This window comes from Oncorhynchus clarkii, chromosome 19, assembly GCF_045791955.1.
Source record: "Oncorhynchus clarkii lewisi isolate Uvic-CL-2024 chromosome 19, UVic_Ocla_1.0, whole genome shotgun sequence".
NCBI lineage: Eukaryota > Metazoa > Chordata > Actinopteri > Salmoniformes > Salmonidae > Oncorhynchus > Oncorhynchus clarkii.
In genome coordinates, this window is record NC_092165.1 from 58751427 (window position 1) to 58895605 (window position 144179).

The 144179-nt window shown below is 43.1% G+C and overlaps 3 protein-coding genes across 4 annotated transcripts in view; 1 reads left to right on the plus strand and 2 right to left on the minus strand.

The window, feature by feature from the left end:
- Nucleotides 1–20201: 20201 nt before the first annotated feature.
- On the minus strand, nt 20202–96930 carry LOC139374373 (gamma-2-syntrophin-like). Of its 2 annotated transcripts, none has more exons than XM_071115415.1 (17): nt 96414–96930; nt 75707–75844; nt 75101–75152; nt 73444–73501; nt 71783–71826; nt 70975–71016; nt 69142–69229; nt 62936–63021; nt 54555–54682; nt 43304–43433; nt 40664–40702; nt 39456–39569; nt 39170–39241; nt 38783–38992; nt 22732–22824; nt 22457–22567; nt 20202–20487 (listed from the first exon to the last, which is right to left on the minus strand). In XM_071115415.1, the coding sequence occupies exons 4-17, from the start codon at nt 73460–73462 to the stop codon at nt 20362–20364; spliced, it is 1302 nt and encodes a 433-aa protein (XP_070971516.1). In that variant the 5' UTR covers nt 73463–73501; nt 75101–75152; nt 75707–75844; nt 96414–96930; the 3' UTR covers nt 20202–20361. The 2 variants fall into 2 exon arrangements, with proteins under 2 accessions (XP_070971516.1, XP_070971515.1); XM_071115414.1 differs by having other exon boundaries at nt 20203–20487; nt 75101–75157; nt 96414–96879.
- A 25008-nt stretch (nt 96931–121938) lies between these two features.
- c19h8orf74 (chromosome 19 C8orf74 homolog) lies at nt 121939–127856 on the minus strand. Its single transcript, XM_071115417.1, is given in 7 exon segments — nt 121939–122092; nt 122095–122254; nt 122521–122682; nt 124438–124540; nt 124736–124856; nt 124995–125184; nt 127809–127856. Coding segments are annotated over 7 exon segments (864 nt in total). The 3' UTR covers nt 121939–122012.
- A 10464-nt stretch (nt 127857–138320) lies between these two features.
- Nucleotides 138321–144179, plus strand: part of LOC139374538 (rp1 like 1a) — a 22642-nt gene continuing 16783 nt past the window's right edge. The window contains exon 1 of the mRNA XM_071115529.1: nt 138321–138543. The gene's annotated coding sequence lies outside the window, so the exon portion shown is untranslated. The remainder of the gene's footprint in view (nt 138544–144179) is intronic.

The following is a 144179-nucleotide window of genomic DNA, read 5'->3' on the forward strand; positions in this document are numbered from 1 at the left end:
TGCTAGATATCCTTAGCAAGTTTATCTAGGATAGGGTGTATATATATATTCAACAGAAAATATTCCACTGAGATTGTATTTTGCGATATCCTGAATTTGGAGATTGGATATGATTGTTAATTTGTTCCCCTGTGGTTCACCTCAGAAAATTGTATCTGGCCTCATCACTATTTATAAAGAGCTTGGCACACCACCAGAATCCCAACACGTATCACACACAGACAGTGGCGGGCACATTGCAGTACTGTACGTGTGTGCAGCCTTTGCTCTCTTCACATTTGACAAGACAGACACTTTAATCATCTATAGACAAATCAACTTTTCAAAAGACTTTGTTGAAACAACTGTATTCTGATTGGTGGACTAATTTAGCCTCTCTCCAATCATCTTCTCTCTTAATACTGTCACGCCCTAGAGAGAGGCTTTTATTCTCTATTTTGGTTAGGCCAGGGTGTGACTAGGGTGGGCATTCTATGTTCTTTTTTTCTATGTTTTTGTATGTCGTTGGTTTTGGCCGGGTGTGGTTCTCATGCAGGGACAGCTGTCTGTCGTTGTCTCTGATTGAGAACCATACTTAGGTAGGTAGCTCTTGCCCACATGGGTTTTGTGGGTAGTTGTTTTCTGTTTTTTGTATTCTGTACCAGACAGAACTGTTTCGGTTTCTTTCATTCTCTTTTGTTGTTTTTCCATTCAGTGTTCAATTCACAATAAAAGATGAACACGTACCACGCTGCACCTTGGTCCTCACCTTCTCCTTCTCCCGACGGCAATCGTTACAAGTACATTTAAATGTAAGAATGTCTGGGCAACGCTTGGCCTTACAGGTTCCTTCTTTAACCACTGTAATGCTGCTTTGTTCCAGCTGGGATAGCTGAAAGTATTTAATAGTCTACCTGGAAGCGTTTAATCTTTATTTCCTGTTCCTGGGGTCAGAGGGATCCCTAAGCAGTAAAGCATCATACACCATGAGGGTTATACTGTTATCCTCACATCTCGACAGGAAAAATGGTTTTTCATTGATCATGTTAGTCACTCTCACGCAAATATCATATTAAAAACGGCCAACGTTTCTCTCCACCCTTTGGCAAAATGCACTCTGAAATGCACTCTGAAAAGTAATCTGAAATGCACTCTGAAATGCACTCTGAAATGCACTCTGAAAAGCTATCCAATTACAGTAAGGAGAGCATTTGTTAATTTGTTACTTCCACACCTGATTTTAACACTCATACTGTTTTGTTATGATATGGATTGTTTCTTAAATTCCATTGTGTACAGTAGGACTTTCCTGGGGTACAGTAGGACTTTCCATTGTGTACAGTAGGACTTTCCATTGTGTACAGTAGGACTTTCCATTGTGTACAGTAGGCCTTTCCATTGTGTACAGTAGGACTTTCCATTGTGTACAGTAGGACTTTCCATTGTGTACAGTAGGACTTTCCATTGTGTACAGTAGGACTTTCCATTGTGTACAGTAGGACTTTCCATTGTGTACAGTAGACCTTTCCATTGTGTACAGTAGGCCTTTCCATTGTGTACAGTAGGCCTTTCCATTGTGTACAGTAGGACTTTCCATTGTGTACAGTGGGACTTTCCATTGTGTACAGTAGGACTTTCCATCGTGTACAGTAGGACTTTCCATCGTGTACAGTAGGCCTTTCCATTGTGTACAGTAGGCCTTTCCATTGTGTACAGTAGGACTTTCCATCGTGTACAGTAGGCCTTTCCATTGTGTACAGTAGGCCTTTCCATTGTGTACAGTAGGACTTTCCATTGTGTACAGTAGGACTTTCCTGGGGTACAGTAGGAGTTTCCATTGTGTACAGTACGTCTTTCCATTGTGTACAGTAGGACTTTCCTGGGGTACAGTAGGTCTTGCCTGGGGTACAGTAGGTCTTGCCTGGGGTACAGTAGGTCTTGCCTGGGGTACAGTAGGTCTTGCCTGGGGTACAGTAGGACTTGCCTGGGGTACAGTAGGACTTGCCTGGGGTACAGTAGGACTTGCCTGGTGTACAGTAGGACTTTCCATTGTGTACAGTAGGTCTTGCCTGGTGTACAGTAGGTCTTGCCTGGTGTACAGTAGGTCTTGCATGGTGTACAGTAGGACTTTCCATTGTGTACAGTAGGCCTTTCCATTGTGTACAGTAGGACTTTCCATTGTGTACAGTAGACCTTTCCATTGTGTACAGTAGGCCTTTCCATTGTGTACAGTAGGCCTTTCCATTGTGTACAGTAGGCCTTTCCATTGTGTACAGTGGGACTTTCCATTGTGTACAGTGGGACTTTCCATTGTGTACAGTGGGACTTTCCATTGTGTACAGTAGGCCTTTCCATTGTGTACAGTAGGACTTTCCATTGTGTACAGTAGACCTTTCCATTGTGTACAGTAGGCCTTTCCATTGTGTACAGTAGGCCTTTCCATTGTGTACAGTAGGACTTTCCATTGTGTACAGTAGGACTTTCCTGGGGTACAGTAGGAGTTTCCATTGTGTACAGTACGTCTTTCCATTGTGTACAGTAGGACTTTCCTGGGGTACAGTAGGTCTTGCCTGGTGTACAGTAGGTCTTGCCTGGGGTACAGTAGGTCTTGCCTGGGGTACAGTAGGACCTGCCTGGGGTACAGTAGGACTTGCCTGGGGTACAGTAGGACTTGCCTGGGGTACAGTAGGACTTGCCTGGGGTACAGTAGGTCTTGCCTGGTGTACAGTAGGTCTTGCCTGGTGTACAGTAGGTCTTGCATGGTGTACAGTAGGACTTTCCATTGTGTACAGTAGGTCTTGCCTGGTGTACAGTAGGTCTTGCCTGGTGTACAGTAGGACTTTCCATTGTGTACAGTAGGACTTGCCTGGTGTACAGTAGGACTTGCCTTGTGTACAGTAGGACTTGCCTGGTGTACAGTACGTCTTTCCATTGTGTACAGTAGGACTTGCCTGGTGTACAGTAGGACTTGCCTGGTGTACAGTAGGACCTGCCTGTGTACAGTAGGTCTTGCCTGGGGTACAGTAGGTCTTGCCTGGTGTACAGTAGGACCTGCCTGGGGTACAGTAGGTCTTGCCTGGTGTACAGTAGGACCTGCCTGGTGTACAGTAGGACCTGCCTGGTGTACAGTAGGTCTTGCCTGGTGTACAGTAGGACCTGCCTGGTGTACAGCGCCAATGATCTTGTGGGCCTGTTGATATACAGTGGCAAGAAAAAGTATGTGAACCCTTAAGAATTACATGGACTTCTGCATAAATTTGTCATAAAATTTGATCTGATCTTCATCTAGGTCACAACTATAGACCCACAGCGTCTGCTTAAACTAATAACACAATAACAATTATATGTTTTCATGTCTTTACTGAACACACCGTGTAAACATTCACAGTGCAGGGTGGGAAAAGTATGTGAACCCTTGGATTTAATAACTGGTTGACCCTCCTTTGACAGCAATAACCTCAACCAAACGTTTTCTGTAGTTATGGATCAGACCTGCACAACGGTCAGGAGGAAGTTTTGACCATTCTTGGGATGTCTGTATTCTTGGGATGTCTGGTGTGAACTGCTGTCTTGAGGTCATGCCACAGCCTCTCAATCAGGTTGAGTTCAGGACTCTGACTGGGCCACTCCGGAAGGTGCATTTTCTTGTGTTGAAGCCATTCTGTTGTTGATTTACTTCTGTGTTTTGGGTCGTTGTCCTGTTGCATCACCCAACTTCTGTTGATCTTCAATTGGCGGAGAGATAGCCTAACATTCTCCTGCAAAATGTCTTGATAAACTTGGGAATTCATTTTTCCGTCGATGATAGCAAGCTGTCCAGGTGCTGAGGCAGCAAAGCAGCCCCAAACCATGATGCTCCCTCCACAATACTTTACAGTTGGGATGAGGTTTTGATGTTGGTGTGCTGTGCCTTTTTTTCTCCACACTTAATGTTGTGTGTTCCTTCCAAACAAACTCAGCTTTAGTTTAATTTGTCCACAAAATATTTTGCCAGTAGCTTTTGGAAACATCCAGGTGCACTTTTACAAACTTCAGACATGCAGCAATGTTTATTTTTTTTGGACAGCAGTGGCTTCTTCCGTGGTGCCCTCTCATGAACACCATTCTTGTTTAGTGTTTTATGTACCGTAGACACGTCGACAGAGATGTTAGCATGTTCCAGAGATTTCTGTAAGTCTTTAGCTGACACTCTAGGATTCTTCTTAACCTCATTGAGCATTCTGCACTGTGGTCTTGCAGTGATCTTTGCATGACGGCCACTCCTAGGGAGAGCAGCAACAGTGCTGAACTTTCTCCATTTTATAGACAATTTGTCTTACCGTGGACTGATGAACATCAAGGCTTTTAGAGATACTTTTGTAACATTTTCCAGCTTTAATCAAGTCAATAATTCTTAATCTTAGGTCTTTTGAGATCTCTTTAGGTCGAGGCATGGTTCACATCAGGCAATGCTTCTTGCATAGCAAACTCAGATTTTGTGAGTTTTTTTATAGGGCAAGGCAGCTCTAAAGAACGTCTCCAATCTCCTCTCATTGATTGGACTCCAGGCTGGAGACTAGGGGGTTCACGTACTTTTTCCAACCTACACTGTGAATGTTTAAATGATGTATTCAATATAGACAAGAAAAACACAATCATTTGTGTGTTAGTGTGCTTAAACTAATATGTTTGTCTATTGTTGTGACTTAGATGAAGATCAGATCAAATTTGATGACCAATTTATGCAGAAATCCAGGTAATTCCAAAGGGTTCACATACTGTTTCTTGCCACTAGGATTTCTGAGTTCCAGTGTAGGTTGAGGCTCTTTAAGGCCTCTGCAATTTCTATTGTGTTTCCTCGTCCACAGCGCGTGTAAAGCCGCCCAGGGCAGAACCTCCTTTACCCTGCTGTCCCCAGTCAGGAAACTATCCACCCTTTCCCTCTGGGGATCCCCTCGATCTTCGAAGCAAGACACAGGGTGTTGGAGAGAAAAGGCAGTTAGGGTCTACTGCTGCGGTCAGGAAATCTGCTGTTGATAGCCAACCGACCACCAGAGCTCCTTAGGTCTCGAAGGGCACTCTGTAAATATGAGGTGTGGTCATATACAGTACAGTAGTTGCCTCCAGGAAATACATGATTGAGTTAATTTGTTGACGCTGTAGCACCCGGGGGGGCGGATCAGCTAACTTACTGCATTTCAGCTAACTTTCTGCATTTCAGCACAATCTGCTTGTTGCTTTGAGGAGTGAACAATATGTCATTGTCTATGTACTGTGTTTGATAATTCTAGTCTTGTCTTCCTACAGGATAATGAATGAATCGATAGCTTGAATCACACTGCAAGAATGGCCATGCCCCCCCCTCCCCCCATCCCCTTATTGAAACTGAGGTTATCGATTTCAATGAATGGCCATGCCCCCCCCATCCCCTTATCGAAACTGAGGTTATTGATTTCAATGAATGGCCATGCCCCCCCCCCCATCCCCTTATCGAAACTGAGGTCATCGATTTCAATGAATGGCCCACCTATCCCCTTATCGAACCTGAGGTTATTGATTTCAATGAATGGCCATATGGCCATGCCCCCTCTCCCCCACCATCTCCTTGTCGAAACTGAGGTTATTGATTTGGCCAAAGACTAAAAGGCTGTTATGCCAACTTCACAACCTCTCTGAAAGAAAAAAGGATATGAATGGCTTCAGAATCGCAGTAAACATTGTAATACAGACAAATACATGATGGGTTCAATTTTCAATTTAGTGGGTCAAACACTGTGCAAGCTGCAGGCTATGTATACAATGTATTGCATATTTAATGATGCATTTCTCCATTAAAAAAATAATACATCCAGTTTAAGTGTGATGATAATATGAAATAAGCTGAAAATATCTGAAATGCAAATACGAATGCAAATCAGATGATCTTCCTCTTGGGAAAAAAAGAAAACATATTAACATGTTCCTACGTTAGATTTTTTAAAAAAAACGTTATCTTCTAAAAATAGAAACAGTCGGACTACAAATTGCAAGAACATATCACTTTAAAAAAATAATACTTTAGACAACAGCTACGTCTGAAGTGAAAATTAGTCTGATGCTAAAACAGAAAGGAAATGATTGCCTATTTTTTTTTTTTTTTTGCAAAAAACATAGTAAAACACTAGTTAACTACTGAAAACACCACCTAGAATTTAGTTCAACTACCGACAACGTACTGTAAAATGTAGTTCAATTACTATTTGAAATACACGTAGTTCACTACTTCCCAACACTGGAAATATCTCTGCTACTTGCCCCAATGAATACAAAGGCAGAATGAGTGTCGTCTATATCGTTTACTAACATAATTCTGTAGTTATTAAAATGCACTGTATGTACACTGTTTTTCATAGAAAGCAGATGACATTGAACAAACAAATAAAATCCTATTGTAGAGTAAAACAAAACAATTATAATCATGAAAACGTGATGCACCTGCAGTCTCACACTTTAGAGATTACCGGGGAAACCGTTGTCTACAAAACATCCCATCATTTTAAAACAGCTGTGTATGCCATCTCCAAATAAATTTAATTATAGTGCATGGTGGGAGTTTTGAGAGGAATTGGGTGGCAATGAACAGAAAAGAGCTTTGTGTGTGTGTGTGTGTGTGTGTGTGTGTGTGTGTGTGTGTGTGTGTGTGTGTGTGTGTGTGTGTGTGTGTGTGTGTGTGTGTGTGTGTGTGTGTGTGTGTGTGTGTGGGACGAGAATTCAGTTTCTAGTTCCTTAAAATAACATCCGATCCTACAGTTATTTTTTTTATATATATATGAAGGAAAATCAACCCACTCTTCACGCCTATCTTGAGAAGGGTCCCCTGTGGTTCAGTGTGGGCATATACTTATAAACAAACCTTATTTGTACGTGGCTGTTCATTGCAATCAGACTGAATGAAACTATGCTGAACAAAAAATATTAAAGCAACATGTAACAATTTCAAAGGTTTTGCTGAGGTACAGTTCATATGAAGCCCTAATCTATGGATTTCACATAACTGGGAATACAGATATGCATCTGTTGGTCACAGATACCTTAACAAAAAACAGTTAGGCTGTGGATCAGAACACCAGTCAGAATCTGGTGTGACCACCATTTGCCTCATGCAGCACGACACATCTCCTTCACATAGAATTGATCAGGCTGTTGAATGTTGTCCCACTTCTCTTCAATGGCTGTGTGAAGTTGCTGGATATTGGTGGGAATTGGAACACGCTGTCGCACACGTTGATCCAGAGCATCCCAAACATGCTCAATGGGGGACATGACTGGTGAGTATGCAGGCCATGGAAGAACAGGGACATTTTCAGCTTCCAGGAATTGTGTACAGATCCTTGCGACATGGGACAGACCATTATCATGCTGAAACATGAGGTGATGGCGGCGGATGAATGGCACAACAAAGGTCCTCAGGATATCATCACGGTCTCTCTGTGGATTCAAATTGCCATCAATAAAATGCAATTGTGTTCATTGTTCATAGCTTATGCTTGCTCATATCATAACCACACTGCCACCATGGGGAACTCTGTTCACAACGTTGACATCACCCAAACCCGCTTGCCCACACAACGCCATACCGGGATTAATTTATGAAGGGCACACTTCTCCAGTGTACGACAATGGGCCTCAGGATCTTGTCATAGTATGTCTGTGCATTCAAATTGTGTTCATTGTCCGTGGCTTATGCCTGCCTATACCATAATCCCACTGCCACCATGGGGAACTCTGTTCACAACCTTGACATCAGCAAACCACTCGACCCACACGACGCCATGCACGTGGTCTGTGGTTGTGAGGCCAGTTGGACTTACTGCCAAATTTTCTAAAATGACATTGGAGGTGGCTTATGGTGTAGGAAATGAACATTAAATTCTCTAGAAACAGCTCTGGTGGACATACCACCCTGCATACCACTGCTGGCTTGCTTCTGAAGCTAAGCAGGGTTGGTCTTGGTCAGTTCCTGGATGGGAGACCAGATGCTGCTGGAAGTGGTGTTGGAGGGCCAGTAGGAGGCACTCTTTCCTCTGGTCTAAAAACTAAAAAAATATCCCAGGGCAGTGATTGGCAGACACTGCCCTGTGTTGGGTGCCGTCTTTCGGATGGGACATTACACGGGTGTCCTGACTCTCTGAGGTCATTAAAGATCCCATGGCACTTATCGTAAGAGTAGGGGTGTTAACCCCGGTGTCCTGGCTAAATTCCCAATCTGGCCCTCAAACCATCACGGTCACCTAATAATCCCCAGTTTGGCTCATTCATCCCCCTCCTCTCCCCTGTAACTATTCCCCAGGTCGTTGCTGCAAATGAGAATGTGTTCTCAGTCAACTTACCTGGTAAAATAACAGATAATTAAAAAATAAAAAATTCCTGCAGTCAGCATGCCAATTGCAGTCTCCCTAATCAGCTTCTTGATATGCCACACCTGTCTGGGAGATGGATTATCTTGGCAAAGGAGAAATGCTCACGAACAGGGATGTAAACAAATTTGTGCACACAATTTGAGAGAAATAAGCTTTTTGTGCATATGGAACATTTCTGGAATCTTTTATTTCAGCTCATGAAACATAAAAAATATACTAGATACCTATTATTGCAAACACAAGAATAGGAGCGGTACATGTTGGAGTTGATGTGACAGACCACTGTGTGCACGGGTGAAGGAAGAGCCTGATCGGTCTGCAATCAGTGCCAAGTTCTCCAATATAAGGAGCATCGAGTTCACTAATGCAAATAGTCTGAAACAGATCTCTAATTAGGCTGGTGCAGGGCAACCATTTGCAATTCAATAATATTGCATATCTCTCTCTCTCTCTATATATATATATATATATTTAACTATTAGTTAAGTGTGGATTCTGCATATCTTTGTCTCAATCTAAGTTAATAAGATACTGTGTGTGTGGGCTATCTGAATATATCCACAGACTGGACATGACCTTTGTGCTGTTTTTGCAAGCAAATAGCATAGACTAAAATATTCATATATAGTGTGATAACGGTTGGAGTGAAATATGACCATAGGCCTACCTGATGCAACAAGGGGGCTTTTCTGTCTCCAGATGGCTCTGTGGTTTAGAATAAATCGAGTTGTGTCAAGACCTCTGCAGCTCTGGAAATCTCTTGGGTCTCAGGCTCTGCTCGCCTGGGAAATGTAAACAGCTGCATTGGGGACTGGAGTGTGTCTCGCCTGTGATTCAGAGAAATTGGCAGATAATGTGAAAAAGTGTACCCATCGTTCTTTAAAAAAAAACATTTTTTTATTATCGAGGAGCACTCTCCCGTGGATATACACAAATTATGAATGGGTTCTTTACTCTGTCCTGGTGTGACATGATGCTGTGTCAACCATCTTAAGGCTTTCTTTAAATGAGGAAATAAGCTATCCCCAATTGTCAAGTGATGGAAGAGTCAGACAGAGTCAAATGATGGAAGAGTCAGACAGAGTCAAATGATGGAAGAGTCAGACAGAGTCAAATGATGGAAGAGTCAGACAGAGTCAAATGATGGAAGAGTCAAACAGAGGATTTGTCAGTCAAATGACGGAAGAGTCAAACAGAGCCAAATGACGGAAGAGTCAAACAGAGCCAAATGACGGAAGAGTCAAACAGAGCCAAATGATGGAAGGGTCAAACAGAGGATTTGGACGCAAACAAACCAAGTCATAGAGAACATTCCACTTATTTACAAATTGTGAGAAAATGTACACACAAAGGAAGACAATATTATTAAAATGAGAAAGCTATAGTATTGTAACGCAAAATCTCTGTAGTTATTTGGCAAATAAGAAAGGGACACTAGCAGTGATGTTCTGTTCTGGGCCCGTTTACATTATCTCCTGTAAAGAACCCAAGGAAGGTTCAATATACCTTTTTTGAATGGCACCTAAGGTGGGTGAGCAGGAGAAGATAATTAGTAACCATGTCACTCTCTCTCTCTCGTTTACCCCGAGTGTATGACTTGAATTGACATTGATCTTATCCTCAAAAGGCAATCATGACATTCCGTGGAGGGGAAAGTAGATATTGAACCCAGTCCAGTGTGATTTGATATGGAACCAGAAATACAGTAGATGTAATCTCCCTCAGCCAATACAGCTGTCGTAATGGGCTTTAGAAAGAGCACTCACATGCCGCTCTCACCAGGCTTTTACTTGAGGTTTTAATCTTCTACGTATAGCTACGTAAACATTTTATATGCCCTAATAAGTATAATTTTCCCCCTGATAAGAGTATATCTCTGAAACACGTCGCAATAGAAAAATAAATATGAGGAGGAAGCCGTCGGCCATGTTAGAAGTTGACGTTTAGGTTTGAATCTACAGAGAACAGTCTAATCTACAGAGAGCAGTCTAATCTACAGAGAGCAGTCTAATCTACAGAGAGCAGTCTAATCTACAGAGAGCAGTCTAATCTACAGAGAGCAGTCTAATCTACAGAGAGCAGTCTAATCTACAGAGAGCAGTCTAATCTACAGAGAGCAGTCTAATCTACAGAGATCAGTCTAATCTACAGAGAGCAGTCTAATCTACAGAGAGCAGTCTAATCTACCCGAGAGCAGTCTAATCTACCCGAGAGCAGTCTAATCTACCTGAGAGCAGTCTAATCTACCTGAGAGCAGTCTAATCTACCCGAGAGCAGTCTAATCTACCTGAGAGCAGTCTAATCTACCTGAGAGCAGTCTAATCTACAGAGAGCAGTCTAATCTACAGAGAACAGTCTAATCTACAGAATAAAGTCAAATTTCCCCCATTCAGGTAATCCATTGTATTATATCATTATTAAGGTTCATGGGTGGTAAATATACACAGAATATACATATCAGGTAGCCTAGTGGTTAGAGAGTTGGGCTAGTAAACAAAAGGTTGCTAAATCGAATCCCCGAGTTGACAAGGTAAAAATATGTTGTTCTGCCCCTGAACATGGCAGTTAACCCACTGTTCCCCGGCAGGCCGTCACTATCAATAAGAATTTGCCTAGTTAAATATATAGGATATGTGCATGCAACATACATCTGCATTTAATTGAATCATGCACATGTAAAAAAAATATATATATATATAATAATATAAACAACAACCCCTGAAAAAACAGAGATGAGGTTCTGGCTTTATCACTGATAAACCTCATGAGGATTACCCAGGATACAATGGCATATTCAATCAGGTTGAAATTAACAGCCATGGTTTGTTCATACCTGAATGTACTGTCAATCACTCTCATAATGTCACGTCCTGACCTTAGTTCCTTTTCTTATGTCTCTATTTTAGGTTGGTCAGGGCGTGAGTTGGGGTGGGCATTCTATGTTTTGTTCTGTGTGTTATATTTCTATGTGTTTGGCTTGGTGTGGTTCCCAATCAGAGGCAGCTGGTTATCGTTGTCTCTGATTGAGAACCATACTTAGGCAGCCTGTTTTCCCATTTTGAGTTGTGGGTGATTATTTTCTGGTTAGTGTTAAACTGTTCGTTTATCGTTGTTTTGTTCGTCTATTCATTCTGGATTAAAAGTATTAGGGATACATACCACGCTGCACTTTGGTCCTCCTCTCCTTCCACCAATGAAAATCGTTACACACAGAAATAGATCAAATCTGACCAAAATAGTTTTCCCTTTTTAAATTTGGACTATGTTTAACTGATGAGAGAATATTTCATGCCTGACATGAAAGAATAACTCCTAGTAACTATTCTGATTAATGAACACATGTCCTGTCAAATATTTCAAGGAGTCGGTATAGCTGCAATCGATCAATGTACACTACACACACACATATATATATATGTATCAAATCAAATCAAATCAAATTTATTTATATAGCCCTTCGTACATCAGCTGATATCTCAAAGTGCTGTACAGAAACCCAGCCTAAAACCCCAAACAGCAAGCAATGCAGGTGTAGAAGCACGGTGGCTAGGAAAAACTCCCTAGAAAGGCCAAAACATAGCCTGGTTCCTCTCTAGGTTTCTTCCTATGTGGGGTGGCCAGTCCTCTTCTGGCTGTGCCGGGTGGAGATTATAACAGAACATGGCCAAGATGTTCAAATGTTCATAAATGACCAGCATGGTCAAATAATAATAAGGCAGAACAGTTGAAACTGAAGCAGCAGCACAGTCAGGTGGACTGGGGACAGCAAGGAGTCATCATGTCAGGTATTCCTGGGGCATGGTCCTAGGGCTCAGGTCCTCAGAGAGAGAGAAAGAAAGAGAGAATTAGAGAGAGCATATGTGGGATGGCCAGTCCTCTTCTGGCTGTGCCGGGTGGAGATTATAACAGAACATGGCCAAGATGTTCAAATGTTCATAAATGACCAACATGGTCGAATAATAATAAGGCAGAACAGTTGAAACTGGAGCAGCAGCACGGCCAGGTGGACTGGGGACAGCAAGGAGTCATCATGTCAGGTAGTCCTGGGGCATGGTCCTAGGGCTCAGGTCCTCCGAGAGAGAGAAAGAAAGAGAGAAGGAGAGAATTAGAGAACGCACACTTAGATTCACACAGGACACCGAATAGGACAGGAGAAGTACTCCAGATATAACAAACTGACCCTAGCCCCCCGACACATAAACTACTGCAGCATAAATACTGGAGGCTGAGACAGGATGGGTCAGGAGACACTGTGGCCCCATTCGAGGACACTCCCGGACAGGGCCAAACAGGATACAGGAAAGATATACATACGTATATACATACACACACACACACACACATACACATATATATATATATATATATATATACACATACATATATATATACACACACACATATATATACGCATGCAGGGTTATCCTCGCCAATAGGCGATAAGAGTATTCTCCGAGCAAAACTACACCTGTCAGCAATGGGTGTGGCTGAAATAGCCGAATCAACTCATTTGAAAGGGTGTCCACATACTTTTGGTCATGTAGTATATATATATATATATATATATACATATACACACTGGTGCACAGCCTTGGCACCATTCCTCCAGACTGGATGACCACTATCTATATATGAGTATGTATGGTCAGGTATCACAGTGACTGGCATTATAAGAGGTTCACTTATACTTGGTTGACTAGGTTGCAGTAACACTTCAAGACATGTTTTCTTTGAGCTGCCTGCTTTGCCTACGCATTTAGAAGACAGAGAGACATTTGAAAAACAGAAATAATGTATTCTTCAGTGTACCTCACCATGCATGCCTTGCCATTGAATTATGCATCAAAGTCAAGCCTTGCTTATGTGAGCTTGGAAAAAGAAATGGGAAAGTCCCTTTCTGACTCAGAGTAAGATTACCTTGTCCTCATTATGTCTTTTGAGCAAGAAAAATTACTAGCGTTCTACCAATAAAGAAAGGTACCGTCCTATATTTATAGATCAATAACATTTAGATCCTGACCATGTCTGAATGCCCATACCTGCGTCCTAAACATGTTCTACGTAACCGATGTGAAATGGCTAGCTAGTTAGCGGTGGTGCGCTAACTAGTTTTGATAGCTAGCTAGATCTCAAGTAAACAACAAAAGTACTTGGATGATGGCGAAAAAACAAAATACAATATATACCTGTGATATGAAAGATATAAGATGTAAGATATGTAAACATTATGTGGCATTATTTAAAGTGGCATTGTTTAAAGTGACTAGTGATCCGTTTATTAAAATACTGTACAGTGGGGCAAAAAAGTATTTAGTCAGCCACCAATTGTGCAAGTTCTCCCACTTAAAAAGATGAGAGAGGCCTGTAATTTTCATCATAGGTACACTTCAACTATGACAGACAAAATGAGAAAAAAATCCAGAAAATCACATTGTAGGATTTTTAATGAATTTATTTGCAAATTATGGTGGAAAATAAGTATTTGGTCAATAACAAAAGTTTATCTCAATACTTTGTTATAAACCCTTTGTTGGCAATGACAGAGGTCAAACGTTTTCTGTAAGTCTTTCATACACTGTTGCTGGTATTTTGGTCCATTCCTCCATGCAGATCTCCTCTAGAGCAGTGATGTTTTGGGGCTGTTGCTGGGCAACATGTACTTTCAACTCCCTCCAAAGATTTTCTATGGGGTTGAGATCTGGAGACTGGCTAGGCCACTACAGGACTTTGAAATGCTTCTTACGAAGCCACTCCTTCGTTGCCCGGGTGGTGTGTTTGGGATCATTGTCAGGCTGAAAGACACAGCCACGTTTCATTTTCAATGCCCTTGCTGATGGAAGGAGGTTTTCACTCAAAATCTCACGATACATGGCCCCATTCATTCTTTCCTTTACACAGATCAGTCATCCTGGTCCCTTTGCAGAAAAACAGCCCCAAAGCATGATGTTTCCACCCCCATGCTTCACAGTAGGTATGGTGTTCTTTGGATGCAACTCAGCATTCTTTGTCCTCCAAACACGACGAGTTAAGTTTTTACCAAAAAGTTATATTTTGCTTTAATCTGACCATATGACATTCTCCCAATCTTCTTCTGGATCATCCAAATGCTCTCTAGCAAACTTCAGACGGGCCTGGACATGTTTTAAGCAGGGGGACACGTCTGGCACTGCAGGATTTGAGTCCCTGGCGGCGTAGTGTGTTACTGATGGTAGGCTTTGTTACTTTGGTCCCAGCTCTCTGCAGGTCATTCACTAGGTCCCCTCGTGTGGTTCTGGGATTTTTGCTCACCGTTCTCTCATCTTTTTAAGTGGGAGAACTTGCACAATTGGTAGCTGTATTCAACCAGTTTGAAAAGAGAAAAAAGACCCATTCTCCTGTTCTGTGTCACTGTGTGTACCAAATGAGCATGGACAAAATAAATAAAAACAGGTAATTATCTGAGGAGGTCAGACACAAGATTGAAGCCAAGCATGGACAATCTCAAGGCTACAAAAGTCCATCTCCAGAGACCTTGATGTTCCTATTTCCACCGTACGTAATGTTATCAAGACGTTTAAGGCCCGTGCCACTGTAGCCAACCTCACTGGAGAGAGAACTTGATGGAAGTTTGCAGCAACGAATTGTTCCAATGGTGGAGAAAGCACCTCGGTCAACTGCCACATAGATTCAAGCCTTCAGACACAAGGTACGACAGTTTCAACTCGTAACATCCGTCAACCAACTGCCACGCAGATTCAAGCCTTCAGACACAAGGTACGACAGTTTCAACTCACACCGTCTGTCGACCAACTGCCACACAGATTCAAACTGACCTTCAGACACAAGGTACGACAGTTTCAACTCGTACCATCCGTCGACCAACTGCCACACAGATTCAAACTGACCTTCAGACACAAGGTACGACAGTTTCAACTCACACCGTCCGTCGACCAACTACCACACAGATTCAAACTGACCTTCAGACACAAGGTACGACAGTTTCAACTCACACCGTCCGTCGACCAACTGCCACACAGATTCAAACCTTCAGACACAAGGTACGACAGTTTCAACTCACACCGTCCGTCGACCAACTGCCACGCAGATTCAAACTGACCTTCAGAAACAAGGTACAACAGTTTCAACTCGTAACATCCGTCAACCAACTGCCACGCAGATTCAAGCCTTCAGACACAAGGTACGACAGTTTCAACTCGTACCATCCGTCGACCAACTGCCACACAGATTCAAACTGACCTTCAGACACAAGGTACGACAGTTTCAACTCACACCGTCCGTCGACCAACTACCACACAGATTCAAACTGACCTTCAGACACAAGGTACGACAGTTTCAACTCACACCGTCCATCGACCAACTGCCACACAGATTCAAACTGACCTTCAGACACAAGGTACGACAGTTTCAACTCACACCGTCCGTCGACCAACTGCCACACAGATTCAAGGCTTCAGACACAAGATACAACAGTTTCAACTCACACCATCCGTCGACCAACTGCCACACAGATTCAAACTGACCTTCAGACACAAGGTACGACAGTTTCAACTCACACCGTCCGTCGACCAACTGCCACGCAGATTCAAGCTGACCTTCACACACAAGGTACGACAGTTTCAACTCACACTGTCCGTCGACCAACTGCCACACAGATTCAAGCTGACCTTCAGACACAAGGTAGGACAGTTTCAACTCACACCGTCCGTCGACCAACTGCCACGCAGATTTAAACTGACCTTCAGAAACAAGGTACGACAGTTTCAACTCGTACCATCCGTCGACCAACTGCCACACAGATTCAAACTGACCTTCAGACACAAGGTACGACAGTTTCAACTCACACCGTCCGTTGACCAACTGCCACGCAGATTCAAGCTGACCTTCACACACAAGGTACGACAGTTTCAACTCACACCGTCCGTCGACCAACTGCCACACAGATTCAAGCTGACCTTCAGACACAAGGTACGACAGTTTCAACTCACACCGTCCGTCGACCAACTGCCACACAGATTAAAACCTTCAGACACAAGGTACGACAGTTTCAACTCACACCGTCCGTCGACCAACTGCCACACAGATTCAAACCTTCAGACACAAGGTACGACAGTTTCAACTCACACCGTCCGTCGACCAACTGCCATGCAGATTCAAGCCTTCAGACACAAGGTACGACAGTTTCAACTCACACCGTCCGTCGACCAACTGCCACACAGATTCAAGCTGACCTTCAGACACAAGGTACGACAGTTTCAACTCACACCGTCCGTCGACCAACTGCCACACAGATTCAAGCCTTCAGACACAAGGTACGACAGTTTCAACTCACACCGTCCGTCGACCAACTGCCACACAGATTCAAGCCTTCAGACACAAGGTACGACAGTTTCAACTCACACCGTCCGTCGACCAACTGCCACACAGATTCAAACTGACCTTCAGACACAAGGTACAACAGTTTCAACTCGTCGACCAACTGCCACACAGATTCAAACCTTCAGACACAAGGTACGACAGTTTCAACTCACACCAACCCAATGAAAGGGGGTTATGTGGTAGGAGACCCAGGAGGACCCCACTGCTGAGAGAGAGACATAAGAAAGCCCGACTGCAATTTGCCAAAACACACCTGAACATGCCAAAATCCTTCTGGGAGAATGTCCTGTGGACAGATGAGACCAAATTAGAGAATTTTGGTAAAGCACACACAATCTCTGTGTTTGCAGAAAACAAAATGAAGCCTTCAACGAAAAGAAGACCTTCCCTACAGTCAAACATGGAGGTTCAGTGATGCACTGGGTGTCTTGAACGTGTGCCTGGCATCGTGAAATCAGGAGGATACCGAGGTATTTTAGAGCACAATGTCGGACCCAGTGTCAGAAAGCTGGGTCTCCGTCGAAGGTCATGGGGTCTTCCAGCAGGACAATGACCCCATAAAGCACACAGGAATGGTTCAAGACAGAACGCTGGACTGTTCTGAAGAAGTGGTCATCAATGAGTCCAGATCTAAATCCCATTGAAAACTTCTGAAAACGTCAGTTAGGAGAAGGCACCCTTCTAATCTGGGAGAACTGGAGCAGTTTGCACAAGAGGAGAGGGATAAACTGCCAGTACAGAGGTGCAGGAAGCTAATTGATGGTTATAGGAAGCGCTTGATTGCAGTTATTTTTGACCAAAGGCTGTGCTACCAAATATTGCCTAGGGTGTCAATCATTTTGTCAATGCCATTTCTGTTTTTTTTCTGATTTAAATATATATATATTTTCTGAATTAAAAACAAAGGTTCTGTAATATTAACAGTGAAATAAAGATTTGTGGAGATTTGAAAAAAGTGCAATGGTGCCAATATTTTTGGCCACGACTGTACGTGATTTAGTAGCTAGGACTAGAAGTTATAACTTTTCGAACAGCTACATGGTTACTTGTTGAGCAACAACTTCATATTTAACATTACCTTGCTAGTTTCCTTGCACACAGGGGTGTAATCATTACTCCAAACAGTTCCAAAATGTTTTGTTTTGCAACACAAACTAGTGTTCTTATTGGACAGATTCAGGTAGGTCCCTTCCTCTTTGGTAAAACCTGGACCCAGAAAGACTCACAGCTGTAATAGCTGTCAAATGTGATTCTAACATGTATTAACTCAGGTGTGTGAATACTTATGTCAATTAGATATTTCGGTATTTCATTCTCAATAAATTTGCAAACATTTCTACAAACATTTTGTTCACCTTGTCATTATGGGATATTTCATGTAAATTGGTGAGAATCTTTTTCATTATTTTTTTTAAAATTCAAGTTGTGACACAGCATGTGGAATAAGTTAAGAGGTGTAAATACTGAAGGTGTATAATCGTATGGAAATGTAATTTAATGGAAGGCTTATAGGTATTGTTTACATTGTAGTGAATGACACTGTTTATTCCCAGTAGTCGTGCTGGTTTGATAGTAATTTATCTCGTTGCAAGGTTGGACTCTTTGTCAGGCAGTTTTCATTACACTTTAGTGGCTAACTACGCGGCTAACTAAACGGCTAACTACGCGGCTAACTACTTGCCTAACTACGCGTCTAACTACGCGTCTAACTACGTGTCTAACTACGTGTCTAACTACGCGTCTAACTACTTGCCTAACTACGCGTCTAACTACTTGCCTAACTACGCGTCTATCGTCTGACTACGCGTCTAACTACGCGTCTAACTACTTGTCTAACTACGCGTCTAACTACGCGTCTAACTACGTGTCTAACTACGCGTCTAACGTCTAACTACGCGTCTAACTACGCATCTAACTACTTGTCTAACTACGCGTCTAACTACGCGTCTAACTACGCGTCTAACTACTTGCCTAACTACTTGCCTAACTACTTGTCTAACTACTTGTCTAACTACGTGTCTAACTACGCGTCTAAGTTCTATACGTGTCTTTCGGACAGTAATTCTGTTAAAGTGTTTTCATACGGCTGCTGTCCTCCCTGTCCTCTCACAGTCATTTCTAATTAGCTTAATTCAACACTACAGTAACCTGTTTTCCAGTTCTTTAAAACAGGCTTCAGGATTTCATGGAATAAGTGCTCCTGGAGCCGCCCTCAGAAGCCCCTAATCAGAATGCTTCAGTTAGCATTCAGAGCTTACTGTTGCCTGTCGTCAAGAGTGGGTGGCATGCTTCCTGATAGATTGAGCAAGGTATTTAAGCTCCATACTTGACAAACGGCTGATGAAACTGCATAACATTACCAAGCAGGCAGAGACTTCTGTTAAGTGGAAGGATATGGTCACTTCAGACATCAAAGCCAAGCGACAGGCAGGGGGTAGAATACCTCCAATCCTCCAATTAGGAAAACCGAAACGGCAAGTAAGCCCAATAAACACATTGTGGGTCTAACAATGGGACATGAAAAGTTATTGCTGTATAATTGAAGAGTTTTTCATGTCAATTGTCTCAATTTCCTCGTTACCCTCTTCAAGACTCTTCATGTCTTTATGTTCCCCAGCAAATCAACAATATTGACTTAGTTAGTCTGCGTTTATTTCACCATAGCTGTGAACACATCCCCGGTAGTGCTAGGAATACAATAAAATAACATTTGACAATAAGGAGGAATGATTCTTGGATTTATTTTGGAATATAAAAGAAAACAAGAGGCTGAGGGAATATAAATATAAACATTTATATATTTGTAAGCTTTGTAATGGCTGTCAGTGTTACATACAAAGTAAGGGACTACAAAGCGTAAAAACAAATGTTAATTTTAACTTCAGAAAGCAACATTTTTAAACCACCTGACAGATACACTGAGATACCACTGCTACAATAAGTCTAGATCTTCTTCCAACAGTGTTTGTCCTGCCACCGTTTGGTAAAGGAGCATATCAGTGACTGTATACACTGAAATAAAAACTAAAATACCCTCTGGGGTCATGAAAGCCTGCTCCAAGCCCCGCATTTGCGGGCCTCAACACACACTCATCAGACACTCTTTTCCCCCAAAAATCATGCTGCAGCCACGGCATCTGTAGTCTTGCTGCAGTTCTGGGAATAAGTGAAGGACCAGAGATCGTATAGCCCAGCAGAATAAACATTCACAAATGTTTGCATGTGTGTTGATTTAGTACAGTACAACAGTTCTGTTTTATCGGTTCTGCTTTTAAGTTAACTTGCATCTACGTATGAATTGAAAACTGTGCCGTGTCTACACACATGAACAAACGTAGAAACCATTTTTTTTGTGACAGATGTTTTTCTACATGGATAAAATGAATCAATCTTTAAGCATATTCATACTCAAATGTCAATACCAACCAATTAATGCAAATATAAATATCCTTTACTTCCAGTCAGATGTTTTTTTTTATTGTTTTTTTATATATATATTTTTTTTCTTCTTATTTAATAAGAGCCTTACAAAAATAACAGGAACAAGAAATACATATCATTTGAATGTGCATAAAATAGTCGATTAGCTTATGTGACTAAAATGTACATGACAACACCAGGAAGTGTCTTAACTCATGTACTTTCCGGAGATGCTTTGACACTTGACAAAGACAGGGTCCACAGAGGCCACTTTGGCAGCCATAAAGGAAGAAATACAATGGAGGACTGCTGTCAGGTTGCCAAACTCCAGCTCCTGCAATGGAAAGAAAAAAACCTGAATACAAATTGTGAGGAATATTCTTAACAGTTTGCATAATATTTACATAATGTTTGCATACATTAAAATGTCACAATTACTTTTGTAACAAATAGGCACTCATCTTAATAATAATAATAATAATAACAACAACAACAACAACAACCTCTACTTGTTCCCCACATGGAATTTACCGGAAATATTTTAGTTCTATATATTGATGAGGTAGCAAAAGCCAATTTGAGTAATAACCACAGTAATTCAGAACATTCTTCTCCTTCTCTCAATACCATTTTAAAAGTGGAACTGGCAGCATTTTATCAACGTGAAATCGTATTCAAACCTCTCTCAGAAAGAATATGACCGCTTCTTGTACATTTTTCTCTTCTGACAAGCAAGTATTTAGACATGATCACATTTGTCAGTTTTCATAAATTCATAAAATGTTTGGGAACGATGTAACAGTAGAGGAAGGCATTTGTGAAAATTCTATAGAAATACATGTAGAATGGGAAAGCGGCCTTGGGGTTTTGGACAATTAATAGACAGTAGTGCAGCACATACAACCTAATCAAACCATCTCTCCTCCAGGACCGGAGTTTACGCAGACAGTGGCACCATAGCCAATCAGAGCTACAGTAGGGGCCTTTATGCAAACAAGCCATTTGCCACACAGACCTGCCATCATTAACCTATAACTGGACTGTGTGTTTTACAGGCAGGTGCCAACAGCGCAACTTTAAATCTTTATAACGCATTTGTAAAAAGCCACAAAATAGACCCTGAATGGATTTCTGCAAATATGTAAATCTCACGGGAGTCCTCTTTTACAGCCCTATTGATTAAACAACCATGAACAGGTAGGTTCTCTCTCCCTCCCTCAGTTGTGCACATCAACAACAACAACAAGATCAACAACTAATGCTAGCTTGAGTGAGGTGAGCTAAAATCTAACGAGGGAACATCAGATAAACCCTCTCAAATCTTTTCAGCTAGTTGGCCCGTTACAATTGCACTGATAAACGATGGGGAATAGTAGCCTGCTTGTCCTTCTGCAGCTTTCCTGCAAATGCATGCTTGTCCTTCTGCAGCTTTCCTGCAAATGCATGCTTGTCCTTCTGCAGCTTTCCTGCAAATGCATGCTTGTCCTTCTGCAGCTTTCCTGCAAATGCGCGTTTTGACAACTGAATGGTTTGTTCGTAAATTCCAAAGCGCACACTGCACTATTGACAGGGGACGGAGGAGTAAGGCTGATATGAGGGTTCCTCACAACGGCAGTCCAGCAAACCAAGATAACTGTCTGAAATTGGCTAGCTTGCTAACTACTTCCAGACACAAATGAGACCATTTTAACCCACTAGGCCGTTATTGAAAATAAGAATTTGTTCTTATTTAGTTCTTGCCTAAGTTAAATAAAGGTTAAAAAAAAAATACAACCTGATAGCAATATTTGTTGGATTACCAAGCAATGTATTGGTGAATTGAAGTGCATCCATCTATTCTGCCAACAATTGTTTTATTTTATTTAACTAGGCAAGTCAGTTAAGAACAAATTCTTATTTTCAATGACAGCCTTGAAATAGTGGGTTAACTGCCTTGTTCAGGGGCAGAATAACAGATTTTTACCTTGTCAGCTCAGGGATTCGATCTAGCAACCTTTCGGTTACTGGCCCAACGCTCTAACCACTAGGCTGCCTGCCACCCTGATGCCTTACTGTACTGTACGTCATAGAATTGAGTCAAATATAACCTACTTTAAAACCTCTTATAAAGTTGTTTTTGTAGCATAACATCTGGACATTTTATATTTTTTTATTATTTTGATTTTCTGTTTGTTTCATATCTGCAAAGTAGTAAAAACGCTGTCAGTTCCATTTTAATACGTGACCACAGTATTCTAACATTCTGCCGTCTATCAATACTCTCTTCAGAGAGGCCACTGCAATGGAAGTTGAGTTGATGTCACCTTCATCTCGATCTGTTTGTTTTCAGCGTTCTTGAAGAGGAGTTTCACCCTTGTTTTACCATCATCAGAGGAGCCTTTCAGTTGAGAGAATTTGTATCTCCATAATATAGTCTACAGGGGATAACATTGAGGAATATGGTAAGGGTTCATTATTTTTTGACCAATCGGTAAACAGTAGGTATTAACCAGTCTAGCATGAACAATACCCCCCCCCCCCCCCCCCTACTATAGCCTGTTGAACATCCAGTTAGAATAGTGAATGAATGATGACTCACCTTCGAGGAGCTCTCAGAACAAGTGAAGCCAGATCCAAAGTCTATGGTCAAACACAGTACTTTACTCTGGCTGCTGCACATGTAGGTCTTTGACTGTTGAGAGACAGATCGGTATTTTAGAGAACACATCACACATTTCAACACAGACTGTATATTTACTTCAAGGAAAAGAGAATAAATATGTCAGCCAATTTTAAAACATCTCATACTGAAACGTTTTCATTCTGGAAATCAGAGGATATCTGGAGATGGGGTTACTGAACAAAAAGTTGAAATAAATGTGCATTTTCATTGTGTTTCTAGTGAGGGGTATCTTAGGTGGGTGGTTAACAAAGGGAGCAATTAGGATTCTGTTAATGTGTTCTGGGTGAAAGCTTAGGAACTGCTGTCAGGGTCAGAGTATAGTCTCTATGGTTTATTGTGAAATGAATGACATCCAAGAAAATGCTTGAACACCCTCTGAGCTTTGAATAATTACAGAATTGGACACTCAAGGGTTCAACAAACAGCTTCTTTTTTATTTTTTAAAATCATGCAATGAAATAGGCTATCCTTTTATTTAGTCCTGGTATTGTAACAGCAGTGTTCAATCCACTATGTTGGGTAGAAATGTTTGATTGTGTCATTTGAGAATAATCCTGAACTAGTTCTGCATCGTTAGTCATAGTTTGGCTGTACTGATCGTACCAACTCGATATGAAATGCAAGGACAAAATAAAAATATATCCTTGGGTGCCTCGTAGTCTTACATTTACTGCCCTAACATGAACAACCAAATGTGTTTTTCACAGTCTTATTGAAAGCAGTGAGGTTTGAGGAGCCACTGGGCAATAAAAACTGGTTGAATCAATGTTGTTGCCACGTCATTTCAACCAGAAAAATATCTGTGGTGTTGAATTAACCTGGAAAACTGATTGGATTGGCAAAAAGTAATCACCATTATTTATTTGTAACCTTTATTTAACCAGGCAAGTCAGTTAAGAACAAATTCTTATTTTCAATGACGGCCTAGGAACAGTGGGTTAACTGCCTGTTCAGGGGCAGAACGACAGATTTGTACCTTGTCAGCTCGGGGGTTTGAACTTGCAACCTTACTAGTCCAACGCTCTAACCACTAGGCTACCCTGTCACCCCTGGTGTGGTTTCCTTTTCTTTTTTTTCACCCAACTTTTAATCTAAATCCAATGACATGGTGAAATGTTTTGTTGATTTCACGTTGAAGTCACATGAGTTGATAACTCAACCTAATGTATATCCGAATTAGACATCGAACTGTCATCTGTGCCCAGTGTAGCTCATACTGGAACTAATGCTTGTGGCTCTGTGTTGTGGCTCTATGTAGCATCGCTATCCTTCATGGTTCATTCAGTTCTTCAGCTAATGAAGGCCACACAAACTGAATTTCATCAGTCTAAAGACACCAGGATGCTCCTTAGTGACCAGCCTAAAGACACCAGGATGCTCCTTAGTGACCAGCCTAAAGACACCAGGATGCTCCTTAGTGACCAGCCTAAAGACACCAGGATGCTCCTTAGTGACCAGTCTAAAGACACCAGGATGCTCCTTAGTGACCAGTCTAAAGACACCAGGATGCTCCTTAGTGACCAGTCTAAAGACACCAGGATGCTCCTTAGTGACCAGTCTAAAGACACCAGGATGCTCCTTAGTGACCAGTCTAAAGACACCAGGATGCTCCTTAGTGACCAGTCTAAAGACACCAGGATGCTCCTTAGTGACCAGTCAAAAGACACCAGGATGCTCCTTAGTGACCAGTCTAAAGACACCAGGATGCTCCTTAGTGACCAGTCTAAAGACACCAGGACGCTCCTTAGTGACCAGTCTAAAGACACCAGGATGCTCCTTAGTGATCAGTCTAAAGACACCAGGATGCTCCTTAGTGACCAGTCTAAAGACACCAGGATGCTCCTTAGTGACCAGTCTAAAGACACCAGGACGCTCCTTAGTGACCAGTCTAAAGACACCAGGATGCTCCTTAGTGATCAGTCTAAAGACACCAGGATGCTCCTTAGTGACCAGTCTAAAGACACCAGGATGTTCCTTAGTGACCAGTCTAAAGACACCAGGATGCTCCTTAGTGACCAGTCTAAAGACACCAGGATGCTCCTTAGTGACCAGTCTAAAGACACCAGGACGCTCCTTAGTGACCAGTCTAAGGACACCAGAATGCTCCTTTAGTGACCAGTCTAAAGACACCAGGATGGTCCTTAGTGACCAGTCTAAAGACACCAGGATGCTCCTTAGTGACCAGTCTAAAGACACCAGGATGCTCCTTAGTGACCAGTCTAAAGACACCAGGATGCTCCTTAGTGACCAGTCTAAAGACACCAGGATGCTCCTTAGTGACCAGTCTAAAGACACCAGGATGCTCCTTAGTGACCAGTCTAAAGACACCAGGATGCTCCTTAGTGACCAGTCTAAAGACACCAGGATGCTCCTTAGTGACCAGTCTAAAGACACCAGGATGCTCCTTAGTGACACTTTTGGTTGTGAGTTTCAGGTACTGCTTGTTCCCCCCCATCTCATGAGGCTGGTGGGAGCCTGCTGTTTTCAATCATTTACTACAGTGAGCAGTGAATGCATTGGGACTCAACAGCCCCTGAGTGTCTTGATGTAAAAAAAAAAAGATTCTCCATCCTGAAATTGAGTTGCCATGAAAAGAAACCTGCATGAGGGCAGATTTACTTAGTCACGTTGTGTGAGAGGTTGCTGTAACATGGTAAATAGAGACTACACGTTGCTAATTGGAGACTTTCCACAGTAGGGATTGGGATAATACGACATGCAGTGGTTTCAGGAAATGTCCATACCACGGTTACGGTTAGCGCTGTGCTTCTACTCTACATAATACAATGAATAGACAAATAATATGACCCTGTCCAAGTTTGATGTGAAAACACCAACACCATCACCTAGCTCCATACAAAATGAGTAAAACTGTGAGGGACAAACAGTCCAGTTAGGTTTGTCCTCACTAATGTTTATTTCAAGTTTATTTAAAGCAGGATAATGTTCAGACTGGGCTCACTGTATCAGCTGTTAACACCTCAGGATAATGTTCAGACTGGGCTCACTGTATCAGCTGTTAACACTTCAGGATAATGTTCAGACTGGGCTCACTGTATCAGCTGTTAACACCTCAGGATAATGTTCAGACTGGGCTCACTGTATCAGCTGTTAACACTTCAGGATAATGTTCAGACTGGGCTCACTGTATCAGCTGTTAACACTTCAGGATAATGTTCAGACTGGGCTCACTGTATCAGCTGTTAACACCTCAGGATAATGTTCAGACTGGGCTCACTGTATCAGCTGTTAACACCTCAGGATAATGTTCAGACTGGGCTCACTGTATCAGCTGTTAACACCTCAGGATAATGTTCAGACTGGGCTCACTGTATCAGCTGTTAACACCTCAGGATAATGTTCAGACTGGGCTCACTGTATCAGCTGTTAACACCTCAGGATAATGTTCAGACTGGGCTCACTGTATCAGCTGTTAACACCTCAGGATAATGTTCAGACTGGGCTCACTGTATCAGCTGTTAACACTTCAGGATAATGTTCAGACTGGGCTCACTGTATCAGCTGTTAACACCTCAGGATAATGTTCAGACTGGGCTCACTGTATCAGCTGTTAACACCTCAGGATAATGTTCAGACTGGTCTCACTGTATCAGCTGTTAACACCTCAGGATAATGTTCAGACTGGGCTCACTGTATCAGCTGTTAACACTTCAGGATAATGTTCAGACTGGGCTCACTGTATCAGCTGTTAACACCTCAGGATAATGTTCAGACTGGGCTCACTGTATCAGCTGTTAACACCTCAGGATAATGTTCAGACTGGGCTCACTATATCAGCTGTTAACACCTAAGGATAATGTTCAGACTGGGCTCACTGTATCAGCTGTTAACACCTCAGGATAATGTTCAGACTGGGCTCACTATATCAGCTGTTAACACCTCAGGATAATGTTCAGACTGGGCTCACTGTATCAGCTGTTAACACCTCAGGATAATGTTCAGACTGGGCTCACTGTATCAGCTGTTAACACCTCAGGATAATGTTCAGACTAGGCTCACTGTATAAGCTGTTAACACCTCAGGATAATGTGGACAAAATGCTTGATCATTCTGGAGATTTAACTTGTCCCCCTATGTCCTTCGTAGTGTAAAAGGCCCACTATTTGTATTTATTATGGATCCTCATTAGTTCCTGCCAAGGCAGCAGCCATTAGTTTCCCCATTAGTTCCTGCCAAAGCAGAAGCTACTCTTCCTGGGGTTTATTATAGATCCCCGTTAGTTCCTGCCAAGGCAGCAGCTAGTCTTCCTGGGGTTTATTATGGATCCCCGTTAGTTCCTGCCAAGGCAGCAGCTACTCTTCCTGGGGTTTATTATGGATGCCCGTTAGTTCCTGCCAAGGCAGCAGCTACTCTTCTTGGAGGTTTATTATGGATCCCCGTTAGTCCCTGCCAAGGCAGCAGCTACTCTTCCTGGGGTTTATTATGGATCCTTGTTAGTTCCTGCCAAGGCAGCTGCTACTCTTCCTGGGGTTTATTATGGATCCCCGTTTAGTTCCTGCCAAGGCAGCAGCTACTCTTCCTGGGGTTTATTATGGATCAAAAAAGTTTGAAATATCCAATAAATGTCGTTCCACTTCATGATTGTGTCCCACTTGTTGTTGATTCTTCACAAAAAAATACAGTTTTATATCTTTGTTTGAAGCCTGAAATGTGGCAAAAGGTTGCAAAGTTCAAGGGGGCCGAATACTTTCGCAAGGCACTGTATGTAAAATTAATACTTATGTAAATGAGATTTTTCTGTATTTCATTTGAAACAATACGTAAAAACATGATTTCACTTTGCCATTATGAGGAATTGTGTGCAGGTGGGTGAGAGAAATCTATGTAATACATTTTCAATTCAGGCCGTAACACAACAACACGTGGAATTAGTTCAAGGGGTGTGAATACTTTCTGAAGGCACGTAAAAAATACATTACACAACAGATTTCACAACACATTAAGTGTGTACCCTCAGGCCACTACTCTACTACCACATATGTACAACACAAAAGCCATGTGTACGTAAGTGAATAGTGCGTATGTTATCGTGTCTCTTCACAGTCCCCGCTGTTCCATAAGGTGTATTTTTATCTGATTCTACTGCTGAATCAGTTACCTGATGTGGAATAGAGTTCCATGTAGTCATGGCTCTATGTAGTACTGTGGAATAGAGTTCCATGTAGTCATGGCTCTATGTAGTACTGTGGAATAGAGTTCCATGTAGTCATGGCTCTATGTAGTACTGTGGAATAGAGTTCCATGTAGTCATGGCTCTGTGTAGTACTGTGGAATAGAGTTCCATGTAGTCATGGCTCTATGTAGTACTGTGGAATAGAGTTCCATGTAGTCATGGCTCTGTGTAGTACTGTGGAATAGAGTTCCATGTAGTCATGGCTCTATGTAGTACTGTGGAATAGAGTTCCATGTAGTCATTGCTCTATGTAGTACTGTGGAATAGAGTTCCATGTAGTCATGGCTCTATGTAGTACTGTGGAATAGAGTTCCATGTAGTCATGGCTCTATGTAGTACTGTGGAATAGAGTTCCATGTAGTCATGGCTCTGTGTAGTACTGTGGAATAGAGTTCCATGTAGTCATGGCTCTGTGTAGTACTGTGGAATAGAGTTCCATGTAGTCAAGGTTCTATGTGGTACTGTGGAATAGAGTTCCATGTAGTCATGGCTCTATGTGGTACTGTGTGCCTCCCATAGTCTGTTGTGGACTTGGGGATTGTGAAGAGACCTCTTGTGGCATGTCTTGTGGTGTATATGCATGGGTGTCTGAGCTGTGTGCTAGTAGTTTAAACAGACAGCTCAATGCATTCAGCATGTCAATACCTCTCTCAAAAACAAGTAGTGATGAAGTCAATCTGTCCTCTACATGCATATAATATTATTGTTAGCTCTCCATGTATATTTATGGGCCAGCCATGCTGCTCTGTCCTGGGCCAGTTGTCATTTTCCTAAATCCCTCTTTGTGGCACTTGGTCAAGGTAAGACAAAGTTAGGGCCTGTAGGACCTGCCTTATTAAGAAGGCAGAGCAACGCTTTATTATGGACAGACCTCTCCACCATCTTAGGGAAAGGATGATACCTAGTCAGTTGTACAACTGAATGCCTTCAACTGAAATGTGTCTTCTGCATTTAACTCCTCTGAATCAGAGAGGTGTGGGGTGCTGCCTTAATCAACATCCACAGTGTGGATGTCAGTTGGTTAACTGCCTTGCTCAGGGGCAGAACGATTTTTCCTTGTAAGCTCAGGGATTCGATTCAGCAACCTTTCAGTTACTGGCCCAATGCGCTAACCACTTGGCTACCTGCTGTCTTAGCTATATGTTTTGACCTGGACAATTTTAAATCCAGGGTTATTCCAAGCATTTTAGTCTCCTCAATTTACTTAATTTTGTGACCATTCATAAAACATATTTAGTTGAGGTTTAGGGTTTAGTGATTGATTTGTCCCAAATACAATGCTTTTAGTTTTGGAAATATTAGGACTAAGGGAGTGAATGTAATTTATAATAAGGCTTACAGGGAAAATATATTTGACCTAAACCTCCATGAACGCTTGAAAAAACCCAAGTCCCCCTCCCCTATAGCCAAAATAATAATTACAACAAAGAGGATAGCAGAGAACATGCATACTGTTTACCCTCACTTCTGGGACAGACCAGCGCTTGGGATATGTAGTTTTAGATACTGTTCTTCGTCCTGTCAGAATTACATGTCAACGCAGGAATTTTGATAGCGCACAGGACTGGGGCCAGAAGATTGTGAATTTGCAGACCACCGTGGACAAGAGTAGAGGTAGAAAGATCTCCTGTATAGTAAAAGCATTGTATGAATCTATCATTGTATTTGCTGGTCCGAGAAAAAGTTGCCTTTTTATAAACGGAATCGTTTTTTAATACCACACAAACGACTGAAATAAAAGGCTAAGAATGGACAGAGAGATAGGCCTATGTGTTCATCTTATCATATTTCTCTAATGCCAAATCGGTGTGTCTTGTTTGCAACGAAACTGTCCCTGTTGAGATATAATAAAATCCGAGACATCATTAGGAACATGAGCATGGTACTTTCAAAAGTTAGGCCTATCTTTCCACCCCAGACAGAGTAGGCCTACCGACGCAGAAAAATGCAATCTTTAAATGTTTGGTATTCTTCTTCTGTGGCTTAACCCACACATGTTTCCCTAAAAGCTGATGGTCATCCCTTTCCTCCCCTGAGGAGCCTTCACTGCTGTACATTGTTTTAAGGGAGTGAACACTATTTATAATAAGAGTTTCATGGAGAAAATCGTACTTCTCTGAAATGAAAATGGATGGCCCTCCCTTCACCGAAATATATTTTACCTAAACAATCCCTGAATGTAAAAAATAAATAAAATAAAAATACCCTCCTTTACCCAAAATAATAATTAAACATAAAATGGATAGCAGAGAACATGCGTACCGTTTACCCTCACTTCCTGGACAGACCACAGCTTTAGATATGTAGTTATAGAAACAGTTACTGAAATTACAGGCTAAGAATGGACAGAGATAGCCTATGTGTTCATTTGATCATATTTCTCTAATGCCAAATCTGTGTGTCTTGTTTGCAACGAAACTGTCCCCGTTTGGATATAATAAAATCTGAGAAGTCATTAGGAATCTGAGCATGGTACTTTCAAAAGTTAGGCTTACCCTTTTCACCCCAGACAGAGTAGGCCTACCAACACAAAAAAATGTAAGCTTTAAACTGCTGGCTACTCTTCCGTTGCTTAACCCAATGAGAGAAGGTCACAAATGTTTCCCTAAAAGCTGTCTGGTTTTAAACATCTCCTATTGTACAGAAAGTAAATAGCTTAATCAATTGATAGTGACAGAATTAGATTACTTCCCAAACAAAGTCAATTTTTTTTTGTCTCCTTGGCTATAGAAGGTTGTAGCTCCACCTCTGAATATCAAGGAAATAAAACAATGATATTCCCATAATGCATCAGTCACGTCTTTCCAGTGTACTTTGCTGTTTGTTTCTAGCATAAAGCATTGAGGACCAAAGCGCTGTTATAGATCACTTTATATAATCAGATCCATTTTTATTTTCTTCAAAATCTTAAGCTAACTTAGGGTAGGCCTGTGATATTTGACATTTCCTTTAACAAAAGGTAGGCCTATGGCATACCCTCTCATACCCCCTCAATTTGAGTTTTGGTTCTACCTTAACAGCCCTTAATTGACATGGAGTTAGGCTATTTAAAGAGTGCATGGTGAGTGGAGGAATTGACCGATAAAATCTATGGATATAGCAGCCTGTAGCCTAATTTTGTTTGTGAAAGAGGTAGGCCGACCTCTTATTTCTTAAACAGGAAGAAATAGGCTACAACACAAAGCCCTCTTGTTGTTAGTAAAGTCTAATTAAAATGAAGACTGTTGAAAGGAGTTATGCCTACTTGAATTTCTACTTTCAGCACCACAATGTAAATTACTCAATCTGAATTATTGTGAGGTCAATAACTCTGATAAATATATCATGGGAAAGAAACATATTGTTTTTTATTCAAATCAATTATAGTAGTAGCAAGCGATCAAAGTTGACCTCCGGTCCTCCTTCTCATCTTCGCGCTCTCCTTCTCCAACTGAACAGAACATAGGCTCTAAGCTAGTCCACGCGCAAGGCCGAATCCAAAATTATTTTCAGAATAAACCTTTGACCTCCTGAACTGCCACCGTAGCACTAAACAGCACAGCCTGTGGTTAGGCAGCACACACAGTTTTTGATTAGCAAGAGCAGAGCAGGCCAGGCCAGGCCTCAAGGTTGGAATATCCATTGTATTGTAATGCAGCCTGGCTTTATTTATTTATTTACATTTACATGTTTTTATTTATTTATTTCCCAGCAGCTATATTAGAAATGTAACTTTGTCTCTTTGGACGGTTTATCCTCTGACAAATCAACTGTCAATTTCAGTGTTCCTCAAGGTTCCGTTTTAGGACCACTATTGTTTTCACTATATATTTTACCGCTTGGTGATGTCCTTCGGAAACATAATGTTAACTTTCACTGCTATGCGGACGACACACAGCTGTACATTTCGATGAAACATGGTAAATCCCCAAAATTGCCCTCCCTGGAAGACTGTGTTTCAGACATAAGGAAGTGGATGGCGGCAAATGTTCTACTTTTAAACTCGGCCAAAACAGAGATGCTAGTTCTAGGTCCCAAGAAACAAAGAGATCTGCTGTTGGATCTGACAATTCATCTTGATGATTGTACAGTCATCTCAAATAAAACTGAAGGACCTCGGCGTTACTCTGGACTCTGATCTCTCTTTTGACGAACATATCAAGACTATTTCAAGAACAGCTTTTTTTCATCTACGTAACAAATATCTGAAACTTTCTGTCCATAAATGATGCAGAAAAGCTAATCCATGCTTTTGTACTTCTAGATTAGACTACTGCAATGCTCCACTTTCTGGCTACCTGGATAAATCACTTAACACGGCTGCTAGAATCTTGACTAGAACCAATTTTATCATATTACTCCAGTGCTAGCCTGGCTTCCTGTTAAGGCTAGGGCTGATATCTAGGTTTTACTGCTAACCTACAAAGCATTACATGGGCTTGCTCCCACCTATCTTTACAATTTGGTCCTGACGTACATACCTACACGCGTCACAAGACACAGGCCTCCTTACTGTCCCTAGAATTTTTAAGCAAACAGCTGGAGGCAGGGATTTCTCCTATAGAGCTCCATTTCTATGGAATGGTCTGCCTACCCATGTGAGAGACGCAGACTCTGTCTCAACTTTTAAGTCTTTATTGAAAACTCATCTCTTCAGTAGGCTCTATGATTGAGTGTAGTCTGGCCCAGGGGTGTGAAGGTGAACGGAAAGGCACTGGAGCGACAAACTTCCCTTGCTGTCTCTGCCTGGCTGGTTCCACTCTCTCTCCACTGGGATTCTCTGCCTCTAACCATATTACAGGGGCTGAGTCACTGGCTTACTGGTGCTCTACCATGCCGTCCCTAGAAGGGGTGCGTCACTTGAATGGGTTGAGTAACTGACGTGATTTTCCTGTCCGGGTTGGTGCCCACCTCGGGTTTGTGCCGTGGGGGAGATCTTCGTGGGGTATACTCAGTCTTGTTCAGTGTAGTAAGTTGGTGGTTTGAAGATATCCCCCTAATGGTGGTGGTGTGTGGGCTGTGCTTTGGCAAAGTGGGTGGGGTTATATCCTGCCAGGTTGGCTCTGTCCGGGGGTATCGTCGGACGATACTAGCCATGGGACCACGCCTCAGGGCTACCTGGCATGATGACTCCTTACTGTCCCCAGTCCACCTGGTCGTGTTGCTGCTCCAGTTTCAACTGTTCTGCTTGTGGCTATGGAACCCTGACCTGTTCACTGGACGTGCTACCTTGTCCCGGATCTCCTGTTTTCAACTTTCTCTCTACCGCACCTGCTGTCTCTAGCCAACTGACATTTACTCCTGAGGTGCTGACCAGTTGCACCCTCGACAACCACTGTGATTATTATTATTTGACTATGCTGGTCATCTATGAACGTTTGAACATCTTGGTCATGTACTGTTATAATCTCCACCCGGCACAGCCAGAAGGTTAGGTTTCTTCCTAGGTTTTGGCCTTTCTAGGGAGTTTTTCCTAGCCACTGTGTTTCTACATCTGCATTGCTTGCTGTTTGGTGTTTTAGGCTGGGATTCTGTATAAGCACTTTGTGACTTCGGCTGATGTAAATAATACATTTGATTAATTGATTGATTGTGCTTCTCCGCACATGCACTTCGTAGCCTATAGGCTATGGATAATTTGATTGAGACCACACTAAATAGCCAATACGCACAATGGATATTGTGTTTCCAGCGGAGTGTCAGAGATGAGGGGCGGCATCAGGCACACATCAATATATAGCCTAATAAGCAACTAATTCTAAAACACTGAGAAATAGTGAAATGTAATCTATTTCAAATTACATGACCCTCCGCTGGACTAGATAAACAAATAAATACTAAACCCTACCCTTGACTGAAATTGAAACTATGTCCTTCGTAGTGTACCAGGACGACTATGTCCTTCATAGTGTACCAGGACGACTATGTCCTTCGTAGTGTACCAGGACGACTATGTCCTTCACTATGTCCTTCATAGTGTACCAGGACGACTATGTCCTTCATAGTGTACCAGGGCGACTATGTCCTTCACTATGTCCTTCACTATGTCCTTCGTAGTGTACCAGGACAACTATGTCCTCCGTAGTGTACCAGGACGACTATGTCCTTCGTAGTGTACCAGGACGACTATGTCCTTCACTATGTCCTTCATAGTGTACCAGGACAACTATGTCCTTCACTATGTCCTTCATAGTGTACCAGGACGACTATGTCCTTCATAGTGTACCAGGGCGACTATGTCCTTCACTATGTCCTTCACTATGTCCTTCGTAGTGTACCAGGACGACTATGTCCTTCGTAGTGTACCAGGACGACTATGTCCTTCATAGTGTACCAGGGCGACTATGTCCTTCACTATGTCCTTCACTATGTCCTTCGTAGTGTACCAGGACGACTATGTCCTTCGTAGTGTACCAGGACGACTATGTCCTTCGTAGTGTCCACTATGTCATATTCATGTTGTATCCTCCATTTTGTATTCTACAATAAACAACAAGTCCCAGTCCAATTTGAAGTACAGGATACATCAGCACGACATGACCATCTGTTCCTGCTTTCAAGGGTTCAGTCTATGAAAGATTAAGAGAGAATGTTCATTTTATTGGGCTTCATTTTGTTTGATAGGCCATTCCTTATTTCATTCTGCAGTCTATATGTTAAATGGTTTTTTGTTTGTTGGTACAGCCAAGATCTTGCCTATGGAATGATTGTCCTCAGAATTAAGTGGCAACTTAATTGAGCCCTGTGGAATCACGATGCTGAACTATCCATGAACAAACAAGCCACTCTATAGAACATAACGGGATTATACTTGCCTTCAAAAGAGACGTATTTTCTCAACAGCCAATGAGTTTTAAGAACTTGCGCCTGGCCAACCTTTTTTTTGTTGAGCAGAACCAAATTATGGAATTTTGTGGGTTCACACTTTGCCCTTAAAATGTATTTCAGCCCTGCAGTGATTTAAATCTCTTCTGACAGGTTCTTTCCTCTGTATTATTTATACATGTCTGTAGTTAAGGGTTCTGAGCATCATAGCCCTCCAGCTTAACTGTGTTTCAGCCTTTTACTTTGGTTGGCTGCTTTTGAAGAGGAGATTTATACAGAACCCTACCGGCCATTCGATGAGGCCCCGACTTGACATCTAGCATACTGTTGACTCTTGGTTCAAGTGAATGAATAGAGAAGAGCTCAAGAAAAAGGGAGCATAGTTATACTGAAAACATCAAATCTCATTCTGAAGCATATCTGTGAAGGTTTTGACAATTGTCCAATGTGTACAGTGCTAATGAGCCTGTTATTATGAAGGATCCTGCACTGCTCATGAAGCTGTTATGAAACATACATGTCAGGTGTTATCAGTGCCAGTAGATCCCATTCAAATATAAGGTGTTGTAAACTATATGCATCAGAGAAACTCTATTGATACTTTTGTCAGCTGACAGTACAACACCACTCTAGTCTGCATACAGCTGACAGTACAACACCACTCTAGTCTGCATACAGTACAACACTACTCTAGTCTGCATACAGTACAACACCACTCTAGTCTGCATACAGTACAACACCACTCTAGTCAGCATACAGTACAACACCACTCTAGTCAGCATACAGAATAACACCACTCTAGTCTGTACAGCTGACAGTACAACACCACTCTAGTCTGCATACAGTACAACACCACTCTAGTCAGCATACAGTAGAACACCACTCTAGTCAGCATACAGTACAACACCACTATAGTCTGCATACAGAATAACACCACTCTAGTCTGCATACAGCTGACAGTACAACACCACTCTAGTCTGCATACAGAATAACACCCCTTTAGTATGTACAGCTGACAGTACAACACCACTCTAGTCTGCATACAGCTGACAGTACAACACCACTCTAGTCTGCATACAGTACAACACCACTCTAGTCTGCATACAGCTGACAGTACAACACCACTCTAGTCAGCATACAGTACAACACCACTCTAGTCTGCATACAGAATAACACCCCTCTAGTATGTACAGCTGACAGTACAACACCACTCTAGTCTGCATACAGCTGACAGTACAACACCACTCTAGTCTGCATACAGTACAACACCACTCTAGTCTGCATACAGCTGACAGTACAACACCACTCTAGTCAGCATACAGTACAACACCACTCTAGTCAGCATACAGTACAACACCACTAGTCTGCATACAGAATAACACCACTCTAGTCTGCATACAGCTGACAGTATAACACCACTCTAGTCTGCATACAGCTGACAGTACAACACCACTCTAGTCTGCATACAGCTGACAGTACAACACCACTCTAGTCAGCTGACAGTACAACACCACTCTAGTCTGTACAGCTGACAGTACAACACCACTCTAGTCTGCATACAGCTGATAGTATAACACCACTCTAGTCTGCATACAGCTGACAGTACAACACCACTCTAGTCAGCATACAGTACAACACCACTCTAGTCTGCATACAGCTGACAGTATAACACCACTCTAGTCTGCATACAGTACAACACCACTCTAGTCTGCATACAGCTGACAGTATAACACCACTCTAGTCTGCATACAGCTGACAGTACAACACCACTCTAGTCTGCATACAGCTGACAGTACAACACCACTCTAGTCAGCTGACAGTACAACACCACTCTAGTCTGTACAGCTGACAGTACAACACCACTCTAGTCTGCATACAGCTGATAGTATAACACCACTCTAGTCTGCATACAGCTGACAGTACAACACCACTCTAGTCAGCATACAGTACAACACCACTCTAGTCTGCATACAGCTGACAGTATAACACCACTCTAGTCTGCATACAGTACAACACCACTCTAGTCTGCATACAGCTGACAGTATAACACCACTCTAGTCTGCATACAGTACAACACCACTCTAGTCTGCATACAGCTGACAGTATAACACCACTCTAGTCTGCATACAGTACAACACCACTCTAGTCTGCATACAGCTGACAGTAGCAGGCCCACTGTGTTGACAGTAGCAGGCCCACTGTGTTGACAGTAGCAGGCCCACTGTGTTGACAGTAGCAGGCCCACTGTGTTGACAGTAGCAGGCCCACTGTGTTGACAGTAGCAGGCCCACTGTGTTGACAGTTGCAGGCCCACTGTGTTGACAGTAGCAGGCCTACTGTGTTGACAGTAGCAGGCCCACTGTGTTGACAGTAGCAGGCCCACTGTGTTGACAGTAGCAGGTTCACTGTGTTGACAGTAGCAGGCCCACTGTGTTGACAGTAGCAGGCCCAATGTGTTGACTTTAGCAGGCCCACTGTGTTAATTAACAGTAGCAGGCCCACTGTGTTAGTTGACAGTAGCAGGCCCACTGTGTTGACAGTAGCAGGTTCACTGTGTTGACAGTAGCAGGCCCACTGTGTTGACAGTAGCAGGCCCACTGTGTTGACAGTAGCAGGCCCACTGTGTTGACAGTAGCAGGCCCACTGTGTTAATTACCAGTAGCAGGCCCACTGTGCTGACAGTAGCAGGTTCACTGTGTTAATTAACAGTAGCAGGTATAAGAGAATATACCTTTTGGCTGTGATTATGAGCAGTTCTTCACTTGGGCAGGAGTTCACCGGAGCTGAGCAACGGCACCTCATATGTTCTACTGCTGGAGCTCCTGTCCCTCTTACAGAATATGAGTTCAAAAGTATTGTGGAGCTCCTGATCCCTAAATGTAAACAGTAACAGCACCCAACATGAATACCGGCAACTATTTCAGTCCACGTTAAAGCGCTGATTATGAGGAGCTTAGTATTTTAATGCAGTCTGACCTTTAGCAAATCTTTCACATATACAGGTAAAGGTTAAACAAGAGGTTAAATAAAACTTGTATTAAATACCAAAAAGACCAGTAGCAGTTAAATATGTAATCTATTCACTTCCTGAACATGGTGTGCTGCAATACGCGTTCTCTGCAAGAGCTCATCACCATAATACTGTAGACTTTACCATAACAGAGCTCATCACCATAATGCTGTAGACTTTACCATAACAGAGCTCATCACCATAATACTGTAGACTTTACCATAACAGAGCTCATCACCATAATGCTGTAGACTTTACCATAACAGAGCCTTTATACTTCGTATTTAGAAACAGAAAAAAAACATATATTTTTTCCCATTTTGTTTTATTTGATTGAAAACAAAGCATAGACTCCCCTCCTCTCAATGAAGGATTTATTTATTTGTTGTTCTGCCCCAATGCGATCGCAAAGTAGTCAAGACTGTCGATAAACGGTTTGGCTCCTGAGACCGCTTGGAAATAAATCTTAATCACCAAAGCTTTATTAAAAGTTAAAGTTTGAGAGGAGGAAAACAAGTGAGCCGACATTCCCTTTTTAATCTATGTATTGTAGGCAGGCCCACATTATTTTAGACCTGAGCGTCCCGTTTTGGACTAACATTGGAATTGGAGTTAATTCCAAAGCGATACATAAATGACTGTAAATACACAACCTGAAGTGGTGCTTAGACATACCATTATGTTAGGCTTGTTAAAATAGAGCCCTATGTACTATTCTAGAATAATCCACTAAATGGAACACATTATCAAAATGAATGCACGTCTGGAAGTAATGTGTTGGCATCGTATTTGCTGCAGTTAAAATTGTGATAACGCAATGACGGCTCGTCTTGTGTGTAAAATGTGTAAAATGTCAGTCATACAGTCTCTCAGCACCACTTATAACAACCCCCAAAACCTTTGACTCCAGGGAGAATCACATCATGACCAAACAAACCTAATTTGCTGTTCCAACTTACCCCTACTCTCTGCACCTCCATGAAGACGGCTCTTTGGAAGGACTTCTCCCACACGGCGAGGTCAGAGGTCATCTCCACACTGAAGGTGTGACTCTGGCCGTGGCCGACCAGGATACTGAAACAGAAAGGCTCTCCGTCCTGCAGATCCTCATCCTGCTGGAGACCAAGGTAGAACTTGGCCTGGATCCAACAGTCCTCCGTCACACATAGCTGCAACACATCCAAACATGACGCGTCATCCAGTTTTATTCACTGGAAGCTAAACTCCCAACTTGACTATGTGTAGATCTACACATAGACATGGTTCAAGTGATGTGCACATCATTTTCAATATTCCGGTAACATTTCGTGCTGGCATCTTATTCTGCATGTGAACGTTGAACATACCTTGTGAACCTTTAACAGAACCTCATAGAGGGTATACATAGTTTCAGCTTGTCCCCAGTCTGTTCCACTAACCTAAGGTGGGGGGGGGGACAAAAGTGTGTGCATTTTTTGTTTTTATAAATGTAATCATACAGTATCTTACAGGCATTGTGTTACGATACACTGAACCATAATAAACAAACATACAGTGGTTGATAAACAGCATTTGGAATCTCTGCATTAACTTATTAACCCAAATAACTCGGGAAGACAATGAATGACGAGGAAATCAATGGGAGGTTCATACAGGAGGACTCCTGAAGATGTAGAGCGAAGGGCCTCTCAATGCCAGGAACTTGAAGGTACTTGATGGACCAGCATCATTTTGAGGGTTTTCACACACCCAAGCCATGTGGACAATCTGCAGAAACAAGGTAATCCAATCTCTTGCAATTTTTTGGTTATTTGTAATGAAAATACATACTATGAGTGGATACGTCTTAGTTAAAGATAGTTATAGTTATAGATGTAGATAGTTATAGTTGTAGATAGTTATAGATGTAGATAGTTGTAGATGTAGATAGTTGTTGTAGATAGTTAATGTAGATGTAGATAATTATAGATGGTTATAGATGTAGATATTTATAGATAGTTATAGATAGTTATAGATGTAGATAGATGTAGATAGTTATAGATAGTTATAGATGTAGATAGTTATAGATAGTTATAGATGTAGATAGTTATAGATAGTTATAGATGTAGATAGTTATAGATGTAGATAGTTTTAAATGTAGATAGTTTTAAATGTAGATAGTTATAGATAGTTATAGATGTAGATATAAATGTATAGTTTTAAATGTAGATAGTTATAGATAGTTTTACATGTAGATAGATATAAATATAGATAGTTGTAGATGTAGATAGTTGTAGTTATAGATAGTTGTAGTTATAGATAGTTATAGATGTAGATAGCTGTAGTTATACATAGTTGTAGATGTAGATAGCTGTAGTTGTAGATAGTTAGTTATACATAGTTATAGCTGTAGTTGTAGATAGTTATAGATGTAGATAGTTATACATGTACATAGATAAATGTAGATAGTTATAGTTAATAATAGTTATTTATAAATGTAGAGTTAAATGTAGATAATTATAAATGTAGATAGTTTTAGATAGTTAGATAGATGTAGATAGATGTAGATAGATAGATAATAGATGTAGATAGATGTAGATAGTTATAGATGTAGATATAGATAGTTAGATAGATGTAGATAGTTATAGGTATAGATAGTTATAGGTATAGATAGTTATAGATGTAGATAGGTATAGATGTAGATAGGTATAGATAGTTATAGATGTAGATAGTTATAGGTGTAGATAGTTATAGGTATAGATAGTTATAGATGTAGATAGTTATAGGTATAGATAGTTATAGGTATAGATAGTTATAGATGTAGATATAGATGTAAATAGTTAAAGTTGAAGATAGTCGTAGCGCCTTGCGTGAGAACATACCTGATCATCCGGAGAGCAATATCTGTTAATCATTTTCATCTGTAAGAGGTGAAAACAATAAAGAAATGCATGTAATACATTATAAACCAGCTGCAATACATTACTGTCACATTATCAAACCCGATCTAATACATTACTGTCACATGGTCAAACCCGATCTAATACATTACTGTCACATGGTCAAACCAGCTGTAATGTAATTACTGTCCCATGGTCAAATCAACAACTAAAATCCTATTAAGCAAGCTGAAAGTCAGCTGCTATATCATATGAAGTCTCAATTGATGAACATGTCAGGGCCCAGAGGATGTCACAGTCTATTTATAGGTTGTTGGTCACCACAATAAAAGCCAAAAGAGTTCTGCTCCCCAAGCTCCTCTCACAATCACATCCTGATTGGACGTTTAGCAATCAGACTCCTTATCCATAATTAGGTGACGCACGGCTGAATTAAAAAAATAAAAAAAAACAGCTGTGTGGTTGTGCAGCTCAGAGCAGCATGGATGGATCTTTAGAGAGGCAGGCAGATAGATCATCAGTGTGCTAATCAAAAGGGGATCATGAAAATGAGATAGCTAAACACTAGCAAGCATGCGAGTATTAATGATGGATTACTACAAGGCATTAATTCATTATGCCCATGGACACCTCTTTCTATAAGAGAGGGAGAGGAGCGTTATGATAGTAATGATATTCTAATAGGAATATGGGGGATTTAAATATTCTAATACCACTCGGCTCTCGGCACAAATCTTCTGTTGAGTAACTTGTGTGCATCTCAGGGTAGTGTTTGGCCCTCGGGAAATTGCACAACAACAGCTCCCAGCGTGGCAGACACCCGCACCTCTACAAAACCTGCCTTCAGAATGTCTTCACACCCCCTTGACTTTTTACACATTTTGTTTTGTATCAGCCTGAATTTCAAATAGATTACATTGAGATGTTGTGTCACTGGTCTTCACACAATACCACATAATGTTATTAAAGTGGAATTATGTATTTTTACAAATTAATTTAAAAAAAATGAAAAGTTGAAATGTCTTGAGTCAATAAGTATTCAACACTTTTGTTATGGCTAGCCTAAATAGGTTTGTTATGGCTAGCCTAAATAGGTTTGTTATGGCTAGCCTAAATAGGTTTGTTATGGCTAGCCTAAATAGGTTTGTTATGGCTAGCCTAAATAGGTTTGTTATGGCTAGCCTAAATAGGTTTGTTATGGCTAGCCTAAATAGGTTTGTTATGGCTAGCCTAAATAGGTTTGTTATGGCTAGCCTAAATAGGTTTGTTATGGCTAGCCTAAATAGGTTTGTTATGGCTAGCCTAAATAGGTTTGTTATGGCTAGCCTAAATAGGTTTGTTATGGCTAGCCTAAAAAAATTCCTTAACAAGTCATATAATAAGTTGCATGGACATGATTTCTGAATGGCTCATCTCTGTACCCCACACATACAATTATCTGTAAGATCCCTCAGTCGAACAGTGAATTTCAAACAAAGATTCAACCACAAAGACTAGAGAGGTTTTCCAATGCCTCGCAACGAAGGGCACCTATTGGTAGAATGGTAAAATATTTAAAAAAGCAGACACTGAATAAGCATTTGAGCATGGTGAAGTTATTAATTACACCTTGGATGGTGTATCAATAGACCCAGTCACTACAAAGACACAGGCGTCCTTCCTGACTCAGTGCCTGAGAGGAAGGAAACAGCTCAGGGATTTCACCATGAGGCCAATGGTGACTTTAAAACAGCTAAGAGTTTAATGGCTGTGATAGGAGAAAACTGAGGATGTATCAACAACATCGTAGTTGCTCCACAATACTAACCTAATTGACAAAGTGAAAAGATGGAAGCCTGTACAGAATATTCTAAAACATGCATCCTGTTTGCAACAAGGCACTCAATTAATACTGCTTTTTGTCCTGAATACAAAGTGCTATGGTTCAGTCTGCTTTCCAACAGACACTGGGAGATGAATTCACCTTTCAGCAGGACAATAACCTAAAACACAAGGTCAAATCTACACGGGAGTTGTTTACCAAGAAGACATTGAATGTTCCTGAGTGGCCTAGTTACAGTTTTGACTTAAATTGGCTTGAAAATGGCTGTCTAGCAATGACATAATCATGTGGAAATATTGCACAATCCAGGTGTGCAAAGCTCTTAAGAGAATTACCCAGAAACACTCACAACTGTATTCGCTGCCAAAGGTGATTCTAACATGTATTGACTCATGGGAGTCAATACTGATGTAAATTAGATATCTCCGTATTTCCTTTTCAATACATTTGCAAACATTTCTAAAAACATGTTTTCACATTGTCATTATGGGATACTGTGTGTAGTAGATTGGTGAGAGAAAAAAATGATATTTAATCAATTTTCAATTCAGGCTGTAACACAACAAGATGTGGAATAAGTCAAGGGGTCTGAATACTTTCTGAAGGCACTGTGTCTGTCTGTCTGTCTGTCTGTCTGTCTGTCTGTCTCTCAGCGCTGTTGGGTTAAAAGCGTATCGTCACATTTCGGTAGGATTTTGTGTGCAATTGACCAATAAAGTAATTTTAACCTCTTAATCATATCAATTCAATCTGTGTTTAAAAAAATATATATGATGTACCTGTTAATACTGTAGACTTACATTCTCCAGTGTCAAATCACTGATATTGGTTGCTATTGCTTGAAGCCAGTCAATGCTTTCTGCTGCAGTGCAAAATTGTAGAATATTGGTGCTCGTTCCATCTAAGGCGCAGACTTCAAAGCTGTTCGACCTGGAGGGGGGTATGAACGCTCAGGTTATAGAAGTACAGTAGGTTGAAAGCCCTTCTTGAACTAATGTGGTCAGAGGGGGAAAAGCTATTACCAAGCTGTTCTTTCACTGAAGTTAGGTCAGGCAGTGCTCCGGTGCAAATGAACATCACAGTTCCACTGCATTCACTAACCATAGTGCCTCTTGAACAGATTTCACATTCGGTAGTGTTAGTCTTTATTTTTGACTGATCTTTACAGCGTTCTCCACACATTCTGTAGCGTTAGTCTTTATTTTGACTGATCTTTACAGCGTTCTCCACACATTCTGTAGTGTTAGTCTTTATTTTGACTGATCTTTACAGCGTTCTCCACACATTCTGTAGTGTTAGTCTTTATTTTGACTGATCATTACAGCGTTCTCCACACATTCTGTAGTGTTAGTCTTTATTTTGACTGATCTTTACAGCGTTCTCCACACATTCTGTAGTGTTAGTCTTTATTTTGACTGATCTTTACAGCGTTCTCCACACATTCTGTAGTGTTAGTCTTTATTTTGACTGATCATTACAGCGTTCTCCACACATTCTGAAGTGTTAGTCTTTATTTTGACTGATCTTTACAGCGTTCTCCACACATTCTGTAGTGTTAGTCTTTATTTTGACTGATCATTACAGCGTTCTCCACACATTCTGTAGTGTTAGTCTTTATTTTGACTGATCTTTACAGCGTTCTCCACACATTCTGTAGTGTTAGTCTTTATTTTGACTGATCATTACAGCGTTCTCCACACATTCTGTAGTGTTAGTCTTTATTTTGACTGATCTTTACAACGTTCTCCACACATTCTGAAGCGTTAGTCTTTATTTTGACTGATCTTTACAGCGTTCTCCACACATTCTGTAGTGTTAGTCTTTATTTTGACTGATCATTACAGCGTTCTCCACACATTCTGAAGCGTTAGTCTTTATTTTGACTGATCTTTACAGCGTTCTCCACACATTCTGTAGTGTTAGTCTTTATTTTGACTGATCTTTACAGCGTTCTCCACACATTATGAAGCATTAGCTCTTATTTTGACTGATATTTCCAACGCACTCCACATTTTTTTAGAGAACGAAGAGTATAGAGAAAGAAAAAAAATTGTTACTTTGAAATATAATTCTCAGATATTTGATCGCACATCGTGTCCAGATGTCTCTATTGAGGCTTTAATCAAATGCAAGTGATATGTTTTATTTATTTTTACTGTAGTTGAAGGAAACAGGGGAAACATATGGTGCTGGAAAAAGGTAATAAACTTGTTATCCCACATGAGAAACAAGTAGGAGAAAATGCCCTTTGAAAGATTTTCATGAGATTGTTGCACTTCCTAGAGAGCTCTTCTGTGTTTACACCTATTCAGCATAGTTTACACCCTCTTAAGCCTTAGCCCCACCCACCCACACATGTAAACACGTGAGTCAGCATGGCAATGTCCTCCAGAGAGTATTTTCTCTACTAAAACACAGCTAAATTCAGAGCAGCAATGTTTTTGACACCTCTAGTAACACTTTTGCAGTTGTCCAAAGCTATATCTTTCCAAAAATCTGTGGTAGCAAATATTATCGATATACTGACAAGGAAAGCCCCCCATTCTTTTATAAACAGAATCCTGTGACATGACAGGCCAATCAGGACTCATCTCAAGGCATGTCCAACCTCCCAATTATCTCAGCCAATCATGACTAGCCAGGAAGGATCCTTTCTTTCTCCCTGTCTACTGTAGCTCAGTGCTTTCTCCTTGGCTAAACTAGGCTCATAAATTCAACATTTTTATTAATATTTATAGATTATATATCAGTTTGTAATTAAGACGCATTAAAGTTTAAGAAGGCATTTCTGAAGAATGTATATATTTACGGCCCAACAGTGAAGTACGGACCTGGCGTCAAATGCCTCATATCCTGTAACCGGTCACATATGTAATTGCTACAGCACATCCAAATTACTTCAGGAGCAAGTTTTAAAAAAACAACAGAACACCAAGACAATTACAAATGAAAGTTACATTATCTTTTGTTGCATGTCACAGATAACACTGCCACTGTAAAATGGCGTACAGATGTACAGAATACCTTTCATCACGTATATTTAATGTGATGCTTTTTGACATATCATTTTTTTGTGCATTTGAAATATGCTCAAGATAAATTAAACTTAGAGACAGCTGTCCAAAATATTCAACAGAAATAGCATTGAACATGACAACGGCGCCAAATCAGTTTTTCCTCTGATGGTGAGGCAATCGCATTTATCACTTAGATCTTATAAAAGTGTCAAATATTAAGCAAATTGTCCAAAGGCTGGGATGAAGTGTTGGACACCAAGCAGTGCTCATGTTCTGTATGGGAATGTTGAGAAACATGAGAATGTTCTGTAGGGGAATGTTGAGAAACATGAGAATGTTCTGTAGGGGAATGTTGAGAAACATGAGAATGTTCTGTAGGGGAATGTTGAGAAACATGAGGGGAATGTTCTGTAGGGGAATGTTGAGAAACATGAGGGGAATGTTCTGTAGGGGAATGTTGAGAAACATGAGGGGAATGTTCTGTAGGGGAATGTTGAGAAACATGAGGGGAATGTTTTGTAGGGTAATGTTGAGAAACATGAGGAGAATGTTCTGTCGGGGAATGTTGAGAAACACGAGGGGAATGTTCTGTGGGGGAATGTTGAGAAACATGAGGGGAATGTTCTGTAGGGGAATGTTGAGAAACATGAGGGGAATGTTCTGTAGGGGAATGTTGAGAAACATGAGGGGAATGTTTTGTAGGGTAATGTTGAGAAACATGAGGAGAATGTTCTGTCGGGGAATGTTGAGAAACATGAGGGGAATGTTCTGTGGGGGAATGTTGAGAAACATGAGGAGAATGTTCTGTCGGGAATGTTGAGAAACATGAGGGGAGTGTTCTGTAGGGGAATGTTGAGAAACATGAGGAGAATGTTCTGTAGGGGAATGTTGAGAAACATGAGGGGAATGTTGAGAAACATGAGGAGAATGTTGAGAGACATGAGGAGAATGTTCTGTAGGGGAATGTTGAGAAACATGAGAATGTTCTGTAGGGGAATGTTGAGAAACATGAGAATGTTCTGTAGGGGAATGTTGAGAAACATTAGGGGAATGTTCTGTAGGGGAATATTGAGAAACATGAGGGGAATGTTCTGTAGGGGAATGTTGAGAAACATGAGGAGAATGTTCTGTAGGGGAATGTTGAGAAACATGAGGAGAATGTTCTGTTGGGGAATGTTGAGAAACATGAGGGGAATGTTGAGAAACATGAGGGGAATGTTCTGTAGGGGAATGTTGAGAAACATGAGGAGAATGTTCTGTAGGGGAATGTTGAGAAACATGAGGAGAATGTTCTGTTGGGGAATGTTGAGAAACATGAGGGGAATGTTGAGAAACATGAGGGGAATGTTCTGTAGGGGAATGTTGAGAAACATGAGGAGAATGTTCTGTTGGGGAATGTTGAGAAACATGAGGGGAATGTTGAGAAACATGAGGGGAATGTTCTGTAGGGGAATGTTGAGAAACATGAGGAGAATGTTCTGTAGGGGAATGTTGAGAAACATGAGGGGAATGTTGAGAAACACGAGGAGAATGTTGAGAAACATGAGGAGAATGTTCTGTAGGAGAATGTTGAGAAACATGAGGGGAATGTTCTGTAGGGGAATGTTGAGAAACATGAGGGGAATGTTCTGTAGGAGAATGTTGAGAAACATGAGGGGAATGGTCTGTAGGGGAAGTTTGAGAAACATTAGAATGTTCTGTACGGGAATGTTGAGAAACATTAGGGGAATGTTCTGTAGGGGAATGTTGAGAAACATGAGGGGAATGTTCTGTAGGGGAATGTTGAGAAACATGAGGGGAATGTTCTGTAGGGGAATGTTGAGAAACATGAGGAGAATGTTCTGTCTGGGAATGTTGAGAAACATGAGGGGAATGTTCTGTAGGGGAATGTTGAGAAACATGAGAATGTTCTGAAGGAGAATGTTGAGAAACACAAGGAGAATGTTGATAAACATGAGGAGAATGTTGAGAAACATGAGGAGAATGTTCTGTAGGAGAATGTTGAGAAACATGAGGAGAATGAAGAGCATGATGAATGCACTGCAATCAACGTTTGAAATAACAAGAGCTTGTACCCACTCTCCCTGCCACTCAGACAAATCCGGGTTACAATGTTACAAATTACAAAGGGCTGGCTCTTAGTAAATCTTTTTGGGAACCTTGATTCTTAGGTTGAAATGGCCCATAAAACTCTACAATGCATAAGTCAATGGGCTTGTTATAATTCTTTGTTCCACGGAGTGGTGGTGACCCATTGGTGAGTCAGATGCAATTCTGAGGGATTCTCAATTGTAAAGTTAAGTATAAATCTTCTCGGTGTGTAGGGCAGGGTGCACAGATAAATTCCCCTGTATAAATTCCCACTGGAAACAAGTAGTGAGAATATATATCAAGAGTGTGATTATGATATACCACATAGCCCTTTCGAGATAACATTATTTCAAGGAATGCAAGCTCAGTGATGGATACAGTATAGCTATACCCTGCCTGCTTGACCCGTTTCTGAGATTGCCTGGAGAGTGGAATGTTCTGCCTCAACTATCAGCACATTGCAGCGTGGTCTCTCTAACACCCAGACTGTCTCTGTGAGTGACAGAGCACAATAAAAATTATTTTAGTCCACAGTGTTCCATTCTTGTTGAGAATTGAGGAGTACACTGAGGAAAAAGAACAGCAAGGGGGGACAGGATGAACTAAGAGCTCAGTAATGAATAGGTTCATCCAAAAGGTGGTCACCCAGGAGAAAAATTGCCTGGAATACACGGTCAGCTCCAAGAAGAACTGCAGGAGTCTCTGTTAAAGATAACCACATGTCCTGAAGTGGAACAAATAGGGCTCTTGGTTGACTAGTGTAGGCCATCATTGTAAATAAGATTTTGTTCTAATTAACTGACTTGCCTAGTTAAATAAAGGTTAAATAAAAAATTAAAAAATAGAGAGTATATTGAGATAAATATAAAACCTAGTGGACACCCAGGGTAACAGTTGCCAGGAATATGCAGTGAAATCCATGAGGAAAAAGATGGAGACCTGTGATACCAATCCAGGAAGAAGAAGGAGAGCTGTGATACCAATCCAAGAAGAAGAAAAATAAGGATATCTGTGATACTAATCCAAGAAGAAGAAGAAGAAGGAGACCTGTGATACCAAACCAAGAAGAAGAAAAATAAGGATAGCTGTGATACTAATCCAAGAAGAAGATGGAGACCTGTGATACCAATCCAAGAAGAAAAAAAATAAGGATAGCTGTGATACTAATCCAAGATGAAGATGGAGACCTGTGATACCAATCCAAGAAGAAGAAAAATAAGGATAGCTGTGATACTAATCCAAGATGAAGATGGAGACCTGTGATACCAATCCAAGAAGAAGGAGAGCTGTGATACTAATCCAAGAAGAAGAAAGGGGATAGCTGTGATACTAATCCAAGAAGAAGGATAGCTGTGATACTAATCCAAGAAGAAGAAAGGGGATAGCTGTGATACTAATCCAAGAAGAAGGATAGCTGTGATACTGATCCAAGAGGAAGAAGATGGAGAGCGGTGATAGTAATCCAAGAAGTAGAAGGATAGCTGTGATACTAATCCAAGAGGACGAAAGATAGCTGTGATAATAATCCAAGACGAAGATGGATAGATGTGATACAAATCCAATAAGAAGGATAGGTGTGATACTAATCCAAGAAGGAGAGCTGTGATACTAATCCAATAAGAAGAAGAAGGAGAGCTGTGATACTAATCCAAGAAGGAGAGCTGTGATACTAATCCAAGAAGAAGAAGAAGGAGAGCTGTGATACTAATCCAAGAGGAAGGAGGAGACCTGTGATACTAATCCAAGAAGAAGAAGGATAGCTGTGATACTAATCCAAGAGGAAGAAAATGGATAGCTGTGATACTAATCCAAGAAGAAGAAAAGGGATAGCTATGATACTAATCCAAGAGGAAGAAGAAGGATAGCTGTGATACTAATCCAAGAGGAAGAAGAAGGATAGCTGTGATACTAATCCAAGAGGAAGAAAATGGATAGCTGTGATACTAATCCAAGAGGAAGAAGAAGGATAGCTGTGATACTAATCCAAGAAGAAGAAGAAGGATAGCTGTGATACTAATCCAAGAAGAAGAAGAAGGATAGCTGTGATACTAATCCAAGAGGAAGAAGAAGGATAGCTGTGATACTAATCCAAGAGGAAGAAGAAGGATAGCTGTGATACTAATCCAAGAAGAAGAAAAGGGATAGCTATGATACTAATCCAAGAGGAAGAAGAAGGATAGCTGTGATACTAATCCAAGAGGAAGAAGAAGGATAGCTGTGATACTAATCCAAGAAGAAGAAGAAGGATAGCTGTGATACTAATCCAAGAGGAAGAAGAAGGATAGCTGTGATACTAATCCAAGAAGAAGAAAAGGGATAGCTATGATACTAATCCAAGAGGAAGAAAAGGGATAGCTGTGATACTAATCCAAGAAGAAGAAAAGGGATAGCTGTGATACTAATCCAAGAAGAAGAAAAGGGATAGCTGTGATACTAATCCAAGAAGAAGAAAAGGGATAGCTGTGATACTAATCCAAGAAGAAGAAAGGGGATAGCTGTGATACTAATCCAAGAAGAAGGAGAGCTGTGATAGTAATCCAAGAAGAAGAAGAAGGATAGCTGTGATACTGATCCAAGAAGTAGAAGGATAGCTGTGATAATAATCCAAGAGGAAGATGGATAGATGTGATACAAATTTAATAAGAAGGATAGGTGTGATACTAATCAAAGAAGAATAAAGGGGATAGCTGTGATACTAATCCAAGAAGAAGAAAGGGGATAGCTGTGATACTAATCCAAGAAGAAGATGGAATATATATGAAACTAATCCAAGAGAAAGAATATGGATAGATGTGAAACTAATCCAAGAGGAAGAATATGGATAGATGTGAAACTAATCCAAGAGGAAGAATATGGATAGATGTGAAACTAATCCAAGAGGAAGAATATGGATAGATGTGAAACTAATCCAAGAAGAAGATGGATAGATGTGAAACTAATCCAAGAGGAAGAATATGGATAGATGTGAAACTAATCCAAGAAGAAGATGGATAGATGTGAAACTAATCCAAGAGAAAGAATATGGATAGATGTGAAACTAATCCAAGAGGAAGAATATGGATAGATGTGAAACTAATCCAAGAGGAAGAATATGGATAGATGTGAAACTAATCCAAGAGGAAGAATATGGATAGATGTGAAACTAATCCAAGAGGAAGAATATGGATAGATGTGAAACTAATCCAAGAGGAAGAATATGGATAGATGTGAAACTAATCCAAGAAGAATATGGATAGATGTGAAACTAATCCAAGAGGAAGAATATGGATAGATGTGAAACTAATCCAAGAGGAAGAATATGGATAGATGTGAAACTAATCCAAGAGGAAGAATATGGATAGATGTGAAACTAATCCAAGAGGAAGAATATGGATAGATGTGATACTAATCCAAGAAGAAGGAAAATAAGGATAGTTGTGATACTAATCCAAGAGGAAGATGGATAGATGTGATACTAATCCAAGAGAAAGAATGATAGCTGTGATACTAATCCAAGAGGAAGATGGATAGCTGTGATACTAATCCAAGAAGAAGAAAAATAAGGATAGTTGTGATACTAATCCAAGAAGAAGAAGGATAGCTGTGATACTAATCCAAGAAGAAGAAAAATAAGGATAGTTGTGATACTAATCCAAGAAGAAGAAGGATAGCTGTGATACCAATCCAAGAAGAAGAAAGGGGATAGCTGTGATACTAATCCAAGAAGAAGGAGAGCTGTGATACCAATCCAAGAAGAAGAAAGGGGATAGCTGTGATACTAATCCAAGAAGAAGAAAAGGGATAGTTGTGATACTAATCCAAGAAGAAGAAAATGGATAGTTGTGATACTAATCCAAGAAGTAGAAAATTGATAGTTTGGGAAATAGAAATAGAACCACGCCGTAGGGCACTCAACTTCAGCATCTGTAATGTGAGAGATCTGTACTCAACTTCAGCATATGTAATGTGAGAGATCTGTACTCAACTTCAGCATATGTAATGTGAGAGATCTGTACTCAACTTCAGCATCTATAATGTCTTCACTATTATTCTACAATGTAGAAAAGAGTAAAAATAAAGAAAAACAAACTGAATGAGTAGGTGTGTCAACTTTTGACTGGTACTGTAGATTATAGGGATAATGACGTAGATGGTGGGGATAATGAAGTAGATGGTGGGGATAATGATTTAGATGGTGGGGATAATGACGTAGATGGTGGGGATAATTATGTAGATGGTGGGGATAATGACAAATGGTGGGCATAGTGACGTAGATGGTGGGGATAATGACAGATGGTGGGCATAGTGACGTAGATGGTGGGGATAATGACAGATGGTGGGCATAGTGACGTAGATGGTGGGGATAATGATGTAGATGGTGGGCATAGTGACGTAGATGGTGGGGATAATGATGTAGCTGGTGGGCATAATGACAGATGGTGGGGATAATGATGTAGATGGTGGGGACAATGACAGAGGGTGGGGATAATGATGTAGATGGTGGGGATAATGACAGATGGTGGGCAAAATGACAGATGGTGGGGATAATGATGGAGATGGTGGAGATGGTGGAGAAAATGAAGTAGATGGTGGGGATAATGACAGATGGTGGGGATAATGAAGTAGATGGTGGGGATAATGAAGTGGATGGTGAGCATATTGACGTAGATGGTGGCGATAATGATGTAGACAGTGAGCATAATGAAGTAGATGGTGGCGATAATGATGTAGACAATAATGATGTAGACAGTGAGCATAATGACGTAGATGATGAGGATAATAACATTAATAGTGGGGATAATGATGTAGACAGTGAGCATAATGAAGTAGATGGTGGGGATAATGATGTAGACAGTGAGCATAATGAAGTAGATGGTGGGGATAATAACGCTAATAGTGGGGATAATGATGTAGACGGTGAGCATAATGAAGTAGATGGTGGGGAAAATGATGTAGACAGTGAGCATAATGACGTAGATGATCAGGATAATAACGTTAATAGTGGGGATAATGATGTAGACAGTGAGCATAATGACGTAGATGATGAGGATAATGATGTAGACAGTGAGCATTATGACGTAGATGATGGGGATAATAACGTTAATAGTGGGGATAATGATGTAGACAGTGAGCATAATGAAGTAGATGGTGGCGATAATGATGTAGACAGTGAGCATAATGACGTAGATGGTGGCGATAATGATGTAGACAGTGAGCATATTGACGTAGATGGTGGCGATAATGATGTAGACAGTGAGCATAATGACGTAGATGATGAGGATAATAACGTTAATAGTGGGGATAATGATGTAGACAGTGAGCATAATGACGTAGATGATGAGGATAATAACGTTAATAGTGGGGATAATGATGTAGACAGTGAGCATTATGACGTAGATGTTGAGGATAATAACGTTAATAGTGAGCATAATGACATAGATGATGAGGATAATAACATTAATAGTGGGAATAATGATGTAGACAGTGAGCATAATGATGTAGATGATGAGGATAATGATGTAGACAGTGAGCATAATGACGTAGATGATGAGGATAATGATGTAGACAGTGAGCATAATGATGTAGATGATGAGGATAATGATGTAGACAGTGAGCATAATGACGCAGATGATGAGGATAATGATGTAGACAGTGAGCATAATGACGTAGATGATGAGGATAATGATGTAGACAGTGAGCATAATGACATAGATGATGAGGATAATAATGTTAATAGTGGGGATAATGATGTAGACAGTGAGCATAATGATGTAGATGATGAGGATAATGATGTAGACAGTGAGCATAATGACGTAGATGATGAGGATAATGATGTAGACAGTGAGCATAATGACGTAGATGATGAGGATAATGATGTAGACAGTGAGCATAATGACGTAGATGATGAGGATAATAATGTTAATAGTGGGGATAATGATGTAGACAGTGAGCATAATGACGTAGGTGATGAGGATAATAACCTTAATAGTGTGGATAATGATGTAGACAGAAAGAAAGATCTTGTTCACAGATGACTCATGTTTACATACACATCCTGGTCAAAACTTTATTCAAAGTTAGTTAGTGCCATGTTGTCATCTCCAAAAACACTAATAAGGTCTCATCCTTAATTAGATAGAACTCATCAAATGGAATATAATAAATCTTCCCATTAATATGCTGAAGCAGTGCCTTCATATAAATATTTTTTAGTGCCAGATAATTACTTCTTATAAAATAAATCCACTCAATATTGTCTTCATTAATTAAGCCTGAAAAGTGTGATTATGGGTATCAATAATACATTTAAAAAAAAACATGTTTAAAGAGCACTTTCACTCTTTTCATATATTTTTAGTTTTATTTAGAATTCACAGAATCAAGGACCATAATGCATCATTTGGTATCATGTCGTGACAAACAGCGATAATGTATTTCAGTTATAAGTAACAAAGATATCCATTGATTACTTCTTTGTTTATTTCTAAAATAACAGCTCCATTTGGGGCTCTAGAGGACTGCCATATCTCTTACATCACTTCCTCGGTTCCTGCCTTTCTAGGGGAGTTTTTCCTAGCCACCGTGCTTCTACATATGCATTACTTGCTGTTTAGGGTTTTTTAGGCTGGGTTTCTGTACAGCACTTTGTGACATTTTCTGATGTAAAAAAAGGGCTTTATTGAATTTGATTGATTATCTAGCAGAAAAAGGAAGGAGAATAACATTTGTTGGGATTTCCTGCATTCATTTGATGTCGTTTAAATCTCTAGAAGAACCAATTCAGTGTGTTAAAGTCAAACCTTCCTATCATGCTTCACTGTCTGGGCCCTGCTGCATCGCTGACCTTGTATGCAAGGGGATAGATATGGGAGTGAACACCCTCTCACCTAAATGAAAAGTGCTTGTAAAACCAACAGAAACTGTGCGCCTCAGAGGTGAATTACATCACACGGGATTACCTTACCTCAATTTAGCCGTTACGGCTTTGTATCTGGAGACTCGGGCCATCAACAAGGGTAGGGACACTGCATCCAGCCAGCGCTTCTCGTACTTTGGTTCAATAGCCGAGGGTTTGGAGGGCGAGGATGGAGCCTATGTGGGTCAGATGAAGAAGGCAGTGAGGGTCTCCTCTCATTCACTGGCTGGGTCACTTTGATCATTGTACATTCAAAGGGCCTTCTAAAAACAACATCCTTCTTTCAGTCCATTTTGCACTCGAAAGGATGATTACCCTATTCATTATTAGTGATTAGTGATCACTTATGGTAACCTAGTGAGCACATCTTTAACTTACAATGTCGTTTGGATTTCACAATGGCATTTACCCATTTGCCAATCGTAGTACCTGGCACATGTTGTTGAACAAATAATTTGCTTTCCCTCTGACCTAAGGCCTATAAACCAATCATGGCTACTTTCCACAGCAAACGATTCTTCCTTGTTCAGTTTATGTAGAGACGCTCAATAATTACACTCGACTATACTTTGAAAGTTGAGTGGTAGAGATGACAGGAAATGTAATACTATCTGTCATCGCGGACTAGAGGGACAAGGTCTCTGCTTACACCTAGGACGTGGGGAACCCAAAAGCTAAGCTGCCACGCTTGTCCTTCGTAGAATTCCCTCTTCTATAGCTTGTGATATTTCAGGAGGCAAAAAACAAACAAAAAAACAAAGCGTCATTATTTGGAGGCATGTAAATGAATCAATAGGAAGACCTCCTGGGAGGCAATGAAAGGGAAACAATGTCAATCATTGCAATGCTGACGGCACCTAGAAGAGATGACAAGCTTAGAGAATTATAAAATCACCTGCAGGCAGGAAAACAAGAATGCTAAAAGAAGGGGGAAAACTGTCTGGGATAATCATTTTTTGTTTGTTTGTGTGAACTAAGCAATTACAGAGCAGCATTTTTTCCCCACCAGTTTCAGCTACATTCATCAGTTGCAGGGAGAACGAGGTTTAAAAAAGCCACTCCACCATGGGATTCAGTATCTAGTCTACATGGTGCACGGTTGTTGACTGCTATTATCATTTGTCCAGAGGAAACCAAACAAGCTAAAACATGTCATCTATGTCCTGCTTCCTCACTAAGGAAAACACCAGAGGATGCATAATTGAACACTCCTGATACTCTACAATCCAGTGATCCAAACGTGATGTGAGCAGTTTGTTGTGGCTTCAAGGCAGCTTTTCCTATTGCATATTTTTCAACTCGGGAGAGTATTTTTGTTGTTGTTGTTGTGTGTGTGTGAGGAAACTGCCCAGCTAATTGTGTTTGTCAGCCACCTGACCTCAGCATTTACTGTAGAGAACCCAGCCACCTGACCTCAGCATTTACTGTAGAGAACCCAGCCAGCTGACCCATTGTGATAAACCAGCCAGCTGACCCATTGTGATATCCCAGCCAGCCAGCTGACCCATTGTGATAAACCAGCCAGCCAGCTGACCCATTGTGATAACCCAGCCAGCTGACCCATTGTGATAACCCAGCCAGCCAGCTGACCCATTGTGATATCCCAGCCAGCCAGCTGACCCATTGTGATATCCCAGCCAGCCAGCTGACCCATTGTGATATCCCAGCCAGCCAGCTGACCCATTGTGATATCCCAGCCAGCCAGCTGACCCATTATGATATCCCAGCCAGCCAGCTGACCCATTGTGATAACCCAGCCAGCTGACCCATTGTGATAACCCAGCCAGCTGACCCATTATGATATCCCAGCCAGCCAGCTGACCCATTGTGTCACATTAAGTGAAACCTGACTTGTTTATGCGTAGGTAGTATATTATCCCACAGGTGAAAACAGTATGTGAATAATATGAGAATACAGTGATAATGCAGTCCACAGAGCTCAGTGCTCCAGGATCGTCTAGCTGAATTATAACAACACACTGAACAGATACAGGGATAAATCTCCCTCTGATATCCAGCCTGCTCATGCCAAATATTTAACGTTCAAAGACTATCAGGGAATGAAGTATTTTTGTGAATTGAATCAGCTGCACTCATTGATCATTGAACAAAAAAAAGTATGTTCAGTGATAACCCAGCCAGCTGACCCATTATGATATCCCAGCCAGCTGACCCATTATGATATCCCAGCCAGCTGACCCATTATGATATCCCAGCCAACTGACCCATTATGATATCCCAGCCAGCTGACCCATTATGATATCCCAGCCAACTGACCCATTATGATATCCCAGCCAGCTGACCCATTATGATATCCCAGCCAGCTGACCTATTATGATATCCCAGCCAGCTGACCCATTATGATATCCCAGCCAGCTGACCCATTATGATAACCCAGCCAGCTGACACATTATGATATCCCAGCCAGCTGACACATTGTGATAACCCAGCCAGCTGACCCATTATGATATCCCAGCCAGCTGACACATTATGATAACCCAGCCAGCTGACCCATTATGATATCCCAGCCAGCTGACACATTATGATAACCCAGCCAGCTGACACATTATGATAACCCAGCCAGCTGACCCATTATGATATCCCAGCCAGCTGACCCATTATGATATCCCAGCCAGCTGACCCATTATGATAACCCAGCCAGCTGACCCATTATGATATCCCAGCCAGCTGACACATTATGATAACCCAGCCAGCTGACCCATTATGATATCCCAGCCAGCTGACCCATTATGATATCCCAGCCAGCTGACCCATTATGATATCCCAGCCAGCTGACCCATTATGATATCCCAGCCAGCTGACACATTATGATAACCCAGCCAGCTGACCCATTATGATAACCCAGCCAGCTGACCCATTATGATAACCCAGCCAGCTGACCCATTGTGATAACCCAGCCAGCTGACCCATTATGATATCCCAGCCAGCTGACACATTATGATAACCCAGCCAGCTGACCCATTATGATATCCCAGCCAGCTGACCCATTATGATAACCCAGCCAGCTGACCCATTATGATATCCCAGCCAGCTGACCCATTATGATATCCCAGCCAGCTGACCCATTATGATATCCCAGCCAGCTGACCCATTATGATATCCCAGCCAGCTGACCCATTGTGATATCCCAGCCAGCTGACCCATTATGATATCCCAGCCAGCCAGCTGACCCATTGTGATAACCCAGCCAGCTGACCCATTATGATATCCCAGCCAGCTGACACATTGTGATAACCCAGCCAGCTGACCCATTGTGATAACCCAGCCAGCCAGCTGACCCATTATGATAACCCAGCCAGCTGACCCATTATGATATCCCAGCCAGCCAGCTGACCCATTGTGATAACCCAGCCAGCTGACCCATTATGATATCCCAGCCAGCCAGCTGACCCATTGTGATAACCCAGCCAGCTGACCCATTATGATATCCCAGCCAGCCAGCTGACCCATTGTGATAACACAGCCAGCTGACACATTGTGATAACCCAGCCAGCTGACCCATTGTGATAACCCAGCCAGCCAGCTGACCCATTATGATAACCCAGCCAGCTGACCCATTATGATATCCCAGCCAGCCAGCTGACCCATTGTGATAACACAGCCAGCTGACCCATTATGATATCCCAGCCAGCCAGCTGACCCATTGTGATAACACAGCCAGCTGACACATTGTGATAACCCAGCCAGCCAGCTGACCCATTGTGATAACCCAGCCAGCTGACCCATTATGATATCCCAGCCAGCCAGCTGACCCATTGTGATAACACAGCCAGCTGACACATTGTGATAACCCAGCCAGCTGACCCATTTTGATAACCCAGCCAGCCAGCTGACCCATTATGATAACCCAGCCAGCTGACCCATTATGATATCCATACTGATGCTAACAAAACATGAATATGTAGAATATGTGGCCTTTGTAAGAATGTTAATCTGCATGGAATGCAATGTATATGCTGGAAAAAGACTATGTTTTAGGGCATTCAGATCACTGTGATGTAGGATGGTAAAATCAGGATTTGGCAAAGCAATGCTGCATTTTTCCCTTAGATAATGATTTACGTGTACTGTATATTTACATTAAGATATTTAAGCAGCTACTTATTTGTGTAACATGTACCAACAGTCTCGGTTTCAATACTACGCTCAGGTTCCACCTACTAGCAGATGTTATTGCTGGCAGGCACACCCCGATCTGTTTCACCTGTCTTGTGCATGTCTCCACCCCCCCATTCCCCCATCTCCTATTTTTCCCCATTATCCTTTGTGTATTTATACCTGCGTTTTCTGTTTGTCTGTTGACAGTTCGTCTTGTTTTGTCAGGTCTTACCAGCGTATTTCCTGTTTTCTCCTGTTCTCAAGGTTTGTTTTCTAGTCTTGTTGGTTTTGACCTTTCTGCCTGTCCTGACCCTGAGCCCGCCTGCCGTTCTGTCCCGGATTGACTCTGACCTGGATTTACGAACCTCTGCCTGCCCTAGACCTGCCCTTTGCCTGCCCCTTTGTTATAATAAACATTCTGAGAATCGAACTATCCGCCTCCTGTGTCTGCATCTGTGTCATATCCTGAGTCGTGATAGTACGAACTGGGCATGACTGCCCCAGCAGACTTGGACCAGCTCCGCAACACTGTCTCCCTCCAAAGAGCCACCATTGGAAGACACAAGGAGTTACCACATAACTTTGTGGAGGGATTTCATACCTTGGCGGAATGCCATGACCTCGACTCCCTCATAACCTTGACCAAAAGGATCGATGGGCGGTTACGGGAATGCAGCAGGGAGGGGAGGTCTGTTCCCGGCCACACAAGCTCGTCCACGGGTTCCCCTTCGCCCCCGAAGAATCCCGGACGTCCCGTATGCCTGCATTCCCGAGAGAATCCGATGTCACACAAGTTCCCTCGGGAATCATCGAGGACTGTCGACTCACCTCCTCCGGAGCCCATACAACTGGGCAGGGCTAGATTGTCTCCTGAGGAATGTTTACGCAGACTGAACTCCAAAAGTTGTCTGTATTGTGGTACTTCAGGCCATCTCTTCAGGTGCTCATGGACTCTGGGGCCTACGGGAGCTTTATGAACGCTACCCTGGTGTCGGAGCTGGCCATCTCCACACAACACCTCTCCATTCCCATGGCCCCCATAGCACTGGACGGACGCTCTATCGACAGGGTCACTCACAGTACGGTTCCCATCAACCTGTGAGTGTCAGGTAACCACTGTGAGTCTCCTCATGTAACTGTGGTTTTGGGATTATCATGGCTCCAGAAGCACATACCCCTGATCGACTGGGCTACGGGTTCTATCCTGGGTAGGAGCTCGTTATGTCACATCGTCTCAATGCGGCGCAGCCTGCCCCTGGACGTCCTCCTGTGGAATTGGGGAAAGCCTTAGATCTCTCAGGTTTTAAACACGGGCCGCGCCACATCTCTTCCTCTGCATAGACCCTACAACTGCGCCATTGACCTCCTCCTGGGCACTACGCCGCCTCGGGGGCAGCTTTATTCCCTGTCAGGTCCGGAGATCAAGACCATATGAGGGAACATTGAGGACTCTCTGACCGCAGAGCTCATTCGTCCTTCCGCCTCTCCAGCCGGCGTAGGGTTATTCTTTGTGGAGAAGGGCAAAACCCTGCGCCCTTGTATCAACTACCGGGATCTTAATGGCATCACAGTAAAAAAAAACACTCCTCTCCTCAGCTTTTGAGCCTCTCTAGGGGGCGACCATTTTCTCGAAGTTGGACCTTCGGGAACTCCTACCATCTGGTTCAAATACAAGAAGGAGACGAATGGAAGCCATTAACATGGCTTGCAGACACGATGAGTACCTGGTTATGCCATTCAGACTGACCAACGCTCCCACAGTGTTCCAGGCCCTGGTCATGTTGAACCAGTTCATGTTTGTCTACCTCGGCGACATCCTGGTCTATTCCCGTTCTCCCCTTCCAAGAAGACCTCCAGCGCCTCCTGGAGAACCAGTTGTTTGTTTAAACTGTGAAATATGAATTCCTTCACTCCAATCTCTTTTCTGGGATACGTCATCGCTGCAGGGAACATTCAGGTGGATCCTAACAAGGTGAGAGTGGTTGTGGGGTGGCCCCAACCCACATACAGAGTGCAGCTTCAACGTTTCCTGGGATTTGCTCATTTCTTCTGCCGCTTCATCCAGGGCCACAGCCCCCTGGCTTCCCCCCTCTCTGCACTTACCTCACCCAAGGTTCCGCTCACGTGGTCCCCAGCTGCTGACCGGGCATTTTCGGATCTCAAACATCAATTCACCACAGCCCCGATCTTAATCCATCCGGACCCATCCTGTCAGTTGGTGGTGGAGGTCGACGCCTCAGTAGTTGGAGTGGGGGGGTCGCCCTGTAACAGTGATCTTCCCAGGACCAAAAGCTGCAACCCTGCGCTTTCCTGTCCCATCGTCTTAATCCCACTGAGAGGAACTATAACGTGGGAAATCGGGAACTTTTTGCAGTCAAGATGGCGCTGGAGGAGTGGAGACACTGGCTAGAAGGGGCTGAACATCCATTCTTAGTGTGCACCAACCATAAGAATTTGAATATCACTGCACTGCCAAGCGCCTCAACTCAAGGCAGGCCTGTCGGGCTCTGTTATTCACTCGCTTTAATTTGACCATCTCCTACTGCCCTGGGTCCAAAAGTGTGACCCCTGATGCCTTCTCTCGCTTGCATAGCTCTGCAGCTACACCGTCTGACCATCATCCCTACCTCCTGTCTGGCAGCAACACTCGTCTGAGGTATTGAGAGCCTGGTCCACAAGGCTGAGGGGGGCCCGGCTAACCGGTTGTTTGTCCCAGATTCTGCCCGGTCCCCGGTCCTTGAATGGGCTCAGGAGACAAAGGGTGGCGGTCCACCACCTTGAATGAGCTCATTCCTCTAACCTTACCTTCCACCCAGGCTCCATCAGGACTCTGGCTTTCCTCTGACAATGGTTTTGGTGGCCTACCATGGTTCCTGATGTCACCACGTTCGGCGCCGCCTGCACAGTGTGCGTGCAGAATATGACTCCGCGGCAAGCAACGCTAGGCCTCCTTCAACCACTCCCTGTTCCTCACCGCCCATGGTCCCATATATCACTGGACTATGCCACTGGTCTCCCTCCGTCTGATGGCAACACCACCCTCCTTACGGTAGTGGATAGGTTTTCCAAAAACTCCCATTTCATTCCCCTTCCCAAATTACCCTCAGCTAAGGAGACGGCCCAGCTCATGGTACAGCACATCTTCTGGATCCATGGACTTCCGGTCGACATGTTCTCCGATTTTGGTCCTCAGTTCTTGTCTCGATTCTGTACCCTTATTGGGTCAGTTCTTGTCTCAATTCTGCACCCTTATTGGGTAATCGGCCAGCCTGTCCTACGGGTTTCATCCCCAATCTAACAGCTAATTGGAGTGAGCCAATCACGACCTGGAGACGGCTCTTCGTTGCCTCGTCTCTGCCAACCCCACCACCTGGAGCCAGCAACTTGTGTGGGAGGAGGACGCCTGCAACACCCTTCCCTGCTTGGCCACTGGTCTCTCACCCTTTCGAGTGTTCCTTGGATTATCAGCCTCCGCTCTTACCTGAGCAAGAAGTCAGCATATCCTTGGCCCAGAAAAGAGAGCCCGGTCCGTTCTTCTCAAGACCACCTCCAGGTATCGGCGACAGACGGACCGCCACCGGAACCCGGCTCCCCGCTATCGTCTCACACAGAGGGTATGGCTCTCCACTCGGGATCTGCCCTTCCGGGTGGAGTCCCGAAACCTTCCCCCGCTTTATCGTCCCTTTCCTCATTTCTAAAATCTTTAGCCCCAGTGATGTCTGTCTTCTGTTGCCCCACACACTCTGTATAGATCCCACTTTCCATGTGTCTACGATTAAACCTCTGTCCACATATACATCCCACTTTCCATGTGTCTACGACTAAACCTCTGTCCACATATACATCCCACTTTCCATGTGTCTAGGATTAAACCTCTGTCCACATATACATCCCACTTTCCATGTGTCTAGGATTAAACCTCTGTCCACATACACATCCCACTTTCCATGTGTCTAGGATTAAACCTCTGTCCACATACACATCCCACTTTCCATGTGTCTAGGATTAAACCTCTGTCCACATACACATCCCACTTTCCATGTGTCTAGGATTAAACCTCTGTCCACATACACATCCCACTTTCCATAGACACTGTAGATGTGGGGGTCACTGTAGGATTCCTTACACCTGTCAACTTACATCCTCGCCTCCACCCTCAGTCTAAACAAGACATCAAATCCTCAAACCAGGTGTATTGGGAGCTTTCGAAAATTGTCGCTGTGTATTAGTGTGAAATTAATGCATGATACCGGAATCACAAGAACATTTAACGTAAGAAAAACAATGCAATGTCATTAAGGTTTACTTACTGTGTTGCTAGAATTCCCATTTAAATGTAAACCACTGTCAAATAGTGGGGAAGAGACTCTTTGACCAGCGGATGGTACAGGAGAGCCTGAAAACCATGAGAGCAAATGTTATATTGTTGAAACATGAAATACTTCATGTGATCAGCCTCAGAATAAGCCTCAGAATCAGAATCAGCCTCAGAATCAGAATTAGCCTCAGAATCAGCCTCAGTCACAAAACCAGCCTCAGTCACAGAATCAGCCTCAGAATCAGCCTCAGTCACAAAACCAGCCTCAGTCACAGAATCAGCCTCAGAATCAGCCTCAGAATCAGCCTCAGAATCAGTCACAGAATCAGTCACAGAATCAGCCACAGAATCAGCCACAGAATCAGCCACAGAATCAGCCTCAGAATCAGCCACAGAATCAGCCACAGAATCAGCCACAGAATCAGTCACAGAATCAGTCACAGGATCAGCCTCAGAATCAGCCTCAGAATCAGCCTCAGAATAAGCCACAGAATCAGCCACAGAATCAGCCACAGAATCAGCCACAGAATCAGCCACAGGATCAGCCTCACCTTTATTCTCCAGGCACAAGTACATACACTCAGGAAGTGATTAAGTGAAATGGTGGTGCCACAGTAAACAGAATCAGCAGACAAGATTACAAACAAAAACTAAAACACACACAAGCAGCGACCAAACACTACATCCACCTCTCAGGGCACCTCAGGTATCAGAACACTACATCCAACTCTCAGGGCACCTCAGGTATCAGAACACTACATCCAACTCTCTGGGTACCTCAGGTACCAGAACACTACATCCACCTCTCTGGGCACCTCAGGTACCAGAACACTACATCCACCTCTCAGGGCACCTCAGGTACCAGAACACTACATCCAACTCTCTGGGTACCTCAGGTACCAGAACACTACATCCAACTCTCTGGGTACCTCAGGTAGCAGAGCACCACATCTGCCTCTCTGGGTACCTCAGGTATCAGAACACTACATCCACCTCTCTGGGTACCTCGGGTATCAGAACACTACATCCACCTCTCAGGGCACCTCAGGTATCAGAACACTACATCCAACTCTCTGGGTACCTCAGGTACCAGAACACTACATCCAACTCTCTGGGTACCTCAGGTATCAGAACACTACATCCACCTCTCTGGGTACCTCAGATACCAGAACACTACATCCACCTCTCAGGGCACCTCAGGCATCAGAACACTACATCCAACTCTCTGGGTACCTCAGGTACCAGAACACTACATCCAACTCTCTGGGTACCTCAGGTATCAGAACACTACATTCACGTCTCTGGGTACCTCAGGTATCAGAACACTACATCCACCTCTCTGGGTACCTCAGGTACCAGAACACTACATCTGCCTCTCTGGGTACCTCAGGTACCAGAACACTACATCTGCCTCTCTGGGCACCTCAGGTATCAGAACACTACATCCAACTCTCTGGGTACCTCAGGTACCAGAACACTACATCCGCCTCTCTGGGCACCTCAGGTACCAGAACACCACAGCTGCCTCTCAGGGCACCTCAGGTATCAGAACACTACATCCAACTCTCAGGGCACCTCAGGTATCAGAACACTACATCCAACTCTCTGGGTACCTCAGGTACCAGAACACTACATCCACCTCTCTGGGCACCTCAGGTACCAGAACACTACATCCACCTCTCAGGGCACCTCAGGTATCAGAACACTACATCCAACTCTCTGGGTACCTCAGGTACCAGAACACTACATCCAACTCTCTGGGTACCTCAGGTAGCAGAGCACCACATCTGCCTCTCTGGGTACCTCAGGTATCAGAACACTACATCCACCTCTCTGGGTACCTCAGGTATCAGAACACTACATCCACCTCTCAGGGCACCTCAGGTATCAGAACACTACATCCAACTCTCTGGGTACCTCAGGTACCAGAACACTACATCCACCTCTCAGGGCACCTCAGGTATCAGAACACTACATCCAACTCTCTGGGTACCTCAGGTACCAGAACACTACATCCAACTCTCTGGGTACCTCAGGTATCAGAACACTAAATCCACGTCTCTGGGTACCTCAGGTATCAGAACACTACATCCACCTCTCTGGGTACCTCAGGTACCAGAACACTACATCTGCCTCTCTGGGTACCTCAGGTACCAGAACACTACATCTGCCTCTCTGGGTACCTCAGGTACCAGAACACTACATCTGCCTCTCTGGGCACCTCAGGTATCAGAACACTACATCCAACTCTCTGGGTACCTCAGGTACCAGAACACTACATCCGCCTCTCTGGGCACCTCAGGTACCAGAACACCACAGCTGCCTCTCAGGGCACCTCAGGTATCAGAACACTACATCCAACTCTCAGGGCACCTCAGGTATCAGAACACTACATCTGCCTCTCTGGGTACCTCAGGTACCAGAACACTACATCTGCCTCTCTGGGTACCTCAGGTACCAGAACACTACATCTGCCTCTCTGGGTACCTCAGGTACCAGAACACTACATCTGCCTCTCTGGGCACCTCAGGTACCAGAACACTACATCCGCCTCTCTGGGTACCTCAGGTACCAGAACACTACATCCACCTCTCTGGGTACCTCAGGTATCAGAACACTACATCTGCCTCTCTGGGTACCTCAGGTACCAGAACACTACATCCACCTCTCTGGGTACCTCAGGTACCAGAACACTACATCTGCCTCTCTGGGTACCTCAGGTATCAGAACACTACATCTGCCTCTCTGGGTACCTCAGGTATCAGAACACTACATCTGCCTCTCTGGGTACCTCAGGTACCAGAACACTACATCCACCTCTCTGGGTACCTCAGGTATCAGAACACTACATCTGCCTCTCTGGGTACCTCAGGTACCAGAACACTACATCTGCCTCTCTGGGTACCTCAGGTACCAGAACACTACATCCACCTCTCTGAGTACCTCAGGTACCAGAACACTACATCTGCCTCTCTGGGTACCTCAGGTATCAGAACACTACATCTGCCTCTCTGGGTACCTCAGGTATCAGAACACTACATCCGCCTCTCTGGGCACCTCAGGTACCAGAACACCACATCTGCCTCGCTGGGCACCTCAGGTATCAGAGCACCACAGCTGCCTCTCTGGGCACCTCAGGTAGCAGAGCACCACAGCTGCCTCTCTGGGCACCTCAGGTATCAGAACACTACATCCGCCTCTCTGGGCACCTCAGGTATCAGAACACTACATCTGCCTCTCTGGGTACCTCAGGTATCAGAACACTACATCCGCCTCTCTGGGCACCTCAGGTATCAGAACACTACATCCGCCTCTCTGGGCACCTCAGGTACCAGAACACTACATCCACCTCTCTGGGTACCTCAGGTACCAGAACACTACATCCGCCTCTCTGGGCACCTCAGGTACCAGAACACCACATCTGCCTCGCTGGGCACCTCAGGTATCAGAGCACCACAGCTGCCTCTGTGGGCACCTCAGGTAGCAGAGCACCACAGCTGCCTCTCTGGGCACCTCAGGTATCAGAGCACCAAAGTTGCCTCTCTGGGCACCTCAGGTATCAGAGCACCACATCTGCCTCTCTGGGCACCTCAGGTACCAGAGCACCACATCTGCCTCTCTGGGTACCTCAGGTATAAGAGCACCACAGCTGCCTCTCTGGGCACCTCAGGTACCAGAGCACCACATCTGCCTCTCTGGGTACCTCAGGTATCAGAACACTACATCTGCCTCTCTGGGCACCTCAGGTATCAGAACACTACATCTGCCTCTCCGGGCACCTCAGGTATCAGAACACTACATCTGCCTCTCTGGGTACCTCAGGTATCAGAGCACCACAGCTGCCTCTCTGGGCACCTCAGGTATCAGAACACTACATCTGCCTCTCTGGGTACCTCAGGTATCAGAACACTACAGCTGCCTCTCTGGGTACCTCAGGTACCAGAACACTACATCTGCCTCTCTGGGCACCTCAGGTATCAGAACACTACATCTGCCTCTCTGGGTACCTCAGGTATCAGAACACTACAGCTGCCTCTCTGGGTACCTCAGGTATCAGAACACTACATCTGCCTCTCTGGGTACCTCAGGTACCAGAACACTACATCTGCCTCTCTGGGTACCTCAGGTATCAGAACACTACATCTGCCTCTCTGGGTACCTCAGGTACCAGAACACTACATCCACCTCTCTGGGTACCTCAGGTATCAGAACACTACATCTGCCTCTCTGGGTACCTCAGGTATCAGAACACTACATCTGCCTCTCTGGGTATCTCAGGTATCAGAACACTACATCCGCCTCTCTGGGCACCTCAGGTATCAGAACACTACATCTGCCTCTCTGGGTACCTCAGGTACCAGAACACCACAGCTGCCTCTCTGGGTACCTCAGGTACCAGAGCACCACAGCTGCCTCTCTGGGCACTTCAGGTATCAGAGCACTACATCAGCCTCTCTGGGTACCTCAGGTATCAGAGCACCACAGCTGCCTCTCAGGGTACCTCAGGTATCAGAACACCACAGCTGCCTCTCTGGGTACCTCAGGTATCAGAGCACCACATCCGCCTCTCTGGGCACCTCAGGTATCAGAACACTACATCCGCCTCTCTGGGTACCTCAGGTATCAGAACACTACATCCGCCTCTCTGGGCACCTCAGGTATCAGAGCACCACAGCTGCCTCTCAGGGTACCTCAGGTACCAGAACACTACATCTGCCTCTCTGGGCACCTCAGGTATCAGAACACTACATCTGCCTCTCTGGGCACCTCAGGTATCAGAACACTACATCCGCCTCTCTGGGCACCTCAGGTATCAGAGCACCACAGCTGCCTCTCATGGTACCTCAGGTACCAGAACACTACATCCGCCTCTCTGGGTACCTCAGGTACCAGAACACTACATCCGCCTCTCTGGGTACCTCAGGTACCAGAACACTACATCCGCCTCTCTGGGCACCTCAGGTACCAGAGCACCACAGCTGCCTCTCTGGGTACCTCGGGTACCAGAGCACCACAGCTGCCTCTCTGGGTACCTCAGGTACCAGAGCACCACAGCTGCCTCGCTGGGCACCTCAGGTATCAGAGCACCACAGCTGCCTCGCTGGGTACCTCAGGTATCAGAGCACCACAGCTGCCTCTCTGGGCACCTTAGTTATCAGAGCAGCACAGCTGCCTCGCTGGGCACCTTAGGCATCAGAGCACCACAGCTGCCTCTCTGGGCACCTCAGGTATCAGAGCACCACAGCTGCCTCTCTGGGCACCTCAGGTATCAGAGCACCACAGCTGCCTCTCTGGGCACCTCAGGTACCAGAACACCACAGCTGCCTCTCTGGGCACCTCAGGTACCAGAGCACCACAGCTGCCTCTCTGGGCACCTCAGGTACCAGAGCACCACAGCTGCCTCTCTGGGCACCTTAAGGTACCAGAGCACCACAGCTGCCTCGCTGGGCACCTCAGGTACCAGAGCACCACAGCTGCCTCTCTGGGTACCTCAGGTATCAGAGCACCTTGGCCAGGCAGTAGAGAATTTAAAGAGGGCCTTGTGCTAGTATGTCTTGTCAAAAGCATTGGTCCCCTAGCCTGGGACCCGGACCATGTGGGGAATTAGCATAGCTGAGAATACAACTAGGTCTAATGGAGCTCCTTTCTCTCATCCAACCAATCAGCATAAAGCTCAAAAGCTTCATTGTTGACTCACCATGCCGACAACTTCAAAGGACCATTTCCAGACTCATTATGTAGTCGTTCCAATATGGCTGCTAGGATTTTGGACACCGAGCAATTATGTGCCAACCTCGTTATCACATTGTTAAAAACAGACCAAAAACATTCAATGTAACCACAGAATACACCAGCCTGCTGACATTCTGTCTCCGGCATGCCGCAGGCCAGGCAGGGAGGCCAGCAGAGACAAATGCAGGCCTCTGATATGACATTAGCTTGGCACTGAAGTCCCAGCTACTGTTCTAATCAATCCTCTACAGAAAACAGCAACCCTCAGTTAGATCAGCTGCCACAGGAAGACAAAGGAAAGCTTATGAACATGACTTCAGGCCATTGGTTGAGTCAAAAAAAAAATGACCAGACGACAGTCAACCAACGGACAGTTTCACTTGAGCTTCCCTCTCCATTTTTTGAATGCGTAGTTACAGTGCAGAGTACGCCATGGCACATGGTGCTTCCACTCAGAACTCTTACCCAATGGGAGCTTTAGAAAAGATGGAACTTCCCTGAGGTACCGCACAGTGATGGTGACCTCCTCCCCAGCAGTCCGCAGGAGATGAACCTACCAGGGGGTGGGGGTCGAGAGAGAGAGGGGGGGGGGGGAGAGGGGGAGAGAGAGAGGGGGAGAGAGAGAGTGAGAGTCAGAGAGGTGGAGAGAGAGAGAGTGAGAATCAGAGAGGGGGAGAGAGAGAGGGGGAGAGAGAGAGTGAGAGTCAGAGAGGGAGAGAGAGAGGGGGAGAGAGAGAGAGAGAGAGGGAGAGAGAGAGAGGGGGAGAGAAAGGGAGAGGGAGAGAGAGAGGGGGAGAGAGAGAGAGACAGGGGGAGAGAGAGAGAGACAGGGGGAGAGAGAGAGAGAGACAGGGGGAGAGAGAGAGGGAGAGAGAGAGGGAGAGAGAGAGGGAGAGAGATGGGGAGAGAGAGAGGGGGAGAGAGGGAGAGAGAGAGAGGGGGAGAGAGAGAGAGAGAGAGACAGGGGTAGAGAGAGAGAGAGAGAGAGAGAGAGAGAGAGAGAGAGAGAGAGAGAGAGAGAGAGAGAGAGAGAGAGAGAGAGAGAGAGAGAGAGAGAGAGAGAGAGAGAGAGAGAGAGAGAGAGAGAGAGAGAGAGAGGGAGAGAGAGAGAGGGGGAGAGAGAGAGGAGAGAGAGAGAGAGAGAGAGAGGGGGAGAGAGAGAGGGGGAGAGAGAGAGGGGGAGAGAGAGAGAGGGAGAGACAGGGGTAGAGAGAGAGAGAGAGAGAGAGAGAGAGAGAGAGAGAGAGAGAGAGAGAGAGAGAGAGAGAGAGAGAGAGAGAGAGAGAGAGAGAGAGAGAGAGAGAGAGAGAGAGAGAGAGAGAGAGAGAGAGAGAGAGAGTTCTTCTCTCAGATAAAATAAAAATAGCCACCTACAAGTACATGTCACTGTACAGCACTTAAGCACAGACGTGACGCAACACTTGAAATAAATACAGAACATGCAAGCAGCAGTTAACCCTGTCTGAAGTGATGTCTCTTCAGTAATCACATGCACTACTATATCTTCAAATATAACCTTTCATTCGCTGGTGACAAGCTAGCAAGATACAAGCAAACAATGGAAAGTAATTACCCTGTCCGTGTCTGAGATCAGACAACCCCATTATCTGATTTGTAGATGGTATTTATACTTGGTATGGCACAAACAGAGCCAAGTCAAGAAATACGTTTTTTAGCAGGGGGGGTTAGCAGCAGGCCAAATTAAGTATTTTCCAATGACATTGCAGGAGTGATAAAATAACAAAACTACCATAAGCTGTTGTTTCGACTTCTTCCCAACAACGTCAGTGGTTACTCTTTTTGCTATAGTCTGTTACTATTAAAGCGTATTAAGCCAAGCTGTCTTAAGTATATTTTTTTTTAAGTGAAATTGCATTGAATTTCGGGAGGTGAATAATAGAGAACAGCTATATATATAGACAGACAGACAGACAGACAGACAGACAGACAGACAGACAGACAGACAGACAGACAGACAGACAGACAGACAGACAGACAGACAGACAGACAGACAGACAGACAGACAGACAGACAGAGACTGATGAATCATAGCTCTCTTAAACTAGGAGCTCAATTTCCGTGCACTCTTTGTGTGATGAATCTACTCCTTATCGATTTGTCACAGTCCAGACAAGTAAAAAACAAAACAAACTCAATGAGTCTGACATGACAGAGCTCCGCTCACTTGGCCAAGCTTCTCTCCGTTTTGCGGAATCACAGGGAAAAAAAATGTTTATATTTTAAATCTGGGGGAAAATATATGTGTCTGTGCAAAAGCTGAATAAATTATATACTCACAACTTCTTCGTGACTACAGTTTTCGACATTGATACCGTTGATCTAAACGGAGGAAACAAGAAAGGATTAAGAACAAAGTTAACAAACACTCTCATTTAGAAGTGAAACACCAACTCCATGGCAATTACAGTGACCTTGGCATATGTAAGTGATGCAAATAGATGCAATCTTCTTTTGCTTTTGGACATGTAAGATAAAGTCACTGTAGAGACACTAAGGATGCTCATGTTTTCTGAGTGGTGCTGTATACTGTAACTATGATAAAGACAGTTCAGTGTCGTTGTAAATATTGTTCCGTAATTTACAACCATGTCTAGAATCTCTAGTTTATTGTAAGATGTGTGTTTCAAAGGCAACAGGATAATTGCACATGAGAGAACATACCTATACCAGCATGTTTTGTATTTTTATTAATTTAACTAAGCAAGTCAGTTAAGAACAAATTCTTATTCACTATGACGGCCTAGGAACAGCGGGTTAACTGCCTTGTTCAGGGGCAGAATGACAGATTTTTACCTTGTCAGCTCGGGGATTCGATCTAGCAACCTTTTGGTTACTGGCCCAATGCTCTAACAACTAGGCTACCCTGCCGCCCCTATATAGTCATGTGAATAAATATATGTTTGTTCATCTGTTGGTTGTGTAATCAATGCAAATATCTCCAACTGATTTTATAAAAGTATCAAATAGCTCCTTTTCAGGTTCCCTTAAGTGAAATTACAACTCCCATTCCAAAGAAAGAAAGCTCAATTAAAATTCAAAGAGCACATCTCTCCGTCTTTCGCCTCTGACCTGAGGGTGCACTAACCTGTAACATAGCGTCCCCAACGAATAACTTTCCGGTTTGGTATGCTGCAGGTTGAGTGTGAAAGGTTAATGAAAACATTAGAAGATAATGACTCATTTCATACATGGCAATGTGATGGAAATATCCATGTTCCTGTCTGCCTAATCTCCACTGACATCATAGAGCTCTCAGGAGCACAATAAACCATGAAATACGGAACTAATCGGGATATTAACTCATTTGCAGCGGCGTTAACAAAACAATGAAACTTCTTAACTGCTGAAAAGATTTCCATTTCTGAAGAAGAATGTTAACTTTCCTCTCTGGGTGGCTAGAAGCATGTTCCTCTCTGGGTGACTAGAAGCATGTTCCTCTCTGGGTGACTAGAAGCATGTTCCTCTCTGGGTGACTAGAAGCATGTTCCTCTCTGGGTGACTAGAAGCATGTTCCTCTCTGGGTGACTAGAAGCATGTTCCTCTCTGGGTGACTAGAAGCATGTTCCTTTCTGGGTGGCTAGAAGCATGTTCCTCTCTGGGTGACTAGAAGCATGTTCCTCTCTGGGTGACTAGAAGCATGTTCCTCTCTGGGTGACTCTCTGGGTGACTAGAAGCATGTTCCTCTCTGGGTGACTAGAAGCATGTTCCTCTCTGGGTGACTAGAAGCATGTTCCTCTCTGGGTGACTAGAAGCATGTTCCTCTCTGGGTGACTAGAAGCATGTTCCTCTCTGGGTGACTAGAAGCATGTTCCTCTCTGGGTGACTAGAAGCATGTTCCTCTCTGGGTGACTAGAAGCATGTTCCTCTTTGGGTGACTAGAAGCATGTTCCTGTCTGGGTGATTAGAAGCATGTTCCTCTCTGGGTGACTAGAAGCATGTTCCTCTCTGGGTGACTAGAAGCATGTACCTCTCTGGGTGACTCTCTGGGTGACTAGAAGCATGTTCCTCTCTGGGTGACTAGAAGCATGTTCCTCTCTGGGTGACTAGAAGCATGTTCCTCTCTGGGTGACTAGAAGCATGTTCCTCTCTGGGTGACTAGAAGCATGCTTTTCTGCTTTCACTACCCAGAAAGGAATTGGGGGATGTGGCAAAAGAGAAGATGCCCTTCTATTTTAGGGTTCAATCTCAGGGTTATCCTGAGCAGCGGGAGGCTCTAACAGAATGGGTCTAGTTCTTATTCGTTACAATTAAACCATGGTTTTATAGACCTCGTCAGCAGATTTCCATGTACAGTTGAGAAACTGCATTCTGGTTACCAATGTAGTAATACAATAATTACCTGACATAGAAACATATAGACATGAGGGGAACATAACCTAAAGTGTTGTATATTGATATTGTTCATAACAGTACTAAACATGTCGGATGTTTCAGTCCACATCACTGTCAGGTGTTTCAGTCCACATCACTGTCAGGTGTTTCAGTCCACATCACTGTCAGGTGTTTCAGTCCACATCACTGTCAGATGTTTCAGTCCACATCACTGTCAGGTGTTTCAGTCCACATCACTGTCAGGTGTTTCAGTCCACATCACTGTCAGGTGTTTCAGTCCACATCACTGGTAGATGTTTCAGTCCACATCACTGTCAGATGTTTCAGTCCACATCACTATCAGGTGTTTCAGTCCACATCACTATCAGGTGTTTCAGTCCACATCACTGGTAGAAATGTTCAATACTGCCTTACCTACTTGATCTTTAAACATCTTTGAAATGACCACAGGCACTTTATGCTCAGCACCCCCCTGGGAGACACGAGAGAAAGGTCATTTTAAAATGTGTAACATGTGTAACATTTATATATATATATATATATATATATATATATATATATATATATATATATATATATATATAGTGCAGTCAGAAAGTATTCAGACCCCTTGACTTTTTCCACATGTTGTTACGTTACAGCCTTATTCTAAAATGGATTCAATCGTTTTTTCTTCCATCTACACACAATACCCCATAATAACAAAGGCGCCGCTAGTATCAAACGCACGTTTGTTAGCAATTTCGTCATGTAAAAACCAGGTTCGGCAATTTACCGGTCTTATGTCAGCTCGCCTGCGCTCAGATGGGAGGGGTGGAAATATTTGAGGCGTGTCCAAAGTGCTAATTTCAAGCAGCACTGAGACGGATATTTATTACCAACCAAAAGCTGGTTTTAGTGGTAACACAGTTGGTTATGTCATGAAATCTGACAGCTGAAACACAGTCTATCCTGCCGTGATGCACACTGCCCATATGGGCATTGAACATGAGTAGCCAAACTGGCTTTTGGTGCCTTTATACTTTGTATTTAGAAACAGAAAAAATATATATTTTTTCCCATTTTGTTTTATTCGATTGAAAACAAAGCATAGACTCCCCTCCTCTCAATGAAGGATTTTTCTGTTGTTGTTCTGCCCCAATGCGATCGCAAAGTAGTCAAGACTGTCGATAAACGGTTTGTCTCCTAAAACCGCTTGGAAATAAATCTTAATCACCAAAGCTTTATTAACATGTAAAGTTTGAGAGGAGGAAAACAGTGAGCCAAAATTCCCTTTTTATCTCTGCATTGTAGAAAGGTCCACATTATTTTTGACCTGAAGGTCCCGTGTTGGACGTGCGTAAAACCCTCCATAGTCTCTTTAATATTATATGTCCACAGGGAGAAATGACGGGGCCTGTAAGTGTGACGTAGCCTATTTAAAATAGGTTGTTGTTTCGTTTTGTTTAGAATTTGATTAGAATTATTTGTTCTCTTGTTAGGCCTTATCAATAATGAATTTAATCTTGTTTGGCATGTCAATTCTCAGCCATAATGTAATGCACAGTAGGACAGGCCCCTATATCAGTGTGAATGCTATTGAAGACATAGAATTGCTTAGAACAATGTGGACAGCAAATGGGTTCAAGTTATTAACATATTTAACAAAAGATAGGTCTACATTTTATTTATTTATTTTTTCTCCATTTCTGTAAAGCCATGTAACAAACTATAACGGACTAACATTGGAATTGGAGTTGATTCCAAAGCAATACATAAAAGACCATAAACACACAACTTGGAAGCAGCCACATATTTCACCATGGAGCACGTTCTGATTGGCCAGTGAGGGGCCAAGTCTCCACATACTCACAACTTGTATATTCATCAAAATCCAGCTCTTTCGCGCCAACGCCAGCAAGTCAGCTGATAATTGTAATAGTGAAAATAGCAACAACAAACAAACAAAAACAATTCTGACTACCAACTGCGTTTAGATTTACCATCGCGTTAAGGTTTGTTAGTCCAGAATCTCTTTTCAAAAAGGTCCAATAGCCTTTAGATGTTGTATTGATGAAAATGTAACACTTACTTTGATGCTGATACCCAGACCTCCAGCAGCCTGCCTTCGGAGAACGACAGTTCTGTGCTTTAAAAAATGGGATTTGACCTTGGTAAAATAATCTTGAAATGTTGAAACAAGGTTGGAGCATAACAAATGGGTTATGGCATTTATCCTCCACTTATCCTCACTATCAAAACCCCCAAGATTGACAGATACAGAATGTCTCCATGGTAACACATAAAAAAAATAATACTTCCATGACTATAGATTTTCGGTACACTTATGTATGCTATACAATTGACGACCATACTAAAGCTCAATGTGAGTCAGAGAATTTCCTGTCCCCAATTACATCCAACTAAAGCTATCGTGAGCTCTGACATCAGTATCAGGAAGTGAAAAGGCCAGCTGAGGTGTCGTCATCATCAAAAAGGTATTGTTGTGAACGGAACTGAAGTCCCTTCAGGTCACCTTCAATGAACGCCGAGCAACAGGAGCACAAATATATTCACACACAAATACCAGTTTGAGTTTAAAGGGTTAGTTATGTGTGCCTGGTTTATCCAAGTATAGGAAAGCCCACTGTGACACCCATGCAAACCCCTAATGTCAAGGTAGATCTTAAGTACTTACATTTAATTGTGGGTCACCCCCTCTCGTGCAAACCACATCCAGCTTCTGTATGGTCAACACCTCTTTTGTCAGCTTCAGACGAACATCATAAGTATTACTGGTCTCCTTGTTATACAGCAGGGCAATTCCAGCTTTTGTCTGTTGACACATAGAAAATCAAATAAGATTTTACCTGCCTGAGTTACTGGGACATAGATTGTGGATTTGTCGGCTCTACTGTGTTTACACCACAACAGGACATAACGATTATAAAACTCGATCGCCATGTGGTGAGATGTTGCTCATCTTTGATGGTTTGAATCCCGGAAATAAAAAAAATAATTGCATGTATAGCAACTGATCTTATCACCCAAAACCTGAGGGTCTGAGAGTAAAACCCAATAGCATGTTTGGCCATCTGCTTGGCTGCATTTATTATGTCCTCCCTTCCTAAGGTAATTGGGTCGTCCAAATAACCAGTCTTAAAGGTGACCTAGTTCTCTCACTAACAACAGGATCTCAGAGAGCAGATTTACACTGCTGCTTCAAAGAAAGACTTCAAAAAAAAACAAATAAAAAGTTGTAAGGTTTGTTTTCTTTTCCCTCTAATGTTTTGTGCTGCTAGTTCTGTTCACATTATATCCTCCATGATTTAGTCTATGCCTTCTTCTTCATTCCATCTCTTGATTTTGCATAATGTGCTTTGGGGGAAAAAAAACGCATGGAGGATTTTTGAGAGTTCTAGAATGGTCTTTTTTTTTTTTTTTTTACTAAAACACTCAGGTATTATCAAATCAAATTGTATTTGTCACATGATGCCCGAATACAACACTGTAGACCTGACAGTGAAATGCTTACTTACAAGCCCCCTAACCAGTAATGAAGTTTAAAAAAATAAAAAATGTACCCAAAAAAATGAAATAAAATAAAATAAGAATAACAAATAAAAGTAACAAATAATTAAATAGCAGCAGTAAAATAACAATAGAGAGGCTATACACAGGGGTCCTGGTACAGAGTCAATGTGGAGGCTATATACAGGGGTCCTGGTACAGAGTCAATGTGGAGGCTATATACAGGGGTCCTGGTACAGAGTCAATGTGGAGGCTATATACAGGGGTCCTGGTACAGAGTCAATGTGGAGGCTATATACAGGGGTCCTGGTACAGAGTCAATGTGGAGGCTATATACAGGGGTCCTGGTACAGAGTCAATGTGGAGGCTATATACAGGGGGTACTGGTACAGAGTCAATGTGGAGGCTATATACAGGGGTCCTGGTACAGAGTCAATGTGGAGAATATATACAGGGGGTACCGGTACAGAGTCAATGTGGAGGCTATATACAGGGGGTCCCGGTACAGAGTCAATGTGGAGGCTATATACAGGGGTCCTGGTACAGAGTCAATGTGGAGGCTATATACAGGGGTCCTGGTACAGAGTCAATGTGGAGGCTATATACAGGGGTCCTGGTACAGAGTCAATGTGGAGGCTATATACAGGGGTACTGGTACTGAGTCAATGTGGAGGCTATATACAGGGGGTATCGGTACAGAGTCAATGTGGAGGCTATATACAGGGGTACTGGTACAGAGTCAATGTGGAGGCTATATACAGGGGTCCTGGTACAGAGTCAATGTGGAGGTTATATACAGGGGTCCTGGTACAGAGTCAATGTGGAGGCTATATACAGGGGTCCTGATACAGAGTCAATGTGGAGGTTATATACAGGGGTCCTGGTACAGAGTCAATGTGGAGGCTATATACAGGGGTCCTGGTACAGAGTCAATGTGGAGGCTATATACAAGGGTCCTGGTACAGAGTCAATGTGGAGGCTATATACAGGGGTACTGGTACTGAGTCAATGTGGAGGCTATATACAGGGGGTTCGGTACAGAGTCAATGTGGAGGCTATATACAGGGGTACTGGTACAGAGTCAATGTGGAGGCTATATACAGGGGGTACCGGTACAGAGTCAATGTGGAGGTTATATACAGGGGTACTGGTACTGAGTCAATGTGGAGGCTATATACAGGGGGTATCGGTACAGAGTAAATGTGGAGGCTATATACAGGGGTCCTGGTACAGAGTCAATGTGGAGGCTATATACAGGGGGTACCGGTACAGAGTCAATGTGGAGGCTATATACAGGGGTACTGGTACAGAGTCAATGTGGAGGCTATATACAGGGGGTATCGGTACAGAGTCAATGTGGAGGCTATATACAGGGGGTATCGGTACAGAGTCAATGTGGAGGCTATATACAGGGGAACTGGTACAGAGTCAATGTGGAGGCTATATACAGGGGGTACCGGTACAGAGTCAATGTGGGGTTATATACAGGGGTACTGGTACTGAGTCAATGTGGAGGCTATATACAGGGGGTATCGGTACAGAGTCAATGTGGAGGCTATATACAGGGGTACTGGTACAGAGTCAATGTGGAGGCTATATACAGGGGTACTGGTACAGAGTCAATGTGGAGGCTATATACAGGGGGTATCGGTACAGAGTCAATGTGGAGGCTATATACAGGGGTACTGGTACAGAGTCAATGTGGAGGCTATATACAGGGGTCCTGGTACAGAGTCAATGTGGAGGCTATATACAGGGGTACTGGTACAGAGTCAATGTGGAGGCTATATACAGGGGTCCTGGTACAGAGTCAATGTGGAGGCTATATACAGGGGTACTGGTACAGAGTCAATGTGGAGGCTATATACAGGGGGTATCGGTACAGAGTCAATGTGGAGGCTATATACAGAGGGTACTGGTACAGAGTCAATGTGGAGGCTATATACAGGGATACTGGTACAGAGTCAATGTGGAGGCTATATACAGGGGGTATCGGTACAGAGTCAATGTGGAGGCTATATACATGGGTACTGGTACAGAGTCAATGTGGAGGCTATATACAGGGGGTATCGGTACAGAGTCAATGTGGAGGCTATATACAGGGGGTACTGGTACAGAGTCAATGTGGAGGCTCTATACAGGGGGTACCGGTACAGAGTCAATGTGGAGGCTATATACAGGGGGTACCGGTACAGAGTCAATGTGGAGGCTATATACAGGGGGTACCGGTACAGAGTCAATGTGGAGGCTATATACAGGGGGTACTGGTACAGAGTCAATGTGGAGGCTATATACAGGGGGTACCGGTACAGAGTCAATGTGGAGGCTATATACAGGGGGTACCGGTACAGAGTCAATGTGGAGGCTATATACAGTGGGTACTGGTACAGAGTCAATGTGGAGGCTATATACAGGGGGTACTGGTACAGAGTCAATGTGGAGGCTATATACAGGGGGTACCGGTACAGAGTCAATGTGGAGGCTATATACAGGGGTCCTGGTACAGAGTCAATGTGGAGGCTATATACAGGGGGTACCGGTACAGAGTCAATGTGGAGGCTATATACAGGGGTCCTGGTACAGAGTCAATGTGGAGGCTATATACAGGGGGTACTGGTACAGAGTCAATGTGGAGGCTATATACAGGGGTCCTGGTACAGAGTCAATGTGGAGGCTATATACAGGGGTCCTGGTACAGAGTCAATGTGGAGGCTATATACAGGGGGTTCGGTACAGAGTCAATGTGGAGGCTATATACAGGGGTACTGGTACAGAGTCAATGTGGAGGCTATATACAGGGGGTACCGGTACAGAGTCAATGTGGAGGTTTTATACAGGGGTACTGGTACTGAGTCAATGTGGAGGCTATATACAGGGGTCCTGATACAGAGTCAATGTGGAGGTTATATACAGGGGTCCTGGTACAGAGTCAATGTGGAGGCTATATACAGGGGTCCTGGTACAGAGTCAATGTGGAGGCTATATACAAGGGTCCTGGTACAGAGTCAATGTGGAGGCTATATACAGGGGTACTGGTACTGAGTCAATGTGGAGGCTATATACAGGGGGTTCGGTACAGAGTCAATGTGGAGGCTATATACAGGGGTACTGGTACAGAGTCAATGTGGAGGCTTTATACAGGGGGTACCGGTACAGAGTCAATGTGGAGGTTATATACAGGGGTACTGGTACTGAGTCAATGTGGAGGCTATATACAGGGGGTATCGGTACAGAGTCAATGTGGAGGCTATATACAGGGGTCCTGGTACAGAGTCAATGTGGAGGCTATATACAGGGGGTACCGGTACAGAGTCAATGTGGAGGCTATATACAGGGGTACTGGTACAGAGTCAATGTGGAGGCTATATACAGGGGGTATCGGTACAGAGTCAATGTGGAGGCTATATACAGGGGGTATCGGTACAGAGTCAATGTGGAGGCTATATACAGGGGAACTGGTACAGAGTCAATGTGGAGGCTATATACAGGGGGTACCGGTACAGAGTCAATGTGGGGTTATATACAGGGGTACTGGTACTGAGTCAATGTGGAGGCTATATACAGGGGGTATCGGTACAGAGTCAATGTGGAGGCTATATACAGGGGTACTGGTACAGAGTCAATGTGGAGGCTATATACAGGGGTACTGGTACAGAGTCAATGTGGAGGCTATATACAGGGGGTATCGGTACAGAGTCAATGTGGAGGCTATATACAGGGGTACTGGTACAGAGTCAATGTGGAGGCTATATACAGGGGTCCTGGTACAGAGTCAATGTGGAGGCTATATACAGGGGTACTGGTACAGAGTCAATGTGGAGGCTATATACAGGGGTCCTGGTACAGAGTCAATGTGGAGGCTATATACAGGGGGTACTGGTACAGAGTCAATGTGGAGGCTATATACAGGGGGTATCGGTACAGAGTCAATGTGGAGGCTATATACAGAGGGTACTGGTACAGAGTCAATGTGGAGGCTATATACAGGGATACTGGTACAGAGTCAATGTGGAGGCTATATACAGGGGGTATCGGTACAGAGTCAATGTGGAGGCTATATACATGGGTACTGGTACAGAGTCAATGTGGAGGCTATATACAGGGGGTATCGGTACAGAGTCAATGTGGAGGCTATATACAGGGGGTACTGGTACAGAGTCAATGTGGAGGCTCTATACAGGGGGTACCGGTACAGAGTCAATGTGGAGGCTATATACAGGGGGTACCGGTACAGAGTCAATGTGGAGGCTATATACAGGGGGTACCGGTACAGAGTCAATGTGGAGGCTATATACAGGGGGTACTGGTACAGAGTCAATGTGGAGGCTATATACAGGGGGTACCGGTACAGAGTCAATGTGGAGGCTATATACAGGGGGTACCGGTACAGAGTCAATGTGGAGGCTATATACAGTGGGTACTGGTACAGAGTCAATGTGGAGGCTATATACAGGGGGTACTGGTACAGAGTCAATGTGGAGGCTATATACAGGGGGTACCGGTACAGAGTCAATGTGGAGGCTATATACAGGGGTCCTGGTACAGAGTCAATGTGGAGGCTATATACAGGGGGTACTGGTACAGAGTCAATGTGGAGGCTATATACAGGGGTATTGGTACAGAGTCAATGTGGAGGCTATATACAGGGGGTACTGGTACAGAGTCAATGTGGAGAATATATACAGGGGGCACTGGTACTGAGTCAATGTGGAGGCTATATACAGGGGGTACTGGTACAGAGTCAATGTGGAGGCTATATACAGGGGTACTGGTACAGAGTCAATGTGGAGGCTATATACAGGGGGTACTGGTACAGAGTCAATGTGGAGGCTATATACAGGGGTACTGGTACAGAGTCAATGTGGAGGCTATATACAGGGGGTACCAGTACAGAGTCAATGTGGAGGCTATATACAGGGGGTACCGGTACAGAGTCAATGTGGAGGCTATATACAGGGGGTACCAGTACAGAGTCAATGTGGAGGCTATATACAGGGGGTACTGGTACAGAGTCAATGTGGAGGCTATATACAGGGGGTACTGGTACAGAATCAATGTGGAGGCTATATACAGGGGGTACCGGTACAGAGTCAATGTGGAGGCTACATACAGGGGGTACCAGTACAGAGTCAATGTGGAGGCTATATACAGGGGGTACCGATACAGAGTCAATGTGGAGGCTATATACAGGGGGTACCGCTACAGAGTCAATGTGGAGGCTATATACAGGGGGTACTGGTACAGAGTCAATGTGGAGGCTATATACAGGGGGTACTGGTACAGAGTCAATGTGGAGGCTATATACAGGGGGTACTGGTACAGAGTCAATGTGGAGGCTATATACAGGGGGTACCGATACAGAGTCAATGTGGAGGCTATATACAGAGGGTACCGCTACAGAGTCAATGTGGAGGCTATATACAGGGGGTACCAGTACAGAGTCAATGTGGAGGCTATATACAGGGGGTACTGGTACAGAGTCAATGTGGAGGCTATATACAGGGGGTACTGGTACAGAGTCAATTTGGAGGCTATATACAGGGTGTACTGGTACAGAGTCAATGTGCGGGGGCACCGTTTAGTCGAGGTAATTGCGTTAATATGTACATGTAGGTAGAGTTATTAAAGAGACTATGCATAGATAATAACAGAGAGTAGCAGCAGTTTAAAAGAGGGGGTGGGGGAGCAAATCAAATAGTCCGGGTGGCCATTTGATTAGATCTTGATTAGAGTCTTATGGCTTGGGGGTAGAAGCTGTTTAGAAGCCTCTTGAACCTAGACTTGGCACTCCGGTACCGCTTGCTGTGCGGTAGCAGAGAGAACAGCCTATGACTAGGGTGGCTGGAGTCTTTGACAATTTTTAGGGCCTTCTTCTGACACCGCCTGGTATAGAGGTCCTGGATGGCAGTAAGCTTGGCCCCAGTGATGTACTGGGCTGTACGCACTACCCTCTGTAGTGCCTTTCGGTCGGAGGCCGAGCAGTTGCCATACCAGGCAGTGATGCAACCAGTCAGGATGCTCTTGATGGTGAATAGGGGGAATAGGTTTTGTCGTGCCCTGTTCACAACTGTCTTGGTGTGCTTGGACCCTGTTAGTTTGTTGGTGATGTGGACACCAAGGAACGTGAAGCTCTCAACCTGCTCCACTACAGCCCTGCCAATGAGAATAGGGGCATGCTCCTTTTCCTGTAGTCCACAATCAACTCCTTTGTCTTGATGATGTTGAGGGAGATTTTGTTGTCCTGGCACCACACGGCCAGGTCCTTGACCTCTTCCCTATAAGCTGTCTCGTCGTTGTCGGTGATATGTTCTACCACTGTTGTGTCATCGACAAAATGAATGAGGGTGTTGGAGACGTGCCTGGCCATGCAGTCATGAGTGAACAGGGAGTACAGGAGGGGAATGAGCACTCGCCCCTGATGGGCCCCCGTGTTGAGGATCAGCATGGCGGATATGTTGTTACCTCCTTAGCTTAGTGATGAGCTTTGAGGGCACTATGGTGTTGTCGCTGAGCTGTAGTCAATTAATAGCATTCTCACATAGGTGTTCCTTTTGTTCAGGTGGGAAAGGGCAGTGTGGAGTGTAATAGAGATTGCATCATCTGTGGATCTGTTAGGGAGGTTTGCAAATTGGAGTAGGTATAGGGTTTCTGGGATAATGGTGTTGATGTGAGCCATGACCAGCCTTTCAAAGAACTTCATGGCCACAGACGTGAGTGCTGCGGGTCGGTAGTCATATAGGCAGGTTACCTTAGTGTTCTTGGACACAGGGACTATGGTGTTCTGCTTGAAACATGTTGGTATTAAAGACTCAGAAAGGGAGAGGTTGAAAATGTCAGTGAAGACATTTGCCAGTTGGTCAGCGCATGCTCGCAGTACACGTCCTGGTAATCCATCTGGCCCTGCGGCCTTGTGGATGTTGACCTGTTTAAAGGTCTTACTCACATCGGCTGCGGAGAGCGTGAACACACAGTCGTCCAGAACAGCTGATGCTCTCATGCATGCTTCAGTGTTACTTGCCTCGAAGTGAGCATAGAAGTAATTGGGCTCATCTGGTAGGCTCGTGTCACTGGGGAGCTCTCGGCTGCGCTTTGATTTGTAGTCTGTAATAATTTGCAAGCCCTGACACATCCGACGAGTGTCGGAGTCAGTGTAGTACGATTAAATCTTAGTCCTGTATTGATGCTTTGCCTGTTTGATGGTTCATCAGAGGGGATAGCAGGATTTCTTGTAAGCTTTCATATTTGTCCCGCTCCTTGAAAGCGGCAGCATTACCCTTTAGCTCAATGCGGATGTTGCCTGTATTCCATGGCTTCTGGTTGGGGTATGTACGTACAGCCACTGTGGGGACGACGTCCTCGATGCACTTATTGATCACGCCAGTGACTGATGTGGTGTACTCCTCAAGGCCTCCGGAAGAATCCCAGAACATATTCCAGTCTGTGCTAGCAAAACAGTCCTGTAGCTTAGCATCTGCTTCATCTGATCACTTTTTTATAGACTGAGTCACTGGTGCTTCCTGCTTTCATTTTTGCTTGTAAGCAGGAATCAGGAGGATAGAATTATGGTCAGATTTGACAAAATGGAGGGCGAGGGAGAGCTTTGTACGTACTCTGCATGTAGAGTAAAGGTGGTCTAGAGTTATTTTCTCCTCTGGTTGCACATTTAACATGCTGGTGGAAATTTGCTAAAACTTATTTAAGTTACCCTGCATTAAAGTCCCTGGCCACTAAGAGCGCCGCCTCTGGATGAGCGTTTTCCTGTTTACTTATGCCCGTATACAACTCATTGAGTGCGGTCTTAGTGCCAGCATCAGTCTGTGGTGGTATGTAGACAGCTACAAAAAATACAGATGAAAACTCTCTAGGTAGATAGTGTGGTCTACAACTTATCATGAGATACTCTACCTCAGGCAAGAAAAACATTGACTTCCTTAGATATCGTGCACCAGCTGTTGTTTACAAATATACATAGGCCGCCACCCCTTGTCTTACCAGAGGCTGCTGTTCTATCCGGCCGATACAGTGTAAAATCCGGCAGCTGCATGTTGTTCATGTCGTCGTTCAGCCACTACTCGGTGAAACATAAAATAGAGTTTTTAATCTCCCTTTGGTAGTTTAATCTTGCTCCTAGGACATCAAATGTATTTTCCAATGATTGCATGATTGCCAATAGAACAGGATGGCAGTGGGGGTTTACTCACTCACCTACGAATTCTCAGAAGGCAGCCCGACCCCCCACCCCCTTTTTCTCCGTCTTCTTTTCACGCAAATGACGGGGATTTGGGCCTGTTCCCAGGAAAGCAGTATACCCTTCAAGCTTCTACCAGCTGGTGGTGAGTAATCGCTGTTCTGATGTCCAGAAGTTATTTTCGGTCATAAGAGACGGTAGCAACAACATTATGTACAACATAAGTTACAAACAATGCTATTTTTTTAATACAAATAACACAGTTGGTGTCACGTTCTGACCTTAGTTCCTTTATTTATGTCTTTGTGTTAGTTTGGTCAGGGCGTGAGTTGGGGTGGGTAGTCTATGTTCTTTTTTCTATGTTGTGTTTATGTGTTTGGCCTGGTATGGTTCTCAATCAGAGGCAGGTGTCGTTCGTTGTCTCTGATTGAGAATCATACTTAGGTAGCCTTTTCCCACCTGTGTTTTGTGGGTGATTATTTTCTGTTTAATGTTTTTTCGTCACCTTACAGAACTGTTTCGGGTTTCGTTTCATTCTCTTTGTTATTTTGTTTAGTGTTCTGAGTTTAAATAAATATATCATGAACACATACCACGCTGCGCTTTGGTCCTCCTCTCCTTCCACCGAATAGACAACCGTTACAGTTGGTTAGGAGCACATGAAACATCAGCCTCTCCGGCACCATTCTACTATCTCTTGTGAAGACTTCCCAAGAACGTCACAAGAAGACCAAGATGTCCGCCTTAGAGGAGCTCTTTGAAAACTCTTGGAAAAATAGCTCAAGAAAACAACGCAGAGCCAACCTGTATAGCCATCATTCAATGAGTTCACAACAAGATGCAGTTGTACAGAAGCCTTCACTTCCCACACCTCAAGACCCAGTACCATGGTGGTGGGAGAAGAGAGACACCCTTCTCATCTTGTCAGAGCTCTTCGACATGCACTTGAGTGTCTTCACCTTCCCTGTTTCTCAACTGCGGGTGATGCAATTAGCCAGGAGAGATCACACATTCTGCTAACAAAAGTTGACATGTCGAAATTTCTACAGAAGAAGTGTTCATTTTGAAGTCTATGACACCGCAAAACAAATATGCCACAATGAAAAAAAAATGTGGTTCTACTATTTCAAACTTTTGTCGAACCTTTTATGTTTTCAACCCCATTTCATAAGAAGCAACTTCCAGTAAAGTGTTAATGTGGTAAATCTCAATGATTTAAAATAGCAAAAAATATTTTATCTTTTAAACCAAATTTGTGTTTTCACTAAACCCAACGAGTGATCTACTAGGATGTAATAGCACAAACATTTGATCCATGCCTCTTTTTTTTTTAAAAAGTTTTAGAGAGGAGGTAAATTTATTTTTAAAACACAGTTTGGAATTTAGGTCATGCATTTTCCCCTCGACTTCCAGGAGGAGATAAATATACTTCAAAGATGTATGTAGAGACTAAGGGAAAATACTGCTGGACAATACACACGACTTAACACGATAATTAAATCTAGCATTCTATCTGGATGCAGATGGGGTGAAAAGAAAGTACAAAGCCTATTAGTGCCATACGCCTGTAGCTGGGAATCCATCCAATTGGCAAAAAAATAAATATGCGAATCATTGTAAAATCCACATGAAAAAATATGCATGCATTTTCCCACCAGAGATGTGCTTCCCATAAAAGGTACTTATTGCGGATAAAAGGCTGTGCGTGATGACGTAGTGCACATGAAGAAAAAAAAAAAACATCATTTTTTGTATTTCAATTTCCCATGTACCGAATTAAAAATGACAAGTTAAATGGGTTTCCATCGCATTTTCCCACTTCTCTTATGGTTCTGTCACTAAAAACGTTAAATTGTAATAGCGAATGTGCCCACTCTGGTCTTGGCACTGTGCTCTAGCCAACAGCTCGCACTCATAGTGTATAGTGGGGGTATAGGCAACATGATGAGATTATTATGGGATGATTTTTATTTGTCAAACGGCAGCCAAGTATCATGTCACCAGAACCTTTCGATATTCATTCGAAAAGAACATCAAGCTCATCGCCGTGAACTTTTAATCTGTAGATGAATAAGCTGCATGGTTTCCCCGAGTCGTAGGAAAAAGACCCTATCACACTATCATAGCGTAACTCCAATCTATTTTTAAAATGTTCTACTTCATTTTCATAATCTGCAGCACCACCCAAACATCAACATGATGTGAAAATTGTGTGTTTCTATGTTTTGTAGTAAAAAAATAATAATATGGGAAGATAAGTGTTTCAGTTGACATCAACGGTGTGCATCGTCAGTGTGCATTAAAAAAAAAAAAAAATTACTAATGGTATTTAGTAATGGTTGATGATGTCATTGGAAACATTTTTTTTTACTACAAAACATAGAAACGTGTCCTTTCCACATACAGTACCAGCCAAAAGGTTGGACACACCTACTCATTCAAGGGTTTTTCTTAATTTTGGACTATTTTCTACATTGTAGAATACAGTAAAAATGAAAAGAAATTGTGGAAAATTATGATAACGTCATTTTTAGTGTAAGAGCTGAAATTTTAGCCTGTTTTTGGTGGGATGGAGTTTTTGCCTGCCTGGTGACATGTCAATTAATGAATAGTCCAATAAGAAAGAGAGTTCCAAACCTCTCTGCCAATAACAGCTACTTTTCAGCCCCCCCCCCCCCCCCCCCCCCCCCACAGTCCTAAATACATTCTTGCTTGAGAAATTTGCTAAGAAGCTGGGTTTTTTTGACCATTTTAAATGAAAACAATCACAGTAAGGGAATTAATTGTTACCCAGAAATCATTGAGATATTTAAAATTAAAATAAAAGACTGCATTGTACCTTTTAACTTGTATTTCATTACAGAAAAGTATCTGGGCGTCGGAGCGGCAGGTGGGTCAGTAGCCGAAAGGTTGCTGGATCGAATCCCCGAGCTGATAAGGTAAAAAAAAAAATCGTGGTTCTGCCCTTGAATAAGGCAGTTGACCCACTGTTCCCTGGTAGGTCGTCATTATAAATAAGAATTTGTTCTTAACTGACTTGCCTAGTTAAATAAAGGTTACATTTTAAAAAGCTAAATCAACAAACAACAAATGGAGATTAAACGTCTCTATTTGGCCGGGGATGAAAGGCTTGGAGTTGAAGCAGATTGGATTGGAAAGGCAGTGTAGCATCGGTGGAGGGAGGGGGCATCGATGGCACAGCCAGAGAGAAGACAGTCTGACATACAGGCCCGGAGCGTCAGTGCACCAAATCTACTTCTCCGACGGTCAGTTCCTCTATAGGACACTCTCCTCAGTGGGTATTGGTCTTTCATTACCGAACAAAAACTACCACATGAGAAACCAGAGGAAACAGCCACATGAAAAACAGCCACATGAGAAGCCAGGGGAGAGAAACAGCCACATGATAAACCAGGGGAGAGAAACAGTCACATGAGAAACAGCCACATGAGAAACCAGGGGAGAGAAACAGCCACATGAGAAACGGCCACATGAGAAACAGCCACATGAGAAACCAGGGGAGAGAAACAGACACATGATAAACCAGAGGAAACAGCCACATGAAAAACAGCCACATGAGAAACCAGGGGAGAGAAACAGACACATGATAAACCAGTGGAGAGAAACAGTCACATGAGAAACAGCCACATGAGAAACCAGGGGAGAGAAACAGCCACATGAGAAACAGCCACATGAGAAACCAGGGGAGAGAAACAGCCACATGATAAACCAGGGGAGAGAAACGGCCACATGATAAACCAGGGGAGAGAAACAGCCACATGAGAAACCAGGGGAGAGAAACAGCCACATGATAAACCAAGGGAGAGAAACAGCCACATGAGAAACAGCCACATGATAAACCAGGGGAGAGAAACAGCCACATGAGAAACAGCCACATGAGAAACCAGGGGAGAGAAACAGCCACATGAGAAACCAGTGGAAAGAAACAGTCACATGAGAAACAGCCACATGAGAAACCAGGGGAGAGAAACAGCAACATGAGAAACAGCCACATGATAAACCAGGGGAGACAAACAGCCACATGAGAAACAGCCACATGATAAACCAGGGGAGAGAAACAGCCACATGATAAACCAGGGGAGAGAAACAGCCACATGATAAACCAGGGGAGAGAAACAGCCACATGAGAAACAGCCACATGAGAAACCAGGGGAGAGAAACAGCCACATGAGAAACCAGGGGAGAGAAACAACCACATGAAAAACCAGGGGAGAGAAACAGCCACATGAGAAACCAGGGGAGAGAAACAGCCACATGAGAAACCAGGGGAGAGAAACAGCCACATGAGAAACAGCCACATGAGAAACCAGGGGAGAGAAACAACCACATGAGAAACAGCCACATGAGAAACCAGGGGAGAGAAACAGCCACATGAGAAACAAGGGGAGAGAAACAGCCACATGAGAAACCAGGGGAGAGAAACAGCCACATGAGAAACACTGGTCTGAAATTGACGCCTTCAGGATTCATGGTAACACTGGTCTGAAATTGACGCCTTCAGGATTCATGGTAACACTGGTCTGAAATTGACGGCCTTCAGGATTCATGGTAACACTGGTCTGAAATTGACGGCCTACAGGATTCATGGTAACACTGGTCTGAAATTGACGGCCTTCAGGATTCATGGTAATACTGGTCTGATATTGACGCCTTCAGGATTCATGGTGACACTGGTCTGATATTGATGGCCTTCAGGATTCATGGTAACAGTGGTCTGATATTGATGGCCTTCAGGATTCATGGTAACAGTGGTCTGAAATTGACGGCCTTCAGGATTCATGGTAACAGTGGTCTGAAATTGACGGCCTTCAGGATTCATGGTAACACTGGTCTGATATTGACGGCCTTCAGGATTCATGGTAACAGTGGTCTGAAATTGACGGCCTTCAGGATTCATGGTAACAGTGGTCTGAAATTGACGGCCTTCAGGATTCATGGTAACAGTGGTCTGAAATTGACGGCCTTCAGGATTCATGGTAACACTGGTCTGAAATTGACAGCCTTCAGGATTCATGGTAACAGTGGTCTGAAATTGACGGCCTTCAGGATTCATGGTAACACTGGTCTGAAATTGACGGCCTTCAGGATTCATGGTAACAGTGGTCTGAAATTGACGGCCTTCAGGATTCATGGTAACACTGGTCTGATATTGACGGCCTTCAGGATTCATGGTAACAGTGGTCTGAAATTGACGGCCTTCAGGATTCATGGTAACAGTGGTCATACATTTATGGCCTTCAGGATTCATGGTTATTTTGACATAGAACTACATTCCCACACTAGTGTCATAAATGAATACATTGTTGAATAAATATTTTAAATGACTTAAGATTTTTTTTTAAACGTCTGTGTAAATTGGCTTAAATGCTTGTGCATTATGGGTCAGCTAATAAGGGTAATATCAGTAACACTTTATTTTACAGACCACTACTTACAACGTTGACTTAATAACAACGTATTAAAACGGTAATGACCTAATAACCTCATAGTAAATAACACTTTAAATGTTTTCTGAGATTAATTGAAAACAACAACAAAAAACGACACCACATTACGCTTGGTTCCAGGTAGCTACCGATTGTGTGGAATTATTTTAGAAATACCAGAAACATTCCATAATTATTGATTGATTATAGAACTGAAGCACAGCATAGAGCAGTAATCACCTAGAAGTCAAATGGAACAAGAACAAGACTACAGAATAGTACTACTGAGTCCATAGTCCACATGCAGCAATGGATAGAAATGATCAGTTCCAAAAGGATATGGATAAAAGACAAATACTGGGTGTTCTTGGCAGGTGTCACAATCAGTGCTTTTGTCAGGCTTGGTCTTTCATCCGTTTCCCTTTCATGATCTTTCAGTCTGGAATCAAAAGTGAAGTCAATGGAATACAGGCAGAGGATGAAAAACAACACAGAAGTACTCATGGCAGCTTCCCCCTGGTTGGAAGTCATTTAAAACTACCCTCGGGGGATAATGTCATGACAGCTTCCTTCTGGTTGGAGGTCATTTAAACCTACCCTCGAGGGATAATGTCATGACAGCTTCCTTCTGGATGGAGGTCATTTAAACCTACCCTCGAGGGATAATGTCATGACAGCTTCCTTCTGGTTGGAGGTCATTTAAACCTACCCTCGAGGGATAATGTCATGACAGCTTCCTTCTGGATGGAGGTCATTTAAACCTACCCTCGAGGGATAATGTCATGACAGCTTCCTTCTGGATGGAGGTCATTTAAACCTACCCTCGAGGGATAATGTCATGACAGCTTCCTTCTGGTTGGAGGTCATTTAAACCTACCCTCGAGGGATAATGTCATGACAGCTTCCTTCTGGATGGAGGTCATTTAAACCTACCCTCGAGGGATAATGTCATGACAGCTTCCCTCTGGTTGGAGGTCATTTAAACCTACCCTCGAGGGATAATGTCATGACAGCTTCCCCCTGGTTGGAGGTCATTTAAACCTACCCTCGAGGGATCATGTCATGACAGCTTCCTTCTGGTTGGAGGTCATTTAAACCTACCCTCGAGGGATAATGTCATGACAGCTTCCCTCTGGTTGGAGGTCATTTAAACCTACCCTCGAGGGATAATGTCATGACAGCTTCCCCCTGGTTGGAGGTCATTTAAACCTACCCTCGAGGGATCATGTCATGACAGCTTCCTTCTGGTTGGAGGTCATTTAAACCTACCCTCGAGGGATAATGTCATGACAGCTTCCCCCTGGTTGGAGGTCATTTAAACCTACCCTCGAGGGATCATGTCATGACAGCTTCCTTCTGGTTGGAGGTCATTTAAACCTACCTTAGAGAGATAATGTCAGCAAATTGATGCTCAGTTGAGGGCCAAGCATCATTTGCTGCTTCAGTTTTAAATATCTAACTTGAAATGCAATCTGGGGCTGTGAAAAGTACACCTATTTATCTTACATTTGACTGTTGTGACCATTCAGGAATTCAAGGATAATTACAATCCAGCATAATGATTTATAGTCAATATAATTTTAATAATAATAATAATAATAATAATTACAAAATCAGTAGAATCTAGTGGACACTTACGAAATGCCAGATTTTATAGGAGACGAGGCAGATAAGAAAAATACAAACAAAAAAAAAATCTCATTTTGAAATGCATGGGACGTCATTAAAATTCATGAGGTCCCCCGCCTTAGATCAAAATGAAAATGTCAATGAAAGATTGTTGGGGCACTAATAATTAAGCAACGGATGAGTTGCATTTTAATTGACTAAGTAAACATCTCAGGACAATATTTAAATAGGTATCACCAAGCCGGTCTCAAAGGAAACATAGGAGAATCATTATCTGTTTGAGATTGTATTGCTTCCGATCAGTACATCAGAGGCTGGTAAAAGCCACCACGGTGGCTCTGGATATGACATTCTCAAAACAGATACTAGAGCAGGACTGACTTGTTTTAATATTAACGCCTGATTGATTTCCTGGCTACAACTCCATCGACTTTCACACTCCACTGGGGGTGTAATTACGTTTCTGCTGCCCATGCTAAAAGGAGGAGAGGGGGGGGGGGGGGGGGGGGGGGGGAGATGCATGTTTTTTTAACTTCACAGTTTTCATTACAGCATAAATCAAAGGAGATGTTTAAAATAAAGAATAATAACCAAAAAGACCAAATCCTGAAGGCAGATTAGAACATAGTCTGATAGTACAGATACTGCTGGGCCTTAATATACCTCAGAATGGGTGATCAGTCCCTGGAGAATGTAACTGAAGTGATGGATGGATGGGGGGGGGGGGGGGGGGGGGGCAGATAGTGTTTTTCTCTATTAGCAATATAATGTGGGATCATCTACAAAACAAGACTGTAAACATTCGTCTAAAAAGACATAAGGGTAGTTTAAAGGTCCATGTTCTTCTACATCTGCATTGCTTGCTGTTTAGGGGGTTTTAGGCTGGGTTTCTGTACAGCACTTTGTGACATCTGCTGATGTAAATAGGGCTTTATAAATACATTTTATTGATTGCAAATCTACACCGAGTGCACAAAACATTAGGAACACCTTCCTAATATTGAGTTGCATCCCCCCCTTTTGCCCTGAGAACAGCCTCAATTCGTCGGCCCATGGACTCTACAAGGTGTCGAAAGCGTTCCACAGGGATACTGGCCCATGTTGACTCCAATGCTTCCCACAGTTGTGTCAAGATGCCTGGATGTCCTTTGGGTGGTGGACCATTCTTGACACACACGGGAAAAACTGTTGAGTGAAAAACCCAGCAGCTTTGCAGTTCTTGAATATACTCAAACCGGTGCGTCTGGCACCTACTACCAGAACCATTTCAAAGTCACTTAAATCTTTTGTCTTGTCCATTCACCCTCTAAAATGGCACATGCACAATCCGTGTCTCAAATGTCTCAAAGCTTTAAAAATCTTTCATCTGTCTTCTGCCCTTCATGGTCAGTCTATGTCATGGAAAGAGGTGTTCCTAATGTTTTGTCAACAGAGGTAATCATCCTAAAAACCAGACCCAACAGTGGAAATACAGGCTGTTGATCCCGTGGTGGGAAGAAGGTGAATGGTTGAACACCTTGTGAAAAATAGTCTTGAATCATGACTGAGATTCATAACAGAAGACAATTATTTCTGACTAAAAAAAGGGTTTGCTCACCAGTAAATAAATAACCTTATCTAACAATCTATTTTCTTGTCTGTGAGCTTTAAGGTACATTCAGTGACGCTTCTGAGCATGTATTCACTCACAGGAAGTCACTCCGTCATGCAACGTGACGGCTGCGTGACAAGAAATGCTAATGGGTTTAACCTCTTTACTTCATACTCTCTCTGGGTGCATTTATACAGGCAGCCCATTCTGATCTTTCACTGGCAAAAGAGCTGATCTGATTGGTCAAAAGACCAATTAGTGGAAAAAGATCAGAAATGGGCTGGCTGTGTAAACGCAGTACAGTACTTGCTTATGTCGGAAGTCTTACCGCTACTTATGATTACGTCATATCTACATTTAACATCGAAGATCCAACTTTTGTCTCTCCAGGTCTTTCTGACATTGGAGGGTTATTTCACCTATAGCAAACAAAAATTTGGGAAATTCACTTTCAATAACGGAAGAATATCGGGGGGGGGGGGGGGGGGGGGGGGGTTTATAAACATCATGGTCATTTAACATCATGGGGAAGGAGAGGAGAGACCAATGATGGAGAAATATCAGACTGAGCCTCGATCTCAGGGACAATGTCTGGCGTTTATACAGGCAGCCCAATTCTGATCCACTAATCAGTATTTTGATTAATCAGATCAGCTCTTTCGACCAATAATTTAGCAAAAAAAAAAAAAATGGTTCCCCTGTGGGGAGTCACGACTTAAACTCGGGCATAGTTTATAAACCAGACCTGCATCCACTATGAGTGAACCGAGCCCATTGAAAACAAATACATGCTAGTCTTATTATTATTATGGTCAACTGTTTTAGGTCTATTCAAGATGCACACTGTTTCAGGTCTATGCAAGGTGCACACTGTTTCAGGTCTATGCAAGGTGCACACTGTTTTAGGTCTATGCAAGGTGCACACTGTTTCAGGTCTATGCAAGGTGCACACTGTTTCAGGTCTATGCAAGGTGCACACTGTTTTAGGTCTATGCACGGTGCACACTGTTTCAGGTCTATGCAAGGTGCACACTGTTTCAGGTCTATGCAAGGTGCACACTGTTTCAGGTCTATGCAAGGTGCACACTGTTTCAGGTCTATGCAAGGTGCACACTGTTTCAGGTCTATGCAAGGTGCACACTGTTTAAGGTCTATGCAAGGTGCACACTGTTTTAGGTCTATGCAAAGTGCACACTGTTTTAGGTCTATGCAAGGTCTAACCCCACCAGATGAGTTCATATCCTCACACAGGTTAAAATACCAAAACCAACTGTGAACCAACTATATTAATTTGGGGACAGGTCGAAACACAAACATTCATGGACATTTAGCTAGCTTGCTGTTGCAGGCTAATTTGTCCCGGGAGATAAAATAACAACCCAATGTTTACCTGTAATGAATATGGTTCTTTTTATTACGGATCTTTATAGAATTTTGACCCATTTTTGATTCACATAAAAGTGTTCGTTACTCCGACGATTAATGCACGGATAAAAAGGGGAAACCTAGTTAGTTTTTAAGTTTGTTTTCTTTAATCAATCTCTCCTCGTTCAGCTTCCTTCTTCTGTGGATTTTATATGGCGGTTGGCAACCAACTTAAAAGATGCGTTATCGTCCACCAACTGAACTGGGAGTGTGGACCTTGTTCATCTTTCCATTACCCACATGGGTATATGCTCTTAAAAACCAATGAGTAAATGGGAGAGGCGGGACTTGCAGCGTGTCATTAGAATAGAACCAAGTTCTATATTAGCGCCTGGCTACACAGACACCCGAGAGCAGTTTGGATGAAATGATTGAATAACATGCATGTTAGGCTAACCCAAAATGGGGACGGCAGGAAGCCTACACTCTTAGAAAAAGAGGTTCTTAGTAAAGCCATATAGGGTTCTTCTGTTTGTCCCCACAGGGGAACCATTTTTTTCCCAAAAAGGGTTCTTAGGCTGAGAATGATTCTAGGTTGAACCCTCTGCCTTGCAAAGAACCCTCATCTTCCAAAAAAAGGGTTCTTCATATGAAAATGGTTCTTGGTAGAAACCTATCCCTCTGCAAATAATCATTTTGGTACGCTTGTTTCCCTAAGAGTCTAGTGGTTAGAGCGCTGGGCCAGTAACAAAAATGTCACTAGTTTGAATCCTTGAGTTGACAAAGCCAAAACAAATCTGCCGATGTGCCCTTGAGCATGGCACTTAACTCTAATTTCTCCAAGGTCACCGTTGATAATGGCTGATCCCTGGCCGTGACCCCATGGGATGTGCAACAAAAAAAACAAAAAAAACATTTCCAATTCACACATACACGCATGTGAAATAGCACAAATATAATAGAACAAATAAGCACCTACCAAATGTATTTAAAATTCTAATAGGCTTAGGGCCAACCTCAAACCTACATAGATGGGAGATGATGAACGTATGGGTTGCACCACAACTAATGAGTAAAATATCTCAGTGTAGGTATTCTTCATACCATCCCACTCTTGACAACATGTGACAATTGTCAATACAATTGTAATAAAAAAAATTAACAAATATTAAAAAATATATAAAAGTCATTTTATGTTCAAATAAGACTCAAACCAGAACCATACAATAATAACTGATATGTGGTAAATAGTCTTGCTGCTTTCTATATTAGCCAAGTCTGGTATTAGATGAGATATTATTGTAGCCCTACTGGGATTATTATTTTTTTTTTTAAACATTTGTATCATATTTATTGATAAACACAAGCCTACGTAGGAACAGTAGTTGTAATCCAATACGGGAACTCAATGAATGCATGAAGGCAGAACAGATTGTCAACGTACCAACAAACAAAAACACGTTCTATGAGTGCAATATTTCTTCAAATTCTGCTGCTTCTCAAGCATCCACGGTGCAATTATATACTGCTTTGATCATTTGTTATAAAACCTGACCTTCCCTTTACAGCAGAACTGGGGCATATCTGATTAAATACACTAAAACGTCATACATCTTTAGTAGGCTAAATAAAGGCAGCGAGACCCTCTACTTGCCCAAGTTGGAACCAAGAGGCTGGCTGGTCGCTCTAACAGTTCAGGTTGCTGTTTCCCGGGCACATTCATTTCCCATACAGCCGCTGGCTCTGTCCACTGAACTCGAAGAGACTTTCATAAGTCATTTATCCAACAATAGTCGAGTAGTGCGGTTCAACTATGTCCCAGTCACCGAAAGAGGCACACGGACGTACGGACAGACCGAGCATATAGCCTATCCCCAGTACGCAACTAGAGTAGATAAGGAAGGTAGGCAGGCTACCGAGCTCAACGCTGCACTGTCTCCAGTCACTATATCACATTTTCCGACGGTGATTATGGATCTGATAGATAGTCACGCAATACATAGCAACTATGAGAAAAACAAATCCACAGCTCAGTGTCAGATAGGTGAATCCATGATTGAGGTCGAAACAGCTTCCGCTGCTACGTTGTTAACTGCATTCTGTCGTTGTACTCGGTGAAACGCGGGACAGTCCAAACGTTGTCTTCTTCACCCGCTGCCTCTCCCTCCCTCCTCCCGCATCTTATTTTTAACCATTGCGATGGGTCCAGTAGGCCTATGGATTAACATAACTAATTTTCTCCTTCAAAAATGTTTACATTCTATGATTGACTTTAGTTGTATCCAAATGAGGCTTAGCAAAAGGAAATTGGGATATTTGTGAAGCAGAGATTTCATCAGATGTGATTTAATGCGTTGTGTTTATTCACCGTTTCATCTCTGTGCCATCAAACCATCTCCAATTTGGCATCCAAATAAATACACTAAGTTCATTTACAATTCAATGGGCCTACTGGAGTAGCCTGTTAATCAGCTATCGGCCTGTTGATCCAGATCTAATAAATACTCTATTGTTGTCATTAGTTTATAATAAATTGCATTTATTTAATATCAAACAAACAATGGATAAGAAATGAATCGAATTTGAATTTCCCATGATTCAAAAGTTGTGTGGTAGGCCAAATATGTCTAATCTAATACAATAGCACTCACAGGCCTGTAAACTATTCCTCTCAGTAATAAAGGACATGATTGACATTTACAGTCTAAGAAATTCTATGTTGATTTTGTTATAATATACAGGGAGCAGAACTAGACTTCAAGACTCTCTGCAACATTCATTTTATCCATTCAATCCACAAACCAGATGTATTGTTGTGTTATTGTTGTTTAAAAAAACAAACATACAAAAACATTGTTATTGATAATGTATTTGTTAGAGAGCACTGTGTTTCTCTCGAAAGGTGTACAGGCAATATAGTTGCAATATGTTCTTTGTACGCCAGGCTACAGTTTTCAGAATACCCTAGAGATTAGAGTAAGCAGAGGGGCTTGTTATTTTTTTCCACATTTCCCTCACCCTCAAATGGAAAAAGATCCCTCTTCTCCAGGCTAACTGTCCATGATGTGGATAACACTAATTGCAAAAAAATGTGGCACTATACTCTCATTTCAACCAACGTAGCACAATACTCAAGACAGCTATGTAGTATCTGATTCTATATGTTTGATTCAGTCTGAGGTTCTGAAATATGAGGGGATTCATTAGCACTGTTAGCAGGTCTATTTACATGGGACAAACTATTGTGTTGCAGTTTGAAGAAAATGTAATTTCTTGAGGTGAAAATGCAGTCTAACATGTCAACTCTGAAAACCTTTCCATTATTGCGAATAGTAAGATCTAACTATGAAAGAGGAATTCCGTCTCTTTCGCTGAATAACTCTTAATGAATGAGTATTTTTGTAACTGGTTAAGGCATGGCTCTCCAACCCTGTTCCTGAAAAACTATAAACTAACTACTACTTTTATCATGTATAATAATGTACAGTATAGCCTATGGGCATGGGCTAGCCAACTTTTATCATGTATAATAATGTACAGTACAGCCTATGGGCATGGGCTAGCCAACTTTTATCATGTATAATAATGTACAGTATAGCCTATGGGCATGGGCTAGCCAACTTTTATCATGTATAATAATGTACAGTATAGCCTATGGGCATGGGCTAGCCAACTTTTATCATGTATAATAATGTACAGTACAGCCTATGGGCATGGGCTAGCCAACTTTTATCATGTATAATAATGTACAGTACAGCCTATGGGCATGGGCTAGCCAACTTTTATCATGTATAATAATGTACAGTACAGCCTATGGGCATGGGCTAGCCAACTTTAATCATGTAAAACAATGTACAGTATAGCCTATGGGCATGGGCTAGCCAACTTTAATCATGTAAAACAATGTACAGTATAGCCAACTTTCATAAATTACAGCCAGGCTTTACGTACAGTTAATACATGACATGCACTTGCAAACTAACAGTAAAATATTGTCAAAAATATTATAACAAAGGGTGGTACAGCGGTCTAAGGCACTACATCGCAGAGCTGAGGCGCCACTTAAGCCTCGGGGTTCGATCCCAGGCTGTGTCTAAGAAGCGGCAAGACTTGGCGGGTCATGTTTCTGGAAAGACGCATGACTCTCAAACTTTGTTGGCGAGTTGCAGCGATGAGACAAAATCGTAACTACCAATTTGGGAGAAATAGGGGGGGGGGGGGATATACAGTACCTTGTGAAAGTATTCGGCCCCCTTGAACTTTGCAACCTTTTGCCACACACAGGCTTCAAAAATAAAGATATAAAACTGTGAAGAATCAACAACAAGTGGGACACAATCATGAAGTGGAACGACATTTATTGGATGTTTCAAACTTTTTTAACAAATCAAAAACTGAAAAATTGGCCGTGCAAAATTATTCAGCCCCCTTAAGTTAATACTTTGTAGCGCCACCTTTTGCTGTGATTACAGCTGTAAGTCGCTTGGGGTATGTCTCTATCAGTTTTGCACATCGAGAGTGTCACGTATTAACAAGGTGGGTGGAATCAGGCGCAGAGAGCAGGTGCAGTGAGTCGATAGTTTATTCTCCGGAACCAAACACGGTCAACCCTAAATACAGGGTGAAATAATCCAACACAGGATTAAATATATCGGAGCAAATAACACAATACGTATTCACGAAAATACATGAAACCAAAACAATCCCGCACAAAACAAGGGCGGGACAACCTACTACATATAAGGACGTCAATAAACTAAAATACACACAGGTGAAACTAATAAGACAAAACCAACAGACAAACGAAAAAGGGATCGATGGTGGCTAGTAGGACGGTGACGACGACCGCCGAGCACCGCCCGAACAGGCAGGAGAGCCAACTTCGGCGGAAGTCGTGACAGTACCCACCCCCTGACGCGCGGCCCCCGCAGCGCGCCGCCACCGTCCTCGAGGACGACCCGGAGGACGAGGTGCTGGGCGATCCGGGTGGAGGCGGTGGAAATCTCTCAGGAGAGAAGGGTCCAAAATGTCCCTCACCGGAACCCAGCATCTCTCCTCCGGACCGTACCCCTCCCAGTCCACGAGGTACTGTAGGCCCCCCACCCGGCGTCTCGAATCCAGAATGCCCCGAACTGTGTACGCCGGGGACCCCTCGATGTCCAGGGGGGGCGGAGGGACCTCAGGCACCTCACCTTCTTGCAGGGGACCAGCCACCACCGGCCTGAGGAGAGACACATGAAACGAGGGGTTAATACGGTAATACCTAGGAAGTTGAAACCTGTAACACACCTCGTTTATTCTCCTCAGGACTTTGAACGGCCCCACACACTGCGGCCCCAGAGCCCCTTCCGACAGAGCAAGCGGAGGGGCAGGTTCCGGGTCGAGAGCCAGACCCTGTCCCCCGGTGCAAACACGGGGGCCTCACTGCGGTGCTGGTCAGCGCTCCTCTTCTGCCGTTCGCCCGCTAACCGTAGTGAGTCCTGAACGGCTTTCCATGTGTCCTTGGAGCGCTGTACCCATTCCTCCACCGCAGGAGCCTCGGTCTGGCTCTGATGCCATGGGGCCAGGACCGGCTGGTAACCTAACACACACTCAAAAGGAGACAAGTTAGTTGAGGAGTGGCGTAGGGAGTTCTGAGCTAGTTCAGCCCAGGGAACATACCTTGCCCACTCACCAGGCCGGTCCCGGCAATAGGACCGCAGAAACCTGCCCACCTCTTGGTTTACGCGCTCCACCTGCCCATTACTCTCGGGGTGAAAACCTGAGGTTAAGCTGACCGAGACCCCCAGTCTCTCCATAAACGCCCTCCATACTCTGGACGTGAATTGGGGACCCCGATCAGAAACGATGTCCTCAGGCACCCCATAGTGCCGGAAGACATGGGCAAACAAGGCCTCAGCAGTCTGCAGGGCCGTAGGGAGACCGGGCAACGGGATGAGACGACAGGACTTAGAAAACCGATCCACAACGACCAGGATCGTAGTACTTCCCTGGGACGGGGGAAGGTCGGTAAGAAAGTCCACCGATAAGTGTGTCCACGGCCGTTGTGGAACGGGGAGGGGCTGTAATTTCCCTCTAGGCAGGTGCCGAGGAGCCTTGCTCTGAGCACACACGGAGCAGGAAGAGACATAAAATCTCACGTCTTTAGCTAGCGTGGGCCACCAGTATCTCACTCTCAGACTCCGCACTGTCCTCTCGATGCCAGGATGACCCGAGGAGGGGAGAGTATGAGCCCACCGAATCAGCTTGTCCCGGACCCCCCTCGGTACGTACTGAGTTCCTACTGGACAGTTGGGGGGGGGCCAGCTCTGACCGTGAGGCCTCCTCTATCTCTGCGTCCACCTCCCATACCACCGGTGCCACGAGACATGACGGTGAAATGATGGGAGTTGGCTCAACGGGCCGCTCCTCGGTATCATAGAGGCGGGACAGCGCGTCGGCCTTGGTGTTTTGGGAGCCTGGCCGGTATGAGAGGGTAAACCGGAACCTGGTAAAAAACATGGCCCATCTAGCCTGACGTGGATTTAGTCTCTTCGCTGCCCGGATATACTCGAGATTACGATGGTCAGTCCAGATGAGAAAGGGGTGTTTAGCCCCCTCAAGCCAATGTCTCCACACCTTCAGAGCCTTGACTACAGCTAACAACTCCCGGTCCCCCACATCATAGTTTCGCTCCGCTGGGCTGAGCTTGCTCGAAAAGAAAGCACAAGGGCGAAGTTTGGGTGGCACGCCCAAGCGTTGGGACAGCACGGCTCCGACCCCAGCCTCGGACGCATCCACCTCCACTATGAACGCTAAAGAGGGGTCCGGATGCGCCAACACGGGCGCATTGGTGAACAGCTCCTTCAAACGAGTGAATGCTCTGCCCGCCTCTGCTGACCAGCGCAAGCGCACCGGTCCTCCCTTCAGCAGCGAGGTGATGGGAGCAGCCACCTGACCAAAACCCCGGATAAACCTCCGGTAGTAATTGGCAAACCCTAAAAACCGCTGCACCTCTTTCACCGTGGTCGGAGTCGGCCAATTACGCACGGCTGTAACGCGGTCATCCTCCATCACCACCCCAGAGGTGGAAATACGATATCCCAGGAAGGAAACGGACTGTTTGAAAAACTCACATTTCTCCGCCTTGCAATACAGGTCATGCTCCAGCAGTCGCCCAAGTACCTTACGCACCAGAGACACATGCGCCGCGCGTGTGGCAGAATAGATCAAGATGTCATCGATGTACACTACCACTCCCTGCCCGAGCAGGTCTCGGAGAATCTCGTCTACGAAGGATTGGAAGACGGCTGGAGCATTCTTCAACCCGTATGGCATGACGCGGTACTCATAATGACCAGATGTAGTACTAAATGCAGTTTTCCACTCATCTCCTCCCCGGATACGCACCAGATTATACGCGCTCCTCAGGTCCAGTTTTGTGAAGAAGCGCGCCCCGTGAAATGATTCCAACGCCGTAGCGATGAGAGGTAGTGGGTAACTAAACCCCACTGTGATGGAATTTAGACCTCTATAATCGATGCACGGACGCAGACCTCCATCCTTCTTCTTCACAAAAAAGAAGCTTGAGGAGACGGGTGATGCGGAGGGTCGAATGTACCCCTGTCTCAGCGATTCAGCAACGTATGTTTCCATCGCTACCGTCTCCTCCTGGGACAATGGATACACGTGACTCCTAGGAAGTGCAGCGTTCTCCAGAAGGTTTATCACGCAGTCCTCTCGACGATGAGGTGGTAATTGGGTCGCCTTCTTTTTACTGAAGGCGACAGCCAAATTGGCATATTCAGAGGGAATGCGCACGGTGGAAACTTGGGCTGGACTCTCCACCGTAGTCGTACCAACGGCAACTCCTCTACACCTACCTGAACACTCCTCTGACCACCCCTTAAGAGCCCCCTGTCGCCAGGAAATCACCGGGTTGTGTTGAGCTAACCAGGGAACCCCCAACACCACTGGAAACGGAGGTGAATCTATAAGGAACAGACTAATCTGCTCCTTATGATCCCCCTGCGTTACCATGTCCAGTGGCACCGTAGCCTCCCTAATCACTCCTGACCCTAATGGTCGGCTATCTAAGGAGTGCACGGGGAAAGGTTGGTCTACCGACACCAGGGGAATCCCTAGCCTTAACGCAAGCCCACGATCCATGAAATTCCCAGCTGCGCCTGAATCGACTAGCGCCTTATGCTGTAGAGAGGGAAAAAACCCAGGGAAAGAAGTCAAAACATACACATGACCGACAGGAGGCTCTGGGTGAGTCTGGTGCTTACTCACCTGGGGTGATCGAGCAGTGCTCCGCCTGCCCTCCCGACTCCCAGACGAGTTCCTCCAGCACCGGTCTGACCTGTGCCCTCGTCGACCACAACTGGTGCAGGAGGACACTCCTCCTCCGGTCTCCCTCGAAGCTGCCCCTCCTAATTCCATAGGGATAGGGGCAGGAGGGCTGGGAAGTGGAAACGACAGGGCCTGATCCGAACGCCCGCGGGCAGCCAGCAGATTGTCGAGACGGATAGCCAAGTCAATGAGCTCATCCAGTGTGCAGGTGGTGTCCCGACATGCCAGCTCCCTGCGGACGTCCTCCCTGAGACTGCATCTGAAATGGTCGACCAAGGCCCTGTCGTTCCATCCTGCTCCTGCGGCCAAGGTCCTGAACTCCAGAGCAAAGTCCTGTGCGCTCCTCGTCTCCTGCCGCAGGTGGAACAGCCGTTCACCCGCCGCCCGACCCTCTGGTGGATGGTCAAAAACAGCTCGGAATCGGCGGGTGAACTCTGGGTAATTGTCCCTCGCCGAGTCCGGACCATTCCACACTGCGTTGGCCCACTCGAGGGCTCGCCCAGTCAAGCAGGAGACGAGGGCGCTCACGCTCTCCTCTCCAGAGGGAGCAGGACGCACGGTAGCCAGGTATAGTTCCAGTTGAAGGAGGAAACCCTGGCACCCAGCCGCCGTTCCGTCATACTCCCGTGGGAGTGTCAACCGAAGAGCCCCGGAGCCAGATGTGGTCGCAGGAACAGGAGGTGCTGAAGAAGGGGGTGCTAGCGATGATGTGGGAAGACCACTCCTCTCCCATCGATCCATCCTCTCCATCATTTGGTCCATGGCAGAACCAATCCGATGAAGCACGCTGGTGTGGTGGAGGACTCTCTCCTCCATCGATGGGAGAGGAGACGCGGCTGCTCCTGCTGATTCCATCGTTGGTGCGGGATTCTGTCACGTATTAACAAGGTGGGTGGAATCAGGCGCAGAGAGCAGGTGCAGTGAGTCGATAGTTTATTCTCCGGAACCAAACACGGTCAACCCTAAATACAGGGTGAAATAATCCAACACAGGATTAAATATATCGGAGCAAATAACACAATACGTATTCACGAAAATACATGAAACCAAAACAATCCCGCACAAAACAAGGGCGGGACAACCTACTACATATAAGGACGTCAATAAACTAAAATACACACAGGTGAAACTAATAAGACAAAACCAACAGACAAACGAAAAAGGGATCGATGGTGGCTAGTAGGACGGTGACGACGACCGCCGAGCACCGCCCGAACAGGCAGGAGAGCCAACTTCGGCGGAAGTCGTGACAGAGAGACTGACATTTTTTCCCATTCCTCCTTGCAAAACAGCTCGAGCTCAGTGAGGTTGGATGGAGAGCATTTGTGAACAGCAGTTTTCAGTTCTTTCCACAGATTCTCGATTGGATTCAGGTCTGGACTTTGACTTGGCCATTCTAACACCTGGATATGTTTATTTTTGAACCATTCCATTGTAGATTTTGCTTTATGTTTTGGATCATTGTCTTGTTGGAAGACAAATCTCCGTCCCAGTCTCAGGTCTTTTGCAGACTCCATCAGGTTTTCTTCCAGAATGGTCCTGTATTTGGCTCCATCCATCTTCCCATCAATTTTAACCATCTTCCCTGTCCCTGCTGAAGAAAAGCAGGCCCAAACCATGATGCTGCCACCACCATGTTTGACAGTGGGGATGGTGTGTTCAGCTGTGTTGCTTTTACGCCAAACATAACGTTTTGCATTGTTGCCAAAAAGTTCAATTTTGGTTTCATCTGACCAGAGCACCTTCTTCCACATGTGTGTCTCCCAGGTGGCTTGTGGCAAACTTTAAACAACACTTTTTATGGATATCTTTAAGAAATGGCCTTCTTCTTGCCACTCTTCCATAAAGGCCAGATTTGTGCAATATACGACTGATTGTTGTCCTATGGACAGAGTCTCCCACCTCAGCTGTAGATCTCTGCAGTTCATCCAGAGTGATCATGGGCCTCTTGGCTGCATCTCTGATCAGTCTTCTCCTTGTATGAGCTGAAAGTTTAGAGGGGCGGCCAGGTCTTGGTAGATTTGCAGTGGTCTGATACTCCTTCCATTTCAATATTATCGCTTGCACAGTGCTCCTTGGGATGTTTAAAGCTTGGGAAATATTTTTGTATCCAAATCCGGCTTTAAACTTCTTCACAACAGTATCTCGGACCTGCCTGGTGTGTTCCTTGTTCTTCATGATGCTCTCTGCGCTTTTAACGGACCTCTGAGACTATCACAGTGCAGGTGCATTTATACGGAGACTTGATTACACACAGGTGGATTGTATTTATCATCATTAGTCATTTAGGTCAACATTGGATCATTCAGAGATCCTCACTGAACTTCTGGAGAGAGTTTGCTGCACTGAAAGTAAAGGGGCTGAATAATTTTGCACGCCCAATTTTTCAGTTTTTGATTTGTTAAAAAAGTTTGAAATATCCAATAAATGTCGTTCCACTTCATGATTGTGTCCCACTTGTTGTTGATTCTTCACAAAAAAATACAGTTTTATATCTTTATGTTTGAAGCCTGAAATATGGCAAAAGGTCGCAAAGTTCAAGGGGGCCGAATACTTTTGCAAGGCACTGTAAATATCATAACAAACAAAAACACATGACATACCAGATAAAGAGACAAACGACATCCATAAATAAAATCTGCTGCCCTTGTGCACCTCTTTAATGTACAGATTAACAGGGGACATGAATAGCCATGCTAGCCCAATGACAACATACAGTAGAACGTACAGTAGCTAGCATGTACAACGTTCACAAATCAACAGATGAAAAGTTCATAAATGCATAAATATCACAATATACTGGTAGAACATCGTGATATTACAATATCACTGACTATATAAACTCACGTGTGTTTTAACATATAGGATTGATTCTGATTTTCATGGGACAAGTTCAGTGACCTACCTCTTCCACATGGATACAGTAGACAGGAAAGGGGTAAAGGGGCAGTGGATATTTATGAGGGGGAAGGCAGAAGGAGAAGGAAGTGTGCGACATTAAAAAGGGCACTGACAACAACATGTACAGTAATATCAGGCATGGAAACTTATTCAGATTTTGTGTAATTATACAACATAAAATTCAACACTTGTTACATTGGGATGCTCAAATGTGTGTCCGTTCAGTCAGAACTGGGTCAGAACTGGCTCTAGTCTCCTCCCCCAATGAGTCTCTCTCGCCAGACGGCTTACTTCCGCACGTGAGACTTGAGCTGCTCTATCAGAATTCAATCTTGGTTTCATCAGACCAGATAATCTTTTTTCTCATAGTCTGAGAGTCTTTAGGTGCCTTTTGGCAAACTCCAAGCGGGCTGTTATATGCCTTTTACTGAGGAGTGATTTCTGTCTGACCACTCTACCATAAAGGCCTGATTGGTGGGAGTACTCCAGAGGAACTCTGGAGCTCTGTCAGAATGACCATTGGGTTCTTGGTCACCTACCTGACTAAGGCCTTTCTCCCCCTATTGCTCAGTTGGCCAGGCGACTAGCTCTAGGAAGAGTTTTGGTGGTTCCAAACATCTTCCATTTAAGAATGATGGAGGCCACTGTGTTCTTGGGGACCTTCAATACCGCAGAAATGTTTTGGTACCCTTCCCCAGGTCTGTGCCCCGACACAATCCTGTCTCGGCACTCCACGGACAATTAGTTTGACCTCATGGCTTAGTTTTTGCTCTGACATGCACCTGAGCTCAATTTTGAGTCTCATAGCAAAGGGTCTGAAATCATTATGTAAATACATTTGCAATTTTTTTTTTTTTTAAACTGTTTTTATGGGGTATTGTGTGCAGATTGAGGAGGAAAGAAATTTAATTTAATCCATTTTAGAATAAGGCTGTAACGTAACAAAATATGTAATATGTAAGGTCAAGGGGTCTGAATACTTTCCGAATGCACTGTAAACAAAGCAAGAAGCAAGGTTTGCTTCTCAGGCATTATATCACTTAGGGTGTGTTCGTAAATTAAATCTGGAGTGCCACAGTGTGCTCTGAATGCGTTCTGGGCATTCCTAAATTCAAAGTGTTGTCAGATTGTCCGTTTGAAAATTCAGAGCGTTTGGCTCTTGGAGTGTTCAGAGCGCATAGTGGACCCTCTGGCTGAGGAGAAGGGTTGATCCGAGCGTTCTGACCTCACAATGCCAGTCAATCACCCAAGCTAACCGGCTAACTCGCTACTTCCAGACACAAATGAGAGAGCAAGCTCACTCTGACCATTTTACTCGCGCTAGCAAAGCTGGTTTGGCTGTTTTCATGTTATCCAGAGCGTGGGTGACTAACTTTGCTGCTGGCAACAATTTAATTACACCGGCCATATTCAACAGGTGTTGAGCGTTCGTAAATTCACCAGTTATTCTACGAACGCACCCTTAATTAGAACATTTATTTTAACTTATTGCGTCTGAACGCTTGTTGCCTTCTCCCTGGTTTCCATAGTTACCACAGCCAGAAAGTGGATATATAGGGTTCGTTTGTAAATTCACTCTGGCCATCTACTACGATTTCAGAGCACTGTCATCTAAGAGTGACAGAGCGCCGAATTACTGATTGTCACGGCTACTCCCACTCCCCCTCTCCGGCGCTCCCTCTCCGGCGCTCCCTCTCTCTTGCTCTCCCCCTCTCCGGCGCGCCGGTTTACTAACCACTGGCCCAGACAACAATCATTACACGCACCTGTCCCTCATTATGAGACTCGCCTGGACTCCATCACCTTCCTGATTACCTCCCCTATATCTGTCACTCCCTTAGGTTCATTCTCCAGACAGTATTGATTATGTGATTCATGTCAAGATGTGACTCCTGGTTTGTATCGGTCGTTGTTTTATTAAACTCACCACCTGCTTCTCGACTCCCAGCGTCTTCGTTGATGAACTTACAAACATTCAACACCCATTGAATAAGGCCGATGTCGGTAAACATTGGTGGGAAAAAGCGCAATTAAATTGTGGCCTGCGGCACAGTTACAGTCACCAACGCTCTGAATAACATGAAAATGGCCTAACCAGCTCTGCTAGGGGGAGTAAAATGGTCAGAGTGAGGTGTTCTCTCATTTGTGTCTGGAAGTTTTTTTCCAGCAAGGTTAGCCAGTTAGCTCTGCAGTTGTGAGGTCAGAAGGCTCGGATCAACCCTACTCCTCGGCCAGAGCGTCCAGTGTGTGTGTGTCTAACGCTCCGAGAGCGAAACACTCTGAATTTACCAACAGACAAACTGACAACGCTCTGAATTTACCAACAACTCTGAATTTACCAACGGACAATCTGACAACGCTCTGAATTTACCAACGGACAATCTGACAACACTCTGAATTTACCAACGGACAAACTGACAACACTCTGAATTTACCAACGGACAAACTGACAACACTCTGAATTTACCAACGGACAAACTGACAACACTCTGAATTTACCAACGGACAATCTGACAACACTCTGAATTTACCAACAGACAGTCTGACAACACTCTGAATTTACCAACGGACAATCTGACAACACTCTGAATTTACCAAAGGACAAACTGACAACACTCTGAATTTACCAACGGACAATCTGACAACACTCTGAATTTACCAACGGACAATCTGACAACACTCTGAATTTACCAACGGACAGTCTGACAACACTCTGAATTTACCAACGGACAGTCTGACAACACTCTGAATTTACCAACGGCCAGTCTGACAACACTCTGAATTTACCAACGGACAGTCTGACAACACTCTGAATTTACCAACGGACAATCTGACAACACTCTGAATTTGCAGAGTGCACTTTAGGATCACACCCATAGTAGAAATTCATAAAAACAAAAATGATCTATTTTGGTCTTAATTTATTAAGGTTATGGATTAGGCATAAGGTTAGCAGTGCGGTTAATTGATAACATGAAAATGGCCTAACCTAAGGTTAGGTTTAAAAAATATATAATTTTATGGGAAGATTGTAGAAATAGGCTGACTTTGACTATAACTGGGATAACTAGTGATGACGGTTCTCCCTGGTGCACTCGTCTGTTCGTTCATCAACTGGCAGCTAACTAGTATCATCTAATCTCGTCTGTTCGTTCATCAACTGGCAGCTAACTAGTATCATCTAATCTCGTCTGTTCGTTCATCAACTGGCAGCTAACTAGTATCATCTAATCTGTTGAAAACAGTTGCAGCATGCACAGCAGTGGTAATTCGGTGTATTTATACTGTTGTTCTAATGCGCAGATCGCTTTATACATCGTCTCAAAGAAACTACCGGTAGTTCGAAAACTTGACATAATATTTCTGTCACGCTGCTTTGTTGACAACTCCAACCACCTCGCTTCCCGGGTATTCAGCCAATCAGCAGCCACCGCTGACTCCTTGCCACCACTTGTCATTGGGCACATACAACATCTATTTTACATTAAATATTTGTTTGATTTTTCAAACTAGTTTTAAATGGGAAAGCAGATAGTTTTTTTTTTTTTAATGAAAAACATTCACTTTTGAAAACCATTCACTTTTAATGATTAATAATTAATAATATCCCCTCACTGTCAATGGCCTTTCGGTAACATTCAACGTTCAATATGCACTGGATTTACAGTAGAGTTGGACTTTATCATGTAAATCTTGGTGGGGCAAACTCCCCAAAATTTTTTAGATGCATACCAGCAAAGCCACCACACAACACATGAATTGCACTATAATGGTGACAAACGGTACATTTTACATAAAACAAAAACAAAAAGTAATTTAGCAGATGCTCTTATCCAAAGCGATTTACAGTAGGGGAGCAGTGGCAGATTTAGGCATAGGCGGTTTAAAAATTATATGCCAGGACCATTCACAGCTGAGCTCACTCAGTTTAGATCAAAGTTGATTGGCTATTTTTTAAATTTTATTTTAATTATCAAGGGAGGCCAAATGCTCCTGGCTTCCCTTACATTCAATCAATGAGTGATTCAATGTTATTTTTTTTGACCAGACAACATCAGATAGATATGCTACACATACTGAGACATAGGGGAACTGTTTTGTTTACTCCTATGCTTTCTCCGGTGAGATACATTCAGTCTCTTGCAAATTGAAGGACATTTATGAATCACATAAGAAGTATCAAAGGCTGTAATCGCTGCCAAAGGTGCTTCAACAAAGTACTGAGTAAAGGGTCTGAATATTTATGTAAATGTGGTATTTCATTTAAATTTTTAAAATAGATTTGCTCAAATTTCTAATAACCTGTTTTGACTTTGTCATTATTGGGTATTGTGTGTACCATGACAAATTATTATTGTTATTTTTTTAATTTCATTCATTTTAGAATAAGGCTATAACATTGTAAAATGTGGAAAAGGGGAAGGGGTCTGAATAGCTGTCACGCCCTGACCTTAGAGATCTTTTTTATGTCTCTGGTTTGGTCAGGGTGTGATTTGGGGTGGGTATTCTATGTTCTATTATTTGTATTTCTATGTTTTGGCCGGTTTGGGTTCTCAATCAGGGACAGCTGTCTATCGTTGTCTCTGATTGAGAACCATACTTAGGTAGCCCCTTTCCCACCTGTCTTTGTGGGAAGGTGACTTTGTGGGAAGGTGACTTTGTGGGAAGGTGACTTTGTTTAGGGCACATAGCCTTTAGCTTCATGGTTTGTTTTGTGGTGTTTATTGTTTTGTTCTGCAGTGTTTATTGTTTTGTTCTGCGTCTTTTCTAAATAAAATAATATGTACGCTCACAACGCTGCACCTTGGTCCAGCTCTTTAAGCAGCCGTGACAGTAGCCTTATTTCTTTTCTACGAACAAATAGGATTGTCTGAGAGAGCAGCCTTACCTCAAAGACGTAACACAGTAAATCTGTGACAGTCAAATTAGTATGATATGTTACGTTTGGTAGGGTTATGTAAGACAGACGGTTAGTTAAGCTAAAAAATAACATTTTTTATTTTATTTATCCTTATTTCCTTTTTGTATTTAGCAAATATTTGTATTTTAATTAATTTAGCACTCTTGGGAATGAGCTCATAAGTAAGAATTTCACTGTAAAGTCTACACCTGTTGTATTTGGCACAAAAACATTTGATTTGAATGCAGCTGAGGTGTCTCCCGCCAATTCTTGCACATTCATGTTGTTATTGTGTTAATTGTTTGCCCTTTTGTTTGTTGTAATTATGAATTGTCCATTACATGCCACCAGTGGTAAATGCACCATTCATCCTGCCATTTAGTGACATTCATTTCTGTTAATGCATGGATTAATTAGGCCTGCAGTCATCTACTATGAAGTTGGAGTAGAAACCTTGTTTTGCAGAGTTCACAACCTACTATACTTGTGAGAAACACGTTGTGGTTCATTTGATACCATCATTTATTCTAGTTTTTTTTGTTTCTTTTTTTTTCACTGTATTTTATTCGGAGCACTCCACGTGAGCAATTCGTATTTGTCTGGCTTCTCTGTCCTCTTAACGTTGACGGAGCACGCATAGGCTAAATAGATGCCCGATCTCTTGATTTCCGTGCCCAGCACTGTGTTTGCTTGCAAGGACTTGTGGGCTGGTACACCTAAGTGTTTGACATGAGCAGAAGCAGGCCTTTGAGCCGAGGGAGAACGAATGCCATGTTCCTTATTTGATATTGTTCCCGTTCCCTTTTCGTCGAGTTTAGAATGATAAACTAATAGAAAATAGATGTGGAGAATTGTGAGCACTGCTCACAGATCACTTGATATCCACCACACGTGATAGAGAAAAGGGAGAGCGGGTAAAGGCACAGAGAGGGAGAGAAAGAGAGATCCAATTTAATTCAAACTAAACTGTCCATTACACAGCAGAGCGTGTCTGACTCCAAACCCCCCACAACTGAATAGATAAGAGCATATCATGAGCGCACCGCTTACAGAACAGAGCTGAGACCTCTCCATGCAGAATGGGTTCCCTATATAAATATCCCTTTTTTTTTCTTCTCCCCTACCCCAATCCCATTATATCAATAATGCAAACTTAAATTGTTTTAATAGTTTCTTATTGCAACAATACATATTCGTAGTTTTACGAGTACAGCAGTAGGAGACCACCTCCACTGTGGGGCTCTATGGAACGTTCATTTTTGACGATGGCAGAAAGGCCAGGCTCGTTCTTTGGCACATGACACGGAGTAGGTTACAGGGAGTGGATTCGCTAAAGAGACTGGTACCCAGGCTAGGTGGAAACGCCTTTATGAGCAAATATTGTGAGTCACGCAATGAAATGTTGCGTGGTCCTTCCACTATGACGCGGGAAAGCATGAAGTTTATTAGGCTACAGATTAAATAAATTATGATGAACTTCACAGGGTGGTGAAAGTGCACGTTGATGAGCACGATACCACTTTCCAATAAATATCGAAGTTTTTAATCTGGTGACATGAAGATCGATGTTTGGCTGCCGTTTGAAAAAAAATACAATCTTGCTCTTTCGTCCATAATCATCTAATTGCAGGTAGCCTACCTGCTACTGTATCTGCGAACTATTGGCTAGAGAGCACGTGCCAAAAGCAGAGTTCGTTATATAATGGAAGATTTATTCTGATAAAAAACCATCAGTAGAGTTAAAAATGCAATGGAAAGCCATTTAACTTGTATTTTTTTATTCTATACATGGGAATTTAACAGAAAAAGTTATTGTTATGCCTTTTATCCGCTACAAGTCAATTTGATGGAAACATCTCTGGTGGAAAAAAATGCGCAAATTGTTTTAATGCAATGAAAATCTGTCAATCAGGTTTCAGGTAAAACCCAAGTGCAGACTGTGTTGAAGCAACACTGTGTATTGCAACAACAGGGGCAGGTAAACGACAGGTCAAGGCAGGCAGGGGTTGATGAACCAGAGTAGTGGGGACAAGGTACAGGACGGCAGGCAGGCTCAGGGTCAGGTCAGGCTGAGGTCGGTAATCCAGAGTAGGAGCAAAGGTACAGGACGGCAGGCAGACTCAGGACAGGAAAGGGTCAAAACCAGGAGGATGAGGGGAAAAAATAGTAATATGGGGGGGGGGGGGGGGGGACAAAACACTGGTTGACTTGAACAAACAAGACAAACTGGCCCAGACAGACAGAAAACACAGGTATAAATACCCAGGGGATAAGTGGGGAAGATGGGCGACACCTGGATGGGGGTGGAGACAAGCACAAGGACAGGTGAAACAGGTCAGGGTGGGACACTGTCACCAATTAGACGGAAACCCAGCTAGTGACATTTTCCTTTATATGATCATATTAGCATTAGTAAGCTTTCTCTCGGTTTTAAAGAGATGTTGATGCTGTTCAATGACTAGTAACATAGATTAGGGTGGCAGGGTAGCCTAGTGGTTAGAGCGTTGGTTTAGTTCAAATCCCCGAGCTGACAAGGTACACATCTGTCGTTCTGCCCCTGAACAGGCAGTTAACCCACTGTTCCTAGGCCGTCATTGAAAATAACAATTTGTTCTTAACTGACTTGCCTAGTTAAATAAAGGTTTTAAAAAAATGGATTATCCATTATATTAACCAGATACTGTAGTGGCCACTTAACAAGGAAAATAAATGTCTTCCAAAATGGAAGGCAGTTGGGAGGAGGCAAGATCAGGTGGGATCATTTTGGCCAATGAGAGAGCAGATTGGAGTGTGATATATAAAGTGTTTTTTCTAAAAGTTGCCAGGATGTCACGTGTCCTACTTCGATCAGTTCAGCAGTAACAACGAACATTATGAAACATCTATATAACCAAATAAAACACAAATAGCAAATAAGCCATTACATTTTTAAAAACAAAATTTTACTCCCATTGACCTCAATAAAAATACTCCTTGCTTGGTTGAGTGAAAAATAACAAAAACACGGCACCTGCTGGAGAAGATTGATTTTGGGCCCAGTTATCCCTCTCGCTTCGCCTCTTCCTCTCTGCTAATAAGCAGATGAATGGAAATGTCCCATTGGGATGACATCATTTCAACGTCCAGTTTTTATTTACATTTGGTTGCATTGTCAATTAACTAACTAATGAATTCAACGTGAAATCAAGTGTCACCACGTCATTGGATTTAGGTTCAAAGTTGAGTGACAAACTGCTACATGTCCTTACTTTGATGATTTTCCAATCCATTCCGTTTTCCCTCACATTTAAATTGAACCTTTTCGTTGAAATTACGTGGAAACAACATTGATTCATCTAGTGTGATATCTGTCCTGATGAATATATCAAAGCTCTTGTCATAGTTTATTAAGTAGTTGGACTCCTGAGTGGTGCAGTGGTCTAAGACACTACATCTCAGTGCAAGAGGTGTCACTGCGCTACCTGGTTTGAAATCCAGGCTGCATCACATCTGGCTGTGATTGGGAGTCCCATAGGGTGGTGCCTCAACTGGCTCAGCGCTGTCCGGGTTTGGCCGGGGCAGGCCGTCATTGTAAATAAGAATTTGTTCTGAACTGACTTGCCTAGTTTAAATAAAGGTTACACACTAAGTGTATGTGTACACGCCAGTGCTGAAGTATCCACACAGCCAACAAACAAGTTGTACTCCGACTGTATCTCTCACAAACACACAGAACGAATGAAGATTTTCAACTGTAACTGATGCCAATGGTTCAAGCAACCTAACTGGTGTTGCTAGGCAATGCAACCACACCTGCAGACAATGCATTTAAACGGTTCATAGGCACATTGCAACCGTATTTCACCTGAGGCAAGTTGAGGTCGAACGTTGTCATGTGGTCTCTGCTATCACAGACCATGTGGCTTTAATTGGTAAGGCTTCACACTTCTGATCAGAAGATTAAAGGTTCAAGTCACATCATGGCTGTTTTGATTCGCTAGCTTTACATATATTGAACAGGTTCTCCAGTTGCTTAGACTGTCCCTTGTTGCCAGGTTAAGGTAGGAGATTGTAATGTAGGCTCTTCTCTGAGCAGAACAAATCTGATTGGTTTCTAAAAGGTCAATGGGCGGAGCATGGCCGAGGTTGGTACTGAACATCTTGTAAATAAACCTTTGAGTTACAAGTTACCACATTTTGAAATCATTATTGTGTTACAGTAGCCAGACAAATGTGGCAATATATCTAATATACAACTGCTCTCCTGAACCAAATTGTTAAATGTAGCAAGCTAGCAGCAACATGCTAATATTCAGAGCAAGCTAGCTAGCTAAGCATTTAGCAACCTATTAGCTACTCATGTTGAATTAATAAATAAAGCTAGCTAGCTAGGTGTCAAATATACAAGGCAGTTAACATTTGTTTTATTGGAATTTTAATAAAGCAGTATCATAAAATGCTAAGCTAAACAGCTAATTGGCCAGCAGATAGCATTAGTAAAATATGGCTGTCATAGAATAGGGCTAACTAGGTCTCAAATATACCAGTAAGTCACCTCCCACTTCAGCAAAATATTTAGTTGAATAAGCTATATAAACTTAAAAATGGAAATGGACTGTTATGCTTCTTCAGAGGTCAGAAACTTAAAATGCTACGCTAAAATTAACTGGCTGGCTAAGCAGATAGCTAACGTAAACTCACCCCATTTCGTACAAATGTGCGCAACCGCGACATTCAAACGAGGCTACAAAGAAAACCAATGGGACTGTAGCGAATGTGTTGACTTCAAAACCGGGGGTGAAACTAGGTTTCTATTCAAGCGTTGATTAACATGGTAATGGCTCTGTAGTATTGGAGAAAAGTTGAAAAAACACACCCCTCCGTTACATCTAGACATGTCATGTCGTAACGTACAGCACGCATAAAGCAACTATTTCTGTCTTACAATCTCTCTCCAGCAGGTGTAGCGCGACTCTCATCCTTTAAAAACAAGAAATGGACAGTGACGGGGGTAAGAGTACCTAGTCATTTTTTGCGTCATCATTGCATGCGATCATCATTCTCAAAGCCGCTGTTTATTTCTAAGATCACTTTAGCACCGCCCTAAAAAACCTGATTCAAATTCGACACAAACCTTCAAATAGGTATGTAATGACACATTATATAAACTCTTTATAGTGTTTTATTTACATTTTAGAGGCGATAAGGTGATAAGTTGGACAGATCGAGTGAAAAAAAACAATTTTCCCACACAACATCTCTCCGTCTCACTATCACGCATTAGTTTCGCTTCCCCACCCGCCATTTTTAAAAAGACCCAACGGGGCTCCTTGCCTGCTTGAATTATGCAGAAACAGGCAGCATTTAGGTAATGTAATTGATTCTGTTGGAAAGGGGAGAAATTGTGCTTTACAATGGTATTGACATTACAGTTGATCTGGAAGTATTACGTTTTGGGGGCGTTAAAATAAGGTCAATTGTACGGACCAAGGCGATGTACGAGTTTACGTTAAATATTTTGATAACATAAGTGGGAGATGACTTACTGGTATATTTGATTCTATGACTTAACATTAGTAAGAGGTTGCCATCTGCTATCTGTTTAGCTTAGTATTTCACGTTGCTGTCACTGGGGCAGTATAACTGTCCATCCCGTTTAAAAAAAAAAGTTAATATAGCTTATTCAACTCAATATTTCAATAAAGCAAATGTTAGCTGACTTACTTGTATATTTGACAGCTAGCTAGCTCTATTATTAATTCAACATAAGTAGCTCAGAGGTTGTTAACTTGTTCTGATTAGCTTAGTATGTTGCTGCTAGCTTGCTACATTTGACTTCTTGGTACAGGAGACCAGTTGTATTTTATAGATATTGTTACATTTGTCTGACTACTGTAGCACAATGATTTCAAAACGTTACAACTTGTACAACTTTAAACTTTTATATACAAGATTAAAACATTATTTTTTTACATAGTTTCTTGAATTTTCAACACCAGCATTTACAAAATAATTACACTTGTACATTATTTGGTAGTAATATACAACAAAGACAACAATACAGCAAAACAAAGAGTGAGACAAACACTAAAAAAATAAGATAAGAAAAAATATATTTTAAACAGTGTCACGCCCTGATCACTATTTTTATAGCCTCGCTACTGTATGTAGCCTGTCTTTTTACTGTTGATTTATTTCTTTACCTACCTATTGTTCACCTAATATTTTTTTTTGCACTATTGGTTAGAGCCTGTAAGTAAGCATTTCACTGTTGAATTCGGCGCACGTGACAAACAAACTTTGATTTGATTCACCTGTCCTTGTGATTGTCTCCACCCCCTCCGGGTGTCGCTTATTTTCCCCGGTGTATTTATCCCTGTGTTCCCTGTCTCTCTGTCCCAGTTCGTCTTGTACGTTTCCAAGTCAACCAGCGTTTTTCCCCTTTCTCCTGCTTTTTGCATTCTCCTTTTTCTATTCCTCCTGGTTTTGACCTTTGCCTGTTTCTGGACTTTGTACCCTCCTGTCTGACCAATCTGTACCTCCTGGACTCTGATCTGGTTTTCACCATTTTGCCTGTCCACGACCATTCTCTTGCCTACCCCTTTGGATTAATAAACATTGTAAGACTCCAACCATCTGCCTCCTGTGTCTGCATTTGGGTCTTGCCTTGCGCCTTGATATACAGTGGTTACAGGTCAACTAGCACAGATAATACAGTCCTTAACATCTGAGATGTCGTGTATACACATACCAGGCCTCTTACATCACCAATATATACAGTATCAGTAATCCCAAAAGAGGGTAAAGATAAGAAAGAATGCAGTTCATATAGACCTATTGCAATTCTTAACACAGATTATAAACTATATGCATCAATAATAGACAAAAGAATGGAGAACATAATCCCAGAATTGATTGACGGAGATCAAACTGGTTTCATAGCAAATAGGCAGACACAGGACAATATAAGGAGAACACTACATGTCATGGACCACATTACTCAGAATAAGACAAGTGCAATATTAATCAGCCTAGATGCAGAAAAAGCATTTGATTCAGTGGGATGGGATTACCTATTCCGAAGTTATGGAAAGAGTTTGGTTTCAACAAAGAAGTGATACAGTGCATCAAAACACTGTATTCATGTAGAATAAAGAATAAATATAAATGGATATTTGACACAGAACGATAAAATTAGAGCGAGGGGCAAGACAAGGCTGTAATCTTTCACCCACGCTCTTCTCCTTGTACCTCGAGCCATTAGCACAGGCAATAAATCAGGACCCAACCTTAGAGGGAATAACAATAAGAGGCAGTGAACATAAGATATGCATGTATGCTGATGACGTTCTGTTATTCCTTAAAGACCCAGGCTCAAGTGTACCCAGATTGATGGATGTTTTACAAACATTTGGAACATATTCAGGGTATGTGCTTAACGTACACAAGACCCAAGCCCTAGTATATAATTATACCCCACAGGAAGAGCTGAAGAACAGGTATAACTTCACCTGGACCTCTTCATCCTTTAAATATCTGGGAGTAAATTTACCAAAAGATACACTCAAACTTTATTGCATGAATTACGATCACATTAACAAGAAAATATATGATGACCGAGACAGGTGGAATTCACTTCCCTTAGATCTTAGTAGTAGAATTGAAACAATCAAAATGAACATCTTACCAAGGTTACTGCATTTGTTCCAATCACTGCCCATAGAAATCCCACCTAAACAGTTTAGGGATAAACGGATATCAAGGTTTATCTGGAACAGGAAGAGACCAAGAACTAGATATACAACACTACAGTTACCAAAACACTGTGGGGGTGTGGCCTTACCAAACCTAAAAGATTATTATGTGTCAGCCCAATTGAGACCTCTGGTGTGTTGGTGCAATTCAGAATACGAATCCAAATGGAAAGACATCGAAACTACTTTGACAGAGATACCCATACAGTCAGTACTGGGAAATAAGGACATGGTAAAATAAATATACAATAGACAAAATCAGTGGATTAATTTCTCTCTGAAGACATGGTTTAGGGTAGTTAAGCAAAATAATTTAGACAGAGAGATCAAACTGCTGAGTTGGCCCGCATACGACCCCAGCTTCATCCCTGCAACTCAGGACAGCAGGTTTAAACAATGGACTCAGAAAGGCATCACATCATTCAGTACAATTATGAGGAAAGGGAACCTAGATAACTTCCAGGACCTAAGTAAAAAACATAGCTTGGATAAACAAGATTTTTACAGATGCCTACAAGTACGACATTATTTCTTAAGGGAGATAAAAGTGACTGACCCTCGAGCGCCTCCAAAATGAATCCAAGTATTCACAACTTGGGGAGTAACAAAAAAACGATTTCAAATCTCTACTTGGGTATTCAATACTCAAAGAAACATTCTACAAACTATACTAAAAATAAATGGGAGGAGGAACTTAACATTGAAATAACTGATGAAACATGGTTGAACATATTAGAGACTCAACAAAGCATGGAGAGAATTCTGTTGGAGAGAATGTTATACGTTTGTTCACAACACCTAAACTGAAATCAAAACAGACTGGCTCACTACACCCTTGTTGGAGAGAATGCGGTCTATTGAGGGCGGATCACTCTCATATCTTTTGGACTTGCCCCGCAATCAAAACTTAGTGGGGAGAAATAAGATCTAACATTGGAAAAATAATGGGATTTGACAGAACAAATATTCATTTCTTTGTACTTGGGGGAAATACCTGATAACTTACACAATAGAGAAAAGTACCTCTTGAAGGTCCTACTGGCAGCCAGTAAAAAGCCTATCACTGGGAAATGGCTACAAAAAGACCCTCCCACAGTGACACAATGGATAGACATTGTAGAAGAAATACACCACATGGATGTATGACCTTTGCTTTAAGAACTCAACAGGAGAGAGGTCAATAATACTGTCTAATTCAAAGATGTCAATGCAAATAATATGATGATATGATGATGAAGGTATGAAGTGCACTGTAACTGCCAGATCTTTTGTTGTTGTTCTTTTATTTGACTTTATTTGTACTTTCTTTGTGTTCCTACAATTAAAACTTAAGTATGTACAAAAAAAATGTGTATCTGTTAAACTCCGCCCATTTGCTTTTTTGAAACCAATCGGATTTGTTCTGCCCTTGGAACAAAGTTGAGTACACTTTCAGTTGATCTGCCTGACACAAAATACCATGTGGCCTAATGGATAAGGTGTATGACTTTCAATCAGAAGATTGAGGCTTCCAGTTGTTTTGTGGTTTAATTGGACTAACTTTACTGCAAGTAGGTACAGGTTTCCAAATTGCTTATAAAAACATGTCCATTGTTGCCAAGAAAGAGTATGATATTGTCATGTCCAAACAGACCGCTTGACGTGATTGGATAAGGTTTCTGATTCCAAATCAGAAGATTGAAAGTTTGAGTCACTTCAATTTTAAAAATCTAGTAAAAATTATCGCAATAACCCACTTATTGATTGTCAGAGCCAACTTTAACCAAGAATGTGTTATTCGACAAATGACTTTTCTACTTTTAAACCCTCTGATTTCCACCCCAAAAACCTTACATTTATTTTTTTTAAATACTTAAATCTAGTAACAAAAAATATGTGGTTTTTGTCGCAATAACCTGGGCTGAGTTTCCCAAATTCAACTGATCATTACGATACATTGTAGTAATAGTAAAGTGCAATATTTGTTACCAAGGTTATCAAATAACACCACTGTTTAATTTAGTTTATGAAAATATCTGGAAACTGTTCCAAAGAAAAACAAAAAACCATCAGGATTGACAAGTATTGTTCATTTACAGTGACAAGAAACAGTATGTGCGTGTCACACCCTGACCTGAGTATTCTTTGTTTTCCTTGTTATTTTGGTTAGGACAGGGTGTGACATGGGTGATGTATGTGTTTTTTTTTGTCTTGTCTAGGGGTTTTGTATGTTTATGGGGCTGTTTTCTTTCTAGGTATATTGTATGTCTATGGTTGCCTAGATTGGTTCTCAATTAGAGGCAGCTGTCTATCGTTGTCTCTGATTGGGAACCATATTTAGGCAGCCATATTCTGTGGGTACTTTGTGGGTGATTGTTTCCGTGTCTGTTTCACCACACAGGACTGTTTTGGTTTTCACATGTATTGTTTTGTATTTTGTAGTGTTCTCGTTTGTCGTTTATATTAAAGATGTTGAACACTAACCATGCTGCATTTTGGTCCTTCAGCGGAAGAAAACTGTGACAATGTGAACCCTTTGGAATTACCTGGATTTCTGCATAAATTGGTCATCAAATTTGATCTGATCTTCATCAAAGTCACAACAATAGACAAAATAGTGTGCTTAAACTAAATACACACAAATTATTGTATTTTTCTTGTCTATATTGAATACATAATTTAAACATTCACAGTGTAGGTTGGAAAAAGTATGTGAACCACTAGGCTAATGACTTCTCCAAAAGCTAATTGGACTCAGGAATCAGCTACCCTGGAGTCCAATCAATGAGACGTTGGTTAGAGCTGACTTGCCCTATAAAAAAACACTCACATTTGAGTTTGCTAATCACAAGAAGCATTGCCTGATGTGAACCATTTCTCGAACAAAAGAGAGCTCAGAAGACTTGAGATTAAGAATTGTTGACTTGCATATTATTTTTTTTTATTTTACCTTTATTTAACTAGGCAAGTCAGTTAAGGGGGGGTGCTGAGGAGGGGGAGGGGGGGGGGGGGGGCATGCCCTCCTAGGCCCATGCCCTCCTAAGCCCATGCCCTCCTAGACCCATGCCCTCCTAGGCCCACCCATGGCTGCACCCCTGCTCAGTCATGTGAAATCCATAGATTAGGGCCTAATTTGATTTGATTTTTGTTTTGAGTCCTTATTTGGACTATTACAATAAATGTATAATACAATCACATTTTCACAAAAGCACACTGTTACAAACAGACATGATACACTGACATATTGACCAGATAAATACTCTTAATTTATTTATTTCAATTGACTTTCAATTATCTATTTCAATTTTCTTATATGAACTGTAACTCAGCAAAATCTTAGAAATTGTTGCATGTTGTGTTTATATTCTTGTTCAGTGTACTTTATTACTGATTGTCTTCCCCCCTCTCACCTCATCTTGGGTTTAGCTATGTGTATGGCCCCGGTGGGATCCTTCGATTGTGTGAGGTCAGGGTGTGTGTGTGTGTGTGTGTGTGGTCAGGGTGTATAGAGTTCTCCCCGGTGGTAAGGGCTGTGTGTTGCAGGCTGAGCTCCAGTAGGTCATGCACCAGGCTACTCTCCTTCAGCAGCCTCCCCATCAGCAGCTCTCCTGTGGCCCTCACAGTAGACCGCACTAGGTCTGCCACCTCCTGGAGAAACAATACAAATTCATACAGTACACAGTGGTGTTGCTCAATTCCATTTCAACTCACGTCGATTCAGGAAGTAAACTGAAACTCCAATTTCTAATTCCAAATTGATCTTATAGGAGACACTGAGGAAAATTGGAATTGAAATAGAAATTCAGTTTACTTTCTGAATTGACTGCATACAAAAATAAATTGACCACAATCTGGGGTGGTGATGGTGTGTGTGTCGGTGTGTGCGTGGATGCGTGTGTTTAGAGTGTGTCTACCTCTCTGTCGAGTCTGCGGTCATTTAATGTGTCCAATCTGACCTCTGACCCCTGTGGCCCCTCCTCCTCTCTGAGCCTCCGGAGTTCCTCCCTCTTCTGTTGCTTGGCAACCTGTAGCAGGGCACACACACGCTGGTGCTCCAACGCACACTCATCATCACCCTGACAGACAGAACACTCATCATCACCCTGACACAGAACACACTCATCATCACCCTGAGAGACAGAACACACTCATCATCACCGTGAGAGACAGAACACTCATCATCACCCTGAGACAGAACACACTCATCATCACCGTGAGAGACAGAACACTCATCATCACCCTGAGACAGAACACACTCATCATCACCCTGAGACAGAACACACTCATCATCACCCTGAGAGACAGAACACACTCATCATCACCCTGAGACAGAACACACTCATCATCACCCTGAGCGACAGAACACACTCATCATCACCCTGAGAGACAGAACACACTCATCATCACCCTGAGACAGAACACACTCATCATCACCCTGAGACAGACTACACTCATCATCACCCTGAGAGACAGAACACTCATCATCACCCTGAGTGACAGAACACACTCATCATCACCCTGAGAGACAGAACACACTCATCATCACCCTGAGAGACAGAACACTCATCATCACCCTGAGACAGAACACACTCATCATCACCCTGAGACAGAACAACTCATCATCACCCTGAGAGACAGAACACACTCATCATCACCCTGAGAGACAGAACATTCACCATCACCCTGAGAGACAGAACACACTCATCATCACCCTGAGAGACAGAACACTCATCATCACCCTGAGAGACAGAACACACTCATCATCACCCTGAGACAGAACACTCATCATCACCCTGAGACAGAACACACTCATCATCACCCTGAGACAGAACACACTCATCATCACCCTGAGACAGAACACACTCATCATCACCCAGAGAGACAGAACACACTCATCATCACCCTGAGAGACAGAACACTCATCATCACCCTGAGACAGAACACACTCATCATCACCCTGAGAGACAGAACACACTCATCATCACCGTGAGAGACATAACACTCATCATCACCCTGAGACAGAACACACTCATCATCACCCTGAGACAGAACACACTCATCATCACCCTGAGACAGAACACACTCATCATCACCCTGAGACAGAACACACTCATCATCACCCTGAGAGACAGAGCACTCATCATCACCCTGAGTGACAGAACACACTCATCATCACCCTGAGAGACAGAACACACTCATCATCACCCTGAGAGACAGAACACTCATCATCACCCTGAGAGACAGAGCACTCATCATCACCCTGAGACAGAACACACTCATCATCACCCTGAGACAGAACACACTCATCATCACCCTGAGAGACAGAACACACTCATCATCACCCTGAGAGACAGAACACACTCATCATCACCCTGAGACAGAACACTCATCATCACCCTGGGACAGAACACACTCATCATCACCCTGAGACAGAACACACTCATCATCACCCTGAGAGACAGAACACTCATCATCACCCTGAGACAGAACACACTCATCATCACCCTGAGACAGAACACACTCATCACCACCCTGAGACAGAACACACTCATCATCACCCTGAGACAGAACACACTCATCATCACCCTGAGAGACAGAACACTCATCATCACCCTGAGAGACAGAACACACTCATCATCACCCTGAGAGACAGAACACTCATCATCACCCTGAGACAGAACACACTCATCATCACCCTGAGACAGAACACTCATCATCACCCTGAGACAGAACACACTCATCACCACCCTAGGACAGAACACACTCATCATCACCCTGAAAGAGAATGTAAATGCATACATACACATCCACACACACACTTCCTGTATCACCTGTGCCAGGGGGAGGGGTGTTGGGGGCACATGAACCTCCAGGTGTTTCTGATTGATTGACCGGTGACTGGTCCCGCCCACCACAGCTTGTAGCAGTCGTTGACTAAATGTCAGACATGAACAGAACTCTGTGATACTTACCATTACATCATAGTCGAAGAAAAAACATGAGCTGACGCAGACCCAGAGAAAATTATTTTATGTAGGGGTTCTGACTAACGGCAAATAAACTATAAGCTATAAAAAATAAAGAGAGTCCCACACTCTATATATAAACTCTCAGTAATTTATTGGTTACCTAGTGACACAAGTGTCAGACAGGAAGTGGAAGACTGCTTTGTGGTGGGCAGGAGGTAGGCGGGGCAAACACTTTGTCAGCCAATCTGAAATTAGGGCTAGCACTCTGGGCGGGTCCAAATCTGGGGGAGACAAATGAAATCGCAAACTCAATATAAATTATTACATTATTTTATATTATAGAAATGGAGCTGCAGTCAATTTGAATTATTCATATATAATATAGATGTGTATAATAAAGACAATAGATAACTACTGACCCGCTAGCTGAGGGAACAGGTCTCTAGTCATCCCGGCCACTGCTCTCACAGCACTCCAGGCCAGGCCGCGGTCGGCGGCGAACATGGCACACTCGTAAACAAACTGTTGATAGGCGCTCTGCCATACAGCGTCCCCAGAGAACTCAGGCCACGAGAAGTGACCGCTTAGCTGCTGCACACCCTCCTCTCTCTGACACACACAAGTTGATTAGTGAACAGAGTTCTCTCTGGAAACACATTTTATGTGTATGTAGTCTGAATTTTACGGAAACTCACATACACTAAAGATACACTATGGACTAGTTGATAATTTTTTAATGTCACTTCTTGGCTTGTAATGATTCATAAACATTATAATATAATATTATCTCAGGAAACCACACAAATCCTTTGTTTTAGTGCAAACTATATGTTTTTTTTTTGTTCATGGGTGTGAGGAGTTGTGCCCTGACTGGCCAATAACAATGTCATTTCTGGGCTATATTTCTGTCCAATTACTGAAACCTATTTTGTCTCAAAGAGCACATTCTGTAGACAAACGTTATGTAGGTCCTATAGCCTCTATAAAATTGAGTTTTCCCAAGAAAAGACGCATACATTAGGAGCGGAGGGAAAATAAAGCACAGTATATATTGTTATTCTCTGAATGAACTTAAGCATAGATTGCTAACTTTTTTTTCTTCTAATTTGGCACTCAGAAACTAAAGGCCATGAGTAACTTGGTCTAAAATAATGGCACCGATTGGCCTATAGGTGGCGCTGTGATAAGCAATCTCACTTCAACCCTCATATCCGTCACCCATTGAGTCTTTATTATGTCCTCCATTTTGGAAATGTTGGAAAACCTTTTTCTCATGAACCATAAGAGGTAACACCAAATTCGGTATGTAAGCCCCATGGTACGTCTCTAAACTTAGTTTGAGGAAAAACTAAGGGATTGGTTAAGAGATAAATCAGGAATTATGATTTTTACATGTCCATAAAAACACTTTGAAAATCCTCTTTACAATGGCCTATCAACTTAAACTGTAGGGTAACCTGATGAACCATGTTAAATTTGACATTGATATCTTAAAAAAAATAAAAATAAGGAAACTATTAACAATGAACGTCTTTGACTATGTAACGTTAATGCTTAAAATCTTCTTATTTTTTTCTCCTCGTGGACTAAAGGTCTGAGTCACACCAAATTCGATATTTCACAATACGAGTTTGAGAAAATAACGTTGACGCATTCAAACATGGCCACGCTATTACAAGTAGATGCATATTAGCACGCATGCTAAAAATACTTCCAAAATGTTGTTCTCATTAAACCATAGGACCAAATGACACCAAATGTATGCCCATGGTACATGTCTTAACATAGTTTGAGAAAAGCTAAAGGATTGGTCAAAAGATGGCCGAGTTTTTGACAAAATTACCCCCAAAACATATGTTATATGTCCATTTAAACTACTGTAAATCCACTCCACAGGTGGCCTATCGACTTTAATATAGTTTACTGGCCCAACGCGCAAACCACAAGGCGACCTGTCGCCCCCAAACTGTGAAAGTGTGTTGAATGATTACTCGCTTCAAAGTCGGCCATACCTGAGCTAAAATAACTAAATCAATGGACCATGGGGCCATGAACAATGTGAAATATAGTATATCTGTATAATCACATATTGTTGCCTTATTATGTGATGTAAATGTAGTGAAAAGTGGATATTTTATTTGGGAAAATCCTGTCGCTTGGAACGCTAATGTAGAGTGTACCAAGTGAGATTCTAGTTATTTACACAAGCAGATTTCGACAAAAAATAAAGTCCCAGAATTCAAAGATGACGGAAAATATACCATTAGCTTACACTAACTCTGAAAATATTCAACAAATCATAACATAAATTGACCCCGAAATTGGTATATGACCTCAAAACATTAAGCAATGACTTCACTTGCGTCATCCTTGAGGTATTGATTGATAAACATGGTCATGTTTTTCACTGATGAGGAAGATAGTTCCTAGCCTACATGATACAGTGCTTGCTTTGTTATCCAACTGATCTTTAATCATTTCTGTCATCCTGTGAACCCTGTTCATTGCTGCTCGCTGCTATATCTGTATGTATTATTGTTGTTGTTGTTATTATTTACAACAATAATAATAATAATATGATCGCATGGATAAAGGCGTACAGAAACACGAGCCCTTGCTGTGCGCGCACTATCCATCATGCATTGTTGTGTGGGCAGGGCGCTTGTATCTCTACTGAAGGTAAGATAGTTAAAGAGATAGACAGCAGATGTTATCCTGATACTGTGTGGCAGAAATTCTAATGCACTGGATTAGTTACGATGTGTGTGTTGTTTTCAGAGCCATCCCACCAGTCTCATCAAATATGTGCGATTCGGCTGCTAGAGAACTTGTTGCTTTAAACAGGAGGCTACCGAGTGTGTGTGTACATCGCAAATATCTCTAACATGAAATCCATCATTTCTCGGCCTCCCTTCACACCTGTCAATCCTCTCCCCTACCCTCAATGATCTCGTCCTGTAGCCTAGATCAGTGAATATCGACAGGCTACCAATCGTCGCTTACCGCTTGCATGCCGACTAATCTACCCTAAATGTCAAGTTGTAACGAAGTTAACTCGTTACATCATGCAATTGACTAACAGTACATCATGAATAGCCTGCATGTTGGATATCGTAGGCAAATCGTGTTTTAGTGACGCTCCAGTAATCCGCACAAATCACGTATTGTTTATCGTCGTATTCTCTAAACCTGGAGTTGCATTTATGAATGCCGTTTTGCGTCTTTAATTTTACCTGAAGTTTGGCAATCTCCGCCATCTCTGCTTCTGTCAGGGAGGCCATTGCAGTGTTGTCAGGGGAGGGGGGGGGGCGTTTTTGTTGCTATGGGAACCACGGCGCAGGTTTTGTCATTGGCTGATGACGTCGCCTGACTGGAATTTCCAACTCATTTCAGTATTCTGATGTCTATTTCTAGCAGTTTCTGCAGGTGTCTATTTCTAGCAGTTTGCTTGGTATACCTGAGTTAACCCATAAACATCATTCTATGTCTTGTCTGCTCCGTAGTTGAGTTGACAACCTGCAGTAGGTGTGTGTGTGTGTGTGTGTTTATGTGTGCCTGTGTCCGTGTGTATCTGTGTTTTCGTCTGCCTGCCTGAGTGTGGGGGGTTAATTCCCCGTGAACACAGATGGCTCAGACGTTCTAATCCTTTTTCTTATGAATCCCACCTCCTCTCCTCTCCTCTCCTCTCCTCTCCTCTCCTCTCCTCTCCTCTCCTCTCCTCTCCTCTCCTCTCCTGTTGGGATCATAATTAGATAAATGGTGTGAGCAACAGAGCGAGAACCGGAAACAATACACCTAATATTATTTCAGGGCCTGGAGTTTACCTTTCCGTATCTGACCTGGAGTTTACCGTTCCGTATCTGACCTGCCATTAACGGAGAGAGATAACGGAATGCATGCTGTGCAGACCGGGTCATGGACAGAACTGGGAGTTTACCGTTCCGTATCTGACCTGGAGTTTACCGTTCCATATCTGACCTGCCATTAACGGAGAGAGATAACGGAATGCATGCTGTGCAGACCGGGTCATGGACAGAACTGGGAGTTTACCGTTCCGTATCTGACCTGGAGTTTACCGTTCCGTATCTGACCTGGAGTTTACCGTTCCGTATCTGACCTGGAGTTTACCGTTCCGTATCTGACCTGGAGTTTACCTTTTCCGTATCTGACCTGTGGTTTACCTTTTCCGTATCTGTGGATTACATCACAGACTCTGCTTCTTGCTGTGGATTATAAAGCATAGAGCTGTTGTGAGATCTAGATCTGTAGAAGACTGGACAGTGAGTCCTGCAGTGAGGAGTTGACTGGCTGAATCATCTGTTTCTGGTAATTGTGACCTGAGGAGTTGACTGGCTGAATCATCTGTTTCTGGTAACTGTGACTTGAGGAGTTGACTGGCTGAATCATCTGTTTCTGGTAACTGACTTGAGTTGACTGGCTGAATCATCTGTTTCTGGTAACTGACTTGAGGAGTTGACTGGCTGAATCATCTGTTTCTGGTAACTGACTTGAGGAGTTGACTGGCTGAATCATCTGTTTCTGGTACTTGACTTGAGGAGTTGACTGGCTGAATCATCTGTTTCTGGTAACTGACTTGAGGAGTTGACTGGCTGAATCATCTGTTTCTGGTACTTGACTTGAGGAGTTGACTGGCTGAATCATCTGTTTCTGGTAACTGACTTGAGGAGTTGACTGGCTGAATCATCTGTTTGCTGGTAGAGAAGAAGCCAATGAGTTCTTTAAGGTAAGCACAGGAGAATAACTACAGAGTGTGTATGTGTGTGTTATTTATTTAGCCTATAGCTCCTGTGGTGAGGTGGATTAAGGTGTTTGTTCAGGTGAGTCACAGCTGCTTAGGAAGGGATGAGGGTCAGAGAGGGAGGAGGGAGGGAGGGAGGAGAGAAGAGGAGGGAGGGAGGGAGGGAAGGAAGGAAGGAAGAGGAGGAGGAGGGAGGAGATAACGAGAGTGGATATGAGAGGGGGAGGAAGGACTCAGAGGAGAAGACAAAAATAACAGACCAGAAAGCAGAGGGGTGAAAGCGAAGGTGTTGAAATGAAGGAGAGATATTGGGTTACGAGAGCGGGAAAATGGGAGTTGACAGAAAGGAGGAGATTTTTGAGATCAAATCAAATCAAAATCAAATCAAATCAAATTTTATTTGTCACATACACATGGTTAGCAGATGTTAATGTGAGTGTAGCGATGGAGACAGAGTTGTGAATCTGACCCCACAAGAGACACTGGTTCAACTGTCTAGTTCCTGTCATCACAGGAAGTTGACAGGCTTCTATATCCCCCCCAACACACACACACACACACACACACACTCACACTCACACACACACACACTCTCTCTCCAGTGGAGCAGGTGTCTCAAAATTGCCAAGGCGGATCTGAAAAATACACACAGGAGAGAAACTATTTTTGGTGTTCTTGTCAAACCAGTCAGTCTCCAGCCTTACCAGGAGAGGGCTCTGTCGTTGCTAGTTATTCTCCTTACCAGGAGAGGGCTCTGTCGTTGCTAGTTATTCTCCTTACCAGGAGAGGGCTCTGTCGTTGCTAGTTATTCTCCTTACCAGGAGAGGGCTCTGTCGTTGCTAGTTATTCTCCTTACCAGGAGGGCTCTGTTGTTGCTAGTTATTCTGCATACAGTCTTCAACTTCCACCTCCAGCTGCCAACATTTATGTATCTGGCAATTGCTAGATGACATGACAGAGAGAGACAGATAGATGAGAAAGACAGAAAGATAGACAGACAGGAGAGAGAGAGAGAGAGAGACAGGAGAGAGAAGCAGACAGTAGAGAGAGAGAGAGACAGACAGGAGAGAGAGAGGGACAGACAGGAGAGAGAGAGAGACAGACAGGAGAGAGAAGCAGACAGTAGAGAGAAGCAGACAGTAGAGAGAAGCAGACAGTAGAGAGAGAGAGGGACAGACAGGAGAGAGAGAGGGACAGACAGGAGAGAGAGAGGGACAGACAGGAGAGAGAGAGGGACAGACAGGAGAGAGAGAGGGACAGACAGGAGAGAGAGAGGGACAGACAGGAGAGAGAGAGGGACAGACAGGAGAGAGAGAGGGACAGACAGGAGAGAGAGAGGGACAGACAGGAGAGAGAGAGAGACAGACAGGAGAGAGAGAGGGACAGACAGGAGAGAGAGAGGGACAGACAGGAGAGAGAGAGAGAGACAGACAGTAGAGAGAGAGAGACAGACAGGAGAGAGAGAGAGACAGACAGGAGAGAGAAGCAGACAGTAGAGAGAGAGACAGAGAGAGAATGTGTACCACATACATTCCCCCCTCAGAGCCACCCTACTTCAATGAAGAGAGTTTCTCCATTCTAGAGGGGGAAATGAGTCACTTTCAGGCCCAAGGCAACGTACTGGTCTGTGGAGACCTGAATGCTAGAACAGCAGAAGAACAAGACACTATTAACAGTCATGGGGATAAACACCTACCAGGAAGCAACAACCTTTCCCTCCCCACATACCCCCACAGAAACAACTATGACAAAGTGAAAAACAAAACGGAGTACAGCTCGTGAAGTTCTGTGGAACACTGGGTCTGTACATAGTCAATGGTAGGCTGAGAGGGGACTCTTTTGGTCGGTACACCTACAGCTCTGTGGAACACTGGGTCTGTACATAGTCAATGGTAGGCTGAGAGGGGACTCTTTTGGTCGGTACACCTACAGCTCTGTGGAACACTGGGTCTGTACATAGTCAATGGTAGGCTGAGAGGGGACTCTTTTGGTCGGTACAGCTCTGTCGAACACTGGGTCTGTACATAGTCAATGGTAGGCTGAGAGGGGACTCTTTTGGTAGGTACACCTACAGCTCATCCCTTGGCAGCATCACTGTAGACTACTTCCTCACCGACCTAATCCCAGAATCTCTCAGAGCCTTCAGTCAACCCACTAACACCTCTCTCAGACCACAGTAAAATCACAGTGAATCTGAAAAGAGCGGAACCCAACCATGAAGCATCACGGCCCAATAAATTACATGGTACAAAACAGGCCTATAGATGGAGTACAAACAGTACAGACATCTACCAAAAAGCAATTGGTAGCCAAAAAATACAATCTCTCCTGGACAACTTTTTAGCCTTAACATTCTCCTTCAGCAATGAAGGTGTAAATTTGGCCGTTTGGAATATAAACTTTATATTTGACAAATTTGCCTCCTTGGCTAATCTAAAGAAGCATAATAAACAGAAAATGAAAAATGGTTTGATAATGATTGGAGAAATCTAAGAAAGTCATTGAGAAATATATCTAATCAAAAACACAGAGAACCAGACAACAACAATACACACCTTCAATATGGGGAAACACTGAAGCAATACAAACACACCCTAAGAACAAAAAAGGAACAGCACATTAGAAATCAGCTGGATGGAATTGAGGAATCCATATTAATCAAACCACTTCTGGGAGAATTGGAATAAACTAAACAAACCTCATCATGAGGAATTGGCTCTCCAAAATGGGGATATGTGGAGAAATCACTTTGTCACAATCCTCTACTTTGCAATCCTCTACAGCAATATAAGCCCAGAACAAAAAGATATACAAGAAACATTACAAATCCTTCAATCAGCAGTCAGACTATCAGAATCCTGTGGATACCCCAGTTACAGAAGAATCATTATTGGAAAGACTATGCTCTCTCCAACCCAAAAAAGGCCTGTTGTGCTGATGGTATTTTAAATGAAATGATCAAATATACAGACCACAAATTCAAATTGGCTATACTCAAACTCTTCAACATGATCCTCACAGCAGGTATTTTCCTAAATATTTGGAACCAGGGATTGATCACACCAATCTATAAAAATGGAGACAAATTGGACCCAAATAATTACAGAGGAATTTGCGTTAACAGCAACTTGGGGAAAATTCTCTGCAGTATTATAAATAGCAGACTACATAATTTCCTTGACGAACACAACGTCCTGAGCAGAAGCCAGATTGGATTTCTAAAAAATGATCGTACAACAGACCACATGTACACCCTCCACACTCTAATTGATAAACAAGTAAACCAAAACAAAGGCAAAATCTACTCGTGTTTTTTAGATTTCAAGAAAGCATTTGATTCAATTTGGCACGAAGGTCTTTTTTATAAACTAATAGAAAGTGGTATTGGAGGGAAAACATGATTTTATTAAATCAATGTACACTAAAAACAAATGTGCGGTTAAAATTGGCAACAAGCAAAGAGACTTCTTCTCGCAGGGACGGGGAGTGAAACAGGGCTGCCCAATAAGTCCAACACTATATAACATCTACATTAATGAATTAACAACAAGCAAACAGACTTCTTCTCTCAGGGACGGGGAGTGAAACAGGGCTGCCAAATAAGTCCAACACTATTTAACATCTACATTAATGAATTAACAACAAGCAAACAGACTTCTTCTCTCAGGGACGGGGAGTGAAACAGGGCTGCCCAATAAGTCCAACACTATATAACATCTACATTAATGAATTAACAACAAGCAAACAGACTTCTTCTCTCAGGGACGGGGAGTGAAACAGGGCTGCCCAATAAGTCCAACACTATATAACATCTACATTAATGAATTAACAACAAGCAAACAGACTTCTTCTCTCAGGGACGGGGAGTGAAACAGGGCTGCCAAATAAGTCCAACACTATTTAACATCTACATTAATGAATTAACAACAAGCAAACAGACTTCTTCTCTCAGGGACGGGGAGTGAAACAGGGCTGCCCAATAAGTCCAACACTATTTAACATCTACATTAATGAATTAACAACAAGCAAACAGACTTCTTCTCTCAGGGACGGGGAGTGAAACAGGGCTGCCCAATAAGTCCAACACTATATAACATCTACATTAATGAATTAACAACAAGCAAACAGACTTCTTCTCTCAGGGACGGGGAGTGAAACAGGGCTGCCAAATAAGTCCAACACTATTTAACATCTACATTAATGAATTAACAACAAGCAAACAGACTTCTTCTCTCAGGGACGGGGAGTGAAACAGGGCTGCCCAATAAGTCCAACACTATTTAACATCTACATTAATGAATTAACAACAAGCAAACAGACTTCTTCTCTCAGGGACGGGGAGTGAAACAGGGCTGCCCAATAAGTCCAACACTATTTAACATCTACATTAATGATTTGGCAAAAACATTATAAGAATCGGCAGCACCTGGTATCACCCTACACAACACTGAAATCAAGTGTCTGCTGTCGACAGATGACCTGGTGCTGCTGTCTCCCACTAAAGAGGGGTTACAGCAGCACCTAGATCGTCTTCACAGGTTCTGTCAGACCTGGGTTCTGACTGTTAACCACAGGTTCTGTCAGACCTGGGTTCTGACTGTTAACCACAGGTTCTGTCAGACCTGGGTTCTGACCGTTAACCACAGGTTCTGTCAGACCTGGACTCTGACCGTTAACCACAGGTTCTGTCAGACCTGGACTCTGACCGTTAACCACAGGTTCTGTCAGACCTGGACTCTGACCGTTAACCACAGGTTCTGTCAGACCTGGACTCTGACCGTTAATCACAGGTTCTGTCAGACCTGGACTCTGACCGTTAACCACAGGTTCTGTCAGACCTGGACTCTGACCGTTAATCACAGGTTCTGTCAGACCTGGGCTCTGACCGTTAACCTAAAAAACCCAAATATAATGATATTCCAAAAAAGGTCCAGAAATCAGGATGACAAATATAAATTATATTTGGACACAGTTCTATTAGAACACACCAAAAACGACACGTATCTAGGACCTAATATCAGCAACACAGGTAGCTTTCACATGGCTGTGAATGAGCTGAGAGACAAAGCAAGAAGAGCATTCTATGCCATTAACAGGAACATCAAAATCGAAATTCCAATTAGAATCTGGCTCAATTTTCTAATCGGTTATGGAACCAATTACTCTACATGGCAGTGAAGTATAATGAATTCACCAAATGGGACAAACATCCAATTGAAATACTGCATGCAGAGTTTTGCAAGACTGTATTGCAAGTACAAAGAAAAACTCCAAATAACGCATGTAGAGCAGAATTGGGCCAACACCCCCTTCTCATTCGAATAGAAAAAAGAGCCATCAAATTTTACAACCATCTAAAAACAAGTGACCCCAAAACATTCCATCACACAGCTCTACAATGTCAAGAGATGAAACAAGAGAAGAGTCCCCTCATCCAGCTGGTTCTGAGGCTCAGTTCACCAACCCAAACCAACCCCATAGAGCCTCAGGACAGCACTCAGAAAATCTGGCCCAACCAAATCATCACAAAACAAAAATAAAAATATATCTTCTATTGGAAAGACACCACAAAAAAATCAAAGTAAACTTCAATGCTATTTGTCAGACTATCTGACCACTGTGACTGATAGAAAACTGAGGAAAACATTGACTAGGTACAGACTAAGTGAGCACAGTCTGGCTATAGAGACTGGTCGTCACTGCCCAGAGGACAGGCTGTGCTCACTCTGCTCCAGGGGAGAGGTAGAAACAGAGCTGCATTTCCTATTACACTGTGACAAATACACAGACCTAAGAGAATATTTATTTCCCCAAATTATAATTCAATACAAAGAATTTTAAACTATAAAAGATGAAGAAAAATAATCATATATTTATTGGGTGAAAAGCCAAAATGTGCAGTGGGAGAGTGTGAGTGAGTGTTCCTGGTCTTCTGATGTCTGACACTTTGTTCTCTACATCTCTAAGTCCATAAAGTACTTCACGTTATGACACAAATGCTCTGTTTGGTAAGAATTAAGTAAGACGTGAGGAAGATCTAAGATGTAATTATATAATTGTGCTGTGTGTGTGTGAAGGACTGTGCCTCAGTGTGAAGGACTGTGCCTAAGTTTCTCAGAAGCTAATCCCTAAACTGTATTCAAAATAGAGCCTTTCAGCTGGCAGCCACTGTGAACTGATTCCTACCCTCTGCTCTGAGACATGGGTGGCCAAGCGCCCTCTTGGAGAGCTACTGGGCGTGTATATATTTTGTAGTCTCACTTATTACAGTGGCTGGATTTCAACTGTGGCTGACGGACCTTATGAAAGCAAACATGTGACGCATTCATCTGGTTTTAGCGTAACCTCACGTTGTAGAAGTGCCTACTGTGCGTTTTATAGAGAAAAGAGTTCGTTAGAAAAATGTATTAAAGTTTCGCTTTACAATGCTACTGTAGTTGACATTACATAGACATTTTAAAAACCACATTGTGGACCACTCAAATAGAGCTAACCCTAACTCAAATAGAGGGTAACCCTAACTCAAATAGAGGGTAACCCTAACTCAAATAGAGGGTAACCCTAACTCAAATAGAGGGTAACCCTAACTCAAATAGAGGGTAACCCTAACTCAAATAGAGGGTAACCCTAACTCAAATAGAGGGTAACCCTAACTCAAATAGAGCTAACCCTAACTCAAATAGAGGCTAACCCTAACTCAAATAGAGGCTAACCCTAACTCAAATAGAGGGTAACCCTAACTCAAATAGAGGCTAACCCTAACTCAAATAGAGGCTAACCCTAACTAAAATGGAGAGTAACCCTGACTCAAATGGAGGGTAACCCTGACTCAAATGGAGGGTAACCCTAACTCAAATAGAGGGTAACCCTAACTCAAATAGAGCTAACCCTAACTCAAATAGAGGGTAACCTTAACTCAAATAGAGCTAACCCTAACTCAAATAGAGCTAACCCTAACTCAAATAGAGCTAACCCTAACTCAAATAGAGGGTAACCCTAACTCAAATAGAGTTAACCCTAACCCTAACTCAAATAGAGGATAACCCTAACTCAAATAGAGCTAACCCTAACTCAAATAGAGTTAAACCTAACCCTGACTCAAATAGAGGGTAACACTAACTAAAATAGAGCTAACCCTAACTCAAATATAGGGTAGCCCTAACTCAAATAGAGGGTAACCCTAACCCTAACTCAAATAGAGTTAACCCTAACTCAAATAGAGTTAACCCTAACTCAAATAGAGTTAACCCTAACTCAAATAGAGTTAACCCTAACTCAAATAGAGGGTAACCCTAACTCAAATAGAGGGTAACCCTAACTCAAATAGAGGGTAACCCTAACTCAAATAGAGGGTAACCCTAACTCAAATAGAGGGTAACCCTAACTCAAATAGAGGGTAACCCTAACTCAAATAGAGGGTAACCCTAACTCAAATAGAGGGTAACCCTAACTCAAATAGAGGGTAACCTTAACTCAAATAGAGGGTAACCTTAACTCAAATAGAGCTAACCCTAACTCAAATAGAGCTAACCCTAACTCAAATAGAGGGTGACCCTAACTCAAATAGAGGGTAACCCTAACTCAAATAGAGTGGTCCAGTAAGTTCTAGCCTCAGTAGGATGTCCATGTGCTCTGTTTCTGTGGTATGTTTCCTCAGAGCTGTCTGCTGCAACCCCTGAGCTAGTCAATCAATGAACCTGTTCTGTATGGAACTGTGTATCATTCCCCCTAACCCTATCCCTAGCCCTAACCCTATCCCTAACCCTATCCCAACCCTATCCCTTGCCCTATCCCTAACCCTATCCCTTACCCTAGCCTATCTCTAATCCTAACCCTATCCTATCCTAACCCTATCCTATTCTAACCCTATCCTAACCCTATCCCTATCCTAACCCTATCCCTAACCTAACTCTATCCCTAATCCTATCCTAACCCTAACCCTATCCTAACCCTATCCTAACCCTATCCCTAACCCTATCCTAACCCTATCCCTAATCCTATCCTAACCCTATCCCTAATCCTATCCCTAATCCTATCCTAACCCGAACCCTAGCCTAACCCTACCCCTAATCCTATCATATCCCTAACCCTAACCTTATCCCTAACCCTATCCTAACCCTATCCCTATCCCTATCCCTATCCTAACCCTATCCTAACCCTATCCTATCCCTAACCCTATCATATCCTATCCCTAACCCTATCCTATCCCTAACCCTATCCTAACCCTATCCCTATCCTAACCCTATCCTATCCCTAACCCTATCCTATCCCTAACCCTATCCTGTCCTATCCTATCCCTAACCCTATCCTATCCTATCCTATCCCTAACCCTATCCTATCCTTAACCCTATCCTGTCCTGTCCTATCCCTATCCTAACCCTATCCTATCCCTATCCCTATCCTAACCCTATCCCTATCCCTATCCTATCCCTAACCCTATCCTGTCCTATCCCTAACCCTATCCTATCCCTAACCCTATCCTATCCTGAACCCTATCCTGTCCTGTCCTATCCCTATTCTATCCCTATCCTATTCCTATCCCTAACCCTATCCTAACCCTAACCCTATCCCTAACCCTATCCCTATCCTAACCCTATCCCTATCCCTATCCTAACCCTATCCCTATCCTAACCCTATCCCTATCCTAACCCTATCCCTATCCTAACCCTATCCCTATCCTAACCCTATCCCTATCCTAACCCTATCCCTATCCTAACCCTATCCCTATCCTAACCCTATCCCTATCCTAACCCTATCCCTATCCTAACCCTATCCCTATCCTAACCCTATCCCTATCCTAACCCTATCCCTAACACCATCACTCTGCCAGATCTCAGCTGATTAAGGAGGCTTTGCTTTCTATCCTCCTCCTCCCCTCCTCCTCCTCCCCTCCAGGTCTGATTAGCTAGCGGCCATCTTACAGGAGTGGGTTGGAACCTGTTGCAGGCGCTAACCACAGTGTCAGTGTGTGTGGACTAACGGCTGACGGTAGACACGGCTAGCTCAAACACTCTCACACACGGACACTGGTACAGGTAGACACGGCTAGCTCGATCACTCTCACACACAGACACTGGTACAGGTAGACACGGCTAGCTCGTACACTCTCACACACGGACACTGGTACAGTATGGGAGCCAGATGCAGAGCAGTTTGAAGGAATTCACCTCGGACTGCTTCTATCGGATTGGATCATGTTTCCTGACTATGTGAGTAGAATGTCTCAAAGTTAGGGGCTCTAGTGTGTAAAGGTGTGTGTGTGTGTGGTGGTTAGTGTTAGGGTAGACGTGTGTGTGTGTGTGTGTGTGTGTGTGTGTGTGTGTGTGTGTGTGTGTGTGTGTGTGTGTGTGTGTGTGTGTGTGTGTGTGTGTGTGTGTGTGTGTGTTTGATGGAAGATGACTGTACTGTAGATAGTTGATTGTAGTCTCAGATTCACTTGTTGCGTTCATGTATTCTGCTGACTTTGACAGTGGAATGTGAAGGTAGTGTTTTTTGTTGTAGTGAGACCTGTTTAGGTTTTAGTTATATAACCACTGAAAATATCTATAGATGGTCATCTCTGATGGGTTTAACTCAGCGGTTTCAGAGACAATAACAGGTGCGTTTGCATGTCTATCTGTGTAGGATTGTGTAACTCCAGGTAAAGGTGGGATTAAGTAACCTATTAAAGGCTGAGCAGAGGAAATGAGAAGATTCCCCTGTTGGTATTAATCCCCAGGCCGTGTTTAGGCCAACTAGTCTCTACAAAGTGTACACCTTAAAGTTCCATTCTGGGACAGCTCCATTATGTTCCTGTCAGGCCACTGATTATGGAGCAGAAGATGTCTGTTGTCATAAAGTCACAGTTCCTGCCCGCATGCCTCTGTCTACGCAACTATAATGTGGTGTCTGTGATGGTACAGAGAGACAGAGAGAGAGACCGTGTGTGTGTGTGCAATTTAACAAACCAGCTCTATGCACAAGGACTATTTTTATCAGTTTACACTGAGAATTAAAACACATTTACTGGAGGAACTGTGCAGATGCAAAGTTTGGTAACAGAATTTCGGTCGAATCTCCCTCAGAGATCTCCATTCAGAAAGTATTCAGACCCCTTCACTTTTTCTACATTTTAATATGTTACAGCCTTATTCTAAAATGATTTTCAATTACAGGTTTTCCTCATCAATCTACACACAATACCCCACAATGGCATCACAATACCCCACAATGGCATCACAATACCCCACAATGACATCACAATACCCCATAATGACATCACAATACCCCATAATGACATCACAATACCCCACAATGGCATCACAATACCCCACAATGGCATCACAATACCCCATAATGACACAGCGAAAAAAGTAGTAATTTTGGCAAATGTATTACAAATAACAAACAGAAATACCTTATTTACATAAGTATTCAGACCCTTTGAGATGGCGCTTGACATTGAGCTCAGGTGCATCCTGTTTCCATTGATCATCCTTGTAGAAAAATCTCAACTTGATTGGAGTCCACCTGCGGTAAATTCAATTAATTGGACATGATTTGGGAAGACACACACCCAAGGTCATATAAGGTCTCACATATAAGGTCTCACAGTTGATGGTGCATGTCAGAGCAAAAACCAAGTCATGAGGTCGAAGGAATTGTCTGTGGAGCTCCGAGACAGGATTGTGTCGAGGCCAAAACATTTCTGCAGCATTGAAGTTCCCCAAGAACACAGTGGCCTCCATCATTCTTAAATGGAAGAAGTTTGCAATCACCAAGACTCTTTCTAGAGCTGGCCGCCCGGCAAAACTGAACAATCGGGGGAGAAGGGCCTTGTTCAGGGAGGTGACCAAGAACCCGATGGTCACTCTGACAGAGCTCGACGGTTCCTCTGCAGCACTCCACCAATCAGGCCTTCGTGGTAGAGTGGCCAGACGGAAGCCACTCCTCAGTAAAAGGCACATGACAGCCTGCTTGGAGTTTGCCAAAAGGCACCTAAAGGACTCTCAGACCATGAGAAACAAGATTCTCTGGTCTGATGGAACCAAGATTGACCTCTTTGGCCTGAATGCTAAGCGTCACGTCCGGAGGAAACCAGGTACCATCCCTACGGTGAAGCATGGTGGTGGCAGCATCAGGCTGTAGGGATGTTTTTCAGCTGCAGGGACTGGGAGACTAGTCAGGATCGAGGGAAAGATGAACGGAGCAAAGAGATCCTTGATTTTACTGAGTCAAAGGTCTGAATACTTATGTAAATGTAATTTAAACCAGTTTTTTTGCTTTGTCATTATCGGGTATTGTGTGTAGATTGATGAGGGAAAAAACAATTGAATCAATTTCAGAATAAGGCTGTAATGGAACAAAATGTGGAAAACGTCAAGAGGGTCTGAATACTTTCTGAATGCCCTGTATATACTCAGAATTAAGATACTATATTAAGAAACTATGTCTGCAGAAATAATGGGGGGTCAGCTATGACACATTGACTTTGGAAAAAATATATGTTTTGGTTGTTGAACTACAGTAAGTGAAGTGGATCTACACCCGGTAAAGGATTTTCATCATGAGTCCCTGATCTGTACTTCACAGAAATCCATAATTATGGATATGAAAGTAATCTCTTCCAAATAGGAATAAGATGAGAAGAAATAAGAAACCCGCACACTGCTCTTACTAGTATCACTGCTCTTACTAGTATCACTGCTCTTACTAGTATCACTGCTCTTACTAGTATCACTGCTCTTACTAGTATCACTGCTCTTACTAGTATCACTGCTCTTACTAGTATCACTGCTCTTACTAGTATCACTGTTCTTACTAGTATCACTGCTCTTACTAGTATCACTGTTCTTACTAGTATCACTGTTCTTACTAGTATCACTGCTCTTACTAGTATCACTGCTCTTACTAGTATCACTGCTCTTACTAGTATCACTGCTCTTACTAGTATCACTGCTCTTACTAGTATCACTGCTCTTACTAGTATCACTGCTCTTACTAGTATCACTGTTCTTACTAGTATCACTGCTCTTACTAGTATCACTGCTCTTACTAGTATCACTGCTCTTACTAGTATCACTGCTCTTACTAGTATCACTGCTCTTACTAGTATCACTGCTCTTACTAGTATCACTGCTCTTACTAGTATCACTGCTCTTACTAGTATCACTGCTCTTACTAGTATCACTGCTCTTACTAGTATCACTGTTCTTACTAGTATCACTGCTCTTACTAGTATCACTGCTCTTACTAGTATCACTGCTCTTACTAGTATCACTGTTCTTACTAGTATCACTGCTCTTACTAGTATCACTGCTCTTTATTTATTAAGCTTTACGTATCGGCCTCAAACCAAGAGCGGTGATACTACCAAGAGCAGAGTTCAGTACAGGAGAGTTCAGTACAGGAGAGTTCAGTACAGGAGAGTTCAGTACAGGAGAGTTCAGTACAGGAGAGTTCAGTACAGGAGAGTTCAGTACAGGAGAGTTCAGTACAGGAGAGTTCAATACAGGAGAGTTCAATACAGGAGAGTTCAATACAGGAGAGTTCAGTACAGGAGAGTTCAGTACAGGAGAGTTCAGTACAGGAGAGTTCAGTACAGGAGAGTTCAGTACAGGAGAGTTCAGTACAGGAGAGTTCAGTACAGGAGAGTTCAATACAGGAGAGTTCAGTACAGGAGAGTTCAGTACAGGAGAGTTCAGTACAGGAGAGTTCAGTACAGGAGAGTTCAGTACAGGAGAGTTTAGAACAGTAGAGTTTAGAACAGTAGAGCACAGTACAGTAGAGTTCAGTACAGTACAGTTCATTAGAGCACAGCACAGAACAGTAGAGTTCAGTACAGTAGAGTTCAGTACAGTGGGTTCAGTACAGTTCAGTAGAGCACAGCACAGTACAGTAGAGTAGAGTTCAGTACAGAACAGTGCAGAACAGTAGAGTTCAGTAGAGTACAGAACAGTGGAGTTCAGTACAGTAGGGTTCAGTACAGTTCAGTAGAGCACAGTACAGTAGAGTTCAGTAGAGTTCAGTACAGAACAGTAGAGTTCAGAACAGAACAGTAGAGTTCAGTACAGAACAGTAGAGTTCAGAACAGTATAGTTCAGTACAGCACAGTAGAGATCAGTAGAATAAAGTACAGTAAAATATAGTAGAGTATAGTACAGTACAATACAACACATTATAAGGTACCCAACTCTAGTTTGCTCATCTGTGTACTGTATTGAACTAAACTCTACTGTACTGTACAGTACTGTGCTGTATTGAACTAAACTCTACTTTCCTTTACTGTACTCTACTGTGCTGTCCAAACTTGTGAACTCAACTGTGCTTTGTGTCCACTAAGATTTCCCATTGTAGCCAATTAAATTGCAGAAATTCCGTTACCGAGTTTTTTTCCGGAAATGTAATAATTTAATAATTAATTAAAAAAGTTATATCCGTAAAACCCTATAACTAATTGATAGCTCTACCCAGGGTTGCACATTTTGGGAAATATTCAGAGGTGGAAGCTTTCTGTGGGAATTAACGGGAATATATGGGAATTAACGGGAATATATGGGAATTAATATTAATACCATTTAAATGTAGATGTTTTTTGCATTGGATATATTTACCATATCATATTGAGACAGAAACATAAACCTTTTACCTGATCATAAGTAGACATAATTGAAAACGATTAAATCCGTCCAACATATATATATTCTTAAACAATTTAGTTACGAATTGAACTTGAATTAAATTAGTTGACTCTTCACATGAGATGATTTCACTGAACAACAAAAGAAAGGGAATATTGAATGACCCATCGCATCTCCCCAAAAATCTGTAAAATGATAGTCTAGAAACTAAAACTTTGGTTGTCTTCCTCTCAGGGTTCCATGTCTTCTCCCTGGACCTCCTCAATATCCACCTCTTGAACATCAGACGCGGCCTCATCTTCACTGTCACTTTCCAACCTTGTTAAGGAGAGCTTGTTGTCAGGCTCAAAAAGCATTGGCCACCAATGTTTCAACCCTTGTATTGGTCAGCGTGCTTTGGTGTGTGTGTGTTCACAAACAAGGACTAGCGCTCTGAGGCAGCTGATGTTGGTGGGATTTGGAGGATGATTGAGGCAACAGGGGAAAGAGCCTCAGATCCACAAAGTCCCTTCCACCAGGTGGCTGATGAGATATGTTGGCACGACTTCCGTATTGCATATCCATACCAAAGCCTTTGCTTGGAAGTGTACTGCCAAGAACCTTGCCCTCATCGAGGCCAAGGTGGCGAGACACGGTAGTGAGGACACCATGGGCCTTGTTAATCTCTGCACCAGACAGGATGCTCTTGCCAGCATACTTGGGGTCCAACATGTACGCTGCGGTGTGTAAGGGCTTCAGGCAGAAGTCTTCATGCTTTTTGATGTATTTCAGAACTGCAGTTTCCTCTACTTGGAGCAACAGTGAAGTGGGCAGGGCAGTACGGATTTCTTCTCTTACATCTGCAAGCAGAGTCTGAACATCAGACAGGATGGCATTGTCTTCCTTAATCTGTGAAATGGCTACTGCTATAGGTTTCAGGCTGCTTACCACTCTCTCTCAAAATACATCATCCAGGAGGATCCTCTTGATGTGGCTGTCTGTATCGGCAGACTGTGATATGGCTATTTCTTGGAGAGACTCCTTCCCCTCCAGGAGACTGTCAAACATGATATCAACACCACCCCAACAGGTGTTGCTGGGCAGCTTCAATGTGGTGCTCTTATTCTTCTCACTTTGCTTGGTGAAGTAGATTGCTGCTATAACTTGATGACCCTTCACATACCTAATCATTTCCTTGGCTCTCTTGTAGTGGGTATCCATTGTTTTCAGTGCCATGATGTCCTTGA

Coding starts and splice junctions, on each gene's coding strand:
- LOC139374373 (XM_071115414.1), bottom strand. CDS start 96,482: ATGAATGTGCCCGGGAAACAGCAACCTGAACTGTTAGAGCGACCAGCC. Junction 43,434..54,554: donor GCCGTAACGGCTAAATTGAG/GTAAGGTAATCC, acceptor ACCCCCCTCCAG/GTCGAACAGCTTTGAAGTCT. Junction 38,993..39,169: donor TTCTGTTAAAGGTTCACAAG/GTATGTTCAACG, acceptor GATGTGTTGCAG/CTATGTGTGACGGAGGACTG.